The following is a 144,179-nucleotide window of genomic DNA, read 5'->3' as shown; positions in this document are numbered from 1 at the left end:
TCATGGGACATAGGACTGGTCAGCAGGGGAGCTGGTTGGTGATGTGGATACTGTGAAGCCCTCAGCTGACTCACTGGGGCTCTGCAGCTAGGATGACCCCTCAGGTTTGTTCTACTTGAGGAAAGTGGCCAGGCCTTTACACGCCTGTATAGAGGTTACTGGAGGTGGGCTGCCCAAGGGACAGGTGTGATCTCGGGCAGGAGTCTCCTTGGGGTCAGAATAGTGCCTGCAGGGGAACTCAGCTGTGCCCTGGCCACAGATTTTGCTCCTGGAAACTGAGGGTCGAGCTTCTTGACCCTGGAGGGGGGCCTGGGCTGCTGCCCTGTGTCCACCATATGCCATCGTTTGGATTCAACCTTCCAGGATTCTCTTTTTTTGAAGCAAGTACTTGAATCTTTTACTTCAAAAACTCTGCCAGGAGTTCTCTCTCTATATTTTAGGTGAAGAGTAGTTAACTTGTTAAATCTTCCTCAGAAATTTTATTCAAACTACATTCAGAGGAAGAGACAACTGAAAATGTGTCAGGAATTATAAGACCATAAGGCTTAGATAAGCTGTTGCTGTTAGGTGCTGTTGAGTTGATTTTGACTCATGGTGACCCCATGTGACGGAGGAGATCTGCCCCATAGGGTTTCCTAGGCTGTACAAGATCACCAGATCTTTCTCCCACGGAGCCTCTGGGTAGGTTTGAACTGCCAACCTTTCAGTTAGCAGCCAAGCGCTTAACCACTGTGCCACCAGGCCTCTTATAAGGCTTAGATACAAAAATTCTAAATAGAATTTTTTTTTGTTGTTTCCAAATAGACTTTATTTTTTAGAGCAGTTTTAGGTTTATAGAGAAATTGCGCAGAAAGTAGAGAGTTCTCGTATATCCACCTCCCCACACAAACCCAAAACCAAACCCGTTGCCGTCGAGTCGATTCCGACTCATAGTGACCCTATAGGATGGAGTAGAAGTGTCCCATAGTGTTGCCAAGGAGCGCCTGGTGGATTTGAACTGGCGACCCTTGCCTCAGCAGCTGTAGCACTTAACCATTAGGCCACCGAGGTTTCCCAACCTCACACAGTCTCCTGTTATTAGCATCTTGCATTCCTGCCATACATTTGTTACAACTGATGAACCAATATTGATGCAGAGTTATTAACTAAAGAACATAGCTTGCATTAGGGCTCACTCTTTGTGTGGTACAGTCCTGTCTGAAAGAGAATTTTAATAATCGGGATAAGAGTGATGGCAAAGGTGGTGAAGGAAACAAATTCTGGCCAAATATCATGAGGAAGCTTCCATGACCTTCTTAAAGAACGTGGCTCAGAGTATAAATGAGAAAGTTCACACGTTCGTCAAGCCTCAAAAACTTTCCCAAAATCCGTGGAAAATATTCTATTTCAGTTGTCCTTTGGCAGGAAGAAGAGGGAAGCTACTGCACATTCTCTGAATTTTGGGAAGGCAGTATAGAACGTTCTACATTTTTATATAAAAATCTATTTATTATATCCTGACTCACGTACTCTCTTTCTGAGACGGGGTATGGTAAAAAGTATCCTCACAGCTGGGTAGTTTCTTTTTATGGCAGTTGGCTCTGTGCCATTAGAGAAAAGAAGGATGTTTGGAGGGCCCGTGGGAGGAAGCCACTTTTCACCTCAGAGAACTGTTCGGAGAAGAGCTGAAGGAGACTGCTGGAGAAGGGTGTCCTAAGTTTCTCTCTAGACTCAGGAAGCCACTGCCTAACTTCAAACCAAGGCAGCCTTCAGGAAATAACCTCGCTACAACACTTTTTATATCTTGAAATATTTCCCTCCGGTACATGCCGAGGACAGATGTCTGCTGCTTTTCTTCCAGCTATGCCTTGAACGTGTAGACATGAGCAGAGACGATGAGGTGTGCTTTGGTTGATCAAGACACAATGATCCAGGACAAATACTGTATGCTTCCACGCTACAAAATAAGCAAATATATAGAAACCAAAGATTATTAGTGACTCCCAGGGATGGGAGGGAGGGGGAAAGGGAGAGTTTTTGGTGACAGAATGATTTGGAAAAGGATGATGACGATCGTTGCACAACGTGAAGAGTGTAGTCAATGTCATTGAATTGTACATGTAGAAATTGTTGAATTGGTACAATATATTTTTACCACGATAAAATTTTAGAAAGGCACACTGGGCACTTGGATGCCGGGGCAAGTTAGAAAGGGAGGGGAGAGAGCATTGGGCATGTGTGTGTGGACGTGAGCAAAGCTAGATCGTAGGTGGGTTTCCTTTGGCAATGCCCACTGGTCCGTACAAGAACTGCTCACTGTTGGTGGGTTCCAGTGAGGAGGGAGACATCTCGATTTTTTTCCCTTTCAGGAAAGGAATGTCGACTGTGAGCTTCAGGGGAAGACGTAGAGGTTCCGGGGTTGATACGGACAAAGGACTTGGCAGTTTCTTCCTCAGAACCCAGAGTCAGCACTGTCTGTGGATGGCAGCGTCACGAGGAAGGCCTTGGTGTGTATGGGCAGCCCCTCACAGCAGGGGCCACCACACAGCGCAGCTCAGGACAGCTCGATGGAGGCCCCACTAGCCGGGCTGTACAGACCTTGGCCCTGCTCTTCTGGGGCGGTCAGAGCCGAGAGCGGCTGCCCTGGTAACCATTCCTTACCCCATCTTAGCCTTCTCGTGCTGCTCTAACAGAAATAGCACAAGTGGGTGGTGTTTAAGAACAGCAATTATTTTCTCAAGATTCAAGAGGCTAGAAGCCTGAATTTGGGGCACTGGCTGGAGGGAGAAGACTTTTCGTGTCTCTTTCAGCTTCTGTTGTTAGCTGCCATCAAGTCAATTTCAACTCATAGCGACCCGATGTGACAGTAGAACTGCCCCGTAGGGTTTTCTTGGCTGTAATCTTTACGGAAGCAGATCACCAGGTCTATCTCCCATGGAGCCTCTGGGTGAGCTCAGACCACCATCTTTTCAGTTAGCAGCTGAGCACTTGACTGTTGTGCCATCAGGGCTCGCTTTTCACCTTCTAGTGCCTGGCAGTCCTTGGGTTCCTGGGCTCGTAGACTCGTCTGTGTCTGTCATGTTCCGATAGTGTCTGTCTTCGCCTGTGTCGGCTTGCTTGTTGCTGTGTTTATGCCGCTCTTTATTTCAACCAGTAGTGACTAAGTTTAGGACTCACCCTACACTGGGATGGCCTCATTAACATAACAAAGAAGATCCTACTTCCAAGTAGGATTACATCCACATGTCCTGGGGTCAGGACTCCAATACATATTTTGGGGGAACAGAATTCAATCCATAACAGCTGCTGTGCGATTTCTGCCTTAAAGCTCTCCCCATAACCTGCCTCCCAGGCTTGTGGTCAGGGGAAGTGTGTGTGTCCTAAGTGGATGGAGGCAGTAGGGCCAGGAGGATAGCAAAAACCTCATCACCACCCTGCCAGGCTCACCTGGCCATTCTGCTTCATCGTTAAGAAGACAACTTATGAGTCCGCTTATGTAAAACTCAAACACGAACAAGACCAGTCTGTGGTGAGAGACACCAGGGCCGTGGCCACGGTTGGGACGGTACGTAGGGGGCTTTCCAGGTGTTAGCCAGCTGATGGTGGTACCATGCTATGTTCTCTTGCTAACCCATTAAGCACTTCTATGCTGTATCTTTCTGTATGCTTTCTCTACTTGATTTGGAGGTACAAGAGAAAGACAAAGTGTCTTTTTATGTAGTATACCTCTTTTTAAGGAGTCCTGGCTGCTCAGTGGTTAAAGCACTCAGCTGCTAAACAAAAAGTCGGTAGTTCAAACCCACCAGTGGCTCCGCAGGAGAAAAGACCTGGTGATCTGCTTCCATAAAGATTGCAATCTAGGAGACCCTGTGGGGCAGTCCTACTGTGTCCTGTAAGGTCGCTGTGTGTTGGAATTGATTTGATACCACATAACAACAGCATACGTCTTTTTAATATGCATGTATGTAAAAATCTTCATGCATTTTCCTCCACATTTTACCATCAATAATAATGTTGCAGAATCTCTCTTTGCCCTGTGTTGAGAGGTTTCTCGTGTTTTTAAAATCTGATTTAAAAATAAGTGCATTGTGCCTTCGAATGTTCACCAGCAGACGTGGACTGGGATGTTCGTAGCAGCCCTACTTGTGATAGCTACAGACCGGAATGATCCGAATGATACCCACAGTAGAATGGGTAAATAAATGGAGTTCATCCATGCAATGGATTAGTGCAAGCCTCAAGAGCGAGTGAGCTCAAAGTACGTGTAGCCGTAGGGATGGTTCTTTCTGCAAAAGAGAAGATGCTAGAGGGTTCCATTACTGTAAAGTTCACAATCAGGTGAAGCTAACCCAGAGTGGGAGAGTCAGGAGAGCAGTTCCCGGAGGGGACACGGGCCTGCCAGGTGCTGTGATGTCCTGCTCTTCGAGCTGGGCAACCAGCTTAAAACACAGGAGTTCACTCTGGGAGCATCCACAAAGCTGTACCATTAGGATTTGTGCACTGTTACGGGCTGAACTGTGTTCTCCTGAAACGTGTTGGAACCCTAACCGCTACGTGCGTGGTCGTGATCAAGTTTGGGAATAGCGTTTTCTTGGTTATGTTCATGAGGCTGTGTCAATGTAGGCTGTGTCCTAAACCTAACCACTGCTGAGTTACAGAGAGAGCAGATTAGACACAGAACCAAAGCACAAATGGGGTAAGACAGATGCAAGACCACCAAGGAACAAAGGAGCCACCGAGGAACCGGGGCTACAGAAGCTGAAAGAGACAAAGATCTTCCCCCAGACCCAACAGAGAGAGACTCCTCTAGAGCCAGTGCCCTGAATTTGAACTTTAGCCACCTGAACTGTGAGAAAATAAATTTCTTTTCTTTAAGGCCACCCATTTGTGGTATTTGTGTTACAGCAGCTCTAGAGAACTAAAGCGTACACTCTTCTGTGTGTATGTGACTTCAATAAATAGGGTTTTTGTTTTTTTTTAGTTAGAAGCTCTCCCTCTTCCCTTTCCTTCCTAAACTATTCAATCTGAGGAATGGAATTTTTAATTCTCATAGAATCCAGACCTTCTGGGACCATGGAGGTTGAAATAAGCCACCCAAACTGTCGCCCTGAGATAATCTTTGAACCTTAAACCTCGAGAAAACTGGTTTCCTGAAAGTCATCTTTAGGTCGAACAATGCTGTCATTAGGTGCTGTTGAGTTGTTCTGATTCATAGTGACCCTATGTACAACAGAACAAAACACTGCCTGGTCCTGCGCCATCCTTACAGTTGTTGGGCTTCAGCCCGTTGTTGCAGCCACTGTGTCAGTCCATCTCATTGAGGGTCGTCCTCTGTTTTGCTGACCCTCTACTTTACCAAGCGTGATGTCCTTCTCCAGGAAATGATCCCTCCTGATAACATGTCCAAAGTACCTGAGACGTAGTCTCACCATCCTTGCTTCTAAGGAGCGTTCTGGTTGCACTTCTTCCAGGACAGATTTGTTTGTTCTTTTGGTAGTCCATGGTATATTCAATATTCTTTGCCAGGTCAAACAGTAGTCTAGCTTAATTAGGGAAGAACGTTGCCTTGGGCGTTACGCTCTTTTGTAGAATCGTCTATGTGCAGTCAGTTTCGACAAACAGCAGTTTCAGAGGTCAGACTGGAAGCTGCGTTTTAGGGTAAATCAGTAACCGTCTGAATTGTTCTTTAAGAAAATGTTGCATGTCCACAAATTACTATGTAAACACTGTTCAGGTCCTGTTCCCATGGCAACATATGGTTACTAACAATAAGCTGAAGTATAAGAATCTGTGAAAGATTTTTCTTTTTTGGAACATTTTTGACTCTAGTCAGAAATCTCACCCCAATTCAAAAAATCTCACCCCAATTCAAAAATTACATATTAAATAAAAGGAATCTTGGTGACACAAACCCACCAGTGGCTCCGTGGGAGAGAAGACCTGGTGATCTCCTCCCGCAAAGATTGCAGCCTAGGGGAACTTACAGTGCGGTGCTGCTCGGTTCCATATGGTCACTACGAGTTGGAATCGACTCAACGGCACATGACAACAACATATTAAATAAACTTAAATTAATTTCTATTGTTGGCTTAACATTATTTTTGTTTTAACAAATCCTAAAGCCATCAGGAGCCCTGGTGGTGCTGTGGTTAAGAGCTCGGTTGCCAACCAAAATGTCCACGGCAGTTCAAATCCAACAGCTACTCTTTGGAAACCCTATAGGGCAGTTCTACTGTGTCCTGTAGGGTCGCTATGAGTCGGAATCAACTTGATGGCAATTTTTTTTTTAAAGCCATCAGGTGGAGTCGTACAGTATGTAGCATTTAATATTGGCTTTTTTAACAGAAGTAATTAGGCTGAGTGACTAGCTGTTTGGTCAAATTAACAAAGTGGGCAGAGATAAACTTTCACCTCCCCCCATGTAGCCTAAGAATGCCGTGGGTTATTTCCATCCTTAATGCACGTGTACCCAGTACAGACTTTTATGTGGTCAGTTTAATTCAACATCAAATGAAGACGTTCAGAGAAACAAGTTTTTAGATGAAGACGGGCTCAGCAGCAGCTTGCCTGGGTGGGGGAGAAAGAGGCCACAGTTGGTTAGGCCCTGCTGGGTCCCAGGCCGCTGTTACTGCGAGTCGCCTGTGTCGCTGAAGATAAGAGCGCCATGCGAACACTGGATAAGAAGCCGTTCCTGCTTTTAACACGGGAACAGGGCATGCCAGCTCCGTCTGAGGGCTTCATAGCCGAAGAGTCATGAGAACTTGGTGACAGCCAGAGCATACAGCCCTGCTCTGGCACCACCCCCCGCACCCTGGTCCTTCAGGCTGGCCTGTTGGAAGAAGCGACTCCACCTAGAACCTCCAAGGAGGAACCAGGGCACTTAGAGGTGAGAGCGTGGAAGTTTCAGGACCAGCTTCTGCTCCATGCGTTTCCCTAGTACCTTAGGCTGAGCTCCTGGAAGAGAACAAAGCTCTGTGTTCAGAGTCTTACAACTAAGACCTAGAGAGCAGAAAAGGGCTGCCTTTGTCAGTCTGCTGGATCTTCCCAAGAAACCCAAAGCTGGCCCTCCTGTCGGGGCAGGACAGGAAGTAACTTCCAGTGTCCTCTCAAAACCACAGCCTCAGGCCTCGGGGGTGAAGAAGAAAAGCAAACAGAATATTTGTGACTGAAAAAGGAGGGAGCTGATTCCTGGAAACTCTCCTGAGGAATCCAAAGTCAACCAAGAAGCAGGACCTTGTTTTTTTTTTAATTTATAATTTTTGTTTATTTTGTTTATTATGGTAAAAATATATATAACAAAACACTTGTTAACTCAGCATTTTTTTACACGGACAATTCACTGACCTTAGTTACGTCCGTCATGCTGTGCCACCGTCACCGCTACACGTTTCTAAGCTGTGATTAGAAGCTCGGTGCCCTTTAAGCAGTGATTCCTCTCTTCCCTGTCCACCCACCTCTGGTAACCTCCGATAATCTGCAGTCTCTATGCACTTGGCCACTTCACAGAAGTGGGATCATATAATATTTGTCCTTTTGTGACTGACTGCTTTCACTCAGTGTAAGTTTTCAAGATCCGCCTGTGTCGTAGTGTGTAATCGTTTCTCTGTGGCTGGTGTGCGCCAGCTCAGTAGGGCATCTCCTGCAGGATGGTCCACCCAGACCGTGCTCCCTCCCTCCCACCAAAACAAAAAAACCCCAAACCAAGCCCACTGTCATAGAGTAGATTCTGATTCCAACTCAAGTGACCCTATAGTAGAGAGTAGAACTGCCCCATAGGGTTTCCAAGGAGCGGCTGGTGGATTTAAACTGCCGACCTTTTGGTTGGCAGCCAAGCTCTTAACCACTTCCCACCAGGGCTCCCCCTCTCTCCTGGCTCCCTGGAAATCGCCCCAGGGCCTCTCCCATTGCTCCCCCATCTGCGCAGGGGCCTCGTCCCCTCCAGCCCAGGCACATCGCCTCCCTGAGGGCGCGGTGGCTGGGGCTCAAGGGGCCACCCTGCCCTCACCACCCCTAGGAGGCTTTCCCAAAGGAACGAGGAGACTGGAGGTGCTGCAGGCTCACTCTCCCTGGCCTTGCCAGTGTGTTCCAGGGGAGCCCCCTTCACTGTGGCCCTGTCCTCTGCCTGCACCTGTTCCAGCCGTCCTGGTGAGTGATGGCTGGCTATCCGGCCCTGCAGGGGAGCCTACCAAAAGGAGTAATCCCCCGATTTGCCCCTTCTCCATGGCCAAGATTACTCGGAGCTGAATACCTCAGAGTGGAAGAACATTGGCCCCCGGCCCCTCCTCCCACCAGGCCTTCCAGGGGGCAGCATGTGCCCCCGTGTGCTCGGGCACACCTCCAGGCTCAGGGCTCTAGGAAGCACAGATGGGGACACCCGTCTGCCGCTTGGCAGCCCTTGGAGGAAGCCCCCACTGATGTAGCCCCTCCATCCACAGTGTGTCTGCCCCTTCCTGGCTCCTGAGATCTAAGGTCCTGGAGAGAGACCACTCGGCTGGCTGCGTCGCCCCTCTGGGAGCGTTCCGGCCCCAGCGGTCACAAAGCATCTCACAGCCCGGGGAACAGGGCTTTATTAAAGTGTAGATATTCAGGACCCCTCCTTGCAGGGGGCTGTGCTTCACACCTTTCAGTTTCCTCAACCTTCAGGCCACTATTAACCAAAAACCCCATTGCCGTTGAGTCGATTCCGACTCTTAGCAACCCTGTAGGACAGAGTAGAACTGCCCCATGGGGTTTCCAGGACTGTAAAATAATTTTTTATTTTAATCTTTACCGGAGCAGATTGCCACATCTTCCTCCTGAGGAGCTGTGAGGCGAACCGCCAACCTTTCAGTTAGCAGCCGAGTGCTTAACCACTTCACCACCAGGGCTCCTAAGCCATCATTACCACCCCCATTTTACAGATGGGAAACAGGCTTGGAGAAATGAGGTAACCACCCAAGGACATGTCACTTGAAAGGGGACATGGGCCGCAGCCCATGCTGTAACCATGGCCACCTCCTTCCGAGGTGCTGGCCCTGCCGAGTGAGTAGACCCCTGAGCCGACTGCTGGCCTCCTTGTCCACTTGGGCTCCCCCGGGCTTCCTCCTCCCTTTCTGACTGCACCTTCAGCTCTACCTCTGCCTCCCACGGCCTTCCGTTGTGGCTGGCACCCTCCGTCCTGCCCCAAGTTCACCCCCTCCTCTTGTCACCCAGCCCTGTCAGAAGACCCTTCCCCATGGTCTTTTTGTTCTCCGCCGGTTGACCACCTCTCCCTGCTGCCCGGGCCTCCTTAGTCAGGTCCTTCAGGACCTTCCCCCATGAAGCCTTCCAGACCACCAAACCCAGAGTGGCCTTCTTTCTTGTCCTTGGTTGTCTCCAGCAGTGTAAGCTCTGGGCATTCCAGGGCAGCCTAGACTTCACGGATGTGGCCCTTCTCAGCCTGGTCAGGCACGTGTCCCGAGTTCTGTCCGGGAACACTGGCCGTGTACCTGTTGCTCTTAGGTGTGTTCAGGGGCAGATTATCCAACAGGCAAGGTGAGCACAGTACTTACCTTGCTTACCAGATCACCCATAGTGAGCAACTTCACATACTTTACCACATCAAAGACTCTGCTTTTAGGTCTGGCTGGCATCTGTCTCTCCCCCAATCCCACAGCACCTTCCTACAGAATGAAAGCCTCTTTTCAAATTTACCGCCCATGACTGGGGCAGATAACCCAGTAAGCAAGGTAAGCAGGGGCTAACTTGTGCTTACTTACTAATCTATAGTGAACAATTTCACATCGGTTTCCCCACATGTGAAATTGTCCACTACAGATGATCTAGTAAGCAAGGTAAGCACTGTGCTTACCTTGCCTATGGAATAACCCAACCCTGAGTGTATTGTTCAGAGAGCACCATACCTAGAACGTGGTGGGGGAGGGGCTAGCGGTCATCGGCCACCCACTTTGCAGATGGGAAAATAGAGGCTCAGAAAGAGGAGTTCGGCTGAAGGTGGCCCAGCCCCTCCTCACTGCGTTGCAGGGCTCCATTCTAAGTCCCTGCTGTGGGAGGGCAGCCCTGTGCCATGCTGGGTGGGCGAGACCTGGCCCTACCCTCGAGTCCAGTGCAGGGACCGACGAGTAGCAGAAGGAGCAGAGCCTTGCGGGAAGGATGAGCCTGGGAAAGAGGACGCCCTGGGTGGTGGTGGTGGTGGTGGGGCTCTTGGCCAAAACCAGGGGGCACGACCTTCTGCCCGCCTAGGCCCTAGCCTGGTTAATCGGTTCTTTGTTTGAGTTATTCAGTGACCAGAACTGCAAGAGACAGACATCGCCAACGAGGGGGCTTTGGCCCAGTCTCTTTTTAAGTCCTATTTCAGATAATGTCAGGTGATAATTGTGTATTGTGGTTTTCCTTTAAATCGTTTCCAAAGTCTCGCTGCCGCTGCCATCCCTGAAGACGTAGACAAGAGGGTTTCACCTGTGAGCAGGCCTTAGCTGCTGGCCGCTTTCTTCTCCAACAGAAACACTGTCAGGTGGCAAGCAGGCGACGTTTCTCACGTCCTGGGCAAAGGTGCAGACATTCTGAGCACTGGCACACCCTCCATTCATAGCCCCGTTGGAATTTGATCATGTCTTGGGGAAGGGTGGCTCAAGCCTTGTGGGACCATGTTCTCTGGGTGACAGTGGCTCAGCCACTCCCTGCTTCCCTGTGGGCCATCTGTACCCTAAGACCCCTGAACCCCCCTGCTTCTTGGTCCCCAATTCTCCCAGCATGGGGCTGTCAGGAGGCTCCCAGGGCTCACAGACAGAGGAGTTAGCCTCTTATCTGTGGTAGATGGGAGGGGGCGGAGGATGGAGAAGGGGAGAGAGGAGAACCCTGAAAACTTATTTTCTTCCACATCACGTTTTTATTCCTTACGAACGGATCTACATTTTAATACAAAATAACAGCTACTTTTAATTTACATTATCAAACATATACGTATATATGCATGACTTAGAAGCACTTGATAACATATGTTAAGTACTTGTAAGTCAGTTTGATGGGGGGGTCAGTTTAGCAAGTGGTGGGTGGGGTTAGGAGAACCCACAGTGGGTGGTGGAGTGCCCAGGAGCCAGCAACCCTGGGGAGCTGTCCTCCTGTAGCCTGAGGGGCAAAGGAAGGGAGTAGCCAATCCACCAGCCTTTGCCGCACCCCAGGTGCTTGGCTGCAGGATCCCCCAAGGCCAACGACCCTGCCTCTAGTGTTGAAGCTTCATTCCTAGGGGAGGAATTTGGCTGGCTCAGCTCATCATTCTGAACCGGCATCAAAGTCAGGAGCCACAGACCAGTTTATGGATTGGTTGTCCTTGGGGTGGATAACCGCTCCCGTCAGCTGTGCTGGGGAGGGAGGCCAATTCCCCTAAGGAGTGTGGGAAAGCTGGGCAATACAAGGGTTAGCCACATGGAAACTAAGACTAAGTTGCCTATTACATGGCCAAGAGGTCCCTGAGACCAAAAGTGGCCCCAAGCAAACCAGCTCCTTCTCTTCCTCTTCTCCTTTGTACGTCCATTCACACTGTCACCTAGGCCAGGAGCCTGAGGCAATAGAATGCCAATGTACACCTGCTCCGAGAAGCCCTGGTGGTGCAATGGTTAAGCGCTGGGCTGCTAACCAAAAGATCAGCGATTTGAACCCACTAGCTGGTCCAAGGGAGAAAGGTGTGGCAGTCTGCTTCCTTAAAGATTACAGCCAGGGAAACCCTATGGGGCAGTCCTATAGGGTAGTTAGGAGTCGAAATTCACTTGACAGTGGACACCAACAACAACACACCTGCTCCTTTGCAATGTGACTGTGCTGCTCTGTCCACCGAGAGGTGGCCTCTATTTCTCCACCCCTTGAATCTGGGCTTGGCCACGTGACTGGTTTGGCCAGTGGGATATTAGTTAGCATGATGCAGGGGAGGCTGGTAAGTGCCTGCCCGTGGGGGCTTGCCCTCTCTTGCTATTCCTTGGAGCCTTGAGACCAAAGGTGAAGAAGCACAGACTAGCATGCTGGAGAATGAAGAAGCCATCCCAGGTGAGGACCCCCACCCCGATCATCCAGCCACCAGCCCACCTACCCACTAACGGCAAATCACCAGCTTTTGGATTTCTTTCTTAGTTAATAATTTTCATTTTTCTAATTTATTAATTTCAGCTTTTATCTTTACTAATTTCTTCCTTCTGGTTTCTTTTGGTTTGTTGTTCTTTTTCTAACTCTTGAGTCAGACATTTAAATAAGATGTTTTTATTTTTTCTTTTGTATTGAGATAAGTAATTAAGGCTATGCATTTTCCTCTGAGTACTGCTTGAGCTGGACCTTAGTGGTTCTGATAGATTTCTCACTAATGCAGTTTCCTCCATATTTTGCACGTTTTGTACTTCTTCTCTGGGCCCCAGAGTTGTTGAAAAATAAGTTAGAAGGAAGAAGCCTTTTGTTGACCTGATTTTATATTTGATTTCTAGCTTTACTACATTGTGCTCTTTCTAACAATGTTTATCTTATTTTGATCTCCTTCAGTCGTGGGCTGAGACGGGTGAGATCAGTCTCTCTGTGTTTTGGTTGATTCTTTCCCTGGTAATTTCTGCTTTCAGAACTTGCTCCTGTTATTTGGTGAATGGATAACAGTTAAATTTTCGTTGTAAACTGCACAATTAACATTTACAATGCTCTGTTTTATTTGAAGCTTTTTGGGTTGGATCTCATCATGCCTGAGATTCTGATCCCTACTCTGTTTGGTTTCCTTTTGCTGATATACTAGTGTCTATCCTTTATTTTCAACCTTTTCAAATAATTTTTAGGTGTATTTGTTGTGTATAGGCTAGGTTTGGTTTTGCTTTTTGGTACGATCAGTAAATCCCTCTTTTTCTAAATAGATGACATCATCCCATTTACATTTAATGATATAACAGTTATATTTGTCTGAGTTCTTTCGTATTTTGTTTTCTCTTTGTTTTAAAAAAAGTCTTTCAGAACGTTGTGTCTTTGTTTTGCTTTGTTCATTTGATTTTTAATGTGCAATTCTGATACTTAGGAAGGCTTATGTTTTTGCACTAATGGTTATCTTTATTAATATAATCTTATACAATACCTTTAGTCTTTTTGTTTAGATAGTATTAGTAGCCTATTATGAGCAGGAATAAAATTAGCATATTTGCTCTTCTTTTCTCTGCCATCCATTTTCAATCACGTTACCTTTCTTAGCATTTGAACTGTTAACTATTCTTGTACTATTACTGATCATTTTCAAAGAACATCTTTTGATTCCTAGCTATTATGATGAGACAATTAACAACTCACTCTCCCTCCCTCATCTCTCTCTCCTCCAAATCTCTATGCTCTCGTGCTATACGACATTGAAATTCTCTGCCATCTACATTCCTAATCCCTCTTTTGCTTTTGTTTTGGCTTTTTTATATTGTGATAAAATAATTTGTTTTTAACCAGCCCAGCGGCAAGGACAAGAAGGCAGGAGGGGACAGGAAAGCTGGTAATAGGGAACCCCAGGTTGAGGAGGCAGAGTGTTGGCATGTCAAGGGGTTGTTAACCAATGTCATAAAACAATATGTGAACTAACTGTTTAATGAGAAGCCAGTTTGTTCCATAAACCTTCATCTAAAGTACAATAAAAAAAAAATTCTTTTTAACGTAGTTCTTGAGTTAACATATTCAGTGTTAACCATCAGTTTTTTTGCTGGGTTTCCCAGGCATGTTTTGATATGTTGCCGTTTATTCTGTAGCTGTTTCCTCAAGAAGGGCTCATGGGAATCACATCCCCTGAGTTCTGCACCCTCAAAACTGTTTTTTTCTCCAGCCATTAGAGTTGAAGGAAGTTGGCCAGATATATATCACAGGGCCTGATCCTCTCCTTGAGGATCATGGAATACTTCTCTTTGTCTTCTAGCATTGCATGTAGCTGTGCAGGAACCTGAAGCTAGCCTCACTTGTCTTCTTCTGTTAAGGGACTTGATAAACTTGCCTGACTGCCCCAAAGATTCTTTCCTTATTTTTCTTTAATTGCATCTTTAAAATGTGTTCTGACAACAGAGAACCCCTGAGGGAGCAGGAGAACAGTGGGATGTAGGCCCCAAATTCTCATAAAAAGACCAGACTTAATGGTCTGACTGAGACTAGAAGGACCCCGGTGGTCATGGCCCAGGACAGGAACCATTCCCCAAGCCAACTCCTCAGATATGGATTGGACTGGACAATGGGTTGGAGAGGGATGCTGGTGAGGGGTGAGCTACTTGGATCAGGTGGACACTTGAGACTATGTTGGTGTCTCCTGTCTGGAGGGGAGATGAGAGGGTGGAGGGGGTTAGAAGCTGGTGAAAAGGACACGAAAAGAGAGAGTGGAAGGAGGGAGCGGACTGTCTCATTAGGGGGAGAGTAAATGGGAGTATGCAGTACGGTATATATAAGTTTTTGTGTGAGAGACTGACTTGATTTGTAAACTTTCACTTAACATACAATAAAAATTATTTAAAAAAACAAAAACAAACCAAAAAACCAGTTGCCATTGAGTGTACTCTGACTTACGGCAACTCCGTGTGTGTCAGGAGCAGAACTGTGCTCCGCAGGGTTTCCGATTGCAGATTTCTTGGAAGCAGATCACCAGGCCTTTCTTTTGGGGTGCCTCTGGGTAGACTCAAACCTCCATTTCAGTTAGCAGCAGAGTGTGTCAACCGTTTGCACCACCCAGGGACTCCTAGTCATCAGAATGCACCATCAAAAACTATAAAAAGAAAAGTTATATTGTGGAGAATAAATTTGTAAAATTAGTAGAAAAAATTGGGTGAAAGATAAAAATAATCAATTCATAGAAAAAGAAATATGGTTGTTATGGATTGAATTGTGTCCTCCAAGAATGTATGTCAACTTGGCTGGGCTATAACTCCTAGTATTGTGTGACTGTCCACCATTTTGTTATTTGATACGATTTTCCTATGGGTTATAAATCCTAGCCTTATGATGTTAATGAGGTGAGATTAGTGGCTGTTATATTAATGAGGCAGGACTCAGTTTACAAGATTAGGTTGTGTCTTGAGTCAATCTTTTTTTGAGATATAAAAGAGAGAAACAATGAGAGAGATGGGGGGACCTCATACCAGCAAGAAACAAGAGCCAGGAGAACAGCGCATCCTTTGGACCCAGGGTTCATGCACTGAGAAGCTCCTCGACTGGGAAAGATTGATGACAAGGATATTCTCCTTGAGCCAACAGAGAAAGCCTTCCCCTGGAGCTGGCACCCTGAATTCAGACTTCTAGCCTCCTTGACTGTGAAAGAATAAATTTCTCTTTGTTAAAGCTAAAAAAAAAATGTGTTCTGTTCCATTGTCTTGTTTTTCTTCTTCACGGGCTCCTATAATACACGCATTGGATCTTCTTTGTGCTTATCTTTAATCTTCTTAAATGCTGTTAGTGATCTTATTTAATTTCATCCCCTAATTTGTGTCCTCCATATGGCTTTCTGCCTCCTGAAATACCATGTCTTAGGTTATACCTTTCTGTACTTCCTGCAGAATTGTTCCCCCGCCCTTTTTTTTTAACCTTTGTGTCTTTGATGTTTGTTTTTTTTTTTCTATTTCTCCTCCTGAATTTTGCCAGCTCACATTTTCTCTTCTCCTGCCATTTTTTCCCTTAAAATTTTGCATGTCTGCTTTATAGTCTTTTCTTCAATAGAAATAATTGCTTTAAAAAAAAAAAAACTTTAGAAATTCATGATAAAATATCTGGTCACAATTTTAACAGCTCCATTGCAACATTTTTCTGATGAGTATCCTTTGTTAAGAAGTTTTGATGCTCTCTTTCATATTTCCAATAGCATCTTTCTGCCACTGCTGTGTCAACTTATTTTCTCTACTTATCATTAAGTGAGTGGATTCTTCTGACCCAGCTACTTGCAGGAAGTGGCTCTGGGAGGAAAGGGTCAGTGTAGTGTCCTTTGCTGCCACTGAGATGGACAGCTTCCTGCAGATACAGCCGGTCTGTGTAAAGATGTGTGTAGCCCTGCCTTCTTTGTCTCTTTGGACAGAGCCCGGTCCATGTGGACTTTTGCCAACAGTGTGGCTCCCTCCGCTTTCCCCTTCCATTGTTACAGACAAGTGATAAGTGGTTTCCTTTCAAACCCAGCCCCCTTCATCTACAAGACAGCTTCTGCTGGTGTGTTCTGAGCTCTGCCTCCTCTGGACCAGCTCACTGCCCTCCAAGCTTCTCCTCTTTGCTTTCTCCTCAGAGCTTCTGCCTGATTTTGGCTTTTTTCTTTTTTGCTTTCATATGTATTTTCAGAATCTGCAGGTTATACTTATCTCCTAGTTTTTTTCTGAAAATAGAGTTTAAAAGTTTCTCCTTGTTGTGTTTATGTGATTATTGGGTGGATGAAGGTACAATTTCTCATTTACACAGCCATGCTCCTCCAGAAGACCCCAAACTCACCTTTTTCAAGTAACTATATCAAGATTAAAAAAAAAAAAGATGACCCCTTTTGGGAGACTCTGTTCAGGCTTATATTTTCAGCTAAAGGCAACTATTATTTTTCCTGAAACAAATTTTAGGGGTCATCTTGATTTTAGGAAGGCCTATTGCAGTGTTTTAATGCTTAACATAGCATAACTCATAGCATATTATGAGTGTGTATTAAGTCTAAAATATGTAAATAAACTGCTTTAGTAGAATAAACAAGGACAAATTTAACTATTTCTCTTAAAAGAAAAAGAACTAGGAACTCTTCTTTTTCATTTCCTGCTGCTTGGTTTTGTACTTATTTATATAAAAGGGAAAAGTGGTTATTTTTCCTTCCTGATGCTTTACAGGAGGAAAAGGGTGCAAAGGTCATTCATCCCTGTCAGAAAAATCTGGGCCACTGGTTCTGGCCTCCCTGCTAGAGCCTCATGAAATGTGAGTGTGAGAAGATTCCACAAAGACTCGAAGAGAGGTTGGGAGGTGACGGGTGTGGCTTCTCAGTGACAAGAAAAACTTGCAAAGGGCAGCGGAAGCATCAGATAGTTTGGGGGGAATACAAACTATCAAACCAGGGTGGCATTTTCAGACGCGAACCCCCTGCTTGAACCCAGTCTCCAGAGCCTTCTCCTTTTAAAGCAATTATGAGAACTATCTTTCTCAGCAACACACTCTCATAGGAACCCCCCTGTCCTGTTATGTTCTGGGTGAAAGGCTACAAGGAAAAATTCCCCCCACAGAAAATTCATTCAAGCCCCGTTGAGTGGAAGAGGCTGTAGAAAATGTGTCGGGAATGACAAAGCTTAGACAAAAATAGAAACCTGAAATAGTACTTACAATAATTACGGAGGAAATGAGGGCATAAATGTGATGAGGAAGAAGTCTGTCAAAACCTGCCATTAGAATATTTCCATGTAAAAATGTCCTTTTCCATGGAACTTTTCCCTGAAGAAAATGTTCTTGGTCAAATGACTTACAAAGACCGTCCTCACAGCATATAAATGAGGGAGGTCATTTTTCTTAACAGGCTCAGGAAAGATTCAAAATCTAAGAAATGATTCCCTTTCAGTCAGACGTTCTCATCTGGGCTTGATCTATGCCCCTCCCCATCCCTTGCCCCCCAGGAAACATGCACCAATGTCTGGGGACACTTTTGGTTGTCACAGCTGGGGGAGGGGAGGTGCTATTGGCATCCAGGCTGCTGCTAAAATCCTACAACGTACAGGAAAACCTGCACGAGAAATTGCCGTTATTGGGTGCTGTCAAGTCAATTCCAACTCATAGTCACCCCATGTGACAGAGCAGAACCGCCCCATAGGGTTTTCTAGGCTGTCGTCTTTATAGAAGTAGATCACCAAGTCTTTCTCCGGTGGAACCGGTGGTGGGTTTCAATCACTGACCTTTTGGTTAGCAGCCGAGAGCTTAACCATTGTGCCACCAGGGCTCCTTAAAAAAAAAAAAAAAATTCAGCCCCAAATGTCAGTAGCACTGGGAAACCCTGCTTTAAGTGAATCTTTCAGGAAAGGGGAAGTGAGAATCTGAATTTTGACAGAAAATAATGCTGGAGCCTTTTATATTTGTGTGTGACAATATGTTTGCCATAAAGGGCAGTGGGGCCCCTCCCCTGAAACGCCATCTTGCTGAGTGTCCTAACTCAGATAAACACTCCCAGCTGCTTTTCTGTAGTTAGTGATGGATGCCAGGCAACTGGGGAATTAATTGGTTTTAATGTGCCAACCTGAAGGCAGGTTTCATTTGATGGATGTCTGCATCTGGAACGTAGACAACTCTCAGTAAACATTTGTAGGATAAATAAAGCAGTGAAATGCCGTCTGGGGTAGAGAGAGAGAGAGGGCAGTGAACACCAGCCTCCCAGCCAAGCCTTCCCACCTAATGTTCTCAGACTGGAGGACCCTGAGGTGGGAGGTTCTGGGCTGCGTCCAGCCTCCAGAACTGAGGCCACAGGAGGAAGCTGCGCACGGGAGGCCAGCCCTCACGGCCCCTCCCAGAGGGAGCGCAGAGGAGAAGCAACCCAGCGAGAAACAAAGAAATGAGCTTCGCAAGCTCCGTGTTCTCTCAAGACACTTCCTAACTTCAAAGTGATAATTAAAATGCTCTTTGGAGTAGCAATTTTTGTATTTCACCTCAGATATTTTCCTCCGTCAGATGTCTTTTTAAAGTCTGTCTGCCTTCCGCACAGAACGCGTCGTTAGAGGGGGATCGTTAGGCCGTCTGCCTCGGGTCGTGAAAGTTCACGAAGGCTGGGATCCAAGAGGAGCGCGGACAGCCGAGACCTTAGTGTTTGTAGGGAGCACAACACCCTGTGTGCGTGCGCGTGGCCACGAGAGCGTCATGTCCCAGGCAGGGACCTCTCCTCCAGTCTGGCTGAGCGGCGGGAAGACAGGAGGCAGAGCCTAGCCGCTGGCCCGCAGCCTACCTACAACCCCAGCGAGAAACAAACATTTGTTGTACGACGCTGAGACTTGGGGCTGCTTGTTACTGCAGCAAAGCTGAGCAGTGCAGGACCCTCATCCCGCCACTGGCTGCTGTTTAACTTGGTTGTGTCGGGAGAGAAGCTGGGCGACTCCATCACGTTGTCACAAAGGTTTTCCGTGCTGGGGAGGGGAGGAGCGTTGCAGAATCCACCGGGTTTAAATAGAGAACTGCCACCACTGTACTAAAAACAGCCGCAGCCCGGCCCTTCCTGAGCACCTAGTGCTAATTGCTGTGTTGGTGATAACAACATCCTCCTACAACAGCACTGAACTCTTCAACAAGCTGTCACAACAAAACCTCTAAATATAGTTGAAGATCCAGTGAGAGCCACCAGGGTTGGTGTAGTTAAGGTACACTGTCAGCTGTGAAGGAGGGACAGAGTAAAGAAATTAGCCCCATAATGGTTGCTTTTAAAGAAATAGAAACTATGACCCAAAAGCACACTATATAGATGGACTGCTTCGTGTGTACACGTGTGTGTGTGTGCACATGCATGCATGCATGTGGCAGACACTGAACAGGGAGAGAGAGCTTCTATCTGGAGTTGTTGACATGGGACAATATCAACCTGGAACTCTGTCTTCCCTTCCTCTGGCTACATGGGGAGGGTTCATTTACAGAAGGAGAGAAAGAGACCAACACAGCCAAGAAACTGAGAAAGTCTCCAGGACATTGACAAGTTCATCTCAGCCCCTGGATCCAGCTACTCCTGAGGCCGCCTCCACCCTGGCTGGTCCCCCCTTTCTGGTGATCAGCTGGTTTGGGTTGCATTTCTGCCACTTGCAACTGAAAGAGATTGGACTAATACAAGCACTTTTCAACTGGGCACATATTTCCCGAGAACACGGCTCTTCACCAAGTCTTTGTGGTGTCAAGTTCGCAGGTCATTCAAACTAGCTTAGACCCAGAAGTTTAAAAATCACAAAATTTAGACAGAAATCAGCATCAATAGCAGATTGTTCAAATCAGAAGGGATGGGCCGTCGCCTGCCAAACAAAGAACAGGCTGGTGACCCTGTTGTTTCTTTCTGTGCAACACACCACACGGCCTCAACTGGATAAGATTACAACAGCCACATTTCATGGAGCGCGTGGAGCCTGGGGGTTAGAAATCCAAGCAGGACACAATGGAGGAGGGAGGGGGATTTGGTTTTGCTCCGTGAGGGGTCATGGTTGAGAAGGTTCAGATGTCTAGGTTGACTCGAGGCTAGAACCATCTCATGTGTGGAAGGCCGGCGTGATGGTGAATTTTACGTGCCAACGTGGCTGGGCTCTGGTGCCCAGTTGTTGGGTCAGACACTCGTCCAGATGCTGTTATTGAGTGGTTACACGTGATGAAGGCAGTTGGCCTCAAGTAAAGCGGACGATGCTCCGCAGTCTGGTGGGCCTCATCCAATCAGCTGAAGGTCACAGGAGTAAAAAGGGAGTTTCCCCAGAGTGTGTTCTGCCTCCAGATTGTTCCCCCTGACCTGCAGATCTGGGGACAAGGACAGCAGTGAGTGGTCACTGCTGCGATTTGGAAGAGGGTTCCCAGTGCCCTTTAGGGAGGTGGGACAGGGCTTTGTGGGTAATCCCTGGAATCAGGGGACTCATACTCCTGTGAACCAGAGCAAAGACTGAAAGGGCAGCTGGAGTAAAACCATCTATACGACTAAGTTCCTCTGCCCCAAATCCTGTCCCCCTGCCCTCCATAAGCTAGGTCCTGCCTTGCCCAACCCCGGCCTGGCCTTTCTAGCTGGGCTACTGGGGGCACAAGAACTTCCACGCTGAGCCTCCTCCCAAGAAGGGCAACCTTGGGGGTCTGCGGCCAGGCCCAGCAGCGGAGGGACGGGGTGTCTGTGTGTCTGGGGTGGGACTCCTGCAGGAATAACCACTTTGAGATGCTCCCTGCAGGCTAGTTGCCACAGAGGCAGGAACTCGTACAGGGTCGGCCTCACGTTCCCCAGACTTGAGGCCAAAGGGTGCCGCTTCAGTGCTGGGGGGCAGAGAGAGTAGGATTGGGTTACTTCTTTCTGCACAGTCGCCATCACTAGGTCATGTAGGGTGATGCCCTCAAATGCTCCGACCGTGACGTGGCACACAGGGAGACCCACCCCACATTCTGCGCTGCACACGCGCCCCCAACAAAACTCGCCACACCAAAACCCTTACCCCACCCAGACCCTCTCTTCTCTCATTTTAAAAATTCTGCTTCAGATTCAGACATATTTTCACGATACTGAAATTTGCCACCTGCGGTTTGAAAACCCGTCACCTGGATTTGTCCATGGCCTTGGCTTTTAAGCTCATGTGGCATGCATGATCAATAGAAGGAATTGTTGATGAGACAGTCTGTCTGGTTTTCTTGTGCTAAGTCTGCACAATCAGGCATGTAGCTCACACTTGGAACACATTCCAGTTCAGACCAGCTATGTTTCTAGTGCCTAAGGGCCACGTGTGGGTGGTGGCTGCTGTGTTGGGCAGCACAGAGCAGAAGTGGGTAAACCTCCTTCCTCGCAGTCCGGGCCTGGGTGGATGGGAATGAGAAAAACATGACAGGACTTTTTACAAAAGAGAAGTCGATGACTCGTGCAGGAAAGGCCACGAGAGGGGCTGTTGCCCTTGTAGGAAAAAGAGACTAAAACTTCGTGCAATATCTCCCCAGAATCGTTCTGCTTGGCTGGGGATGTTGGGAGAAACAGAAATGGAACTCTGATCTCCATGGTGGCCTGGCCAGTGGGCAGGGCTTCAGGTGCGTGGTTGGAGGCCGTCAGTCTGTACCATGCTGCTGTCCCTGGCTTTACGGCCTTGTGTGGGCATAGTGGAAGCTACTCGTCCATTAGCTCAGGGCCGGCCTCTAGGATTCCTCGTGGAGAAGGGCCTGCTTCCCCTCCTGCTCTCACCCCGAATCTAGGAAGAGCTTGGGGTGAGGTGTTCACTTGGCTGCCACCACGACCCAGCTTCTGCTGAGCGGCTGGTGGAGTATGTGGTGGCCTCCCTTGACCCTCGTCTGGAAGAGGGTTGAGGGTTCTGAGGACGTGGTTGCCTCTTGGTGACAAGGTCTCTGGCCAACTAAGGAGAGATGACCAGGAAGGCCGCAGGGGTCTGTGCTTGCTCCCACCTTCTTCCAGAAAGAACCTTAGTCCCTGGGAGAGCCCTGGCGCTCTCAGGCCCGTCTCCCTGCTGCACAGAAGGATCCCACCCTCACCTCCAGGGCTGGGACCAGGGGGAGGCAAGGCAGATGTTGGGCCATTGTAGAGCCAGATCCCCCCTTACCTAAAATTGTCATGTTTTGTCCATCTTGGATATTTTTGCATTAATTTTGATTAAAAAAGATATTACATTAGATGTTATCTATCTCAATGACTGAGTTTTTGGGGTTCCCTTAAATTCCGCATCCCAGAGGAGTGCCTGGCCCTGTTGCCGACATTTTTAGGCCTCGCCCAGGCTCTGGATCTGTGTGTCCTCATCTTCCCAGCCCCAGTCCCCTGGAAACTGGGCTCGTGCAGAAATGCCCACTCTGGCCACTGGGTGGCAGGATGTCCCCAGTGAAGACGTCCGGGGTGCAGGCGCAAGCACAGCCAGCAGGGGGCAGGCTCAGGCCTCCTTGGATCGGAGCACAGCGCAGCGGGTTGTTGTCCATTAAATGATTCAAAAACCAGTCACGTTCCTCACGTGTGTTACGTTTTGTTTTATAGGTCTGTGTGATCTTTGTCTGAAAAGTGGGCTTTGGGAATGGCTTCCGTTCTGGGTCAGCAGAGCTTCTTAGTTCAATCAAATATACAAGACCAAATGGGCAGCTCTTGTCCAAGAGCCAGACGAGACGGCAGGAAGAGACAGGAACTGGGTGAGCGGACACGGGAAGGCGACGTGGAAAGGGGGAGCGTGCTGTCACACTGTGGGGACTGCAACCAATGCCGCAAAACAATACGCGTGTCGATTTTTGAATGAGAAATTACCTTGAGCTGCAAACTTTCACCTAAAGCGCACGCACGCACGCACGCACACGTCATGACAGTCTCTGCACACCTTTGGGGGGCCGGCCAGCCCCATTTGTGGCCCTTCCCTGCATGGGCCGCCACCTTCTCTTTTGGAAAAAAAGTCCTTCACAATTTTTCTCATTTTTATCCACCTGTGCGTGGAGTGTGAGGGGAGGTGTCCTGCCCGTTTTCACTCTACACTGCCGACATCGTGGCCACCAGCCACACGTGGCCGTCAGGCACTTGAAACGTGGCTCTAAGTGTGAAGTAAACATTGAATTTTAAACCAAAACCCAAACCAAACGCAGTGCCGTCGAGTCGATTCTGACTCATAGCGACCCTACAGGACAGAGTAGAACTGCCCCACAGAGTTTCCAAAGAGCACCTGGTGGATTCGAACTGCTGACCTTTTGGTTAGCAGCTGAAGCACTTAACCACGACACCACCAGGGTTTATTGAATTTTAAGAACTGTAGAAAAACAGAATGCAAAGTAGGTCATCAATGTTTTTTATGTGGACCACATGCTGAAATGACAATAATTTGGGTATGTTGGGTAGAACAAAATACATTATTAGGATTAATTTCACCCATTTCTTTCTACCTTTTTGATATGGCTGGATTACACATTTTGGGGCAGAGCTGTAGGGATGCAGGGTTTGCAAAGGTGGTGTTGTATCCGCCTCATGGAGTGGGGCGTTTTGTGTGGAAGAGCCCAACTCTCAATCAGTGTTCCCTGCAGCTGTGGTTGGGACAAAGGTAGTTTGGGGCAGAGTTGGGGTGGCACCCTGTTTTCCTGACTCCCCGCTCTTTGCCAACCACCTGGCGTGCTGCTACGGTCCCCTATGGGTGCATGAGAAGGGACGACAGGACACTGCTGGTCGGTGGCAGACTCCCAGAGGGACACACTCTTTGAACCTCTCCCCGCTCCCCCCGCCAGGCAATCCTTTCTCTGGGCTTGGTTCTGGTCTACAGCTAGGTGCCAGGAGAGAAGCCTGCCCATGGTGGCTGAAGGTAAGCTGGGTGGCACAGATGGTTAAGCACTCAACTACTAGCTTAAAGGTTGGTGGTTCAAACCCACCCAGAGGCACCTAAGAAGACAGGCCTGGCGATCTTCTTCCAAAAGGTCACTGCCGTGAAAACCCTAAGGAGCAGTTCTGTGCTGCACACACGGGGTCACAGTGAGTGGGAATCAGCTTAACAGCAGCTAACGCAACGACAGCGGATCTGTAGCCCAGGATGTGGGTTACTGGCTCTGCTCTGGCAGGCCGGTGCTGGCTCCGGCTTACGGAGGTGCCTGAGGCTGGGGCCCTGCCCTTGGTGAGCTCCCGGCCCAGCAGGGAATATGCAGATGGAGACCCCAGCAGATTCCGTCCTATATCCAGTCCGCTGGCAGACACAACGCAAGGCAGTCCACACTGAGCGGTGGAGAGGGGTTAGCCCTACAGGGCCTTTTATTGCCAGTGGGAGGGGCAGTTGAACGAGCACTCTGGAAAACTCTGGGCTCATGTTGTAAAGCTGAACGTTCTACCAACATGAAGATGGGTCCATCCTGGCATGGTCACGTAATGAAATACTCCACGGCAGTGGGAACGGAGGTACCAGAGCCATGTGCAATAACCGTGAATGAATCTTATTGACAAAGTTCAGAGACAAAGGTAAGTGCACAACGTCGAGCCGGGGTCTGATGTTGCCAACAAGAGACATGACTCACACACAGGCGGTGAAGGACTCTCTTCACTCACACAGAGAAGAGGCAGAGCAAGGTCAGCTTTGCCTGTGGGTGCCGGTCGCTCATGGCCAGGGAGCTACTTCCCAGGGCTGCTGCAGGGCAGGTGGTCTGCAAGCGCCCCTCTTGTGCTGCAGGTGAAAGACAACGTTCCCTCCCCACCGGGAGCAGATACAGACGTGGGGTTGCCCAGGTGCCATATGGTTTCCATGCAAAAGCAGGACAGAGAACGTTCCTGTGTGCCCAGGACAGGGAGGGACGCTCCCTGATAAAGACAGAGATTGAAACGCAGTTCCCAGTCTCTGCTATCAGAGAATGTTCTTGGCCAAGGCTCCTGATTAGGCCACCTGGACGGGAGGTGCAGGGGCCATGGCAGATTGTCCCCCAGCACTCAGGGACTGCACACAGCATGTTATGTTTAAAAACAACTAAAAGTAAACAATACATGATTTAGGTGCACATTTATATGTGATAAAACTGTTCATAAGCATTGGAGGAATCAAATAAACATACCATCCGGGCGGGTGTTTGTCCCTGGGTTAGTGGGGAGGCCGGAGGGGAACACATATCTAACGTTTTTGTTCTTGGGTGTGAGGGGTTACACACGTATGAACAAATACTTAAGTATGTTACAATAAAAATGGCCAAGTACGATGTGTTGGGAGCACGTCATGGCCCCAAGCTCATGTTTCATCTCCTTCTGGGCCCAAGTCCTGAAAAAATGGATGCGAATCCCCACCCCCAACAGACGTAGTAGCTGCTTATGGTTAAAATTCACAACAACGCAAGTAAGAAGAAAATAAAGATGGCCTTACCACTTTATGGAGTCCTGGGTGGTGCAGCGGTTTACACACTTGGAAGCTAACCCGAAGGCTGGAGGTTCAAGTCCACCCAGAGGCACCTCAAAAGAAAGCCTGGCTATCTACTTCCAAAAAACTGGCCATTGAAAACCCTGTGGAGCACAGTTCTACTTTGACACACGTGGGGTTGCTTTGAGTGGGAACCCACTCACTGTTTTTTTTGTTTTTATCACTTTATCGCCCTAACATGTGTTTCTTCTCCGGGTTTTCTCGTATCCACAGCTGAGGACGCTGGACATGGGGGCAGAGGTGGCCCAAATCAGGCTTTCTGCCCCCTGGCCCGGGGCGTTTTCCCAGGGCCAGTTTACAAAATGGAAATGACCTTGGGAGTGGAGAAGCTCTGGACAGAGTGTCAGCGTTTAAGCTTGCTTTCACTGAACCTCTCAGGTTCCCATGAGGACTCTCTTTCCCGTCATTATTTAAACCCTTGTCACGGTTTTCTCCGCCCAATACTGGCTTGAGGGAAAACTGCCGATTTCTGTTTTTCTGGGAAATCCATTTTGTAGAGGCCTGGTTCTGACCCGTTCTGTAAACACGGGTGTGGGATCAACTTTGTTAGTTTAATGATTTCCTGTCCCCAAACCTGCGGCAGGAGAAGAGAATCAGAGATAAGGGTATGGAAACTCGATTCTTTCTTGTACTAAATGTGGGGTGGGGGGTGAGGATGGGTGCAGGGGAGGGGGCAAGGGCGTCATAGAACAGCGCAAATGCCCTGCTCTTTGACGAGCTGGGTGGCACATCTCAGCAGAACCTGTCACATGTGCCCCTCAGGACGGTAACGGCACAGGAAGTTCACGGGTGCACGGGAAAGAAGGGATTCCAGTCGAATACCTTCCCGGGCCTCCCTGTATTCCCGGATCCGTGAGCCCTGAGAGGGGATGAGTACGGGGTGTTCTCCACTTATTTTGTGGGAAAATGCCTCCACCCTGGGTGGTTCCTCCCCACCCGGAGAACCAGAGGGGCCTCTTCCCCCTCCCCCACAGTAACAGCTTGCTTCCCTGGGGGAGGGGCGGAGGGCCTGCTGCCTTGGTCAGCGGACCATGCAGACAAACAAAACAATGCAGACAGCACACCCTAAATAAGGGCCCTGTCTCAGAGGCAGGTCTTAGCCCATGGCCCTGCCACCACCGTCTCTTTCACACAGCTCTGAGCACTCACCTAGCGTGCATTCATGCCTCTAACTTGTGTGGTCAAGCGTATCACTGTCCTACTCTTCAGATGGGGACTTGCAGGCTCAGCTTGGGTGCCCAGGGTCAGGGCTCAGGGTGGGTGGCCATGGTCAGGACTCAGGCTGGGTGGCCGTGGTTAGGGCTCAGGTTGGGTGCCCGGGGTCAGGGCTCAGGCTGTGGCTGGGCCTGAAGAGGTCTCTTGCCCAAGGTCACACGGAGGGTGCTGAGCAGAAGGGGATCTGGGTCAATCAAGTGCCACCATGCACGCTATCTCCACCTCTTTTCCAAGGAAGCTGTTGAGAGTGCAAATCCAGCCCCCAGAGATTTGGCATGAGGGGATCGGGGGTGCCAGGCCCTTTCCTGGCCCTATTTCGACCATCTGCCCAAGGCCACAGCTGGCTGTGGTGCTTTCCACGCGGGCAGGGTGGGGGCAGTGTTGCTGGCTGTTGGGGACGTGGCTGTGGCCTGGTGGGAGTAGTGGCGAGTGTCATTGGTGGGGCTGCACCGTTTCCACAGCACTGTGGTCTGGGCTCCTGGACCAGCCTTGCCTGGTGTGGCATTTAGCCGAGCACATTGGCATGGACAATGGGCATGGATTGAGGAAGCTTTCTGGAAGGCCGTCTGTGGAGCGGCCCCAGTGGATGGCTGGATCCAGGCTGCTGGAGGCTGGGCCTCTAGTCCTGGGCTGAGGGCAGCTCTTGTCACCCGCATGAGGCCCAACAAAAGCTGGTGGCCTCTAGCTTTTGGCTCGGCTTCAGAGCCCCTCCAGCGGCCCCTGCAGCCTTGGGCAGTGGCCTTTGGAGGCGGCTGGACTCAGGCTGAGTGGCGCCAGCCAGTGACTTTCCACAAGGGGGCACCATGAGCCTGTTGATTGGTGGTAGGCAGCTGGAGAGGGGCAGGGGAGGGGCTGCTGGAGGATGGACAGAGCGGCTATGTCCACCACATGTGCACGGCATGCCCACTGGGGTGTGGATGTGCGTGAGCACTGCTGCACACGTGAAGGGGCAGGTATGTACAGGTATGTGCTGTCTACACAGAGTCTGGGGCCTGGGTGCATCCAGCTTGGCCCTGTCCCAATGCGTGGTGCCAGCTGGGCCATGGCCTCCTGGGCCACAGCCCTGGCTGCTCCTGGACTGGCCTCACTGTGGGGCTTGGTGAAAATACCAATTCCTGGGCCCCAGGGCTCCCACGTTCATCCTGGGGGATGCCAGGGAAACTTGCTGGTCACCCAGTGGCCCTGCCGCCCTTGGTCAGGCACCTTGTCTGTCTGCTTCCCAAGCAGGGTGCCCAGAGGCGAGGGTGAGGTGGACGGGGGCAGGGCCAAGGGTTTAGACCAAGAGCAGACCCTCGGAGTCGTCCAGGCTGGGGAGGGCGGCTGGGGCAGGAGGCGGACCTGCACATCTTTCTGGAAAGAAAACAAACCAAACAAAACCCACTGCCGCTGGATTCTGGCTCATGGGGACCCTCTTTCCAAAGCAGAGTCTAAAGTCCTCAAGGAAGCAAAGAAAATCTGGGGCTCTTGAGTCTAGGGTCCAGAGGAGGCCGTCCCTCAGGCACAATCCGAAAATGAGTGGGGAGAGGGCTGACAAGGGGGGCGGAGCTGAAGAAAGCCTGGTGGGGTGGACAGCAGGGTGCTCCAGCAGGCGGCAAGGGTGGGGGTGTGCCAGAACACACTGGGAGCTAGCACACAGGCGGGTGATGCTGGGGTGGGACTGGGGTCTTCGCCGGTCATCGGCCCCTCACCTCTGGGGCAGCTGTGTGTCCCAGGCCTCTCAGGCCCTCTGGGCCCGCCTTTGCAGCCCCCCCGGGAAGATTCAACAGCTCTGAGGTGTGCCTCTCCTGCCGTGAGCACCACATGGCCCTGGGGTGCTCTCAGACCTGACCTGGCCTCCCAGGCCCAGCACTCCCCAGCCCGTCCACCCTGGAGTGGCCCCCAGGCCTCATGTGCTCTTCCCTCCCAGATCTGTCCCCTCACAGGCCTGGCACCCTGGAATGGTTGTCAGATCCCAAGCACTGTCCCTTCCCCAGGCTTGGGGTGCCCTGGCCCGGTCTACCCTGGGGTGGTCCCCAAACCTCGTGCACTGTCCCCTTCCCCAGGCCTGGAGTGCCCCGGCCCAGCCCTGTCTACCCTGGAGTAGTCCCTTGACCCCAAGCGCTGTCTTTTCCCCAGGCCTGGAGCGTCCTGGCCCCATCTATCCTTGGGTGGTCTCCAGGGCTCACGCACTGTCCCCTCCCCCAGGATTCTCTAGGCTTTTTGACCTCAGTGTAATTGTCCTGTCCCCTGGGGCACCCGACCCCACGACAGGGTAGGATCCTGGGCCATTTGCTTTCCCCACATCCGGTATTTGTGGCCTCATCATCATGATGGAGCTTTTTGGGTCCTTCCTGTGTGTCATCCCACACACCCCCAGTGCAGTCCACCAGGACCAGCCTGTGTACCTGACTCCCTGCCCCATTCAACCCAGACCCCTGCCCATGTAGCTGGCACACAAGAAATAGTTGTGGAATGAATGAAGGTAAAAGCTACTACTGCTACTGGTGTGGTCTGCCGCTCCAGAACTCAGTTTCCCCATCTGTAAAATGGGGATGGGGGTAGTATTCGTTGTGAAGCTTAGGCAAGTCGACCCACGTACAGGGCATGACCCAGCGCCTGGCATTTGGAATTGAACCCGTGTGAGCTGTGTTATCACTCTTGCTGTTAGTATTAGCAGGACCACTAGCCCCATCCTGGGCCAGGACTCACCCCTGGACAGGCATGCACTGGGCTGTCACCTCTACCAGGATGGGAGGGGCCGGCCCAGGTAAGGGGGAGAAAGCAGGGGGCTTCCGTCAAAGGGCAGGTTGTTGTCACTGTGGATGGAGTGAGGATGGGTCTCTGGTGAGGAGCTGAGCTGGGAGCACGGGGGTCCAGGCCTGGGGAGCAGTCACCGCCCACTGCGTGTCTGCTGCTCTGCCCCCACCAGAAGCTGCTCTGTGCACATTCATTTGGCACCATGCTTTCTGGAATGAGACTGTCCTCTGCCTCCCTGCTGGGCTGCGCTCCCTTCCCAAGGGAAGTCAGATGAATTTTAATTCATTCCAACTTGACACAACCCCCCACCCCCTTGAGAAATTGGGTCACTGAGCAAAGAAACCCTGAGCTGGAGAAGACTCACAATAGTTCCCCATAAAATGGCCCTCATTCTTTTTTTATCATGCTGAAGGGTTGTGGGATGCTGTCTCCTTAGATGCCCAATGCCACACTCAGAAAGTTCAGAGGTGGATGGGGCTAGGGGACAGAGCAGGGACGGTGGCCTCCCGCCAGCAGAATTCTTGACCCTCAGAGCTGAGAGAGGCCTCAGAGGGGAGCGTGTCTCTGCTCCTTAGCTTTGGAGAAGATGAGGATGGGATCAAGACAGGGGAAGGGGCTGGCCCAGGGTCACTAGCTCTCCAGGGCTGAGACAGGCCCCAAAGCCCTGAGACCCAGGCTCCGTCCTGCAGGCACTTGCCATGCCTAACTCTTGGCCTGGCTCCCTCACCTGGGACAAGGGGCGGCTGCACCTGCCTCTCAGGTGTGTGAGCATTGGGGAAGCTCGTGTGTCCCATGTGCCCTTGAGGCTTCCAGGAGTGAGCTCTTGGGGTGGTCGCTCCTCTGCACTTCCCTCCTGCCTCCTGGAGCCAGGAACACCTGTGTCTGGAGAGTTCAGCATCCAGGTTCATCAGGTGAGCATCTAAGTCCCTCCAAGGTCAGCACGTTGAACTTCCACAGGTTATTGAGCAAACTCCTGATCGCTGTGGAGGGGACATCACCCGGCTGCCTTTTGTGGGCCTGGGGTTGGCTCGGCCTCTGGCTGCTTTTGCACTCTTGGTCAAGGTGTTGCTCCCCTCACCTGGACATAGAGGAGGAGGGGCCTGACTGCAGCATTGTGTGGTTCAGGTAAGGTGGGACATGGGGATGTCAGGTAAGAAGGACCAGGAGGCCAGGGGCCAACAATGACTGGCTGAGCCCCTGAGGGCAGTTCCAGGTGGCCTGGAGCCGGCAGTTTTGAAGGTTCTTGGCATTTGGATTCTGGAATTTTCCGTGGTGCAGGGACGGACATGGAGGGTAATTTGAAACATCTCAGTAGGAAGCTGGCTGCCCTGAGCTCAGGGGCTCTTTCTCTCTTGGAAACTCTTCTCCACAGACAAGGTTGCCCCAGGGCTGTGACAAGGCTTCAAGACACTTACTGGGAGGGTGGCAGTGCCAAGACCAGAAGCAGCTCAAAATTTCAATTTGTATTTCTGATGAGATTTCCCTAGTCATCACCTTAATGAAGACAGGGCTGCTGGGGCTCCAGTGCACTCTGGTTTAATTACTCCTGGCATCTGGGTATGGTCCTGCTGTCTTGGGCTTGCTGTCCTTGTGCCTCTCACCTTGGCTTCAGGTCCAAGCTCTACCTCTGTCCACCTCCCACTTTTCTGGCCCGTACGTATTGCTCCACTTACGTGCTGATTTGTCCATTTGTGCATCCATGCATCCACCCCTCCCACCCATCCATCCATCAACACGTCCATCCATCCATCCATCTGTCCGTCTGTCCATCCACCCACCCGTCCATCCACCCACCCATCCATTTATCCATCCATCCACCCCCACCCATCTATCCATCAATGCGTCCATCGATCCATCCGTCCGTCCGTCCATCCACCCACCCATCCATTTATGCATCCATCCATCCACCTACCCATGCATTTGTCCATCCATCATCCATCCATCTACACACCCACCCACTTAAACATGCATTAACTTACACATCCATCCATGCATGCATCTTTTCACACTAAAATGTTCTTCTTGAACAACTCACACATGCCAGGCCAGGGCTGGAGGGTGGGGTGGGGAGAGATTCAAGAAGTAATGGCCAGACACTGTCTATGCTCACAGAGCCACAGAGAAAACCATCTGCTACCATCCATGTGCAGTGGGTGAGGTGAGGGTGGCACGGGGGAGAGGGTGGGCTGTTGACCAGTGAATGCTTCCTGGAGGACAAGCCGCTCAGCTCAGAGTCTGGAGGCCCTGCTTCCTGGGATGAACCACTTCTCTGTGTAGCGCCCCCTGATTTGGTGCAGAGGAGACAGTAAAGACAAGCCTGTGTAGACCGCCCACGCGGGGGTTGTGCCACCAGCCTGCCCACGAGCCATCTGCCTCGTTCCTTCCCTTCCCTGAGCATCGGCCGTGGGCTGCCGGCTCCCACACAGTCACCAGCTGCACACGCAGGGCCTGGACTCCTGCCATAACGGAGTGCTGGGTGTCCCGTGTGCTGGTGGAGAAGGGGCTGGGCCCAGCAAGCCCAAAGGGACCAGCAGGAGACTCCTCTGGACCACTGCACTTTATGGTTTGCACGGTGCTTCCGTATCTAGTGTTTTTCTGGTTCTAGTGACACTCCTGGGAGGTGGCAAGGGATTGTCACAGAAAAGAAAACTGGGGATCAAGAGTTGGTGACTTGTCCACAGGACAGACCCCTGAGGAGGGTCTGAGCTGGACAGGTGCCTGGTGCTTAGCCATCTCTGCGGTCTGGGTGAGGGTTCCATGTAGCCGGCCTCACGGGGAGAGAGGGTGGAAGGGGAGGAGGCAATAGCTCATTGAACTGAAAGCAATGGCCATGGGGGGGTGGGTGTGGCTTCAGCTTGTAGGGGGACTTGGGTCCCTTAATGTGGTGCAGGGTCAAAGATCACCAAGGTAGAGCAATGACCCCATGCGTCCTGTTGTCTTCCTTACTTAGGCAAAGGATATTCTTGTGTGTGTGTGTGTGTGTGTGTGCGCGCTCTTTACATACCAATCCCTCCCCAAGCCTGGGCAAGGCATTCACTCACCCATTTGTGCCTTCATTCACCCATCACCACTGAGTCCGTTTTTCAGCCATTCATGCAAACACATTTATGGAGCACCTACTGTGTGCCTGGCCCTGTGCCAGGCGGGGGTCTGCAGCAAGGTTTCTGGACCTCGACACTGTTGACATTTTGGGTAGGAAGTTTCTTTGTCCCTGAGAGGCGCAAACGGTTAAGCACTGGACTGCTGGCTGTAAAGCCGGTTGTTCAAACTCACCGAGAGGTGCCTCGAAAACCCTGTAGAGCAGCTTTACCCTGACGTACACGGGATCGCTGTGAGCTGGAGTCGACCAGACGGCGACCATTTTGGTTTTTTTTTTCACAAGGGCCGTCCCGCGCACTGTAGGATATCAGGGGCCGTCCTATGGACTGTAGGATATCAGGGGCCGTCCTATGGACTGTAGGATATCAGGGGCCGTCCTATGGACTGTAGGTTATCAGGGGCCGTCCTATGGACTGTAGGATATCAGGGGCCGTCCTATGGACTGTAGGATATCAGGGGCCGTCCTATGGACTGTAGGATATCAGGGGCCGTCCTATGGACTGTAGGATATCACGGGCCGTCCTGTGCACTGTAGGATATCAGGGGCCGTCCTATGGACTGTAGGATATCAGGGGCCGTCCTATGGACTGTAGGATATCACGGGCCGTCCTACGGACTGTAGGATATCAGGGGCCGTCCTATGGACTGTAGGATATCACGGGCCGTCCTGTGCACTGTAGGATATCAAGCAGCATCTCTGGCCCCTACCCTTTAGATGCCAGTAGCACTTCCAGTCCGGCGTGACCATCAAACACGCCTCCGGACGTTGCCACCCGTGCCTTGGGTGCAGTGCTGGCTGGTGGAGAGCTGATGGTCACAGCAGGGGGCAAGGCAGACACCCTGCTGCCTTCACAGAGCCCCGGTTCTCGTGGGGGGGAGATGGACAGTCCACCGGATGACGGTGCTGCGGGACGGTGTGTATGAAGGTGGAGGGGCTGGGAGCTGCAGGTGTACCCTTGGGGTGCAGGTGAGCCAGGCGGAGGGCCCCTGGGGCAGAGGCTTCTCAGCTGACCTGGGTGGAGGTATGCAGATGAAGGGGTGGGGGAGGAGGCAGTCCTGGGGGGGGCTTGCCTGAGGCCTAGAGCAGAGGGAGGGGGCACGGGATAGGGGTGGGGTGGAAGTCAGACTGGGCAGGAGCTTGTTCAGAGGTGAGCCTATCAATCACAGAGGGACAGGGAGAGGAGGCCTATTTGTAGTCTGCCCGTGGGCTGGCTGAGGGGGCCTGGACCTGGAAGGAGCGCTTGGAGAGGGGCCTCGGGCAGCGGGGGATGGGGGGGGAGAGTGGAGCCTTGGTTGAGCTGGGAACTCAAGGGTACCCGGGTGTCAGGCAGTTATCCCATGTAGGAAAGGGACCACCAGCCCAGAGAGGGAAGGGAACTTGCTCAAGGTCCCCAGTGCCTCCAACTCTCTACCGATTTCCCATCCCCTTGACCACTCCGGCTCTGGGAGGCCCCTGCCCAGTCTCAGGCCTCTTCCGGGTAAGATCTGAGAAAGGCGGGGCCCAGGGGGTAGGCAGCCTGAACCCAGACAGATCACCAAAGGTGATCATTAGAAGCCCAGACTCAGAGCTTCATTAAGGAAACCTGAAGCCCCAAGGTTGGGGCTCAGCTGGGCTAACCTGGTGGAGGGCGGCTTCTGTCTGGTCGGGGTAAGGGGGGAGGGCGAGTTTGCCTCACTGGGGCTGGGCCTGGGGTGGGCTAACCTGTGCCCATGTGGTCCTTGAGCGTGGAGCTGCCCTGGCAGGTGGCGACTGGTTGGACTTGCCCCACAGGGGCTAGGAGCAGTGGGTGGGGGCCTCCACAGCGCTTGGCCATTCCTTTCTTCTCTACTGAAGTAGGGGCTAAGGGAGGAAGGGGGCCGTCTTCCCCGCTGGGAGATGTAGGGTGGAGGCTCCCAGCCATCAGCAAAGGCCCTGGTTCCTCTAGTTTTAGTTCCTGCTGCCCCATCCTCCCCTGGCCCCCCTACCAATGAACAGCATCTACAATTCACTGTGTTGTTTCCACCAGACACGCCCCTCCCTACCCTGGGTCTCAGGGCCCCTTCAGTTCCCTCAAGTTTGGTGAAGCGGGGAGGCTTGTCAAGGAGCAATGTAATTTGAGGATCGTCCTTGGCCCCAATCAGCATGGGCTTCACGGCTGGTTGACCAAGCTGGGTGGCCAGCACTTCAGTATCACCATCTTGAGAGGAGTCAATCATTTTTGCAAAGGGGCCCCACATTTTCACTTCACAAAGTTCCCCACAAATTCTGCAGCTGGTCCTGTCCCTGTCAAGTGGGCAGAAGCTGACTGGGTTGGGGTGCAGTGGAATGGTCTTTGGCCCAGCCTCGTGGAACCCCCCTCTCCCCTCCATATCCCCCAACCCCCGTGTCCCACCATGTCTTCCTGTGTTCCACCATGTCCCCCCGCCCCCATGTCTTGCCATGCCCCAAGAGGACAGAGCCATGGGGGAGGCCATGATTGTGGTGCCCGGTTGGTCGCGTTGCAGCAGGGAGGACCTGAGCTTCCTCCCCAAGGCATCTGCTTGTCCCGGGCACTGGAGGAGCAGGTATGAGAAGCTGGCCTCTAGGCCTCCATCCCAGGAAGTCCTTCAGTCTGTAGATGCTGCCACCCACAGGTGAAGGGTGTCTTCCTAGCCTGATGGGCAAGAAGGGGACACAGCCTCCCAGGAGGCACCTGCTCATCGCTGTGTGTGGTGCCTGGGCCTGGGAGATGCAGGGGCACCTTGCTGGGGATCAGACCTGGCTACAGAATTTTCAGGGCCCCATGCAAAATGGAAACAGGGCCCTTGTTCAAATTAAGAATTTGGTGAGAATGTGGAGAAATTAGAACCCTTGTACGTCATGATGGGATTGTGAAATGGTACAGCCACTGTAGAAAACAGTTTGGCTGTTCCTCAGAAAGTTAAACCTAGAATCACCACATGACCCAGCAATTCCACTCATAAGTGTACACCCAAGAGAACTGAAAGCAAGGACTCAAACGGAAATCTGCACACCGACGTTCCTTACAGCATGTTCCACAAAAGCCAAAAGGTGGAAACAACCCAAGGGTCCATCAACAGGTGAACAGATAAACAAAATGTGACCCCTCCATACAGTGGAACATCACTCAGCTATAAAGAAAAATGAAACTCTGACGCATGTTACAACATGGATGCACCTTGAAAACGTTGTTGTTGTTAGGTGCCGATGAGCCGGTTCCGACTCATAGCAGCCCTATGCACAACAGAACGAAACACTGCCCGGTCCTGAGCCATCCTTACAATTGTTGTTATGCTTGACCTCATTGTTGCAGCCACTGTGTCAATCCACCTCGTTGAGGGTCTTCCTCTTTTCTGCTCACCCTGTACTCTGCCAAGCATGATGTCCTTCTCCAGGGACTCATCCCTCCTGAAAACATGTCCAAAGTATGTGAGAAAAGTCTCACCATCCTTGCTTCTAAGGAGCATTCTGGTTGTACTTCCTCCAAGACAGATTTGGTCATTCTTTTGGCAGTCCATGGGATATTCAATATTCTTCGCCAACACCACAATTCAAAGGCATCAATTCTTCTTCAGTCTTCCTTATTCATTGTCCAGCTTTCACATGCATATGATGCAATTGAAAATACCATGGCTTGGGTCAGGCGCACCTTAGTCTTCAGGGTGACATCTTTGCTCTTTAACACTTTAAAGAGGTCCTTTATAGCAGATTTACCCAGGGCAATGTGTCTTTTGATTTCTTGACTGCTGCTTCCATGGCTGTTGATTGTGGATCCAAGTAAAATGAAATCCTTGACAACTTCAATCTTTTCTCTGTTTATCATGATGTTGGTCATTGGTCCGGTTGTGAGGATTTTTGTTTTCTTTATGTTGAGGTGCAATCCATGCTGAAGGCTGTGGTCTTTGATCTTCATTAGTAAGTGCTTCAAGTCCTCTTCACTTTCAGCAAGCAAGGTTGTGTCATCTACATAACGCAGGTTGTTAATGAGTCTTCCTCCAATCCTGATGCCCTGTTCTTCTTCATATAGTCCGGCTTCTCGTATTATTTGCTCAGCACACAGATTGAACAGGTATGGTGAAAGAATACAACCCTGACGCACACCTCTCCTGACTTTAAACCACTCAGTATCCCCTTGTTCTGTCCAAACAACTGCCTCTTGATCTATGTAAGGATTCCGCAGAACACAATTAAGTGTTCTGGAATTCCCATTCTTTGCAATATTATCCATAATTTGTTATGGTTCACACAGTTGAATCTTTGCATAGTCAATAAAACACAGGTAAACATTACACTGAGTGAAATCAGTCAGTCACAAAAGGGAGACGCTGTATGTTCCCACTTAGGAGAAACAGGCAAATATGCAGAGGCCAAAGCTTATTAGTAGTTACCAGGGGTAGGACGGAAAATGGGGAATTGAAAAAAAAAAAGGAGTACTCTGTTTAGGAAAGAAAATTAATTATCTCCTCTCAAGCAGGGCCTTGAAAAAGGAAAATGTTAAGAATTTTAAGTTGGCGCCAGCAGAGCTCCCCCCTCCACAGGGCTCTGCGTGGCTACAAGGTCACTCGCCCATGAAGCGGCCCTTCTGGGACCCACATTTGTCCAGGGATGGCTGTTTATTAGCTCACCTCCTGGGGTCTCTTTCAATAGAAGGAGGGGGACAGCAATCAACTGGGCAAACAGCCGTGACAGGAAGCTTGCTCTGCTGGACCCCCCACCCCGCCATGGGTGAGCAGAGTGGGGCCGGCGGCTGTGCCTTTGACTTCACCGCTGAGGGTGGAACTGCGCGGCCTGGTTCAGCTGTCTTCACTCCTGAGAATCTGTGGGGCTTGGGGAAAAGTGCTTGAGTTCTTGGACCCTTAGTTTCTTCATCTGTGAAATGGGACCTGGAACCAGCCCTTGTCTGTGGGCTGCCGAGGGTTGCCTGTGAGGGGCTGCTGCAACTTCTCAGCATGGAGATGTGAGGACACTGTGCTGCGTTTCCTAAGGCTGGCTCCGCTGTGACAGATACCACAGCTCAGTGGTTTTTAAGAACGAAAATTTATTCTCTCACAGTTGGGGAGGCCAGAAGTCCAAATCAGAGTATCGATGGCATCAGTTCCTCTTGAAGACTCAGAGAGAGACTGTTCCACACGGATCTTCAGCCTTTGGCCACAGCTGGTGATCCTTGGCGTTCCTTGGCTTGTGGCTGCATCATTCAGCCTGCTCCTTGGTCCCATGGCCTTTGCCCTCGGTCTGTCTCTGTGTCTCTGCTCTTCTTTTATAGGACACCACTCAGATGGGCTTTAGGCCCACTCTGTTCCTGTGTGACCTCACGTTACTAGTTACATCTGCAAAGTCCCTATTTCCATATGGGGTCATATTCACAGGTACTGGGGTTAGGACTTCAGCATATCTTTTTGGACGACAGGACTCAACTCATAGCACCCTCCAAGAATGCACCATGGTGGCCAGGTCATGTGGAGACGAGGCTGGCCTCACTCACTTCCTCCTCTTTCTCCACAGAAGCTCTTCCCAGGATGGAACTCTCTACTCCCTTTAGCCCTTCCTGGTCATATTTATTTTATTCTAGTGCTTTGATCTATGAAATTCCTGTCTGTACCTGGAAAATCCATTCTCAGAAGGTGCTGACTTCTTCCTCACTTTTAGTAGTGAAATATGGTGTTTAAACATTTCATGGGCTCGTGGTAAATGTTTTATTAGAGGAACCAACTGGCTGGAGATCAATGGCTTGGCTTGGCAACGGTTTGTTTCCCCAGTGGCTCAGGGCAGGGCAGCTGGGGAACATGGGAGCATTGGACACAGGGAGAAGCTCCTGGGTCCTCTGTCCAGAAATGACCACCATGTGGTCCCAACACTGCAGACCTGGCCAAGTGGCGGGGGCCAAGTGGGGAATTGAATGTTGGGCTGGGGCCTCTCCTTCTGTAATCTGTTTACAATAATAATGACAATGAAAATAATAATTCTAAGCGCCCAGTGCTGTGTTAAGCACTGTATTTTCATTACTGCATAGGTAGGCTTTACCCCTCTTTTCTCTCTGGTGATTTCAGACCCAGCTCCTGGCCCTGGAGCTGCCAGGCTGCTAGGCTGTAGGCTGGACTTCTGGCTCCACTGGGGGGCTCCATCCTTCCTGTGGGTCTATACACCTGAGCTCTGACCTGCCTGATGCTCACTCCTCCCCCTCCCCAAGCAGGCTCAGAGAAGCATGAGTTGATTTCCAGTTTATAAATAACCTTTGAAGACCCTGAATCCTTCATCTTCTGAAGAATTCCAGGAGGTTAGGACCATCCTTTCCTATTGAGGGGTAAAGGAGCGGAGGCTAGAAGACAAACCCCTGTGCGTGTGAGACACCTCCTCTTTTCCCATAGCCCTGCCCCCACTATTGTGACAATGACAGTGATGCTGGCTCTGCCTGGCTTGGTGCCCCCAGTGCCTGGACTCAGCACCAACTTGCAGTCCCAGCAGACACCTAGTCCAAAGCTCCAGTGATCCGTGTGTATCCCTGTCCCCCAAATCTAGACATAATATATGAAGCAACAGATTTCAAGACCCTGCACATCAAGCAGCAAAGGACAGTGACTGATTACGGAGAGATGGTGATGAGTATGCTGAGACCTGAGACTGCTCTAGCTAACCATTGAAGAGAGTTGCCCAGTTGTAGCACAGGCAGGGGGAGCCCAGGAGGAATCTGGCTGACTCCAAGAGTTGAGGAGATGGAGCGGAGGGTCTGGGGACACCAGAGCATCTGGGGTCTGCAGGGCAGAGCATTGGAGAGGACCAAGGGGTACAGAGAAGGAGATCTGCAGAGGGCCCCCTATGAATGTCCCCCAAAGCACCCATCCATGCATGCGTGTGGACAAAGTACTCAAGGATGCCAAGGAAGGAACCACTGAGAGGATTAGAGGAACAGTACTCAGAGCTCCATTAGTCTTTGTTCCCACCAGCCAGACTGGAATATCCCAGAATTCATGGGCACTGGGTGGAGTACTCTGAAGGCTGTTCCCTCAGTGGTAGGAATGATGAGACCTCCGCTGAGTAGTGCCCTAGTTCTGCCCAATAATTCTTAAAAGCAAGACCTGAAATGATCAAACTGCTTCCAAGTAACTTGACTGTGCCCAAAACAAAGATCAAGAGCATTTGCATAACTACAAAGGTATTCAACACCCAACAAAGTAAACTTCACCATGTCAGGCACTCAGTAAAAAATCACCAGGTACACAAAGAAACAGAGAAATATGACCCAGTAAGAGGATAAAAATCGATCAGTTGAAATCGACCCAGAACTGCCATAGATGTTAGAATTAGCAGACAAGCACACAAAAGCAGTTGTTATAACTGTATTTCATGTGCTCAGTAAGCTACAGGGAAGATTGAACCATGGCTGCGAACTAGCTCATTCTGGCTCAAATTTCTGCTGAGAATTTGCATTTTCACCCAAGATATACTGAATCAGAATCTACATTTAAAAAAGATCCCCAAGTGATTCTTATGTATAATAAAATTTGAGAACCACTGCTCGACTAGTGGTGTTCAGAATTGGTCTCTAACCAGCAGCATTAGCATTACCTGGGAACTTGTCAGAAATGCAAACAGCAGGGGTTTGAACCAGAGTGAACTGGTTCAAATCCCTGGATTGAACATACTAGGTAGAGACATGGAAGTTACAAAAGGGATCCAAATGGAGCTTTCCAGATGAAGACTACGATGTCTGAGAGGAAAACACATGAATGCAACAATGGCAGACTAGATGATGCAGAAAAAAAGATTAACAAGTCTGAAGGCACAGCAATAGAAACTATCCAAAATAAAACACAGCATCAAAGAGCTGTGATCCAGCTTCCAGCAGCTGGAGTCCCAGGAAAAGAAAAGAAAGGGGATGACAGAAAAAATATTTTGGAGAAATAATGACAAATAAATTTCCAAATCTGATGAAAACCATAAACCCCCAGATCCAGGAATTTCAATAAGCCCCAAGCACAAGAAGCCTAAAGAAAGTAAATGATTATGATCAATTGGTCACAGCCAGTGATAAGAGAAAATCTTAAAAGGAGCCAGAGATAAAAGACACCTTACATGCTGAGGAAAAAAGATGAGGTTGACCAGAAGAGTTCTCATCGGAAACAAACAAGAGAACAGTGAAGCAGGATCTTTAAAGCACTGAAAGAAACAACAACGCTGTCAACCTAGACTTCTATACCCAGTGAAAATATCTTTTAAAAAATGAAGATGTTCCCGGATAGAATGGGAGAAAAAATGTAGAACAAAACTCAAATTCCTACAAAAGGCCCAACTTACTGGACAGAAAGAGATGAGGGGAACCCCTGAGACTATCACCCTGAGATACCCTTTGAACTTGGAACTGAAACTACTCCCAGAGGTCATCTTTTAGCCAAATAATAGATTGGCTTACAAAATAAGCAATATTAACAATGAGTACTGTGCTTTTTTAAGTAATCAACTATATGAGATCAAAACCAAGAACCAAACCCATTGCCATCGAGTTGGTTCCAACTTGTAGCGACCCTATAGGACAGAGTAGAACAGCCCCATTGACTTTCCAAGGAGCGCCTGGTGGATTTGAATTGCCAGCCTTTTGGTTAGCAGCCATAGCACTTAACCACTATGCCACCAGGGTTTCCATATGAGGTCAAGCAGTCAACATTTACCCTAAAGCAAAGAAGGTAAGGAGGAGCAGGGATGCTAGGTTAATGGAAACAGAACAAACAGAATGGAAATAATGGGAATGCTGACACTTCGTGAAGAATGTAACTAATGTCACAGAACAACTTGCGTGAAGTTGTTGAATGGGAACCAAATTTGCTGTGTAAACTTTTGCCTAAAACGTAACAAAATATTATTTAAAAAAATACAAAGGTGAGATAAATGTTTTCAGGTACACAAAAGCTAAAATAGTTTATCACCAGCAACCTACACTACAGGGAATGTTAAAGAGAGTCTCTCAGGAAGAAGGAAAATCATACCAGATGGAAATATGGGTCTACACAAAGGAATGAAGGGCACTGGAAACGGTGACTACGTGGGTAAAAACGTAAGATTATTTTTTCTTATGATTTAAACCTCTTCACAAATAATAACAACATTAGATAATGCTTCTTGAATGTTTACATGTACCTGACACTTTACACATTCTATCTCACAGCATTCTTACAACAACCCTGTGGGGGAGGTTCTATTTCTATCTCCATTTGACAGATGAAGAGATGGGGGCTTGGAGGGGTATCATGACCTGGATGACAGAACACACCATGCAAGGGTCAGAGTCTAGACTTGAATCTGGTCACCTCTGACTTCCTACACCATGCAGCCCACCATTATCCTTGTCCTAAGCCTATCCCTTCTGCTCCCTCCTAAGCCCGTTCTCCCCGAAGCAACACCAGCCCCACACCCAGAGCCCCTGGAGTCCTGCCACCACAAAGGCAGGGGAGGCAGAAGCCCCTTCCCTTCCTGCCTGGCTTTTTGCAGTACTGCCAAAGCCTACCTGAATCTTCAGGAGATGAAATATGGGCCGGGGCTGTTGCCGTGGCAACCACTCATAATTTATTGATGGCCTGAGAACCCACTTGCTCAAACAACCAAGAGTGATTTGCTGGTAAGATTCCCTCTTCATTCCCTCTGGTCCGGCTTGGCTGGCTGGATGGAGGCGGGCTCTGCTCACAGGCTGTTCTTGTTTTGGTGTAGGGTGGGGGGCGGCGAGGGGGGAGGGCAGGACAGAGGGTCTGTGGTCTTGCATCCTGCCTCTTACCTCTTCTTGAGTACCAGGAATCATCTCTTCTGCTTCTTCTCCAAGTGCTGGGCCATGCACTGTGTCTTGGCTGGCTCGTGGGCCTGAGCGAGGTCAGTCCCCCAACATCCACCTCTGAGGCCCTCCAGATGTCCGCCCTCAGCACCTGGCTACCTTTGGATTGAACCGATTGGCTGATGTGCCTGTTTTTGTTCACAGCTCAGGTTGTCTATGTTCAAGAAGAAGAGTTAAGAAGAAGCAAGTGAGAGGAAGAAGCAGTAGTGGTCCCTGGTCACCCACCAGCTGGGAGTAGGTGTCACTCACCTTCTGACACCCACCCTTCACTGAGCTTCTGGATGAAAACAACTGAAAGGGGAAAGGGCTTATTAAAAGAGCTGGCCTGGGGAGGGTGCTGCGTCTTGTCCTACAGGACTTACAGTGACGAGGGAGGGCTGCCTCCCTGCCCTGGGGGCAGAACTGGACAAGTGCATTGAACAATTTTCTTCAGGGAAATCCTTGTCCTGCTTTCCCACCCTTCCAGTGAGTTCTTTGTCCTGTACGGGGTCTAGTGCCTGCTTCAGGGCATGGGTCACTTGGCAACTGTAGTGCAGTGGGTCTTGGTCTTTGGGGTCTTGGATGCAATGCTGAGGCAGTGACCTCCATCCCCGGTGGGCACTGGAGCCCCCAGCCACAGGGGCCATGCCCAGCAAGGAAGGAGGACATGACCTCTCCTGTCAGCTCACATCTCACGTTGGCGCCAGTGTGGAGGCTGTGCTTAAGAGACAGATGGTTCAACCAAGAGGCTGAGTCTTCCCAGGTCAGCAAATCCACAGAGGGACAACAGCCACCAGGGACCCCATGCCTGTGGCTCTACTTCAGGTGTCAGTGCCTGATTTTCAGAGTTGTCGGGATCAGGGGACATGGCAAGTGGGGGTGATTCACTCTGACCCCCATCAGGGCCAGGGGCAAGGCCGGCAGTGGGCTTCTGTGCAGCCCTCACCAGGGCAGGAGAGATGGTGTGCCAGCCCTTGTTAAGCAGGTGATGAATGTCTCTGCAGTCACGAAGCCACGAGCTCTTCAGGGACCCCAGCAGATTTTTTGCAAGGAAAGAGCCTTCGATCAGGGTCCTAGTTTACAGCCATTAGCGCCCAACTTGATGTACTATCCAACGTGTGCAAGCCGAGCCACAGGCCAGGGTGGGTGGTGAGCAGCGGTTCTGCCAATGCTCAGAAGAACACGCTTGTTGCTGAGTGTGAGCATTAAAGGAAACACCAAAATTATGCGTAGTCTCCACGGGGTGCTGAAGGTCAAGCCAAGGTCTCTGCCTCTGGGTGGCTGGGGTTGGCTCAGGCTCAGAAATGTGCACAGAGCCACCCACTGACACCTGGAGGTCAACATAGAGACTGATGGCTCCGCAGACCCACAGAGGCACATATGGCCACACACAGTCATGCTGGGTCTCCAGGAAGAACAGCCATTTGTCCTCAGCAAGGGCTTCAGGCTCCAGGGCTCCCAGGGCTGATGAGGCTCAGCCTGGGGACTCAGGGACCAGGTGGGCTCCCTGTGCCTTGGGGCTAGGGCTCCTCCTGAATCATCAGTGACCCCGATAGGTAGGTTGACGCCGACTCTGCTATTGGTGGTGGATTAGAGAGGGCTACAAATTTGTTTCTGTCTTTCCATTGAGAGGTGCCATCCAAGCCCCTCCCCCCATGAGCCTGCGCTGGTCCTCGAGACTTCCTGGACAGTAGGGTGCAGTAGACATGATGCTCCTGGACTTCTGAGGTTAGGTCTGCAGCAGTTTACAGCTTCTACTGGGGCCTTTCCAAGTTTGGCTCCTGCAGCCCTGAGCTGTCCTGCGAGAAGCCGGACTACACTGCTGTGGGACCACAGGAAGGCCCCAAGCCGTGTGGTTGGCCTCCAGCTACCAGCGCCTCCAGCTGGGTCTCAGCTGCAGAGGTCACGTTCTTCTGGGGCAGCTCACACCATGTCGGTGCAAAGAGGCGTGTAAAGGCCCCTGCTCTCTGGCCTGATGCAGGAACTCTGATACGCCACATTCCTCCCAGAGTTCACCACTGGGCAGCTCCATTTTCATGTAATGCCTATTTTCACATAATGACCTGGTCTTTGGAGCCTAACCAAGCTGATAAGTGAGGAGTGGGTGTATTCACATTTTTCCTGGGGCTGTCATAATATATTATGAAGATTTCAGTATTGTCTGGGGGTCCCAAAGAACATCACATTGGTCATTAAATCAATGACATTATGTTGACCAGGCCAAGTGAACAAGAGGTGGCACGCAAGGTGGGGGCCTTGGTGAGACACATGCACTCCAAAGTGTGGGAGAAACCACTTGGAAGATTCAGGGACCTGCCTCATTTGTAAAATTTTTAGGAGTCCTGTGGCAAGGTGTGTGCTGGGATGTTCCCTCCAAATAAAAAATAAATTATTGCATCTCGTACTTGGCGCGATGAAGAAGGAAGCACAATGACTGCTGGGCATTTTCAGGTTCTGGAGGCAGCGTATTCTATACATACGGCGTTGCTCCAGTCCATATAGGAGATGATACAACAAGCTGCCAGTGATGAGCAGGAAATGGCTCCGCAGTGCAAGCCGCCCTGCTGCTTAGGCCGTATGGTCTGTCAGACGCTGGTGTTGGGGGTTCCACTGGTGAGAAAAGATGCTGTGTGAAGTTTATGGCAAGCCCCAGTGGGAGAATCACGATGAGGACCCTTGGGGTTCTGGCGCAAGGCCATACTATCTGTAGCAGAGAATTAAGTGCCTTTTGAAAAACAATTTCTGGCATGCTACTGAAATCTGGGAGAATCAGCACTCCTGACCATAAGACTCCAAGTGACCATTTGGCCAGAACATCCTATCAAAAGCTAGGTCAGATCAGATCCACCAAGTCATTAAGTTTGGATATGCCTAGCAACAATCCTTCACTAGGTGGAGGGGGTCGAACCAGGATCACGCATGAAGAGAACCAGAGGCACAGCAAGCTGCATGAGCAGGCGTCCCAGGCCCCACGGCACTCACCACCCTTGCACCAGTGCCCCTCCTTCAGCTCATGCTTAGTCTGTACCGGTTGAACCCGTATCTGGGTGGATGAGGAGAGAAAAGCCCAAGCGTTTTTTTGTGGTTGGCTCAGCTTTGTACGAGGGTTCAAGCTGCAAGAGGACAGCAGTTATCTACAGCCTCTCTTGGGGGACCTGAAAGGCAGTAGTGAGGGAAAGTCCTCTCAATGGACAGAGCTTTGGGAGTTGGCACACAGGCCATCCCCTTTGTGCAGAAAAAGAAGTGGGCAAGATTAGAATGTAAATGGACTCGTGGGTAGTGGAAAATGGCTCGGCCAATTGGCCTGAAAGAAAAATGATTGAAAGATCAGTGTAGAGGGTTGAAGGATGGTGTCTCTCTCCCCAGTGATATGTTCAAGTCCTAACTCTGGGAACCTGTGGCTGTGACCTTACTTGGAGAAAGTGTCTTTGAAGATGTAATTACGTTAAAGATCTCCAGATGAGATCATTCTGGATTTAAGGTGGGCCTAAATCCAATGAGAGGTGTCTTTATAAGAGAAAGGGTGAGGGGGATTTGCGATACAGAGACACGTCAAGAAGAAGGTGATGTGAAGATGGAGGCAAAGCTGGGAGTGATGCGTCTACAAGCCAAGGAACGCCAAGGACTGTTGGCAGCCACCAGAAGCTAGGAAAGAGTCTCCAGAAGAAACCAACCCTGGTGATACCTTGATTTCAGTCTTCCAGCCTTCCTAACTGTAAGGGAATAAGTTTTCATTGTTTTAATCCACACAGATTGTGGTAATTTGTCACAGTAGCCCTGAGAAACTAATAATCGAGGACAAAGGAGTCTGTGTGGATGGAGGTATGACCGTGGCAACAAGCGTGAAGATCTTGGTAACACATGTTAATGCCACCAAGTGACAAAATGACTCAACCGGTTGATGTCTCCAGCTTTACATATCAGGCACCCCCTTGCTGGCACGATGGACACAAGAATGAAAGTGGCTACAGTGGCAGAGACGGACGCTATGTGTGGATCCAACAGCAAGGACTCCTATTTATCAAGGCTGATCCAGACACTGCGGCCACCAAATGCACAACCCGCTGGCAACAGAGTCCAACGTTGAGCCGTGAAATGACACCCCTCCTTGGGAAGACCAGCTGACCACCTGGTGGCAAGTTGATCACACTGGAAACCTTCCACCCTGGAAGGGGCAACGGTACGTCCTCGCACGAATGGACTCGTGTTCCAGGTGTGGGTTTGCCCTTCCTGTCTGCGGAGCCTCGGCCAGCACTGCTGCCTGGTCCAGTGGCATTAGTTTCAGTGTTCTAATTCCACATAACCTTGTGTCAGACCTGGATCCCACTTTACAGTGAAGGCAGTGGGTAGCAGGCCCATGTCCTTGGGATTCACTGGTTATCACACACCGCCCAATTCTGCCAGCCTGATAGAGCAAAGGGACAGCTGAAGCCCCATCAGGAGGCAATACTCTGCGGGGACAGGTGTAGCCCTCCAGGACAAGTACGCTCACTGCTCAAAGACCTCTGTGTGGGGCTGTGTCTCCAGCAGGAAGAACAATGGGCTGGGGGCTGATGGGTGAAATCAGGACAGGCCCACTTACAACCATTCAGTGACCACTGGGGGCCTCTGTGCTTTCCGTCCCTGCAGCTCAGGCCCAAAGGGAATGCACTGTCACCAGGAGACACACACGAGTTCCACTGACAGGCATGTATGGCTGGCACCGGGGTGCTTCGCGCTTGTGTCCGGGGACCAGTAGGCAGGAAGAGGAGCCACACCCTGGTAGGGATAATTGATCCTGAAAACTGGGGTGGGGGCAGGGCTGCTGACACACCATAGGGACTGGGAGAAAGACATTTGGAACCCAGATGGCCCACCTAGGAACCTCTTGGTCCTCCCTTCCTCAAATGTGACTGTAATGGACAGGTGCAGGAACCCTGGCCTGAGAAGAACCCGAGGCCAGGGCTCAGGTCCTACAGCAATGAGGGGCTGGCTCTCACCACTAGTGGAGGGAGGTGGCTGAGGGAGGGGGACATGGAGGACAGAGAGTAGAGAAGGAAGGCCCTGAGGACCAGCCGTGGGGGTGGGAGCTGAGGCTTGTCCTACCAACCTCCTTCTAAGTTTCTCTCAGCGGGGGAGGCCCACCAGAAGCCTGGAGGAACTTCTGTCAGATGTGGGTCTGAGGGAGCAAGGTGGGCTGTGCAGGCATGGAGCAGCTGTGGGGAATGCAACCAGCAGACAGCCCTGGCTCTCAGCCCTGTGGGGTCCACCTTAGCTGCAGAGACCCTTCTCATCCGCGGACTCTCCCTTTCCTGGGGAGCCCACATCCAGGGGCTGAGTGAGGTGGAGGAGGTCTGCTATGGGTGCTCAGAGAGGCCACTCCCACTCCAGAATGGCCATTCCCTGCCGGATCAGCAGAGGCCTCGCCGCACCTGCACTGCCGTTCTCCCTCTGCTCAGTCCTGCTTCTCTCTGTCCCACCCAACAGGCGTCCGTCCTTAATGGAACACCCACACTCCGGCTCAGCATCTCTTCAGGGGACCAGCCTGTGGTAAGGCCCTGTGCTGCGCCGGGAGGGCCTGGTCACACGGCTTCGCCACTGTTTGTTACATTACACCTTTCCAGCGCCAGCCACCTGACCCACCTCAGCTCCAGGCTCAGAGCTCTGACGAAAGCCCTAGGGATGTGCTTGCACGGAGGTGGGTGGGTGGAGGGTGAGGGGCTGGGGATAGGGGGTTGGGGGATGGGACCACAGGATTTCCTGGGCGCTTCCAATAATCCCAATGATTCTATTCCACGCTTTTCCCCAGAAAGGAACTCTTGACCTAAGGGACTGTCTGGGGGCAGGTCACATGACATTGAGGGGCAAGGATTATAAAGAGCTCCCTGTGGTCATTCCCTGTTGGTGGTCTCGCATACACCACACACACACACCCCACACACCACACACATACACCACTCCACACACCACACACACACACGCACACACCACACACACACGTGCACACCACACACACCATACACACCCACATACACCATACACACACACCACACACACCACATGCCACACACACCCACACACACCCCACATACACACACGCCACACACACATATGCACACACCCCACACACCACACACACGTGCACACCACACACACCATACACACCCACACACACCACACACAACATACACACACCCCATGTACACACACACCACACACACATGCACACACCCCACACACCACACACACGTGCACACCACACACACCATACACATCCACACACACCACACACATCCACACACACCACACACAACATACACACACCACACGCCACACATCCACACACGTACCCCACATACACACACACCACACACACACCCCCCACATACATACCACACATACCACACACACACCCCACATACACACCCCACACACACACATGCACACCACACACACCATACACACCCACACACGCACCCCACATACACACACCCCACATACTCACACCCCACATACACACATACCACACACACCACACACGTACTCAGCCCCCCCATGACACACACGCAAACAAACCTGGTGTGATTCTGACTAGTAGCAACCCCACGTGACAGAGGAGAACAGCCCCATAGGGTTTTCTTGGTGTGATCTTTACGGAAGCAGATCTCCAGGTCTTTCTCCTGCAGAGCCTCTAGGTGGGTTCGAATGGCCAAGCTTTTGGTTAGCAGGTGAGTGCTTAATCACTGCGCCCCCGAGGGATGTGCGGGTGGTCACAGGGGCCTAGAAATCCCTCCTTGGTCTGCTCAGCTCCTGTGATCATTGACCATGTCGTCTCCAGCCCTCTGATTTTTTCCCCCAAACTCCCCTCTCCAGAGAGAAATGGCCAATGTTGGAGGCACCACTAAATACATATTTCCGTAATCACCCAGGTTACATGCCGCGAGAGCCTTGCGATTGCATTATTGAAAAGAAACCACTGTAGACATCTAAAATGCTTCAAACTACTCGATAGTCCACATTTGATAATAATTTAAGGCAGGAAATATGGGCGGGGGGGCTGGTGTGACAGCTTTGCTGCACGGGGCTAATGGAGGCGTTATTAGCACTAGGAAGTTGTTGGAGACAGGCTTGGCAGGACGCCCGGTTTAGATACGTGTGTGGCAGGTGGCAGGGGCCACGGCGGTTAATGACACCGATCGCTGAGTCCAGATAGAGTAAGAGCTGTGATGCCCGACCTGGGAATCCGAGATCCTCCCTGCTGACCAGGAGACAGATCTCCATGTTGGTGGGTGAGGGGCAGCTGCATGAAGAAGGGGCTGGGCAGGGCCCTGCACTTGACACCTCACTTACCCTGCACAACTGTCCTGTTCTACGGGATGGGTGGTCACGTACCTCCCTGCGGTCACAAGGGCTAGGGTGTGTCAGAACTCTGATGGCTTAGGCAGGGAAACAGGGCTCCTAACTTCAGCTACCTCTCCAGACCTCGAAGGCCAGCTAGTGACGGTGCAAAACCAGTCCCCGTGCCCTTGGCCGCACCTGTGCCAGCTAGCATCCTGGGCAGCCAGGGTCACCAGTGTCAGGCAAAGTGATCCCCCAGCCGCAGTTTAATAAGGTGGGCGAGGAGGTGTGTAGTTTCCAAGGTTGTAATGGCAGCGATGACAAAGGGATTGAACCTGAATGGCAGGTCTACAGAGGGTGGTGACCGAGCTAGTGGCCTCCAGCCTGGGCTCCCCAGAGGCTCTCCCACTTTGCCTGGCCCTGCGGCTTGTGAACCCCTTCCCCCTGCAGGGGCGAAGGCTTAGCCGGAGTCACCAGGAAAGATGGGCTGTAGGGAAGGGTGGGGGACCTGGCAGCGGGAAGGAAATGCAATTACTCCGAGTGGAGCTGCACCCACCGAAGATTACCCGGGAATGATGGATGGCGGCGACGTGGCGGTGTGTCTGCTCAGGGGATCGGGTGAGTGGATAAACAGGAAGGAGATTTAATTAGGTGTCTGGCGCGGAGGAGTGGTGATTAGCAAACGGATCCTCTCCTGCCCTCTGTGCTCTGTGCCGTTAATTACACAGATTGCAGGGGAATTAATGTCGGGCCCCGCTAATGATTTTTTGGGGAAGAATAATTTTATTTACAAAACATGAGCTCCAAGGATTAGCGACATGAGGAAAATGGAAGCTGCCGAGGACTGACTGTCCCCTCCTCTCGGAAGGCAGCACCCAGGGGAGGGGGCTTATCCTCGGATGTGGAGTGGCCCAGGGGCGAAGGCATCCTCTCAGATCTGTCACACCAGGTGGAAGCACGGCCCGGGACCTGTGTGTCCCGGTGACGCACTTCCATCCATGGGACTCTGGGAGCTGAAGCCCGGTGCTCAGCCTTGTCCAGGAGCGGGCTGGGCCTGCTTTCCACCGACAGCCCCTCGCCACCCTCTTTCCTCCCTCTTTTCCTTCCCTTCCTCCACTCCCTCCCTCTCCCTCCTCCATTCCTTTGCCCTCCCCTGCCTCCCTCTTTCTCCTCTTTCCTCTCCCTGCTCCCTGTTCCTCCTCCCCTGCCTTCCTCTGTCCCCTCCCTCTCCCTCTGCTCTTGTCTACTACTGGGCTGAAGTGCCCAGCACCCTGCAGGACAGTGGGGTGGGGGTGAGGGTGGAGGCAGGGAGGTGGTGGGTGGAAGTAGGGGAAGTGGGGGGTGGGGATCGGAAATGGGAGTTTTCCAGTTTCGTGAAGGACAGGTAGAGAGGGAGAGGTCACCCCAGTAATGGGGATCCCCACTTGTGTGAGGCTGAGACGATGCAGAACCTCCCAAGGGAGCGGGCATGCCTGTGTTCGTGCATATGTGTGGGTGCGTGTGTGTGGACCCATGTGTGAGCATATGCACATGTGTGCATAGGCATGCGTGCCCGCAGACGCATGCACGTGTGTGCACACACACACATATGAGGCGTGTGCGCATGTGCATACCCGCGTGAGCATGTGTGCATGTGTGCACCCATGTGAGCATGTGCATGCACGTGCATAGCCATGTGTGTACCCATGTGAGCATGTGTGCATGTGTGTACCCATGCGAGCATGTGCACGCATGTGCATAGGCATGTGTGTACCCATGCGAGCATGTGCACACATGTGCATAGGTGTGTGTACCCATGCGAGCATGTGCACACATGTGCATAGACGTGTGTGTTCATGCACGTGTGTGCATGTGTGCACATGTGAGTGCATGCAAGTGCCTGTGTGTGTAGGTGTGTGTTTGGGTCAGTGTGGCATATGGATGTGTCCTGTGCACACACGCAGACTTAAACACTCCCAGGATCCCAGGCACGTGATCTGGGGCTTTCCGTGAGACCTGCCCAAGGTGAGTCTTTGAAAATGAAAGTTTGCTTGAGGTCCGAAAGCCTGGCTAAGCCTGCGTAACTCAAATCTCTGTGTTCAGGAGGGCCTGAGGGAACATGGGGGCACAGATGGGACCTGAGGCCTGGTGTGGGGGCTCAGGTAAGACTGAAATATAGACAGTGCTCCCTGGAGCCCAAATGCTGAGATGTGCCCAGGGGCGTCTCCTCAGACCCCTGTGGATCTGTCTCGGGAGCAGCCTGCCTGTCCACCTCTCGGGCATCCTAGGGGCTTTGTGACCTGACAACACTGTGGATCTGGGCACAGAGACTCAGGGGGAGGTGACAGTGCAACCAGGAGCGCACAGCTGGAGGAGGTCCCCACCCCTCTGGCCTGCCCCTTCCCTTGGGTCCTGGAGCTGCGTGGCTTGTCCGCTGAAGGATATTCACCGCCTCCCCACCTGCCCCTCAGCCCGCGCCTGGCTCAGGAGGCATCAGAGTAGAACTGTGCTCCACAGGGTTTTTGATGGCTGAATTTTCAGAATTAGTTCACTAGGCCTTTGTTCTGAGGTACATTTGACCCTCCAACCTTTCAGTTAGCAGCCGAGTGTGTTATCCATTTGCACCACACAGGGACTCCCATTGACCTCTATGGATTTTAATTTACAAAGGAGAAGGGGTTCCGGGTCTGCCAGACAGCAGCCCTAGTGATTCAAACCCACCAGCCTGTCCTCGGGAGAAAGATGTGGCGGTCTGCTTCCGTAAAGATTACAGCCTTGGAAACCCTATGGGGCACTTCTACTCTGTCCTTTAGGGTCGCTAGGAGTTGGAATCGACTCAGTGGCAACAGGTTTAGAGAACGGAGCTTTGATTCTTTGAGCTGTGCCTGAAGGGGGAGAGAATCGCTCCCCAGGGCTGGAATGCCCTGGCCATAGGCACCCCCTCCTCCACCCACGGCCTCAGGGAGAGACAGCCTTGCAGCATCCTGGTGCTGTGATCATTTTCCTCTGCTGGAAACGGAGGCGGCGGGGAGGGGGAGGGGGCAATCCCCATGGTGCCCCCTTGAGTCTGCTGCAGGACTCACAAGTGAAGCCCATGAGCCCTGTACACGCTGACGCCCTTTGGGGACACTCTCCACGGACAAGGAAAGAAAGGCTAGTAATTGGCACACCCCTGGTCGATGGAGCTGAGGGCTGACAGCCGCTGCCCAGGAACTGCTTCCTGTGTTTTAAAGGTCCCTGCGATTGCACCTGGTTGTTAATTTGCACTGTCTGTGGAGAAGGCAAATGTCAACTTCTGCTGGCCCCAGACAGGCCGATCGCAAGCCCCTAATTAACCGTGTCTGCAATAATGAGGTTTCCCTGTGTCCTCATTACATGGACATTACTTCTGAAAAGCAGCTCAGAGGGCTCATATGTGTGAGGCAACCTTTTCCAGGGAGGGACTGCTGACTGAAAGGGCAGCCCAGAGCCGGACAACCAGGCTCGACGGGGAAGCTTGGCAACACTCTGGCACCAGCAGGAGCACCCAAATCGGCACCCGTGGACTGGGGCACCGGTGCCCTGGGAGGGCACTGAGCTGGACAGGGCTGGGCTGGGCTGGGCTGGGCTGCCACGTGTGCGAGGGTCCCAGGCCACCGGAACAAAATGCCACAAAGTGGGTGGCTTATCAGAAGAGATATTTATTGTCTCATGGTCCTTGGGAGCTGGAAGGCTGAGACCAGGGTGTCGGCTGTGTTGGTCTCTTCTGAGTCTTTGAGCAAGACATCTGTTCCGTGCCTCTCTGGTGGCCGTGGCGTTCCCTGGCTGCAGCTGCAGCATCACCAGACGTCCTTCCTCTGTCTCCGTCTGTCTGCCTCTTCTCCTCCCTCATAAGGACACCACTCAGATGGGATTAGGGCCCACCCTATTCCAGCATCACCTCCTGTTAACTGATGACATCTTCAGAGACTCAGTTTCCAGACAAGGTCACTTTCCCAAAGGGAGCCCTGGTGGTGCAGAGGTTAAGTGCCAGCTGCAAACAGAAAAGCTGGCAGTTCAAACCCACCAGGGGCTCCTTGGGACAAGACGTGGCAGTCTGCTTCCATGATGGTCGCAGCCTACAGGGCAGCTCTACTCTCAATGGCAATGAGTTTGGGTTTTTTTGTTTTTTACACTGACAGGTAGGAGTGTGAACATTTGAACACATCTTTTGGGGGTACACAATCCAATCCATAACACCCAGAAAGTCCAAGGTGGGAGGCCCCTGTGAGGCACCTGGGAGGGCAGCACCCCGGGGTTCTCACGCAGCTGTGGGGGAGATGGCGGCAGGAGGTGCCGTGTGTGTCCCTCCTGGGGAAGCAGGTTGGGGCCTGCTATGCAGCCAGATGGGGCGTTTCCTGACATCTACCTAAAAGCACAGTTTTTTGCAAAACTCAGCGCACCATGAAAAGGTCACTTCAGCCTCCTGCAGTTACACACCCGTTCATCCCTGTGGATGAAAGTGGAGGACCTTGACCCCAGCTGGGCTGTGCCTAGCCCCAGGTGTGTCTCCTGAAGTGTGGAGATGAGGGACACACCCGGGGCTGCAGGACAGGTTAGGCAGGTGGTCAGGGCCGGCTGCTGCCGTCAGATTGAGCTCAGCTCCAGGTCAGCATAGTTAATACGCTATTACTGCCTAATGACTCATTTTCTTGCCCAAACTGTTTTCCAGGGCAAGGCTCAGCCTGCAGCCACGAACATTTCATTGGAGTGAGCTTGTGCCACCCTGGGATCCGTGCACACCCTGGGCCTAGTGTAGCCAGCCCAGGTGGTCTCGAGGGCTCACGGTTTGGGCCGTAACCGCCAAGTGGCCTGCAGCCTGCTGATCTGGCTGTCAGCAAGATGGTGGCCAACTGCAAGGCTTGGAGTTTTGGCACACCAGCTCGCTCACCACTGTGGCTGCTATTTATTCACTCAGCACAGAGCAGCTCCCTCCCTGGCCAGCTCCAACACCACCTCCCCTTGGAGCACTTCCTGTCATCCTCCTGGCTCCTGACCCTCCTGGCAGTTCTGTACCCACAAGCCCCAAACACCTAAGGGGTTGTCGTGTGTGTGGGCCCTTTGATTCATGAATAAATGCAGGAGCTCATTATGAAGGTGCGTGGCACAGAGTAGATACTCATTAAATATTTGCAAAATGTGTGACTGCCTGAATGAGTGAAAGCAGGAATGCGAATTCATTTGTTAAAATTCCAGATGAGCAGCTAGGTGTTCTTTGTATGTAGCAGCCACCCAGTGAGCATGGCCAAGGCCTGGTGGGTGCTGGCTGGCCAAGCCAGTAACCCTGGCCGCCTCTGACCCTGCTGGCGGGATCGGTCTCTGGCCGCTCAGCTGGGTGTCGATGCCCTGGTGCCCCCAGGGAGGCCAAGAGCTCACCCTTCAGGAGGCTCCTTGCTTAATTGATGTCCTCACAGGTGCACATCTCTATAAGAAGCTCCTTCCTGGTGGGAGGCCGCCTGCCCCATGCACCTCTGGGCAGCGTTTTTGAAATGACTTCCCCAGTAATGAGAATCTGGGCAAACCTTACGCACCCCGGCAGCACTAATTAGGGCTTGCAGTCATTCTGTCTGGGGCTGGCAGAGGCTGAGGTTTGCTTTCTTCCTGAGAGACAATGGCTAGATGAATGAATGGTGGAGCCTATGAACAGGCGGAGAAGCAGACCTACTGAGAACCGGGCGGGTGTGCAGGAAACACTTCTGAATAAACGGATGGACGCCTCCAGGCCTCCCCGCCCTCCTGCAGGCCTGGCTGATTTAAAACCCCTGCCGACCACTGCAGACCTGGGCTTGGTGGCACTGGCTTGGGGCAGAGGGCTGATCACCCCCTGACGCGAGGACCACGAGGAAGGTCCTCTTGCTGGCTGACATGTCACTGCTCTGGTTTCTTTCTTCCGTGTTATACGAAGTTTCTTTCAGGCTCCTCTTAACTTAAAAAGGAAAAGAAAAAAAAAATTCCCCATTCCTCCCTTCTTTGTCTTGATGGATTTGCCTATTTTATAAGTAGGATCGTACAGTATTTGTCCTTTGTTACTGAATTGTTTCACTCAGCGTCATGTTTTCAAGGTTCATCCCTGTTGTCGTGCGTATCAGGACTCCGTTTCTCTTTATGGCTGAGTGACACATTTGTGTACAAGATTTTTGCGGATATATGTTTTCAGTTTTCTCGGAATTGCTGAGTCATAGATTAATTCTATGTTTAACTTTGGTAGGAACCACCAAACTCTTTTGCACAGTGTCTACACCATTTTACACTTCCACCAGCAATGGACAAACGTTCCAGTTCTCCACAGCCTCGCCAACACTTGTTGTTTTCTGTTTTCTTGATAATAGCCATCCTAGTGGGTAGTGGGTGTGAACTAGGCTCTTTCAAAACACAGAAGTCCTTGGAGACAGCAGATGGTGGGCTCACTCACACTACCACTGCCTGGGCTGTTCTGCCCTGGACAAGCCCCGGGGGATATGGATGGGACCGTGTGAAAGCAAGGCTGTGTCTGGCACTGGGCATCGTTCCTGAGGGGGCAGTGGGGTGCGGGCAGGTTGAGAAGCGAGCTTAGGAGGAGAAAGTCTCCCATTAAGGGTGCAGGTGGCTCTGATAAGGCTGCAACTGGAATTATTGGTGGACCTCTCACCAGTATAGGTGTTGAGTCAAGTTGATCATCCTTCCTTTTAGGAAGCAATCCCCCATTTAAAGAAAAAAAAAAAAATTTTTTTTCAAAAGACTCTCATTATCAAAATAAACCCAGGCCCAGGGAATTCTCTTTGGGGTCTGGGAAACCAATCCTGGACCACCCCCCCTTTCCACACGAGATACTTGCACTGATGGGACAAGCCTGACTGCGAGTCCTCCACCTTGCTTCTCACCCCTTAGGAAGCATTACGGGCAGAACATGTGCACAAATCAGAAGCCTTCACGCAGCCTTTCCTTTGTTCCTATTACCTTGGGGTAGGTGGGCACACGTTGGGTCAGGAGGTGGCCAGTGCTGAGATCAGCAGGCCGGCCAGTAGGGCTGTGGTAGAGGAGGAAGGGGGCAGGAGCCTCAGAACATGGGGCGGCAGGATGTCAGTGGTTGATGGGGAGCAGAGCACTGGGATGGTGCCCCCAGGGCTCCCCTACTCAGTGATGAGGCCCCAAACTCCCTGCAGGAGGGATGCGTGAGTAAGTCGGGGGTGCATGGACAGACCTAGAGGTTGGTAATGCTGACTCCCAGGCTAGCATGGGCAAGGGATCAGGCCATCCCCTAACTCACCCTGAGCATCTTCTCTTGTGGGCAGAACTGGGGAGCCAAGGGATCAGGGTCCAGCCCTGCCTTCAGGACACCAACAATCTGATGAGGAAAAAGGCAGACACGCACAACTGCAAAGAACCGTGCAGGGACCCATGGGGCACAGGGAGAGCTCAGACGTGGATGCCAAGGGGTGGGGGCATAGATAGAATGAGCCAAAGGCCTCGATGAAGGGAAGGGCCTGCCTGGCATGGTAGATGATGTCCTTGTCCTCCACCAAAGGGTACCAGGGACACTGTGGTCACCTCTTGGGGCTGCTGTAACAAAACATGGCAGTCGCCACTTATCCATGGGGGATACGTTCCTAAACCCCCCGTGGATGCCTGAAACCGCAGACAGTACAGAACCCTATATATTCTATGTTTTGTCTTATACATACACGGAGCCCTGGTGGTACAGTGGTTAAGAGCTCAGCTGCTAACCAAAAGGTCAGCAGTTCAAGTCCACCAGCCACTCCTTGGAAACCTGTCTTAGGGTGGGCACTCTAGAGGAGCAAAACCAGTAAAGTGTGTAAATATCTATCTATATATAAATATATATATTTATATATATATCTATATATATATAGAGAGAGAGATCTATATCAAGGAAATGGCTCACAAGATTGTAGAGGCTGGAACGTCCCAAGTCCGTGGATCTGAATAGAGGCTTCTCTTGATTCATATAGCTGCAGGGGCTGGTGAATCCAAGATCAGCAGGTCAGAGAACAGGGTGCCCGCTCTCAGGCTGTGAAGATGGATGAATCCCAAGATCCGCAGATAAGCTGATAGCTGAAGTCCCAAGAGCTGGAGGTCAGGTGAACAGGAGACAGACCCAGGACCAGAGCCAGCAAAAAAAACCAGAACTTCTGCTTATATTTGGATGCAGGCCACACCCCCAAGGAGATCCCCTTTCAACTGATTGGCTACTCACAGCAGATTCTACCATGGGTGGGATCACATATGAACACTGAAAATCATGGCCCAGCCAAGCTGACAGACAATCTAAACCATCACAAAACCCTGTGGGGCAGTTCAACTCTGTCCTATAGGGCCGCTATGAGTCCGAATCAAATCAAGGCAAAGGGTTTTTTTTTTTTTTTTTTACCCGTGATAAAGTTTAATTTATAAATTAACAACAATAATAAAATAGAACAATTGTAACAATATACTGTAATAAAAGTTATGTGAATGATGGAGCAGGATAGTGTGAGGTTTCGTCATGCTACGTTCTCATTTAACATTTTCTGACCAAGGTTGACCACAGGTAATGGAACAAGAGAAAAGCAAAACCATGGATAAGGGGGGAAGGATTACTGTACCACAAACAGTGTGGCTGGTAGCAGAAACGTACTGTCTCACAGTTCTGGAAGCTGGGAGATGGAATTCAGGAGCTGTCTCCAAAGGCTTCCGGAAAGATCCTTTCTTGTCTCTCTGGGCCCTGGCAGCCCCAGGCCTTCCTTGGTTTGCAGATGTCTAGTACATGGCCGTCCTCCCTCTGTGTGTCTCTTTGATAAGGAACCACTCAGATAGGATTAGGGCCCACCCTACTCTGGTATGACCTCATGTTAACCTGACTAATAATACCTGCAAAGACCTTCTTTCCAGCAAGGTCACCATCACAGGTACAGGTGGAAGTGAGACAGATAGGGTTAACTGAACAAAAGAGCTTTTAAAAGATTATCATCTAGGAGTGGGGTAGACAGGAACCACACCCTATCCTGAGACAGACATGGTTAACTGCTGCTGGTGGAACTAAAGAGCTTTTAAAAAGATTATCATCTAGAAGTTGGGTAAACAGGAACCCACCCTGTCAACATGAGATAGGATTGGGGCAGCCCTGAATTACTATCTCCTTCTTAGTGTCTTTCTAGTCCCCTCCTCCTTTGCAGGCTCCATATGTCCAGAGGAGCAGAGTGTGACTGCTGTTTGACCTTCCTTAGCCCTCCGAAGATGGCAATGTAGTGGGTTTGCGCTATATCCCATAATAAGTGATGCCAAGGGCTGCCGAGAGGACCCCATCTTGAATATCAGCGAGTTCCATCTTAGATTCCAGGAGCCCTCGCGACCTAATTCTGAGAAGTACCAGCCCCTTGAAAGAATCCCACTAAATATTCATTACTCTTTTGTCTCCACCGAGCCCATATAAGCCCTACCCTTGCTTCCCTTTTCAAGTCAGTCTTTTGGAGAGGCTTAGATGCCCCTGACTCCTTTTGCTTGACTCAAGCAAAATAAAGCTTGCTGAAGATAGTTTGTCTTTAGTGTGTATTCTTATTCGGGAAAAGACAAGGATGCTTTGTGTCAGATTGGCAATTGGTAACAGAAGGACTTCAACGTGTCTCCTGGGGGGACGCAATCAATCCACAACAGACGTCCTGCTCTTGGACCAGCTGGGTGCAGGGAGGGAGAACACACACGGGTCGGGGGGCTGGGGGTATCTCTGTAAGATGGTGTTAGACAGGACTGACCAGAGGACCTGGGCTCATGTTACTGACTTAGGGGAAGGTTCAAGGAAGTGGGGTTTGCTCCGGATTGGGTGCTGTTTGAGGTGGCTAATTCTGTGGTTGGTTCATAACAGATCTTACCTCTGTTTACGCCCAGCATTTAGCTCCAGGCATCTGGTCCCGACCGGAGCTGACCCAGCCCCTGGTACGTTTAGCTATTTTAGGAACTGCCTGGCACTGGCCAGGGGCTGGAGACACCGTGGTGAGTGGGCCGTGAGTGAGTGGGTGCCCAAGCTCCTGAGCCACTGGCCTGAGGCTCTCTTTGGATCTTTCTGACTTTAATTCCTATACCCTTTTTTTTTTTTTTTTATCTTTACTTTTAAGGTTAAAAACACAGTGTAAAGTAGGCCACAGTTAACTGGTCCAACCAGCGTGGTGATCTGCTGGCTGGGAACTTCTGCCCTAGAAACTCAAGGGGAGAGGAGAGCCGGGCCAGCTGCCCAAGGTGGCCTGCCTCACGGATTCATTGGCATCGTTTCTACTGGGTGTTTCCAAACTCCAACCCCGGCCCCAGCCCCTGCCATGGGCCTTGGACTCAGGACCAAATGATCAACCCCAGACTCCATGTTCCTTTTCTTCCTCTTTCCTCCTTCTCTCCCTCTCCCTTCCTGCTCCATTCCTCCCTTCCTCCCTCCTTCCCTTCCTCTGTCTCTCTCTCTCTCATAAAAACCAGAAGAGATTGGAGCAGAAGAAAATCACCTTTCTTTGGCTTTGTGCAGGCATTCCGAATGTTACCTGATCTCAAGCCCATCATTCCTGAGAACTGAGGTGAGGGTTACTCTGCTTTACAGATGGGAAAACTGAGGCTCAGAGGGGTCAAAGGCTTGGTGCCAGGGCTGTTTCTCCACTCTAGAATAGGACATCTGGGGCACCTGATTTACCCCAAAACTCCTGGCATACTGTTTCTCCCACTTGGGGTCCCTGGAGGAAATCATCTCATCCCCTAGGTCCCGCTGGGGTGTGGAGGCAGGATGGTCAGGCCGCCGGGAGCCAGGGTGGCACCACTATGTGTGCTGGCAGCAGTTGCCTCCGATTAGCAGAAACAAGCAGACGCTGCCCATGGGTCCCCTGGGCTATCAGAAGGTCATTATCTCACTCCTTCTCTTAATTACATTTGGGTGGTGGCAGCTGCAGCCACAATAGCCAGGAAGCCTGGCTCTGCCCCTAGGGAAGTACACCCCTCGGAAGAAAGAGGCCTGCAGCAGAAACGCACGTGGCCTTGCACAGTCCTGGCCACTGTGATGCAGCTGGGCCCGTGTGCACCACACTGTATGGGGCATGCACCCCCCACCCCAGAAAGCTGTACCAGAGAGGGGTGCATTTGGGTCCCTCAGGCTACTGAAGGATGGGCCTGTGGTCCTGGCCATGGGTCCCCTCTCTGGAAGCCACAGCCTGACTGTTACCAATTGCCAATCTGACACAAAGGGTCCTTGTCTTTTCCCGAGTAAGAATACATGTGAAATACAAACTTTATCTTCGGCAAGCTTTATTTTGCTTGAGTCAAGCAAAAGGAGTCAGCGGGCATCTAAGCCTCTCTGAAAGACTGACTTGAAAAGGGAAGCAAGGCTAGGGCTTATATGGGCTCGGTGGAGACAAGAGAGTAATGAATACTTAGTGGGCTTCTTTCAAGGGGCGGGTACTTCTCAGAATGGCTGTGTATGTTAATTATGTTGTGCATACACCTGGAATCTAAGATGGAACCCACTGATATTCAAGATGGAGTCCTCTCAGCAGCCATTGGCATCGCTTATTATGGGATATAGCACAAGCCCACTTGATCTTCGGCACTACATTGCCATCTTCGGAGGGCTAAGGAAGGTCGAACAGCAGTCACACTCTGCTCCTCTGGGCATATGGAGCCTACAAAGGAGGAGGGGACTAGAAAGACACTAAGAAGGAGATAGTAATTCAGGGCTGCCCCAATCCTATCTCATGTTGACAGGGTGGGTTCCTGTTTACCCAACTTGTGGACAGTAATCTTTTAATAGCTCTTTTGTTCTACCAGAACAGTTAGCCCTATCTGTCTCAATCCCCCCTGAGAGATTTCATACTCATGATTCTTTTATAAGGGTGCAGGGGCAGAGGTCTTTTCTGTAACTTATTCAAGCTGACACCGTGTTGTTGGCCTGCCTGGTGGTTTAGAAATCTCTCCCTATCTGGTCTAAAGTTTTGTAAGGACCGGCAGTCTCACTTTCAGGAATGGGCTGGAAAGCCTGCATCATCTTGGAATTGTTGTACCTAGAGGACACAATCTTTATCAGAAGCTTGAGGAGACAAGGTCCAAAAATACAAAGTAGAAGTATAGCAACTAGGGGACCCCAAAAGGGTAGAAAACCAGTAATAGAGGGGAGTGACTCCTGCACTGTCCACCAAATATCTTGGCCTTGTCCCCCTTTGTTCCTCAATCTCACACTGTTCTTTTCTTTACATTCTCTGTGCCTCTGCCTCTGTTTTCTTATGAGCTCTCTCCTTCTCACACCCTCACTCTCTGGAACTCTCCCCAGTCTCACTTTCTCTCTCTCTCTTTAAAATTTGTCTCTCTCACTCATTCTCTTCTCCTCTATCCTCCTGTATCACTTTCTCACCCAATCTTTTTGTTTATTTTAGTCTCATTTTTCTTCACTAACCTATATAGGGGCTGTAGGGTGTGGGCTACATGGGGCATGAAGGGGCACCAATATCCTAGGAGACTGACAAGCACCTGCAGTTCACTTCACAGTTTCTGGGCAAGGGTAGGCTTGGACCTAATCACCACTTCGGGCATCACTCCCATCCTACCTGACCGGATAACACTCACATACTTGAGCAACAAGCCAGGTCCCTCTATTTTTCTTCGTTCATCACCCATGCCCACTACTTGAGGTGCGTGGCTATCTCACCAGCTGCAGTCTGGTCCTCCATCCAATTTCTGGAGTTTTTTGTGGATATCTATAGAGCTTTGTCCTATGAAGATGATATTAACCATTTGTTGATTTTCATTAGCTTCAGCTTCTATGTCAGTGTGTCTCCAGAAGGCCTGAAAAATTCTTTCGAGAAACTCAGAGGAGTTTTCTTTAGATTCTTGAATTACTTTATAAATTTTTGAGAGGTTTTATTGTTTTTGTACACCTGTTCTAAGGCCTTTTAGTAAGCACTTTCTATAATGCCTCGCCTACTTATGTCCTCCTTTGAATACTAGTTGCACTCCGGATCAGTTCCAGGGGCTGCGTTATTGGCTGGCAATTTCTCAGGATATTGGGGGTTTTATTGGTCCAACAGACTTTCTATTTACTAAATGCTAATAGAAAAAAAATAAGAGTGGAAAGTCTTTTGTGTTCTGTTTGATTGGCTTTATGTGAAAAGTTCTCTAAAAGGTAATTTTCAGGATTGTCTCATCTATTGTCTTTATCTCAGGGCTCAGTTGACGTGTCTTTGTGAGTCCTTGTGAGCCCAGCTCTAGGTGGGTTACATTCTCTGTGCTCAAGGACAGGGAACACATCAATGATCAATACCTGGACTTAGTTGAGCTCCTAGATGGCGGCCACTGAAGGCTCTTTAAACTCACTTTGCGGGCTTTCCACCTGATACCATCTGGTTCTTCACCAGGATCTTAAAGAAGAGCAAAGTTCTCATCAATGTTTTAGCCCGAGGCTTTTCTTTTGCCTTTTAAGTGTGTAAGACAATAGAGGATAAATCTTACTATGTCTAATACTATCAGGACTATCCCTTGCAGTAGTCACCTAGCTCATGTATTTATTCTTGATAGTAACCAACCCAACAAATCTGGCATTGGGAAGGGTGTTTGTTACAGTATGTAACCAAGTAGCTCGTTGTCCAATTCTATGTGTTCTACTTTTCTTGTGTTATTTAGCAAGAAGTATTTGTTACAGCATGGACTATACTTTTCTTGGACTAATAAATAAAACTCTAAGGCTCTTCTGGTATATCATGTCACCTTGGCTTAATGAGGCCACATAGCACTGCTGTGTTTCCATCCCACTAGCAACTTTGTCTATTATTTGTCCCATAGTGATTGATAAATTTCTTAAAAATTCAAATATGCTGTAAATAGGAATTAAAATTACCCACCATACCCTGAGTATTGGACCAATGTGCCTTTTTTTTTTTTTCTGACTCTTATTTTACAATGGGTAACAAATTTAACATTAAAAAAAAAAATTTTTTTTTTAACAAATTTAACATTACTTTTTTTTTTTTCTAATATTTACTATGGATATCTAAAGATAATCTTAAAGTTCCCATAGTGTACTGTCCATGCATTCATCAGGAATTTAAACAAGAAATTGTCCACATAAATTTACTATCAGTTGGAAAGGGATCATGTAAACTAGTATAGGTGAATATATCACATAAAAAACATGTCTAGAAGGAACACACAAAGTTTGCCCAGAGAAAACAGAAAATATAGAAAAACTTACATATGACAACTAAGTTTTCATTAGAGAATTCATGATTAGCAAGATAATACAGGATGGACTTCTCTTGTTGGAGGTCTCCAGTTAATCCGTCTGAAACATACTAAGTGTTCTCCCTGAGGGCAAGCTGCCCTTCCTTGGTTTACCTATTAACGGTCATGGGTCACTTTCTCAGGAGCAGAAGTGGAATCTACAACAAAATGGAGTCTGACTCATGAAATCCATCTCCTCTAAGAACCTGGTTTTCTTAAGATACGTAATTTTCTGTATAGCAAGAGGGTGAGAGTTTGATTATAAACATTAGACAGGTATTTTATACAACATTGTCTTGAAGACTGATTAAACCAATTACTGATTTACCCTAAACATAACTCTATTTACTTATCTTGGGAGTCAGTTTCTCAGAGCAGACTGAATTCTTTAAAAAAAAAAGCACAACGCCCAGAGCAAAAATAGTCTTGTTAGTTTGTCCGGACAATTGTTTACCTCAAAGTGGCTTCAGGAATCAGTTTTTTTTTTTTTTCCCAAAGCTCGAGATTCAAAAGGACACCCAAAGGCAATGGCTTCTGTGGGTTGTCCCAGCCTTTATGAAAGCCAGAAATCTGGATTCTGGGAGAATTACATACAACTCTCTCATGGTTTTCTCTTTTGGATCATGATCTTGTTATAGAACCTTTGCTCAAAAATGCTCAATCGCTATCTGTTTTTAAGATCTCAGGCACCATACAGCAAACCAGGAGGCAGGATGGAAACACTAACATTAGGCCAATCATCTGAAATAACCAATGAAACCATGACCCTAAGGTCTCTGAACCCAGGAAACCAATCTCATGAGGTGTTTGCCTGTGTTTAAGCAGCGTCGGTAACTGCTTTCCACGTGCCTCAGCAACAGCACATTCTACCAAACCTAAGACTGTTAATTCAAGAGTTACAATATCTAAGCCCCCTAGTTAGATAATTTAGGAGAAAAGAGGAGTATGGTTTCTTATCTCCAGAAAGTAGGACCTTAAAGCATTTCTTATTTCCAGAAGGAAAAATCTTAAAACATCAGTAATATTCCCACATAAACCCACAGTATCCTATCTCTTACTCAGCCTTATGTAGTTAACTTCTGTTCCACGTGATACTGGATCAGCCGCAGTCTGTGAACCCATCAGCATTTGCATAAGAATTTTGGAAATTCTGATTGAGCCTAGTCACAGTCCCTTTCAGAAGTCCAATAGAGTCCATCTTTTTTCTGGTCAAATGTTTTCAGAAAGTAAAAACTTATCTGCAGATAACAAAACTTAATATGGTCATGCCTAATTTATAAACATAATTCTTAATGGTGAAAGACCTGATAGAAATTAATTACAAGCACAACGCAAAGGCCAAATAAAATCAGTTAAAAACAGTTTTAGAACCATATTTTTAAGGAACTTCGGATGTAAGACATAATAATCTTGAGACATAATACCATACAGTCAGGATATATCAAGAATATACCAGGACCATCAAGTCTCCAAATACCTGAACAGCAACAAAAATATCTTCACGGGTAAATGATGTGAATTCTGAAATCAAACAATTGACTTTAATGTTGCTAGATTCAAAAATTAAGTAAATACGTTTGCAACAAAGTTAGTAATTAAGATGACATAATATTATCCATTTGTTGTCCATTATTAGGCAAAAACACTAGAGCAAATACTAACAGAAATTTTAAGCCAAAGAGAAAGAATCAGGCACTTCTCATGATTTTAACAACACGTCTTATGTAATTTATAACATGTTAAATAAATCTTTTTAGCACTTTTTCTTTATAAAAATTTTCATGGCTTTCAAACTTACCAGGAGTTTATCGTAAGTTACCAAGAAACCATACTTTAGTTATTCAACCCAAAGATCTAAAATAAAAACCTCAGCTTTTTTCTTAAAGCCAGGTGGCTTGGTTTCCGATTTAGGAATCTGATTCTAATGACAGGCTGAACCTTTGTCTTTGAAGCGGATTCAATTTAATGTCAATAAATTACCTAAAAGATCTTAGCAATTATTTTAAGCCTGTGTACCAGGAAACATAACCAATTGAAATAAAAACAAAACAAAACAAAACCCACTGCCGTTGAGTCGATTCCAACTCATAGTGATCCTATAGGACAGAGTAGAACTGCCCCATAGAGTTTCCAAGGAGCACCTGGTGGATCCAAACTGCTCACCTTTTGTCTAGTAGCCATAGCACTTAACCACTATGCCACCAGGGTTTCCAATTGAAATAAAGTTTCCTCAAATATTCCAACTTCTGGATGGTAATCTTTTAACAGATCTTTTGTTCTGCCAGCACAGTTAACTCTACCTGTCTCATGACGAGGCCCTGGGGGGCACTTCTGTGCCTCTTGGTGACACCCGCCCACCCCAGGTCCTGTTTACACAGCTGGGTCTCAGCCCTGAGCTGAAGGAAGCCACCAAGGGACAAGCTTGTTGGAACAGGCCACAGTTTCTGCGGCGCACCAGATCCTATCGGATGGCTTGGTGGTACTGATCCCAGCTAAGAGCTGAGCGAGGGGTGGGTACGTCCCTGTACTGACACTTGTTCTTCCTCGATTCAGATGGTTGGTGTATTTGTTTACAGTTTACAAGAGAGCAAAGTGAGCCCCGCCCCAGGTCACACAGCTAGTGGCTGTGAAGAGAGTCACACCCGCGATTCTGGGGCTTTAAGCCTGTGCTCTTCCCTCAGTGCCACCTTGGAGGGTAGAGAGTCCCGTTCAGCCCCCAGGCCACCACTTGCTGGAGTCCCTGGGTGGTGCAAAGGGCTAACGGGTTCACTGCTAACAGAAAGGTTGGAGGTTCAAATCCAACCAGAGGTGCCTAGGAAGAGAGGCCTGGCAATCTACGTCTGAAAATCACCCATTGAAAGCCCTATGGAGCACAGACCTACTCTGACACACATGCGGGCGCCACAAATCAAAGTCGACTTGATGACAACTGGCGTCACTTATTGGCTGGGGGACACTGGAAGCCCCTCTGTGACAGCCGAGTCTGGGGACCCCTCACAGGATGCTGCCAATCTCAGGGACTTAAGTGAACATAAAAACACGCTGAAAACTGTAAAGTGCTCTGCAAATGCCAGGGTGTATGCAGAGAGAACCAAGAACTGAAGCCTGCGGTCACAGGCCTGATCTTGGAGCCCAGAGGGACCTGAAGAGACCCTGTGGAAACCAGCAATTGTCGCACAGAGCCCTGTGCCCCTGCGGTCTCTGCCCCCATCTCCGCATGGCCCCTTCCCTGTGTCTGTCTTCTGCTCCTTGTGGGAACACCGGCCATGGCATTGACGGCCCTCCTGTATAACCTCACCTCAGGGTCCTTCACTCACATCTGCAGAGACCCTTTTACCAAATAAGGCCGCATTCATAGGTTCTGGGGGCCAGGGTGTAGACTTGTCTGTTGGGGGCCTCCAGTCAACCCACTCCGTTGGGAACAGGTGGAAAATCCGGTGTCTGCACCTAGAGGACCAGTGTCCCTGTCACCTGCAGCTGGTGGCCCCCTCTTGGGCCCGTGAGCACATTGGGCTGACTTTGGCCCTCAGGAGTTGCCCCCATGTGGCCTCCTGTCCCCCATCCATCTGGAGGGCAGGCTGACCCTCCCTGTCGTCTCTGCAGCCCGCTACCCAGCACACAGCCGGGCTCCATGAAGGGAGGGGTAGGGTCAGTGCCATGGCAGCCCCCCGGCGCCCCCCCACTGTGCCCACCCATGCCGTGGCTGGAGCTGAGCTGCTCACAGTCCATTAGCTTGCTTCTCTGTCTGCTCCATGGGCGCTGCCGGAGAACCCTCCTGAGTCTGGAAATGCCATCAGCATTTCCTCAAAGTGTCACAGCTGGTTGGCACCAGGTGCGGCTGATGGTTTCAGGGGGAGCAGAAAGTAATTTCGAGGAGAAATAGCTATTGATTGAGGCGAGAAGTCATTGCGCTGGCTGGCTCCAACTCCTGGCTCTGATCGCTGTGCGCCCAGCCCTCCCGCCTTTCCGGCTTTTCCCGAGAGCTTTCCCACTTAGCAGACAGTCACAGCTGCAAAGTCAACAGATCCTCAGGCCGGCGTTTAGTCTTAGTCACCTAGGGCCTCAGGACATAATACCACAAGTGAGTGGCCCTAAAAGACAGACATTGTCTCACAGTTCTGGAGGCCAGGAGTCCGAGTCAGGGACCGGCTGTGCTGATTCCTACTGGGGCTCCAGAGAGAGCAACGTCCTTAGACTTTCTCCGCTGCTGGTAGACGTGACTTCCCTGGGGTCTCCCCCTGGATGGGACTCCCTTTGCTGTCTGTTCTCCCTTTTGTAAGGTGCCACTCAGAAGGGGTTAGGGTTAGGACACGCCCTAGCCTGGTAAGATTTTGTTAACGTAACTGCAACATCTGCAAACCCATAACTCAAAGAAAAGCCCCGAAGTCACATTCACAGGCGCCGTTCAATCCTTAAGGCCACTTTCCAGTGAGGAAACCAAGGCTTGGTGGGCTGATTCGCTTACTCAGAGGGGCTCCTGTCTGCTCTGCCCTGGGCTGCCTACCCCTCCAGGTCCTCCTGGGCTGGGGAGGGGCCATCCTGGGGCCTCGCATCCGGGCTTTGCTAACGTTGTGAGAGTAGGAATCAGAAAGGCTGAGCGCGTATCCATAGAGCACCCACCACCGCGAGGGGAGCAAGCTCTGCAAACCAGCACCAGGAGTCGGACCCGGACGCCCACGATCCTGCAGGCCCGGAGCGGGGGCGGCAGAGGCATCGGTGGAGAGAGCTGGGGGGACTTGTACTTTCTGCTCTCTTGGTGGGCCGGCCTTCCCACAGTGAGCTTTAATATCTTTGTAAAGGGAAAAAGCACCTCTTGAGAAATGCAGCGCTCTTGCCGGGTGAGGGGCTGTCGCAGGGTGTTGCTCACCTTTGGTCCGTGGGCTCAAAGGCCGGTGCCCTGAGAGCTGTGATGGGGAGACAGGAGGCTCGGTGACTCATTACGTTGGACTCCTGCTGGGGAGCGGGGACTGGTGCCCAAGGCCCAAGGGCTGCTCCCTGTACCAGCATTCCTCCAAAAAGCAGCCCAGCCCTTGAGAGCCAGTTCAAAGCCCCACAAGAGCTTGTGACTGTGGGTGGGCCCTGGGGAGGCTCCAGCTGTGTGGACAGAGGGGCCCTCATGCCTGTCTGGGTGGGAAGGCGCCACCTCTGCCCTGCCCTGGCTCTGCACCCTCACAGGCCCTGTGTAGACGCTGCGCTGCCCAGGTTACCTCTTTTGGCCACGATGCCGGCAATACTGCCTCACAGTACTGGCCCTGAGCCGTTGGCCACAGGACCTGCTGATCCAGGGTTACCCTCCCTCCCAGGCGGACGTAGCTGTGGCCAGTGAGAGGCTAATTTAGGGGTGCAAAGTCCTGTCCCCTTGCCTCAGTGTGGGACATGCTGAAGCCATCCCAGCTCCAGAGCCCCCCTGTTCTGCAGCTGCACTTCGGGGCAGCAGTGCTCCCTGCCCTTTCCTCCTCACTCCTTCTGGGGGTCTCCCCAGGATCTCCCCGATAGCCTGTGCTCAGCCCTCCCTCCTAGGAGCCAGGCTCTAGGACAGGCCCCACCGCCCACGGGCAGCCTCCCCCTTCCTCCAGACCCCTTGGGTCTGGGAGGGGAGCTCCTGGCCCACCTGGGCCCTCCTGCCTGCTCTGCCGGGACTTTCCAATGGAGCTGTTTCCCTCGGCCTCCACTGGACCCCAGCGCTCAAGATGTCCCAGCCTGGAGGCCTGTGGGTGGGGGTCATGGCCTCAGGCTTGGGGTAGTCACAGTCCTCTCACCTGCATTTAAGAACCCCTGTAGCCTGCCTAGAAGCACAGGTTCCAGACTCAGGCCCACCTGGGCCTGGGTCCCAGCTCTGCTGATTACTAGCTGGGCGGGCGACAACATTCCCGAGCCTCAGTTTCTTCCTCCGTGAAATGGAGGCACAGCAGCACCTACCTCCCATGGCTGTTGTGAGGCTGGAGGGAAGCGCACGGGCACGCGCTGAGTGAGAGCTCAGTTAACATCCGCAGCTCTGGCTGTCGCTGTTCCTCTGCCTGCTCCTCCCCGGGCTGGGGTCTGGGCAGTCCTTTCGGATTCCGTCTCCTACATCCTGGCAGGCACGGAGTGGAGGGGCTGGGCTCCAGCTGGGGGATCCCATCTCAAGTGGACTGAGTGTGCAGCGGGTTCTGTGCTGCCCCCCGTGTGGCCGGCTGCTTGGGAGGAAGCAGATGGGACTGTCAGCTCTGCTTATGCCCATCTTCCCAAACGCAGCCAAGCGTGCCAGGAACACGGGAGCCGCTCCTCAGAGCAGCTGGTGGGGCTCCGGGCGGGCATCTCCAGGGACCGAGTGACACTGATTAGTAGGAAATGATTCCAAGGCCATGGAAACGGGCCCAGTGCGGACCTCCTGGCCTCGGGCTTTGCTCCTTATTGGCCCTGGTGTCCCGAATGGGGTCCCCACCCATGGCTGGCCTCTCTGTCAGCGGCCGCCTGGGGCCCTCTGAGGCTCACCCCTGGGAGATGGGATTATACGGCACATCTGTCATTTGTATTTTACACGCAGAGGACACGTGTGACCAGCTGGGTCCTCTGGTTCAGAGTCCGGGGCCCCTCCCAAGGCCACTCTGCAGTGCACGGCTGAGCAGGGCCCTCAGGTTGCCCCTTCTGCTTTTGGAGCTCGACACGCTCTCCCTCTCTCCATCTTCAAAAAACCTGCTGTATCAGTTTATTACATAAACAGTGCAGGTCCCAACAGAAAAACTAGGCTAACCAGATGTCTTAGTTATACAGAAATACCACAAGTGGGTGGCTTTGACAAACAGAAATTTATTTTCTCACAGTTTAGGAGGCTGTCGTTGTTAGGTGCCATTGAGTTGGTTCAGATTCAGCAACCCCATGTATAACAGAATGACACTGCCCGGTCCTGCACCATCCTCGCAATCATTGTTAGGCTGGAGCCCGTCATTGCAGCCACTGTGTCAATCCATCTCGTTCAGGGTCTTCCTCTTTTTGACTGACCTTCTACTCCACCAAGCATGATGTCCTTCTCCAGGGACTGGTCCCTCTTGATAACATGTCCCAAGTACATGTCATGGATTGAATTATGTCCCCCCCAAAATGTGTGTATCAACTTGGTTAGGCCATGGTTTCCCAGTATTGTATGGTTGTCCTCCATTTTGTGATTGTAATTTCATGTTGAGAGGATTAGGGTGGGACTGTAACACTACCCTCACTTAGGTCACCTCCCTGATCCAAGGTAAAGGGAGTTTCCCTGGGGTGTGGCCTGCACCACCTTTTATATCTCAAGAGATAAAAGGAAATGGAAGCAAGCAGAGAGTGGGGGCCTCATACCACCAAGAAAACAGCACCAGGAGCAGAGTCGTCCCTGCGCCTGAGAAGCTCCTCGACTAGGGGAATACTGAGGACAAGGACCTTCCTCCAGAGTCGACAGAGGGAGAAAGACTTCCCTTGGAGATGACACCCTGAATTTGGACCTGTAACCTAGTAGACTGTGAGAAAATAAATTTCTCTTTGTTAAAGCCATCCACTTGCGGTATTTCTGTTATAGCAGCACTAGATGACTAAGGCAGTATGTGAGAAGTCTTGCCATCCTTGCTTCTAGGAAGCATTCTGGCTGTACTTCTTCCAACTTCTCCTAAGCAGATTTGTTCGTTCTCCTGGCAGTCCATGGTATATTTAACGTTCTTCACCAACACAACAATTCAAAGTCATCAGTTCTTTTTTGGTCTTCTTTATTCATCGTCCAGCTTTCCCATGCATATGAGGCAATAGAAAATACCATGGCTTGGGTCAGGGCATCTTGGTCCTCAAAGTGACATCTTTGCTTTTCAATACTTCAAAGAAGTCTTTTGCAGCAGATCTGCCCATAAGAGGCTGGAAGTCCAAATTCAGGGCACAGGCTCTAGGGGACAACCTCCTCTCTCTGAAGGCTCTGGAGGAAGGTTCTTATTCCTTCCGAGCTTCTGCTCCTGGGCAATCTTCATGTGGTTTGACATCTCTCTTCCCCCAGCTCTCCTTGCTCACTTGCTTGTTTAAACTCTTTTATATCTCAAAAGAGACTGACTTAAAACACACCCTACACTAATCCTATCTCATTCACATAACAAAGACAATCCATCCCCAGATGGGATTACAGCCACTGGCTTAGAGGTTAGGATTTTTTTTTTTTTTAATAATTTTTATTGTGCTTTAAGTGAAAGTTTACAAATCAAGTCAGTCTCTCACACAAAAACTTATATACACCTTGCTGCATACTTCCAATTACTCTCCCCCTAATGAGACAGACTGCTCCCTCCCTCCACTCTCTTTTTTCTTGTCCATTTCGTCAGCTTCTAACCCCCTCTACCCTCTCATCTCCCCTCCAGGCAGGAGATGCCAACATAGTCTCAAGTGTCCACCTGATCCAAGAAGCTCACTCCTCACTAGCATCCCTCTCCAACCCACTGTCCAGTCCAATCTCTGTCTGAAGAGTTGGCTTCAGGAATGGTTCCTGTCCTGGGCCAACAGAAGGTCTGATGGCCATGACCACTGGGGTCCTTCTAGTCTCAGTCAGACCATTAAGTCTGGTATTTTTATGAGAATTTGGGGTCTGTATCCCACTGCTCTCCTGCTCCCTCTGGGGTTCTCTGTTGTGTTCCCTGTCAGGGCAGTCATCGGTTGTAGCTGGGCACCATCTAGTTCTTCTGGTCTCAGGATGATATAGTCTCTGGTTCATGTGGCCCTTTGTGTCTCTTGGGCTCCTAATCGCCTTGTGTCCTTGGTGTTCTTCATTCTCCTTTGATCCAGGTGGGTTGAGAGTCATTGATGCATCTTAGATGGCCGTTTGCTAATGTTTAAGACCCCAGACGCCACTCTTCAAAGTGGGATGCAGAATGTTTCCTTAATGGATTTTTTTTATGCCAATTGAGTTAGATGTCCCCTGAAACCATGGTCCCCAAACCCCTGCCCCTGCTACGCTGGCCTTTCGAAGCATTCAGTTTACTCAGGAAACTTCTTTGCCTTTGGTTTAGTCCAGTTGTGCTGACCTCTGCAGTATTGTGTGTTGTCTTTCTCTTCGCCTAAAGTAGCTCTTATCTATTATCTAATTAGAGAATACCCCCCTCCCACCCTCTCTTGCTCCCCTCTCTCATAACCACAAAAGAATGTTTTCTTAGTTTAAACTATTTCTCAAGTTCTTATAATAGTGGTCTTTTTTTTCATATACAATATTTGACCTTTTGCAACTGACTAATTTTGCTCAGCATAATGCCTTCTAGGTTCCTCCCTGTTATGAAATATTTCACAGATTCATCACTGTTCTTTATTGATGCGTAGTATTCCATTGTGTGAATATACCATAATTTATCCATTCATCCGTTGATGGGCACCTTGGTTGCTTCCATCTTTTTGCTATTGTAAACAGTGCTGCAATAAACATGGGTGTGCATATATGTGTTAGTGTAAAGGCTCTTATTTCTCTAGAATGTATTCCAAGGAGTGGGGTTGCTAGATCTTATGGTAGTTCTATTTCTCGCTTTTTAAGGAAGTGGCAAATCGATTTCCAAAGTGGTTATACCATTTGTCATTCCCACCAGCAGTGTATAAGTGTTTCAATCTCTCCACAGCCCCTCTAACATTTATTATTTTGTGTTTTTTGGATTAATGCCAGCCTTGTTGGAGTGAGATGAAATCTCATTGTAGTTTTGATTTGCATTTCTCTAATAGCTAATGATCATGAGCGTTTCCTCACGGATCTGTTAGCTTCCTGAATGTCTTCTTTAGTGAAGTGTCTGTTCATATCTTTTGCCCATTTTTTAATTGGGTTGTCTTTTTGTAGTGGAGTTTTTGCAGTATCATATAGGTTTTAGAGATCAGGTGCTGATCAGACATGTCATAGCTAAAAACTTTTTTCCAGTCTGTAGGTAATCTTTTTACTCTTTTGGTGAAGTCTTTGGATGAGCACAGGTGTTTGATTTTTAGGAGCTCCCGGTTATCTAGTTTTTCTTCTGCATTCTTAATAATGTTTTGTGTACTGTTTATGCCATGTATTAAGGCTCCTAGCATTGTCCCTATTTTTTCTTCTGTGATCTTTATCATTTTAGATTTGATATTTAGGTCTTTGATCCATTTTGAGCTCGTTTTCATGCAGAGTGAGGTATGGGTCTTGTTTCATTTTTTTGCAGATGGATATCCAGTTATGCCAGCACCATTTGTTAAAAAGACTGTCTTTTCCCCATTTAACTGTTTTGGGGCAGTTGTCAAATACCAACTGCTCATATGTGGATGGATTTATGCCTGGATTCTCAATTCTGTTCCATTGGTCTATGTATCTGTTGTGCCAGTACCAGGCTGTTTTGACTACTGCGGCAGTATAATAGGCTCTAAAATCAGGTAGAGTGAGACCTTCCACTTTGTTCTTTTTCAGTAATGCTCTACCTATCCGGAGTCTCTTTCCCTTCCATATGAAGTTGGTGATTTGTTTCTCCATCTCATTAAAGAATGTCATTGGAATTTGGATCAGAATTGCATTAAATATATAGATTGCTTTTGGTAGAATAGATATTTTTATAATGTTAAGTCTTCCTATCCATGAGCGAGGTATGTTTTTCCACTCATGTAGGTCTCTTTTGGTTTCTTGCAGAAGTGTATTGTAGTTTTCTTTGTATAAGTCTTTTACATCTCTGGTAAGATTTATTCCTAAGTATTTTATCTTCTTGGGGGCTACTGTAAATGGTATTGATTTGGTGATTTCCTCTTCGATGTTCTTTTTTTTTTTTTTTAATAACTTTTATTAAGCTTCAAGTGAACGTTTACAAATCCAATCAGTCTGTCACATATAAGTTTACATACATCTCACTCCCTACTCCCACTTGCTCTCCCCCTCTTGAGTCAGCCCTTTCAGTCTCTCCTTTCTTGACAATTTTGCCGGCTTCCCTCTCTCTCTATCCTCCCATCCCCCCTCCAGACAAGAGTTGCCAACACAATCTCAAGTGTCCACCTGATATAATTAGCTCACTCTTCATCAGCGTCTCTCTCCCACCCGCTGACCAGTCCCTTTCATTTCTGATGAGTTGTCTTCGGGGATGGTTCCTGTCCTGTGTCAACTGAAGGTCTGGGGAGCATGGCCGCCGGGATTCCTCCAGTCTCAGTCAGACCATTAAGTTTGGTCTTTTTATGAGAATTTGGGGTCTGTATCCCACTGATCTCCTGCTCCCTCAGGGGTCCTCTGCTGTGCTCCCTGTCAGGGCAGTCATCGATTGTGGCCGGGCACCAACTAGTTCTTCTGGTCTCAGAATGATGTCGGTCTCTGGTTCATGTGGCCCTTTCTGTCTCTTGGGCTCTTAGTTGTCGTGTGGCCTTGGTGTTCTTCATTTTCCTTTGCTCCAGGTGGGTTGAGACCAAATGCTGCATCTTAGATGGCCGCTTGTTAGCATTTAAGACCCCAGACGCCACATTTCAAAGTGGGATGCAGAATGATTTCATAATAGAATTATTTTGCCAATTGACTTAGAAGTCCCCGCAAACCATGTTCCCCAGACCCCCACACTTGCTCTGCTGACCTATGAAGCATTCATTTTATCCCGGAAACTTCTTTGCTTTTGGTCCAGTCCAATTGAGCTGACCTTCCATGTATTGAGTGTTGTCTTTCCCTTCACCTAAAGCAGTTCTTATCTACTGATTAATCAATAAAAAACCCTCTCCCACCCTTCCTCCTTCCCCCTCTCGTAACCACAAAAGTATGTGTTCTTCTCAGGTTTACTATTTCTCAAGATTTTATAATAGTGGTCTTATACATATTTGTCCTTTTGCCTCTGACTCATTTCGCTCAGCATAATGCCTTCCAGGTTCCTCCATGTTATGAAATGTTTCAGAGATTCGTCACTGTTCTTTATCGATGCGTAGTATTCCATTGTGTGAATATACCACAATTTATTTACCCATTCATCCGTTGATGGACACCTTGGTTGCTTCCAACTTTTTGCTATTGTAAACAGAGCTGCAATAAACATGGGTGTGCATGTATCTGTTTGTATGAAGGCTCTTGTATCTCTAGGGTATATTCCTAGGAGTGGGATTTCTGGGTTGTATGGTAGTTCTATTTCTAACTGTTTAAGATAACGCCAGATAGATTTCCAAAGTGGCTGTACCATTTTACATTCCCACCAGCAGTGTATGAGAGTTCCAATCTCTCCGCAGCCTCTCCAACATTTATTATTTTGTGTTTTTTGGATTAATGCCAGCCTTGCTGGTGTGAGATGGAATCTCATCGTAGTTTTAATTTGCATTTCTCTAATGGCTAATGATCGAGAGCATTTTCTCATGTATCTGTTGGCTGCCTGAATATCTTCTTTAGTGAAATGTGTGTTCATATCCTTTGCCCACTTCTTGATTGGGTTGTTTGTCTTGTTGTGGTTGAGTTTTGACAGAATCATGTAGATTTTAGAGATTAGGCGCTGGTCGGAGATGTCATAGCTGAAAATTCTTTCCCAGTCTGTAGGTGGTCTTTTTACTCTTTTGGAGAAGTCTTTAGATGAGCATAGGTGTTTGATTTTTAGGAGCTCCCAGTTATCGGGTTTCTCTTCATCATTTTTGGTAATGTTTTGTATTCTGTTTATACCTTGTATTAGGGCTCCTAGGGTTGTCCCTATTTTTTCTTCCATGATCTTTATCGTTTTAGTCTTTATGTTTAGGTCTTTGATCCACTTGGAGTTAGTTTTTGTGCATGGTGTGAGGTATGGGTCCTGTTTCATTTTTTTGCAAAGGGATATCCAGTTATGCCAGCACCATTTGTTAAAAAGGCTATCTTTTCCCCAGTTAATTGACACTGGTCCTTTGTCAAATATCAGCTGCTCATACGTGGATGGATCTATGTCTGGGTTCTCAATTCTGTTCCATTGGTCTATGTGCCTGTTGTTGTACCAGTACCAGGCTGTTTTGACTACTGTGGCTGTATAATAGGTTCTGAAGTCAGGTAAGGTGAGGCCTCCCACTTTCTTCTTCTTTTTCAGTAGTCGATGTTCTTTTTGTTGGTGTAGAGGAATCCAAGGGATTTTTGTATGTTTATCTTGAATCCTGATACTCTGCTGAACTCTTCCATGAGTATCTTGAGGATTCCTTAGGGTTTTCTGTGTATAAGATCATTTCATCTGCAAATAGAGATAATTTTACTTCTTCCTTGCCAATCTGGTTGATTTTATTTCTTTGTCTAGCCTGATTGCTCTGGCTAGGACCTCCAGAACAATGCTGAATAAGAGTGGTGATACAGGGCATCCTTGTCTGGTTCCCAATCTCAAGGGAAATGTTTTCAGACTCTCTCCATTTAGGATGATGTTGGCTGTTGGCTTTGTATAAATGCCCTTTATTATGTTGAGGAATTTTCCTTCTATTCCTATTTTGCTGAGAGTTTTTATCATGAATCGGTGTTGAACTTTGTCAAATGCTTTTACTGTCAATTGATAAAATCATGTGATTCTTGTCTTTTATTTACGTGGTGGATTACATTAATTGTTTTTCTAATGTTGAACCATCCCTGCATACCCGGTATGGATCCCACTTGGTCATGGTGAATTATTTTTTTGATATGTTGTTGAATTCTATTGGCTAGAATTTTGTTGAGGATTTTTGCATCTAAGTTCATAAGGGATATAGGTCTGTAATTTTCTTTTTTTGTGGCGTCTTTACCTGGTTTTGGTATCAGGGATATGGTAGCTTCATAGAATGAGTTTGGCAGGATTCCGTCCTTTTCTATGCTCTGAAATACCTTTAGTAGTAGTGGTGTTAACTCTTCTCTGAAAGTTTGGTAGAACTCTGCAGTGAAGCCGTCCGGGCCAGGTTTTTTTTTTTGTTGTTGTTGTTGGGGGCTTTTGGATTACCTTTTCAACCTCTTCTTTTGTTATGGGTCTATTTAGTTGTTCTACCTCTGTTTTTGTTAGTTTAGGTAGGTAGTGTGTTTCTAGGAAATCATCCATTTCTTCTATGTTTTCAAATTTGTTAAAGTACAATTTTTCATAGTAATCTGATATGATTCTTTTAATTTCATTTGGGTCTGTTGTAATATCACCCCTCTCATTTCTTATTTGGCTTATTTGCTTCCTCTTCTGTTTTTCTTTTGTCAGTTTGGCCAGTGGTTTGTCAATTTTGTTGATTTTTTCAAAGAACCAGCTTTTGACCTTGTTAATTCTTTCAATTGTTTTTCTGTTTTCTATTTCATTTAGTTCTGCTCTAATTTTTATTATTTGTTTTCTTCTGGTGCCTGAGGGTTTCCTTTGTTGTTCTTTTTCTGCTTGTTCAAGTTGTAGGGATAATTCTTTGATTTTGGCCCTTTCTTGTTTTTGGATGTGTGCATTTATTGATATAAACTGACCTCTGAGCACTGCTTTCGCTGTATCCCGAAGGTTCTGATAGGAAGTGTTTTCATTCTCATTGGATTCTATGAATGTCCTTAGTGTCTTCTATAATCCAGTCTTTTTTGAGCAGGGTATTGTTCAGTTTCCAAGTGTTTGATTTCTTTTCCCCAATTTTTCTGTTGTTGATTTCCACCGTTATGGCCTTATGGTCAGAAAAGATGCTTTGTAGTATTTCAGTGTTTTGGATTCTGCTAAGGCTTCCTTTATGACTTAATATGTGGTCTATTCTAGAGAATGTTCCATGTGTACTAGAAAAAAAAGTATACTTGGTTGCTGTTGGGTGGAGTGTTCTGTATATGTCTACGAGGTCAAGTTTGGTTGATTGTGGCATTTAGATCTTCAGCGTCTTTATGGAGCTTCTTTCTGGGTGTTCTGTCCTTCACCGAAAGTGGTGTGTTGAAATCTCTTACTATAATGGTGGAGCTGTCTATCTCACTTTTCAATGCTGATAGAGTTTGTTTTATGTATCTTGTAGCCCTGTCATTGGGTGCATAAATATTTAATATGATTATATCTTCTTGGTATATTGTTCATTTAATCATTATATAGTGTCCTTCCTTATCCTTTCTGATGGATTTAACTTTAAAGTCTATTTTGTCAGAAATTAGTATTCCTACTCCTGCTCTTTTTTGATTGTTGTTTGCTTGATATACTTTTTTCCATCCTTTGAGTTTTAGTTTGTTTGTGTCTCTAAGTCTAAGGTGTGTCTGTTGTAGGCAGCATATAGACAGATCTTGTTTTTTAATCCATTCTGTCACTCTCTGTCTATTGGTGCATTTAGTCCATTTACATTCAGCATAATTATTGCTAGGTATGAATTTAATGCTATCATTTTGATGTCTTTTTTTGTGTGTTGTTGACAGTTTCTTTTTCCCACTTAATTTTATGGGCTGAGTAGATTATCTTTCTATATTGTCCTTTCCTCATATTTGTTGTTGTTGATTTTGTTTCTGCTGAGTGTCTATTTTTTTCTTGTATTTTATTTTGATGAGTAGGATAGTTTGTCTCCTTAGTGGTTACCTTATTATTTACCTGTTTTTCTAAATTGAAACCTAACTTTTATTTTTTTGTGTCGCCATATCTTCCCCTCCATATGGAAGATCTGTAATTACATTTCTTAGTCCCTCTTTATTGTTTTAATGTTGTCTTCTTTTATATAATAACATCGTTGTAACTCTGTTTTGAGCTTTTTTTTTTTATTATCTTGCCTTGTTTTTGTGATTTCCCTGTCTGTGTTGCCTTCTGGTTGCTCTGCCCAGTGTTTTAGTCTTGGGTTGATACCTGATATTATTGATTTTCTAACCAAAGAACTGCCTTTAGTATATCTTGTAGTTTTGGTTTGTTTTTTTATGAATTTCCTAAACTTCTGTTTCTCTGGAAATGTCCTAATTTCACCTTCATATTTAAGAGAGAGTTTTGCTGGATATATGATTCTTGGCTGACAATTTTTTTCCTTCATAAATATGCCATCCCATTGGCTTCTTGCCTGCATGGTTTCTGCCAAGTAGTCCGAGCTTATTCTTATTGGCTCTCCTTTGTAGGTGACTTTTCATTTATCCCTAGCTGCTCTTAAAATTCTGTCTTTATCTTTGGTTTTGGCAAGTTTGATTATAATATGTCTTGGTGATTTTCTTTTAACATCTATCTTATGTGGAGTTCAATGAGACTCTTGGATAGATATCTTTTCATCTTTCATGATATCAGGGAAGTTTTCTGCCAACAAATCTTCAACAATTTTCTCTGTATTTTCTGTTATTTCTCCCTGTTCTGGTACTTCCATCACTCGTAGGTTATTTCTCTTGATAGAGTCCCACATGATTCCTAAGGTTTCTTCATTTTTTAAAATTCTTTTGTCTGATTTTTCTTCAAATATATTAGTGCCAAGTGATTTATCTGCGAGTTCAGAAATTCTAGCTTCTACTTGCTAAATTCTGCTCCTCTGAACAAGGCAGGGGGCTGAGAACCAACCCCCGAGTGTCTCTGAGGAAACCACGTCCCTGTTCCCTAGAGCATGCAGGTGGGTGGGTTCTGCAGATGGACCCTGAGTACCCAAAGTTTTTGGTTGTAAGGACTGGGAGGTACCAGTTATCCTTGGACCCCTGTTGTGGGTGGCTGGGTGACCTGAGTGAAGCTACCAGTTCTTAGGTACCTGATGTGTGTAGGTGAGGTCCTTGTTTAATAGGCAAAGCAATGTCAAACATCAAACACCCACATCTCCACCGCACAGCTGAAATAGTTGGAGTCTGCCAGCAAGGGCCTATTCTCCTGAAATAGGCCCACACAGGGCCATGCAGAAGGGAAAGGTGCTCAAAGTCCATGGACTGTTTATGCCTGGGCAGGAGCCGCTTCTGTCCTGAGCTCCCCTGGTTAGTGGAGCTGGCAGATTATGTTTTCCCCAAATTGCAAATTTTTTCCTTCTCCAAGGCCAGGAGGATGGCCCTAGGTGCTCAACAGGGCCTACCTCAGGCTCAGGTAATTCAGCCACTGAAGCCAGCTTGGGGGTGGGGGGGGCACAGTAAAATATAAGCAAATAGTTAGCTTTTGCTGATAGCGCTGTTCTCAGGTTCTGGAGGTGTGAGCAGGCTGTGTGGCTGGCTGCTTCTCCCTGAGGAAACTGCGGCTGAACACTTGTACCAGCCTGCTGCAGCCGCTGCTCCAGAAGTGGTGCCTGAGGGCTCCCTGCGATTTAGGTCCAGTAATTCCTCTCTGCTTCTGAACGGTCTCTTCCTTCCCCTGCCCCTCAGTTCGTTTTCTAAGCTTGCCTTTGATGCTCAGGGCTCTGAGCTTGTCACAAATATACTTGTTTCACTTGTTTTTTTCGGGTCTTTGTTGTAAAGAGGGCTTGCCAGAAGCGTCTGTCTATTCCACCATCTTGGCTCTGCGTTCTAGAGGTTAGGATTTAAGACACATATTTCGGGGGGACCCAATTCAACTTGTAACACCAGATTTTCGAGAAAAAGAAATCAGAGGGAAAAATTCCCAAGCCCCAGCATCTGGAAGTAGCCCCCATTTCTAGTTTAATGGACATTCTCCCATGTATGTAAGACAGAGTTTTTTTTCATAATATCTGCATTTGCTGCTTGTAACTATTTTCACTCAAACATTTGTCATGAACACGTTTGGGTTAATAAATGCATTTCTGCCACGTCACTGTGTTTGCGTCGTGTTCTGTTGAGTACATGCACCAGAATTTATTTCTTCAAGGCGCAGTCACTGGGCATTGAAGGCACTGTCTTGTTTCACAGTGTTTGAATGTCTGTGTGCGCATCCTTAATTATTTCCTTAGGGTAAATTTCTACAAGTGCAGTTGCTGGGTCAGAGGGTATGTGTGTGTGTGTATATATATATATATATATTTTTCCCCCAGAATAAAGATATTATTACTGTGTAATGTTTTTTTAAAAGCAGTTTTATTGGAACATAACTCATATGCCATACAACTGACCCACTGCATGATTGCGGCAATCTTTTTAGGACATTTCCATCACCCCATAGGTACCCCCATGTCCATTAGCAGTCGCCCCCCCCACACCAACCCCTGGCAACCACCAACTTGCTGTCTGTCTGTATGGATTTGCCTCTTCAGGACATTTCACATAAATTAAATCATAGTATGCGGTCTTTTTTGTCTGACTTCTTTCACTCAGCATTATGTTTTCAAGGTCCATCCATGCTGGAACCTGTGTCAGGACTTCATTCCTGGTTGCTGCTGAGTACTGTTTCACTGTATGGATAAGGTGTGTTCATTTTTAAGGCTTTTAACACTTGTTGCCAAACAGCGCCCCTAAAAGCTTGTGTCCACTTGGACTCCCAGGGCAGCAGGTGATTGCGCCCCTGTCTGCCTCTTCCTTTCAGGTGGAGGTGCTGGGACCAGCCCTAGTCCTCAGGCTCACGTGGGGGCTTCTGCATTAATGGCCCTGCATGAGGGCACCGCACCTGGAGCCCTGGGAAGACGGTAATGACGTTCAGGTCGGCACAGCAGTCTTTCAACCATCTCCGAACTAGAGGAATTCTCATTCACCTTAATTAACAATGCAATGCTATAGAGCAGCTCTTTTTTTTTTTTTTTTTGGTTGATGTTAGAAAAGCTGACCTCCATCTCATAAACTCTAAGACACGTGGATGGAGGGTGGATACATTTTAACAAGAGTGGTTGCCATGACAATACAAGAACAGGCCATTGATATTTAACATATGATGGAGGACTCAGAACCTGCACTCTTGTCTTTGGGGTCATCCTTGTGCCCAGTGGGTTTCAGGGTACTGGGTCTGCCTCCCCTAGGCTCATAGTACCCCCTCCTCCTAGTCAATGATCCTTGGGGTCCCCGCAGGGTCTGTACTCTGGGGTGAAGCATTGCCCTTAGCTACCTTCTGGCAATGGGGGCCTGGGTCTCTTCACTGGCCAACCATCCAGCCACCTCTGCTCGGACCGAGGGATGGCAGTTCCTGGATTCAGACCTCTGTGCGGGGCTCTGCTGAGGGTGAAGAAATCCATAAGACTAAGAGAAATCAGCTCTCCGGCCACTGCTTTGCATCCAGGTTTTCCCCACCCCCTCTGCCACCTTCCCCCATTTCACAGCCAGGAAGCAAAACCTGGGGTGGGGGGGCCTGGGGGAATGGAGTGCCTCCCTGGAAATTCTGACCTTACCTGGCTTCATCCTTAGCCCTAGAAATCCAGGCTCCTGGCCTGTAAGGAGTTTGTGGCTTCCTGGGCATGAGACACCAGCACAGGGGCCATCAGGCCACGGGGTGTGACTCCATGAAACCTGAACTTCACTGCAAGTGAGGAGAAGGGGGCTTGTGCCACCTGCTGAGGGACCCGGAGAAGGGTCAGGTGGCTGAGGGCTGCTGCTGGGATCTGGACAGGAACAGCACCGCCCACCAGCCCTGGCTGCTCCAGGCTGCAGGGTGTGTTGTTGGCCCCCAGGCCAGGTTCAGCCCTGGAGTGAGCACCTGAGAGGAATGCCACTGAAATTGGGCACAAGAGGTGCCCCAGATCTATGGGGGCACAGATCCCTGCCCTCACTGAGGCCCCTAGACTTGCAAGAATTTCCCTTCTCTCTTGCAGTGGACCCAGGAAGGGGTCACACTTAACCAAACCCCACCCCCTCTGGAGAAGGCCAGATTCTCACCAAGTGGGGTTCTCCGGGAAGTGCCCCCAACCTTATCCGAGGCGAAGGAGTCTAACAGACGTTTGGCTGTGCAAGGAAAGGTACACACAGACCCCTGCCTTCCTGGCCAGGCCTGAGTGCAATCAATGAATATTTCATGCCCAAAGAAGGCATTGACATTTTGCTGGATGGCTTCAATTAGCTCCGAAGCCTCGTTCTCGTGCTAATAATCAGCTTGCTTATCATAATGGTTTATTAATCTACTTCACAGTGTGAGATCATATAGTGGTGTTTCACAGATACCTCCCACTGCTGCCTTGATTGGATGGGAATAACTCAGTCCCAAGATGGCTTGTGAAGGGGGTTCAGCTCTCAGGGGACTGGGGTACAGAGCAAGCCGGGCAGGAGGCATGCAGACCTAGGGGTTCTGTTTGTGTTCCTTTCTGGTCTGAGCTCAGGGGCATGAAGGCAGTGGTTTGATTTGCTCCTTTCCACTCTAGCTGCTGATGTTGTCCCTTGACTGAATTCCCCATAGGTGGGGTGGGAAGCTACTTGGAAATTCTTAGGGCACCCCAGAAATTTTGAGATGGGGCACCAAGAAGGAGATGGAGGTGGTAGAAGCTTCTGGTAGACAAAGTGGTATTTTATGCCTAGGCTGCCACGCCCTGTATCACATGACCTGCCCCCCTGCCAGGATGGGCACCTGACCCCAAGGTGGCCACTGACAGACTTGCCAGTGGCTATGAGTTGGCCTAGTGTTGCACTGATGCCTGATACGGCCAACTGGCCTCATCACAGATGTTGTCTTTAAAAGGGTGTGTGACTGTATGATCATGGAGCCAGGAATTGGGGTGGGGCAGAAGACACAGATACACAGAGGGATGGCATCAGTAGGGGCCATGGGGCAGTGGCGGGGGGGCGGTGTCTGCAACCTGCTGCTGAAGGAGCCAAGTGATAACCCACTGATTGGCCAACCTGGATCCTGACCAGTGGCTCCCCACAGAGTAGGCCTGGGCAGCAGCCATACTGGCTTCAGAGCCCTGTCCCTTGCCTAGCTTCATGCTTACTCGCATTGCCCAAGGGATTGTCTCCGTTACTTGTAAATGGAAAGATGCCAAGAATCCACAACTTGCCGGTACTGTTGTAACTGTATGTTCTCATTTTAAACAGGTACGTTTCCCTGAGGCAGGACCTGGGATCTATTTACAGAGGTGTGTGGGACCCTTGGTAGCGCAGTGGTTAAGAGCTCAGCTGCTAACCGAAAGGTAGGCAGTTTGAATCCACCAGCCCCTCCTTGGGAGCCATATGGGGCAGTTCTACTCTGTCCTATAGGGTCGCTATGAGTTGAAATTGACTTGACGGCAAAGGTTTTGGTTGGTATCCAGAGTATGGCAGGCATGGCGAGTGTTCTTTTAGATAACTTTACCATAATATCAGCTCAAAGAACAAGTCAAGCTCATTAATCTTTTAATCAACACATTGCCGTGCTTGAGGAAGGATGTTGGGCCACACAGGGTTAAGAGAAACTGCTCAGTGGCGCCCTGTGCACAGGACTGGTGCAGTACCCTAGATACGCCAGTGCCTGGGGAGTAAGTTTGTTCTCTATCAAATGTAGAGGAAAGGAAGCAGAATCCTACCGTGCCCAGGGAAGTGCACTCTTGCCTGTTTTCCAGAAGAGCGCCTGGTGGCTTCCCTGGTTCCTCCTGACAAGGCCTCTCACTTTCCCTGCAGGATGGAGCAGGTTGGGTTGGGAATCCAAGGTGGTCTCTTTATCCCACTGACTCCCTGGGTGGTCTTGGGGGGGGTCACTAAAATGGAAACAGGGCTCCTGTTTTGCAAACCCCCCCCCGCATGTACTCCAGACAAAGGCTGTCGCAGCTCCTGCCTATATCCTGGCTCCCACCACCCGATCTCGCCGACAGCTGGTCCATGCAAGTGAGGGCTCAGCCGCACCTGTGGTCCGTTTACGGCCAGTCAGTGTGGGGCGCCCTACAGACAGCGTTTGGCAAACAGCAGGGCGAGAAAAGGCTTCTTTTTGCCTGTGGATGTGAGTTCCTCTTGGGGAAGGAACTGTCTCCACTTGGGAAAATATCTAAACGAGCTGCTTGCACCTGGAAGAACACAGAGCTCTGCTTAGGGGCGTCCAGGGGTGTGGGGGTGGGGGAAGCAGAGGAAGAGGATGTGGAAGGGCTGAGTTCACGGTGCACGTGACAGGGCTCGGGGACTTGCCGTTGTTGTTAGCTGCTACTGAGTTGATTTTGACTCAGGGTGACCCCACACGTGCAGGGTAGAACTGCTCCATAGGGTTTTCAAGGCTGTGACCTTTGAGAAGCAGATCGCCAGGCCTGTCTTCGGAGGCACCGTGTATGTAGAAGTGGCCAAAGAGATTTAAAAAAAAAATTTCTTTATTTTGAAATAATTTAAAAACAAACAGAAAAGTTGTGGAACAGTACAGCAATTTTCCGTATATCCTTCACCCAGGTTCCCCTAATGCTACCGTTCTATATAACCATAGTACGGTGCTCAAAAGTAAGATACTGACGTTGGCACACCACTGCTGCTGTTAGGTGCCATCACGTCGGTTTCAACTCCTAGTGACCCCACGTACAACAGAACGAAACACTGCCCGGTCCTGCGCCGTCCTCACAATTGTTGCTATGCTTGAGCCCATTGTTGCAGGCATTGTGTCAGTCCATCTTGTTGAGGGTCTTCCTCTTTTTCTCTGACCCTCCATTTTACCAAGCATGATGTCCTTCTCCAGGGACTGATCGTTCCTGATAAAATGTCCAAAGTGTGTGAGATGAAGTCTTGCCATCCTCACTTCTAAGGAGCATTCTGGCTGTACTTCTTCCAGGACAGATTTGTTCGTTCTTTTGGGAGTCCATGGTGTATACGACGGGTCGGCATAATACAGTTTGCTAAGTCAGAGATCTCATTTGATTTCATTAGGATCCCATCTAGGCTCCCACATTGCATTTTGTTGCCGTGTTTCCTCAGTCGTGTGACAGCTCCTCATCCTTTCCCTGCCTTTTCCTTTAGAAGAGTCATTGTTATTAGCTGCCGTCGAGTCGGGCCCTGACTCATGGCGACATTGTGTACAATGGGATTGGACGATTGTGATCCGCAGAGTTTTCAGTGGCTGATTTTAGGAAGCAGATAGCCAGGCCGTTCTTCCTAACCTGTCTTAGCCTGGAAGCTCTGCTGAAACCCGTTCAGCATCCTAGCAACACACAAGCTCCACTGACCGGTGGATGGTAGCAGCGCTTGAGGTGCATTGGGTAGGAATCGAACCTGGGTCTCCAGCATGGGAGGCGAGAATTCTACCACTGAACAACCAGCACTCAGTTATTTTGCAGATTATTCCTCCGTTTGGGTTTCTCTGACATCTCCTCATAATTGGGTGCGGGTCATGGGATTCTGGCAAGAAAACCAAGGAAGTGTGCCTCTTTCTAGACCATCGTATCAGGGTCTACCTGATGTCGATACGTCTTATTGTCGGTGATGTTGACCTTGATCGTTTGATGAAAGTGGAGTCTGCTGGGTTTCTCTACTGGATATTACTATTTTTTCTTTTTTTGTAATTAATAAATATCTTGGAGGAGATACTCTCCTAAACATTAGTTCATTAGCTTTAGCACCCTTCGTTGGACTTTGCTGGCAGCAATGATTACTGTGATGTTTTAATGGCAACACTCTATTCCCCTCATTCCTTCTCCATTTATGAGTTGGGATTCTTTTCTAAAGAAGAGCTTTCCCTTCTAAAGAAGAGCTTTCCCTTCATATTCAACCATTTGTTTGTATCAGTATGGAGTCGTGGACATTTACTTTTGCTATGGGTTAAAATTCAGTGCTATTGCTATTTATTTTCTTGCTCAAATAGTTCCAACTTGGCCATCAGGAGCTCCTTCAGTGGCCTCTGTGCCCCGCTTTGGCACTTCCTTGTTTTCTAGTTCCACAGGATCTCCATGCTCGTCTTGCATTTTTCCTGCTCCAACCGTGGAATCAATCTCTTCTCCAAGGAGGACAAGGGGATTTTAAAAGAGGAAAGCCAAGTTTTTAGCTTTGAATCTTTTGTGGTGCAGTTTTCAACGTCCTCTCTTCTGTTCAGTGTTACCCTGAGTCACCAGGAAAACTTTCCCCATGCTCCGTCTCCGTTGGGTAAGCGATGTTTTGCAGGGTTGGAGTCTGGGTACTTACTGTATTTGGGTTGGCAGAAGGGTAGAGAGAAGGAAGCAGCATCAGGGTAGGACTAGAAGGAGAATGAATCTAGGTGGAGACACATTTTTACATTAAATATGGGAGAGTGATGGAGGCTGATGGAGACTGATGGAGGTTGATAGGGCTGATAGAGGCTGATGAGGCTGATGAGGCTGATGGAGGCTGGTGTAGGCTGATGGAGGTTGATGAGGTTGAAAGAGGCTGTGGAGGCAGATGAGGCTGATAGAGGCTGATGGAGGTTGATGGAGGCTAATATGGCTGATGGAGGCTAATATGGCTGATGGAGGCTGATGGAGACTGATGGGGTAATGGAAGCTGATAGAGGCAGATGAGGCTGATGGAGGCTGATGGAGGTTGATGGAGGCTAATATGGCTGATGGAGGCTTATTAGGCTAATGAGGCTGATAAGGATGATGGGAGCTGAAGCAAGAAATTGAGCTGAGGCACCCCTCAGAGGGGATCCTGGACCGCCCCCAGGCTGGGAGTTGTCGGGTGAATATATCCAGACTGTATCCACCAGAGAAAGAAGAGAGTTGGGAACTCTCCCCATGAACACCATCTATTCTATGCCGATCCATATGAGGCCAATGTCTGTGGCTTGCATGAACACTCACTGCTGAATTCTTCGTGGCTCTGTCCATCTGCCACAGAGTCTACAGACTGGATTTTAACTCAGCCTTGGCCTTGATTCTGCCTAGGCTTAAGCTCAACCTTGGACCCCAGCTAGTGGGAACTCCTCACCTTGGCTGGAGAATGATTTTGACCCTGACCCTAGCTTACCCCTGCTCCCCGAACTTGACCACTGATAGACCCTTGACCCTAGCTCATATCTAGTTTCTGACCTGTGATTCTCATTGCAGACTGAGACCTGACCCTAGGACCTTTTATCAATGAGCAATAAGTCTCTTCCGTTTGCATAACCCTCTATAAGTCCCGTTACAAAAAGTGGTGAACCTGTTAAATGCTTGACTACTAGCCAAAAGGTTGGTGGTTCAAACCTACCCTGAGGCGCATCAGAAGACGGGCCTGGTGATGGGCTTCCAAAAGGTCGCAGCCTTGAAAACTCTATGGAGCAGTTGTACTCTGCCCACATGGGGTCGCCATGTGTCGGAATCAACTTGACGGCAACTGACAACAACTACAAGTCCCGAGGCCCTTTCTCATGCACAGCGAGCCTGTGAACTCACAGCTGCTCACCCATAGATCCTTTGGAAGCTCTGAGCCATTCACTCTTCTCTGATGCTGCCCAGCTCACACCTGTCCTGATACCAGTCTGCTGCCCCCGCCCCCTGCCATGGGCTCCTGCCCTCACCCTCTCAAGGGTGCCATCAGGCTATCCTCTCCGCCTCCCGCCCCCACAGGCAGGCAGTACTCACACCCCTGGGGGCTCATTTTTGTAACAAATATCCTTCCTCACTGTTATTGAGCTGCATCTGCCTTTTAGTGCCTGGCTGCAAATCTTGGGAAAGGCCGCCCATTAAAGCGGCCGAAGTGCAACCTGGCGCCTGGCAGCTTCCCCTCCTTGGGGACTGCTGCTTTGGAGACAGGAAGGCAGAGGCTGTGGGGATGGACAGGACAGGCTCATCTGGTACAAGCTCCCTGACACCGGATGGATCCAAACATGAAGGGGCATGAAGATGGCGCCAGGCTGAGCAACCTTTCATTCTGTTATATCCAAGGTCACCAGGAGTTGGAGCTGACTTGACAACTGACAACAACCAACGCCAGGACCTGGGGCCTGGTGGGAACCGCAGCCTCAGCATTTACAGAAAGAAGGCTTAGGCAGGGAGATTTCCGGGGACAGCCCTGGGTTTTGATTCCATGGGCTGCCTGCCACTTGCTGGCCAAGAGTGCCTGCAACAACCTTTCCGAGAACTGGCTTGTTCACCTGTACACGGAGCTATGAGTGTCCGGGGGCTGGTGGGAGGGGTGGGTGGGGTGCTACAGATGAATGGGGCAGGAGCCCCAGAGCCCAGGGTGTTGCCATTGTGGGTGCGCTGCTGAGGATGGGCACGCTACCAAGGGCTTTGGGTTCACGAAGCCATGGTTGATGCCAAGTGGGGGCTTTGGGCTAGGTCCCCTGGACATATCACTGGGGTTGTCCCCAGGGCTGGGGAAGGAGAGAGGCATGGTGAGTCCTCCCATCTCCCCTGTTCCCCCTGCCTCCAGACCTCTCTGGTCATCTCTTGCCTGGACCACAGAGAGACCCTCCCACTCATCTCTCTGCCCCACTCATCCCTTACTGCCGCATTACCTGTGGCCTGAGTGAGCTTCCTCTAGACAGTGCTTCTCAAAGGGTGGTCCCTGGACCACCAGGAACCTTGTTAGAGATGCAAATTCTCAGGCCCAGTCCAGAGCTCCCAGGCCAGGACCTCTGGGGCCGGAGCCCAACAATCTGCATTCAATAAGCCCTCCAGGGGACTGAGTCCAGTCCATAAGGGTTAAAAAACCCTGCTCTGGCAGAAGTCGAAGCTCCCCAGGGCCCCACATAGCCACAAACACTGCAGCGGTATTTATGGAGCACTCAGGGGCAGCATCCGCTCTGTACCTTGTAAGTGGCACAAATAGTGTACCAAACAGAGAGTGTATATTTCCCTGTTTTCCTGGAGGTGCAGCCCGAGATTGCAGGAGCTGCGGCACTGCTCCGAAGGTGAGCGTGTTCTTCCTGTCCCCAGGAACCCAGCCCAGCTGGGTGCTCAGGTTCTGGGAGGGTGCTGGCCATCTGCAGGGCTCTGCCCTTCCTGCTGCCCCAGTGCCAACCCTCACCCTAATGGCCCAGATGATGGGTTTAGGGCTGCATTCCGTCTCCCCACGCAGCCCAGAGAGACAGCCCCGTGCCGCCTCCTCGGTGTCGCAGGCATTTAAACTGCCGTTTTATTTAAATTTATGTCCAAAGATACAGGCAGAAAAAGGGCCATTTCCAAGTCAGTTTCTGCTTTATGGCTTTACGGGGGGTCACAGCAGGCAGCTGGTGAAAATATCTCGCTGCTCCCAGCCCAGCAGAGAGAGTCACATGGGCGGCAAGTGCTCCGGCTGTTCTGGGGTAGAGAGGCTGTCTCCTAGCTGGAGAGCTCTCCTTTTGCACCCCAGTGCCAGGCTGAACCCTGTTTCCTCCCCGTGTTGAGCCCTGATCCCGGCCACAGACTCAGCCCTGACCCAGCCCCAGGCTGAGCCCTGATCCAGGCCACTGTCCCGGCCCCAGGCTGAGGTCTGGCCCAGGTTAGCAGTTGTATAAACTCATGCTATTGTTATGATGATGGTAGGTCTCATTGGGATTCACACCGTTCAGAAACACCCTTGGGAAGACCTACTATGCAGAACGCACTGCTCTGAATCAGTACCTGGGCAGCTGGGCTCACCGCTGGAGAAGCACCTGCCTACATACCCTGAGCTGATGAGGTGGGGAGGGTTGGCTGCCCGTGACATCCCAGGGCACGCTCAGGTCCTGGGAAGCATGGCTCGGGCAGTGGCAGCCCCCTACCCTGCTCCTTCCGTGGCCTTGGCAGGGCCTCCTAGCTTTGCTGAGTTTTCTCTTCCTTAAAATGTGGATCCAGTTTCCATCAGCCACAGTGTGGCTTTGCGTGTGGGATGGGATCCCATCTGGAAAAGCACTTTGCACTCCCCAGAATAGGGCTCCTGCAGCTCTAGCCCCTAGTGGAGGGAAACTGGGGTGCAGTGCTGGCCTTGGCCCCTCCAGAGGCTGTGAGCTTTGCAGTCAAGCGCTGTCCCAGCATCTGAGAAGGCATGCTGGCCAGGGGCTTCAAGGTCTCACATGACCCAGACTCCACACACCCACGTCAGCTGCCGGTACCTCAGTCTCTCCATCTGTAAAATAGGCTCAGCATGCCTAGATGTGGGGCAGACACTAGAGCTTTTGCCCCCCACCCTAGCCCTGCTCCGGTGTTGGGGAGACGGCCTCTTTGTACGTCCCTGACCCTGGGCCTGTGCTCCTGTACTCACGACTCAGGGTGGGGGCTGTTACGAATCTGTTCAACTCTAGACAGCCTGTGTCTTCTCTCAGCTCGGCCAGATGCAGTGTGGAGCCCGAGCCAAGGGAAGCGCGTCATAAACATGGGTGCAAGGATGCGCGCAGACTGAGGGAGGCTGCTGCTTGGGCCTCGTCCACCACAGAGGCTGCGTGCCTTGGGCACAGGGCTCCCCTCCCTGGGCCCTCGCCCTCACTGTTGACCAGGCCCTGAACTATAAGCTCAAGCGCTTGTGGCCAAAGTGCAGGATGACCACAGCTGCACCCTCTGCGAGCTTGCCAGAAATGCGTTTCTTAGAATACGGACTTAGTTTTTAGAGCAGTTTCTGGTTTGTAGAAAAGTTGTGTGTGAAGTACAGAGTTCCTAGATGCCCCCCCGCCTCCCGTTCACCTTATCATTAACGTCTTTCGCTCGCCTTGTACATTAGCTGTGATCGATGGACCGATATCGAAACGTTGTTAACTAAAGCCCACGGTTTGCGTGAGGGTGCATGCTCTGTGTTGTACAGTCCTGTGGATTTGGACAGATGTATACTTTGTCTAAATTACAGTATCCTGCAGAATAGCTTCACCACCCTGAAAAGGCACTGGGTGCCCCTCGTCATTCCTCCCTCTCCCCCTGAGACCCCGGTCTATTCACTCTCTGCAGTTCTGCCTTTTCCAGAACGTCCTTTGAGTTGGAATCACATGGCATGTAACCTCCACACTGGCCATATTCACTTGGCGATGTGCCTTAAAGGTTCCTCCCCGTCTTTGCGTGATTGACAGCTGTTTCTTCGTATCCCAGGGACACTCCAGAGAAGTGCATTTGGACCAGGTGGGCCCTGTGCATGTTGGAAGAAGCACAGATCTGAAGGCCTCCTGGTTACCTCTGGTCCTGGATGAGAACTTTAGCTGCAGCAAGAGGGAGGGAGGCTAGACTCCCAGAGACCCACTCCTCCAGCTCTGGGACACTGGATTGAAGGCTGTTGGGGATCTGTGAGCTAGCAACTCTGGGGACGGGCTCAGGCCTGTCTTCCTGGGCTCAGAGAGGCCCAGCCCCTCTCCAGGTCCCACTGGGGCTCCTGGGTTCCTCAAGCCCGACAAGCCCTCAGCCTTCAGGTCCCTCCAGTGCTAAGGTTCCATGGACAACAGCAACACCCATCCTAGGCCCCAAGGAGGATATTCCAGCAGCCGCCTGGCATGGGGGTCTGGCTTGGGGGCCTCTATGCTCAGGTCCGGCCTGGCGTCAAGGGTCATTCACACCCGGCTGGTCAGCTCTGACATGTCCGGTCAAAGGGCCTGTCAGGAATATTGCTGGTGGCCTGCACAGAGGACACCGGGGAGGAGGGCGGAGGGCAGGTCTCCCCACTGGCATCTGTAGGTTTGCAACTTGGCAGCACTGGCCAGGGCAGTGGGAGTCAGAGACTCCATCGGGACCTGTGATGTTGGCAGCAGTGGACGAGCCTGGGGACATGTAGGAACTTGCTCCCAGGAGCCCTGCTGGGAGTGTGGGTGGGAGGAGCAGGAGCTGGACATCAGCAATCATGCCTGCAGGTGCCGGGCCCTGGGCCGGGGCCTGGCAGTAGGCAGTGCTGGGTGCCAAGACGGAGCAGAGGTGGGCCTGCACCCTTCTAACTGGCACCCTGGGCCTCAGTTTCCCTGTTGTGGCCTTCAGCACAGGGCCTGGGGTTGAGGGGACTGAGTGAGCCCTCAACCCTGCGTGCCCACTAGCAGCAACCTGGCCAGGACCCCGGGCGAGTTCCCTCTGGACAAGACATCCCACTGTGGGCAGTCTGAGGCCTCTGGGCTGGGGGCCCTGCAAGGCCAGCGGAGGCTGATACAGTGGGATCAGCAAGGATCAGGGCAACCACCACGTGCTGGGTTCCTGGCTCTGTCCTTGCTGGAGACACATGTGCCCGGCTCTGAAGGCGTGGAAATTTAAGAGGCTCGCCCCTCCACTGCCCTCCTCAACTAACCAGGTCCGGGAGAGGTTTGTCCTTAACCTGCATAGTCCCTGTGGCCGTCAGTCCTTCCGTTACTTGTTCAGCAGATAGTTACCGACTGTCAGCTGGGTACGGGTGCCCTAGAGCGGGGGCAGGGAGATAAAGGGGAAATAAACACCAAACCCTGATGGTGTAGTGGTTAAGAGCTACGGCTGCTCCTCGGAAACCCTACTGGGCAGTTCTACTCTGACTGTAGGTTCTCTGAGTCACAACTGATTCAATGGCAACGGGTTTAGGTTTATAGGGTTTCTAAGGCTGTAATCTTTGCCTAAGCCAACTGCTACATCTTTCCCAAGGAGCTGCTGGTGGGTTGGAACAACCAACGCTTTGGTTAGCCGTTGAGCACTTTAATCACATCACCACCAGGGCTCCATAAAATAAACAAAGAGAAGCTAATTCAAGGCTGGGACAGGTGCAGCCCGGAGAATGAAGCAGGCTGAGTGAAGGAGCAGAGCGTGCAGGCAGGGCAGCTGACTCCACACGTGGCCCAGATCCCCCACTGAGAGCGATGTGTGAGGTGAGTCCTGCAGGACTGGGCAGGACTGTGGTGTGACCATTTCTTTCCTACTTTTGTGTAAGAAGAACAGGGAAGCTCCGCAGCCCGGGAGCGCTGAGGCTCTGTCAGAGGGTATGGCCTTGCCGTGAAGTTCTCAGGTGGGAGTCTGAGTCCGCCTCCTTCAGACCAGGGAGGGGAAACAGAGGAGGCAGCAGCATCAGCGTGTCCTGGTGTGTATGGTGCTCGCCTATCCTGTGTGTCCCAGGTCACCTCTCCCCAAGTGTCTTCTCAGCCACGTCCTGTCCTGTTGAGTAGCAGAATGAGAACGTGTGCGTCTCTGCCAGCCTGGCCTCCACTCAGTGAAGCCCATTTACAAGCACGGGGAGGGTTCAGGGTGGGGTGTCAGGTGAGGTTGATGTCACTAAGAGCACCTACCCACTCAGGGACATCGGGAATGCCTTCCAGGGGAAGTGCCTCCAGCGGGACGTGAAGGGTGAGCACGGAAACCGGTGAATTCCAGGCAGAGGGATGCCGTGAGTAGAGACTGCGAGGTGGGAGTGATCCTGGCGAACCCATGGGAACAAAGACAGTCAGAGTGTGGAGGGCCCGGCAGGGGGATGCAGCTGGGCTGGGGTGGACAGGGGCAGGAGCGAAGCCCTTTTGGCATTTTCCTAAGAAAAGTGGCCAGCCACCGAAGGTTTCCTGCTGGAGAATGCTATCACAAGATTTCTGCTGTGACATGGTAGCTCATGGGGGAGGAGATGATGGAGGGGCAAAGGTGGGCCAGGGAGACTGGGGTGGGGTGGGAGGCGACTGTAGATGTCTAGGTAAGAAAGGGGGAGGCAGGTGGGACTGGGGAGGAGCTAGAGAGAGGAGTGGGTGGGTGGGTGGCCATGGTGGTGGATGGCATAAGGGAGAGGCAGCGTCTGGATCTCTTCGGCCTTTGGAGGAGAAACCCCGACCAAGTTCTCTGCTCTTGGCACTGGTGGTCACTGGGGCCTGGTGTGATGGGCTGAGGGCAGAGAGTGTGGAGCAAGCAGGTGGGGGTGGAAGGGCCCTGAGGATATCCACATTGGAGATCACAGAGCAACAGGGGCCAGAGAGGACCATGAGGTTGATGCCACCCAAGCCAAGCCAAGGGAACAGTAAACTTCCAGAAGGGAGTGGCAGCAGCAACCTGTGGGGCCCAGAGCTTGGGAGTGGCTGTGACTTGAAGCTCTCGGGCTGGAGCCAGATTGGAGTGGGCCGAGGTACGAGTGGGAGGTGAGAAATGGAGACAGTGGGTGCTGCCAATTCTTCCAAACTTTTTGTTTTGTCATCCTGCAGTTTTATTTACACCACCAGTGAAGGGCATGTTCTAGAATACAGACTTAACCCTTCTCAAACACAGCTGTAATACAAGAAGCTGAGTTGTAATGCAACAGCAAATGAGGCCGCCGGTATTAACACAGGTAACATACCGCAGCGGGTGGTGTTGGCGTTGGGGAAATTTCCAGAACTGGATGTGGCAGCAGAATCATTGCCAGTGACGATAGCTGGAAGTCACTGGTGTTCATGTGTCATAACTGGGGCTCTTGAGACAACTTAGCAAGGAACAAGTCTTCCCAGGAGGGCAGAGAGCATGGATCATCAACCAGGACCACTGCTGCCTCCATATTGCTGGGCTGGTCTCCATGTGCCAAACTCGTCTCCATGTCTCCATGCTGGTATTCATGTTGTCACGCTGGTCTCCATGTTGTCAGGCTGGTCTCCATGTCCCCACACTGGTCTCCATGTCTCCACACTGGTCTCCATGTCCCCATGCTGGTCTCCATGTGGCCAGGCTGGTCTCCATGTTGTCACACTGGTCTCCATGTTGTCATGCCAGTCTCTATGCTGTCGTGCTGGTCTCCATGTTGCCGTGCTGGTCTCCATGTCGCCATACTGGTCTCCATGTGCCAAGCTAGTTTCTGTATTGCCATGCTGGTCTCCACGTCACCATACTGGTCTCCATATCACTATGCTGATCTCTATATCACCACGCTGGTCTCCATGTGCCAAGCTAGTCTCTATATCTCCATGCTGGTCTTTGTGTCGCCATGCTGGTCTCCATGTCACCATGCTGGTCTCCATGTCATCACACTGGTCTCCATTTTACCACACTTGTCTCCATGTCACCACATTGGTCTCCATATTGCCATGCGGATCTCTATATTGCCATGCTGGTCTCCATGTTGCCATGCTGGTCTCCACGTGGCCATACTGGTCTCTATATTACCATGCTGGTCTCCATGTGACAAGCTATTCTCTACATTGCCATGCTGGTCTCAATGTCACCATGCTGCTTGATCCCAGCAGGCAGAGGAGAAGGGGCGAACACTGAAGGGGGCCATGGTAGAAGGTTTTTTTTTTCCCTTAGTAGCAGAAACCTGGAAGTGTTTGTAAACCAGTGGGCAGGAGCCTGTTGGAGGGAGGTATTGACTGGCAGTGAGAGGGAACGGTAGAAAGTGCGCTTTCCCGAGTAGGTGAGCAAGACTACTCCCACCACACATGCCTGCCTGGCACACTGCTCAGTTTGCACACACCGCACCCACCCGCTCTGGATGCCCACACCCTGAAGTCCCTGTGCGGGCACCTCTGAGCCAGGCTGTGTCTCTCTAGGTGGGGCCACTGGCCTTGCAGCGAGAGTCCAGCTCAGGTCCAACTGCTTCGCCTGTGGGTCAAAGATATTCTGGGGCCCAGGTTCTGCCCCAGGGCCTGGGCTGGGCTGCACTGCACTTGAGGGGGGTGGTGGGGGCCATCCCAGTCCCGACAGGCTCACCCATCCGTCCCCCCACGGAAAGAGCAGAACAGGCAGGCCCAGGCCCTTGGGCCCCAGGGTTCCATGTGTTCCAAAGGAACAAAAGGACGCGTGCCAAGTCCCACCTTTTTCCCAGGACCTGCTGGGAGACATTGGTTCAGAGCAGAAATCCCCGACCCTCGTCCGTTTGCTCCTAACTGTGGGGGATACACCACAACTGCGGGCCTGGCCCCACCATAGACAGGAGGGGGAAGCAGATGAAAGACTCAGCTTTCTACTTTCTCCACCTGGAAGGTCACTCTCGGCCACTCCCCCATGCCCATATTGGGGTTCCAGGTGACAAGGGAGTCCAGGGGCCCAAGCAGGTCTCTTGTGTTTGATGACATGGCCACCAGCACAACACTCCAGCCAGCGTGCCTCCTCCACATCTCTCCTAAGAAGCCCACCCATACTGTCAATGAAGCCCACCTTGGTGTGTCCCCTCGGCTCTCAGGTCTCCACTAATTGCTGGGCTGTGTAAATTCGAGTGTTGGCATCTCAGCTCCACCCAAAAAACACACTTACATATACACAAAGGGGTGAGGACTGGGGGCAGCCGGTGTCCCAGCCCCTGGGGGGGTTCCTGGGAAGGAGACCCTCCACACCGGTGTGCCATATAACCCCACTCTGTGGCAGGTCCCTGTGGTGATAAAGAGGTCCTGGAAGCGCAGCTGGAGTCTCGGGGTGAATCAGGGTCCTCTCCCCAAGCCCCGCCGCCACCCTGGGCTGAGAGCTAATGAATCCCCAGCCTTAGGAGAGCGGCTTCTCTGGGACATAACCGAGGTAGCCGTGGCCGTTATAGCTTGGTGCGGGGTCTAATGTGCCATTCATTTCATTCCTGCCCAGCTGCTCTGCCAAGCCCAGTGCTTCACCTCCTCCCCAAATGACAAGTCACTGTGGCCTGGCCAGGGATGAGGCTGAGGACAGGTCTCAATGCATCCAGGAGAAGCCCAAACCCCTCCTCCAAGCACTGGGCCACCTTCCTGTGGGTCCATAGAAGGTGAGCCTGACGTCGTTTCACTCTGTGTGGACTTGTGTAGAAAGACAGGGGAGTGGGCTGTGAGCCAGGGAGCAGGCTTTGCTCAGCACTTCTGCCTTGGTGGCTGGTCTCCTCCTCCGGGAGCTCATGCTGGCCGTCAGACTGAGAGACACTGATGTCCTGGAGGTGGACACTCTGTGGAGGCTTTGTCCTTTACCGGCTGCTCCTCTCCACCCACTAGATGGCGGTGCCTCATGTGTCCTGAACGTCCCAAGGCCCAGGGAAAAGGCTTCTGGGAGGGCGAGGGCCCTGCCAAGGGTGGATAGCATCAGCACAGTGATGGAGACAGAGCCCTCCACTCTCCCGAAGCAGGCGTGAAATCCCCTCATCACCGTGATCCTCAAACCCAAAGCACAGATTCTGTTCACTCACTACACAGGAGGCTTGTCGTCCACTATGGGGGCCAAGATGTGTGCATGTGTCTATGTGTGTGTATGCCTATGCATGGATGTGTGTGAGTGTGTCTGTGAAGGCACAGGGGAGGTTGTAGGGAGTGGTAGACAGCTGGGTCCAGCACTCCAGGCCAGGCCCTGTGTGTGGGCTGGACCCTGACGACCGAGGCCCAGGCCTGAGACTCAGGGCGTCCAAATTCAAGCAGAGAGTCTGGGACAGAGGCCAGAGGGGCCAGGAGCACAGGGAGGGGAGACAAGCCCAAAGTAACAGGAACACAGTGACACTTATCATAGAGAGGCCCAGCTGCCATGTCCGCTGAAGCCATGGCAGCCCTGCATGAAAGGAGCTTTGCTTGTCCCATTGTACAGAGGAGAGGGCAAAGGCTGCTACAGGGCCCTTCTGCTGGGATCATGTGCTGCCCAGTCTCCCTGGGACCCTGGCTGAGAAGGGCCTGGGCCTGTCCTCTCTGCACACTTTCCCTGAGGTGCCCCAGGGAAAGCGTAGGGAAGAGTCTGGAGAGTGAGGGCATCGCAAGGGGCCACGGGGGACCCCTTGCTACCTCCCCAGCCAACCCCCCCCATTCCCGCACACTTCCTGTCCCACCCTTGTCCCATAGTTCTTTGTGCCAACTCCTTTGGGCCCAATGGGTGGCTGTGGGTTGAGGCAGCTGTCCCTGCACTTGGACACCTGAAATGACTGTTGTTGCCTGGGCCCCTGGGCCTCTTGCTGCCTCGCTCACCCCACTTATTTGCCCTTGTACCAGCAGTCACTTTCCAGAGCCTTCTGGAACCTTCCAGAGCATTCCACAGCAGCCAAGTCTTTCTATCCCAAATCAGGTTTTTGAGAAGCCTCTCTCTGTCAGTGGTTTCCTGCACAGACCCCCATTAGTGACTGTGACGAGACAACACTTCCCTGCTGAGAGAAGCCGACTGTTTTCCTGAGAGCTGGCGTCTCCCGGGAACAAACTCCTACCTGACAAGAGGGGCCTTGGGAGCCGGCTTGTCACAGTGTACAGAGAACACTGGCCTGTTGCCACCACCTGAGGGGGGGACCTATACAGCAGCTGCAATCAGGGGCTGTGGGGTGGGTGCCTGGGTCCTGCGTTTACCCCTTTAGCTCCTCTTTTGGCAAAACAGGAAGGACTGTCCAGAATTGCAGCAAAACCGCACCCCAGTTGGCATTTGTGGGTCAGTAACGTTGTAACAAGGCCCTGTCCACCACCAGGCACTCACCCACACTGGTGCTTCCAACCCCTCCATGGCCCTGTGCTTATCTCCTGCTGGTTACCCATGTCTCAGGTGAAGAAATCAAGGCCCAGAGCGTTCCTAGCTCACCCAGGCCACGCAGCTTGTTGCTGGCAGAGCCTGTGGTTAGACCCAGGTTGTTGGACCACAGAGCCCCGCCTGGAACCCACAGACCTCTAGCTCGATGCTCTGTGCTGGCGATAAACCACTGTGGCTTCTTATTATGTTCCAAAGGGACTTTGGGGACCGCACTTGGGGAGCCTGCTGGGACACACCACTCTCTGGGAAGCAATTAAACTGGATTTCATACACGAAAAAACATGCTAAGATCTAATCTCTTCAGTAAGTTAGATGAGCCTGTTCACTAGTTAACCAGAAATGAATTGCATCAGAGGGTAGCGTTTATGAATTTTTAAAATAGCATGTCCGCATTTATCTGGCTTTTATTTTATTCTAATTTTTTCCGTCTGCATCCTTCCTGTTTGGGAGCAGTGCAGCTGCGGGTTAAGCTTTGCTGGGAACATTAGGCTTATGCTGTCTAAATATTTTATTCGCCAGTTGCAAAGCAGGAAACATAATTAGAGGGCCGATTGCTAGCCACGCCAGGCAGAGGGGAGTCTGGCTGGGGGGGCCAGGCTTGCTTTAATCTTCAGAATTTACGGTGTTTAGATCACACAGCCACAGGGAACAGACTTTTTATTTACTTTTTTTTTTTTTTACTTAGAACTGAGGCAAAGGTTTCTGCAGATATAAAATTCTCCAACTCACAGGACACCCATTGAAATTTTAATAGAATGCTAAAACCCAGCCCCTCAAAGCATCCCACAGCTACGGAGTACTTGGAGTCACCCACCTGAAAAACACAGAGGGAAGCAGGAGGAGAAAACGGGAGGCAACGAGGGGAGGAGGTGAGGGAGACAGAAGAGAAACGGTTCTGAAAATAATGAAGGAAAACGGAGTTCAGAGGCTTTGCAGAGCTGCATAATTAAAATGCCCAAATGGAAGCGATTATTTCTCTCTGAGCAACGCCAGAATTCATTTACCCTTCTAAGGCCTCCTTTTTCTGGGGCAAAGGAGCAGTTTGTCTCTTCCATGGTGTCTCCCCAGTAGCCTGCCCACACTCGGAAGACCCTGGACACCTGTGCATGTGAGATGGTCAACTTCTCGTGTGGATGGGGCAGTTGAAGGCCAGGCCGGTGTCCACCGTGGGGCTATGGGGCACGGGTTGGTGTGTTCTGCACCCTGCTGACCTGGGAATGTGCAAGCACCTCTCAGGTCCCTGCTGACCTTGCTGTAGCCACGCTCCATCCATCCACCATGGGGCACTCACAGTGAGCCAGGCAAGGTGTCTCATGGGACACTTGTTGGGCGAATTCAACCCCTCCACACCCTACGATTGTTTCCTGCAGGTTATTCCCATGTTGCAGATGGAGAAACTGAGGCCCAGAGAGTTTACAGGACTTGTCCAGCTGGTCACTGGCAGAGCTGATGGTCAGACCTAAATTGGTGGACCCCAGAGCCCAGGCCTATCCCCAGAACTCTAGGGCCATGTCCCTAGATCACACAGAGCAAGTGGCATTAGGACACCTGTCATAGTCTGGGTTCTCTAGAGGAGCAAAACTAGTGAGACATATATACTGTATACGTAAGTAAAGAGAGATTGACTTCAAGGAGTTGGCTCGCACAACTGTGGGGCCTGTGAAGTCCCAGATCTTTGGGTCAGACACAGGCCGGAGGCCTCTGCTGGTTCATGGAACTGCGCGGGCTGGTGAATCCAAAATCTGCAGGTCCAGTGGCAGGCTAGAGACGTCTACAGGCTTACGTCCCACGAACAGGAAGTCGGGCAAAGAAAAAAGTGCAGGGTTGAAAGAGAGAGGAAGAAAGTCCATTTACATTCTGGAGGCAGGCCACACCCCCAAGGAAACTCGCCTTTCAACTGATTGGCTGATCATATCAGATCACATCATGGAAGATGATTACATTATATTATGTTATGGAAGAGTAAACAGTCCAGTGTCTGCCAAACCACTGAGAATCAGCCTAGCCAGGTTGACACATAACATTAACCTTCACACCTCTGCCTACCACCAAGACCAAGGTTTGGCCAACTTGAGGTCTGGTTTGCCTGGTTGGTGGACGAGCACAGTAACTCAGACAGGCCTCTGCTATGGGCCAGTGAAACAGGACAACTGGCCCCTCTGCATCAATCTTTACTCTTGTTCCCTGGTGGCCACTTCCAGCTTCTAGAGTGTCTTTAGAGCCCACCGTGGAAGCCAGGCCCAAGAGCCCATGCCAGGACACACCTTTTGGCAGCCTCTGGTCTGGGCAGCACCAAACTCCCGGGGCCTCTGCTTCCTTATTGGTGAGATGGATGTGACCAACTCGCCTTGGTGAGACTCAACGCAGAGTGTGAAAAGGCACTCCAGCCACCTGGCCTCCCTGCAAAGGCTCAATCAATGCCTCAGCCCTGGCTTCTCCCAGACCCTTGCCCATCTGTGCCCCTCGGGCATTTCTCAGGCAGGCTCTTTTACAACCAACGTTTCCTTTTTTAAATCAGTAGCTCACTGGACATCCGCATGCAGAAAAAAAATGAGCCCAGATGCAGAGTTCACTTCTTTCACAGAAATTAACTCAAAAGGGATCATAGACCTAAATGCAAGAAGCCGAAGTCCGTAACTTCTGGAAGATCACAGGAGGGTTTGGGTTTGGCAGTGAGTTGTAAATACAGCACCAAAAGCAAGATCCACAGAAGAGAAAATTGATAAGCTGACTTCATTAAAATTACAACCTTCTGCTCTGCAAAAGACACTGTTGAGAAAATGAAAAGACAAGCCACGGGCTGGGAGAAGATGTTCGCAAAACACAGACGACATAATTCTGTGCAAAATGCATCTCTGATAAAGACCTGGCATCCAAAATACACAAAGAACTCTCAAAACCCAACAATAAGAAATCAAGCAATCCAATTACAAAACGGGCAAAAGAGCTGAACAGACACCTCAAAAAAGAAGAGATATGGGTTACAGTAAGCATATGAAAAGATGTTCAACATGGTACGTCGTTAGGGAATTGCAAGTTAAAAGCACCGTGAGAGACCACTACACACCTATTAGAATGGCCAAACCCAGCACACCGACAACTGCAGCTGTTGGTGAGGACGGGGAGCAACAGGAACTCTCATTCTTGGCTGCCGGAATGCAATATGGCGCCGCCACTTTGGAGAGAGTCTGTCAGTTTCTTACAAAACTAAACATAGGCTTGTAGGACCCAGCAATCACGCTCCTACGTATTTACCCAAATGAGCTAAAAAATGTATGTCCACTCAAAAACCAGCACAGGAATGCTTATAGCAGTTTTATTAATAATTGCCAAAAATTGGAAGCAATGAAGATGTCCTTCAACAAGTGAATGGGTAAACCAGCTGTGGTCCACCCATGTAACGGAGGATTACTCAGTGGTAAGAAGCAGGCTCTGAAGTCCAGAAAAGCCGTGGAGGAGCCTGAGATGCACATTGCCGAGTGAAGGGCGCCAGCCTAAAAGGCGCCATACTGCAGGGCCCCACGTTCTGGAAAAGGCAAAGCTGGAGAGACAGTGAACAGGTGAGTGGTTGCCAGGGGCTCGGGGCAGGGGGCGGAGGGGGGAAGGGAGGGATGAATAAGAGGAGCACAAGGTACTTTCAGGGCCACGGAACTATTCTGCGGGACACTCACGGTGGCCACGGGACATTCCCTCGTGTCTTCCACACTCACCCCCTGCCTCTTGTCAAACTCCAGCTCCTCCTGTATCCTCAGGTCACGGCTTTTCAGGAGGCCTCGGTGACCTCCTGGGCAGGCCCAGACCCCGGGGAGCTCTGATGCGAGCCTGTGGGGCCTCGGGACACCCATGTGCACGCGTGCAGCTCGCCTCCACACACATGCACATGCATGTACACAAGCACACTCTCGTCCACGCACCCCAGACATGTACACACACGCGCACTGTACGCAGTTGGAAGGCTGCCTTTGGCAGTGTCTCCACCTTCCCCAGACTCCGCTTATTTCCCAAATCAGAAAATTAGCCCAACGCTCCCCTCACGCCTGGGGGTTCTTCGGACCCCTTTCCCATTTCTGGGCCCGCGGTGGGCTCCACAGAGCCTTTAACGATGCCTTCTTCTCAGCTTCTCAGAGCCAGGAGGCCGGGAAGGCTCTGGTTAATAGATGCCAATGCTTCACCGTTTTTAATTAAACATGAGAACATGGAAGGGATGGTGAGGGTGGTTTTTTAAAATATAAATTCTGAAAGCCCTCCCTCCCAGATGTTCCTACCTCAGCCGCTTGTTCCCACGAGCTGGCTCTGTGGGTCTTTTCCCCCCCGTTACGAACTGTATTTCCTCCCTTCTTTTAAGAGGCTGGCCAGTTAAATTGGAATTAAATTCAGATTCTAAACTTTCATTGAGTGTCAAGTACCATATGAAACGTTGGTGATTTCTAAATGGAAAATACCCATTTTTTTTTTTCCCTTGAGGATCTCTCAAGCCTAGTGATGGATTTTACAAAGATCCATTCATTCTTTCTTCTGTTATCCATTTATCCAGCAGCTCCAGTGCGCCGGGTTCTGTGCTAGCTGCTGGGTGCTGGGGTGGGAGGGAGGCGAAGCAAAGGCCCTCTTGGCGGGACGGAGATTAAATGAACACTCTCCCAGATAGCTGCGTAACTAAAATCGGTACACGTGCCGTGAAGGAAAAGTACAGGATGTCACGGCTACGCTTGTATTCACGCACTGATTATCGGATCTCTGTCTCTAACTTCGTCATCTGTAACAGGGAAATGATAGGGGCAACGGGCACAGGGAATGGACCGGCAGCTTCCCGAGGCCTCTGCAGGACCTGCCCTCCGTGCCTCTGCCCCTGCACCATGCTTACCCAGTGTCAAATCCTCCATTAGCACTGAAGAGGCCAGGGGCCAGGGATGTGGGCAGGGAAGATGGGAAGGATACACTCAGGCCACCCTGCTGCCTTCCATCTGGTCCCAGTGGGCTCGCTCCTGGGATTTCTGCTGGGGAATTCCTGGCCCTGTTAGCTCTGAAAGGCTGGGCAGAAAAGTCTTGACAAAGCAAAGAACTCTAGTAACTTGGATGAAGGAGACCGTGGGTGATACAAATTGCTAAGCGCTTAACTAGGAGCTGAAAGGTTGCTTTGAATTCGCCCAGAGGTGCCTCAGAAAACTGGTCTGGCAATCTGCTTCCAAAGGTCACAGTCTTGAAAACCCTATGGAGCTGTTCTCCTCTGCACATGCGGGGTCTCCATGAGTCAAAATGACTGGACAGCAACTAACAACAACAAACTTGCATGAACAAAGGACACGTTTGAAGCCAAGCATGGGTGTTTGCTCATATAGTCACTCATTCATTCAGCCCAACCTCACTCATTCATTCATTCCAACCATTTTTGGACCCTGAATATGACCCAATTACTGTGGCAAGGATAACAGACAAGTGGCAGTCACCCCATTTAGTGGCCAGGGCAGACATTGCTAATGGACCACACATTTTCTCCCTGAGCCTGGGTTCTCCCAGATTCATCTCCAAATGGGGCTTTAGGCAGCTAGGACCATCTCTCCATCTGTTCTTCCCACTTGTCTTAGGCTGGGCTCTCTAGAGGAGCAAAGCCAGTGAAGGGTGTATGTGTGTGTGAGAGAGAGAGAGAGGGAGAGACAGAGATTTATGTCAACAAAATGGCTCATACAGTGTTGTGGAGGCTGGCAGATCCCAATTCCGTGGGTCAGGCATCAGTTTGGAGGCTTCTCCTATTCACGTGGTTGCAGGGGCTGATGAACCTAAAACTGGCAAGTCAGGGAGAAGGCTACTGGCTCCTGGGGTTAAGGGAGCTGGCAAATCCCAAGATCTGCAGGTCAGGTGGCAGGCTGCTGGCTCACATCCCAAGAGCTGAAGTTCGGAGGATGATGAGCTGGACGCAAGATGCAGACAGCTTTGCCAGAACATCCATACCTAGTGGATGCAGGCCACACCCCCAAGAAAACTGATCGGCTTTCAACCCATTGGCCTTTCAACTGATCACAACAGATCACGTCGTGGACAATGATGACATCATATTTGCCAAACCACTGAAAATCATGGCCCAGCCAACTTGACAAATACCTTAGCCATCACACTGCTCTAGAGAGTAGCATTGAAGAAGGGGCTCTTCCTGCTCTTGAGTGGCTTACTCTTCAAGGGGAGACAGTCCTATAAGTAGATGACCGAACACTGTCTAAGACAGGCGGCACCTGACTCAAGTGGAAAAATATCAAAGGAGGGAGCCTGCTGGCCGTGAACTCATTTGTTCAGCAAATCTTCATTGCGCCCCAGGCCTTGGCAGGCATGGCAGGAGACAAGGTGAACCTGGTTTCTGCTGTCATCACACCAACAACTTTGTATTCTTGTAGAAATTGAACTTGATTACTTTTAGCTATTTAAAACATCCAGAAGGTCAACTTTAACGAACAGCCAAGGGTGATTTGAAGTTGGCAAGTCAAGCCACCGGTCTTGAGGAAGTCTGTTTCTACTGAAACGGCCTTGCAGCCCGGCGACCAGGGAGTAGCTGTGCCTGGCCCGTGGTTGGGCAAACATGACCCATGGCAGTTTTATTGCTGCCATTTGTTTGCCTGGCAAGCTGGGCTCTCTTACGCAGGTGTAAGAGCAGTTTCCCTCCAGGAAACTTAAATCTTAGTCTGCGCATGCCCAGAGATTTACATATTTCACTGAAATGATTGATATTTGGCTGCTTTACAACTGGATTGTTGTTAATGATGCCACGGCAGAGCTGCTGAGCTGGGGCCGCAGTCCAGGAACGCTTGCATGCCGATCGGCCTCACCTCACTTGGCTTGCCCCACCGTTCTCTGGGGCCTGGGATATGGGTCCCATCCACTCACCCACCCATCTACCCACCCACTCATCCATTCACCCACCCACACACCCTCCCACCCAGCCATCCACCCATCCACCCACCCAGCCACCCATCCATTCACCTACCCATTCATCCACCTACTCTCTCCTACTCTCCCCATCTTTTGGGGCTAGGACCTTTAAGAGTATCCTCTGTCTGCCATATTAGAGAGATTCTGGAGTAAGTGAAAGTAGACCTGTCACTGTAGGCAGAAGCCCTGGGCTGGGGTTTCAAGTTGTGGTTCTGTTCTTGTTACCCCCATGGGCCTCTCATGCTCCCGCATTTCCCAGGGACCCCACATTCCACAAAACTCTACTTCACGAGTGTCAGTGAGTACATTTCTTTGTATTTAGGAGTCCAGGGAACATTTAACTGCCTACCAGAGCTTCTGACGGGCATGAGCCAACCAGTGTGACTACAACCACAATGATGGTAATGATACCACATACACACACCAACACACACATATCCCAACATACACCAGCACATACACACCAACACACACAGACCAACATACACACACCAGTACATACACAGAGTCCAACACACACACAGAACATATGAACACACACATGCACACACACACGTGCACACACACACAACCACTCCTTCCTCCTTCCCCAATGTACATCCAAAGCCAAGAACCAGGGCTGATGACCATGTTGAGGACCTGCCCACCAGCCTTGGCTGCCGGGCTCCAGGCACACCCATTTTTGGGGCCGCTCACAGGCTTGGCCACTACCAGCAGCCGCTTCACTCTGGGAGCCACATGGCCACTGCCCAATTGTGATAGAACTTCCATTCCTGAATGGGGCAGGGGGCCCAGGGGTTCCATGGCCCTGTGACCCCAGGGACGGGCAGAGGAGGCTCACTCAGAATTCCCCAAGCTCCCGCCAGCCTGGGTCTGTGCAGCCCAGCACAGGAGCACCCACAGCTCAGGCCCTTCCCCAGGGAGGGGAAGCTTTGAGAGTGTGTGTGTGTGTGCGCGTGCATATGAGTGTGTATGTGTGTGTGCGTGTGTGAGCTTCTTTTTCTAGTGGCAATTGAATGAACCTGAATAATAGTAGTAATAATAATAGTGACAGCAAACTCTTACAAGACTCCGGCCACACCTGCTGCCTTAAGCGTTTTACTATGTATTAATTTTAAGCCCCAGTACAACCCCGTGCAGTAGGTACCATCACTATTCCCATTTTACAGATAAGAAAACCAAGGCACATGAAGTTCACGGGCCCAAGGCCACACTGCCCACAATGGCGGAACCACCGAGCACAGAAGGCGGTGTGCTCTTGGGAAGTGGACGACGGTATGGCCTGGCCTAGACTCTGCCTCAGTGTGGATCTTAGGGTGTTCACGTGGAGGCCGCGGGGCTCGGTGGGCTTGGACTTGGTGGAAGCCATTCACTCCTCTGAGCTCTGTCTCTGCCTTGGCTGCTCAGTTTCCTGGGTTCTCTGAGCTGGGAGACACTGTTTGCTTTGAGCGGCTGGGGCCTGACACCCGTGGTTGACACTAGGCTTCCCTCCCAGAATAAAAGGAAGGCCAGAGCCTTCCTGGTGGTTGGGTGCCACCAGTGGGGCCAGAGGTACGATCCTGAGCAAAAGCGGGTCTTGCTTACCCACTGGGGTGTGTGCCACGGCCGACTCCCAGAGCTGGGGTTGGGTGCGTCACATAAAAGGGGCCAGAGAGGCAGTGTGGTCTGTCCTCAGAATCTCCTGGCTGGTCCCAGCCTCCTGGGCGCTCCATGACTCCATTGCTCTGGTGGGACGAGGCAGTCTGTCTCTCGATGCTGCTATAAAGCCTGCTCAAAACAGAAACACCGCCCTGCGGCCATACAGCGCAGCATCCCTTCCAAAGCACATTCCCACCTGTGGGCTTATTTCATCTCTTCTGGCCCTGAGAGAAACCGGCTGACTGTGGGGGTTGGGGGGTGTCTTCTCACCTCACAGATGGGGAAACCGAGGCCCCAAGAGGGGAAGTGACCTATTCAGGGTCAAGAGTGGGTCACTGGTAGAGCCAGGACCCGAGCCCACATCCCCTCCTCCTGGGAGTCCAGGGCAGGGAGCAGGGCTCCTGCGCAAGGGACAGGACGGTGGTGAGAGGTGGGGCTCCTGGTGTGACCCCAGGCTTCAGCGGGAGGGTTCAGGGCAGAAGAAGGAGCAGCTGCTGGGGATCTGGACCCAGCAATGGCCCAGGAGGGGTCCTCCCTGCATTCTTCCAGCCACCTGCCCCCAGTAGGGCCGTGTGGAAAAATTCCAGGAAAAGAGCCCGGGAGGCAAGCCCCACCCCCCAGGAGGCCCAATCCTAGCTGGCACACTGTGTTTTTTAGGAATGGATCTTTTTTTTTTTCCCCATGAAAACATGGACGTCCTGCCCACTGAGAGCCCGGCTATTAGTAGAGCTGGGGGGATTTAGGTGCTGTCTGCGTGCATGCCTACTGCCTTCATGATGCGTAATTTATTCCGGACCAGCTCAGGGGAGCAGTTTATGAGGTTCAGAGACGTATACACATAGACACCCAGGGGTGTGCGCCACAGTGCCCATGTGCACGGGTATTTGGATTTCCTCCCCCTGGTTCGTGAACAAATGATAAACTGCTCCCCAGGAGTATGGCAGAAAGTCTCAGGCGTGGTGAGTGGGTGGTGGGAGGTGGGCAGTGAGGCTGCTGGACCTGGGTGGGCATGTGCGGAACCAGCCTCTGGGTGCTGTGGACGGTGGAGACGGGCCTGAGGGGAGTCTCGGCTAGGCCCATGGTCCTAGGTCATGGGTGCTCAGGGCAGCATTCATTAGCTCAAACAAATGGCTGAGGCTTTGGGCTTCCTCAAGGCAGACACTGGAAGGGGAGGCTTTGAGGGATCTCAGACTGGGGGAGCTTCAGGGCCTGGGAGAAGCGGGCGAAGGAAGACAGAGGCTTTGAGATGGGAGCCCTTTCCTCTTCCTGGCAGTGTTGCGTTTGCAAAGCCCCCTGTTGTTGTTTACAGAGCGCTGTCACGACCTACGTCTCCTTTTAGAGGAAGTGTAGACAAGGCTGGAGGCTGATGTTGGACCGCTGCCTGTGTTTGAGCCTGGGCCCAACACAACAGCTGTGTGACCTTGGGGAAGTTCCTTAGCCTCTCTGTGCCCCAGGTTCCTCACCTGTAAAATAAGCATAATAGTAACACCTACCTACCTCTTGAGGTCCCTGGGTGGAGCAAACAGTTTGCTCTTGGTTGCTAGCTTGGTTGGCAGTTGGAACCTGCCCGGTGGCACCTTGAAGAGAGACCTGTCCACCTGCTTCTGTAAAAATTACAGACAAGAAAGTCATATGGGGAAGTTCTACTCTGTAATGTGTGCTCACCACCGTCTGAATTGGCTCGATAGCAATGGGTACCCACCTCTTAGGGTTGTTGTGAAGATTAAAAACTGTACTGTGCGTGAGCTGCTGAGTCCTGGGCTGAGCACAGTTGGCACTGGACAGGTGATCTTACCACCGTTTCCTGATAAGGACGTGGAGCCCATTATTAGAGGGGCACTGACTGTTATTAGCCTTGCCCTTGAGCCTTACTTCTGCACCCAGTGGGTGTGGTGAGCTGACTACTAGCTGACAAGCAGTGTGGGCCGGGCATCTGTGTGTGCATTTGTGTGGCTGTGTTCATACACTCACATGTGTGTACATATATGTACGTGGCGTGTGTACCTGTGTATGCACGCACTCACATGCATGTTCATACATGTGAGTGTTGACTGTGTATGTGTGTATGTACACTCATGTGTGTGTACACAAATGTGAGTGTGGAGTGTGCACCTGTGTGTGTACACATCATCTATCTCTTGGCCATTTATGTTCCAGCCAGTGTGGTGAGAGATAGGATTCTCCAAGGGGCTGAGGGAGGGCTGGACTCTGGGGTTCCTAGGGACTCTGCCCCCAGCCCTTAGGGCGGGGCTGTCCACGCATCCCTGTGGCACCCCAGATGGAGCCTCCCTGACAGGTGGTGACAGCCCTAAACTCCAGTGTGCAGAAGCTGTGGGCATGTTGACAGTCCCCGTCTCTTGCTCCGCCTTCTCCTGCAGTTCCGCCACCTCCAGCCCAATCCCGACTCACTGCAAGGCCGGAGGATGGCCAGCGTGGGGCCTGTGGAGGGCGAAGGCCCGCTCCTGCGCTCTGCCACACTCCAGGAGGAAGGGCGTGGCCCCCAGAAATGTCCTAGTGCCGCTCGCTCTGGGCCTTGCCGGGCTGTGGATATTTACTCAGCAATTATCACACCAGAATTGCGAACGCTGCAGCGAAGCATTAAACTAGTCAAAATACAATCTTTTACGGGAAACAGATTGAAAAATCCGTCAGCAAGTCCCGATCCATCACCGGGGCTGACAGACACCACTGGAAAAAGAAAAACAAACATAAATAAGGCTTGTCCAACAGGGGTGTGTTGGAAACCTCTGCGTGGTCCCGGGAGGCTCCGACTGCTGGCTTGGACGCTGAGTTTGCTGATGGCCTCTGGTGCCCAGGGCAGGAAGGGCTAGAGAAGGTGCCCAGGCCAGCCCACTCCCACTCTGCCAGTACCAGTACCTGTGCGTGGACAGCAGCATCCTCCAGTGAGAGGTGGGGATGACCAGGGGACCTTAAGTCCTCCCAAGGCTGGGGATGGAAACCAGTAATGGACAGGGAAGACCAAAGCCCCTCCCCACATCTTCTGCATGTGAATCTGCATTTTAACTAGAGTCCAGTAGAGTTGAGAGGACTGCTCCAGAATGTTCCAGAGTGTTCTGGTCTCTTTGCAGGGACAGATACTTCCAGTCCTCCTCAGTGGGGAACATAAACATCCAGTGTGGCCAGGACAGAATCCAAACTGTTGGGCACATTTAGGTCCCCGGTGGTCTGGGTCAGCCTCTTCCTCAGCCCCTCCTCCACCAGCCCCTCCACTCTCCACCCACCAGTCCCATTTCAGCTAGGTGGGATTGCCTGCTGTCTATGAGCTTAGCATGCATGCCATCCCCTGCCTAGAACACAGAACTGTCTGGGGAAGAGAGGTGGAGGTGGGGGCTCTTGGGAGAGGCTTCTTGGGAAAGGTAGCCCAGTGAAGGTCTCGGAGCTGCAGAGACTACCTCTACAAAAAAATCAGTTAGGAATTGATTTAAACAATATCTTTAAAACTTAATGCACTTTTACATTTAGTTGTTTCTGAAATTCTATGTCAAAGTAACAGTAACAAACACTGTGAGGATGAAGTGTCAAACTGTGGGGGAGAGTGTGTACGTGCGTGCATGTGTGTAAATGAGTGACAGCTTTATTGAGGTATAATTCACACACCATTCCATTCATCTATGTAAATTGTACAATGCCATGGTTTTTAGTATATTCCCAGAGTTGTGCAGCTATCACCAAAATTAAATCTAGAACTTTGTCATCCCCCGAAAGAAACCCTGTAACCGTTAGGTTTCACCACCCCCAGTCTCCTCCCTTCGCCCCACAAGCCCTAGGCAACCACTAATCTATGTCTTTATAGATTTGTCTATTCTAGAAATTTCATAGAAATGAAATCATACAGTATACGGTCTTTTGTCACTAGCTTCTTTCGGTCAGCATCATGTAGTCAAGATTCATCCATGTCATACCAAATATCAGAATTTCATTCCTCTTTATGGCTGAGTAGTATTTCATTGCATGAATGGACAGCATTTGCTTATCAGTTGATGACATTTGGGTTGTTTCCACCTTTGGGCTGTTGTGAATAGTGCTGTTGTGGATATTTGTGTATAGGTTTTTGTGTGGACACTTCCATTTCTCTTGGGTCTATACGTAGGAGTGGAACTGCTGGGTCAAATGGCAACTCTGTTTAACTTTTTAAGGAACTTTCTGACTTTTTCCACAGCCACTGGGTCATTTTGCATTCCCACTAGCAGTGAATGAAAGTTCCCACATCCTCGGCAACACTTGCTTTTGTCTGTCTTTTGCTTCTCGCCATCCACGTGGGTGTGAAGTGGCATCTCAGTGTGGTTTTGGTTTGCATTTGTCTGATGACTAAAGACATTGAAGGTTTTTTCATGTGCTGTTGGCCATTTGTATATTTTCTTTGGAGAAACATCCGTTCAGATCCTCTGCCCATTTTTAAATTGGGTTGTGTTTTTACTATTGAGTAGTAAGAGTCCTTTATACTGTGATACGAGTCCCTGCTCCGATGTATGTCTAATGCCCTTTTAGAACCCCATGTAGGCACCAGGGGGTGTTGAGCAACGAAGTTGTTTCTCCGCTGAGCTCCTAGTCTTCTGGAGAAGGTCCTGATTGGCTCCGGATGACCTCATGGCTCCTCACTGTCACCACCTGGGTCCAGGCCTTCGCCATGTGTTCCCCACTTCAGGTGGTGCCCGGACCCTCTCCTGTGACTGTCAAGGCTTCCACAAGATGGTGCCCGGACCCCCTTCTCTGCTGGTCAAGGCTTCCATAGAGTGGTGCCTGGATCCCCTCCCCTGGCCGTCAAGGCTCCCACAAGGTGACACCAAGATCCACTCCCCTGGCTGTCAAGCCTTCCACAGGGTGGTGCTCAGACACCCTCCCCTGCTTGTCAAGGCTTCCATAGTCTGCAGCCCACAGGCTCTGGGTATATATGACCCTCCGAAAAGCCCCTCCTCATTTCGTCCCTAGGCACCTCATGAGGTGGGCAAGGATCTCTCTCCTGCCCTGAGATGATGACACTGCAGCCAGTGGGAACCCTGAGCTCCCACGGGGAGGGGGGAAATGATGGAGTTGCATTGGAACTCAGGCCTGACTCCAAAACCCACTCATCATTCAGGGGAGGAGGAGGCCCCCTGGCTGCATGACCCCAGGCAGGCCCTGGAGGCCGTTTAGCTCTGTCTCCAAGAACTTGACAACAGCTGAGTGATTTACATCGGCAGCTCTACTGACAGACTACAGGACTATGGCTTCCACAAAGCCCACCTCGTCTGCTCTACACTGATTAATAAATTAGATGAAGTCAATGGAGCCACCCGACCCATGCTGGTCTCCTGCCTCTGCCATCTCGTAAAGGTGCAAGATCCTTGCTGCATTGCTGGTGGAGGGAGCAGGCCGGGTGGGGCTCCGGAGCTGGGAGGCAGCTGCGGGTCACAGAATCAGAAAGTGGACTTTACATTCAGCGGAGGCTGGGGTGCGAGCACTGGGCCGGGCGGCCTGCCACCTGCTTTGGGGGGCCCAGGCCACCTCTCGGCTGCCCTCCCCACACCTTAGTCTCTTCCTCCCCAAAACAGGGACCACGGGTGACCCCACTGCGGGGTGTTGATGCAGCCTGGTGTGGTCAGAGCGAGGCACCAGGAGTGAGACAGGTTCAAGCGCATATACACGACCCCGGGTGACGGTGGCAGCCCACCAATCCCTCCTGTGAGGCCTCTGGCCGCTGGGCTCCATCACTGTTCCTGAGCTCGCCTTTTGCCTCAGGCTCCAACACGGAGTGGCCAATCCTGAGGGTTACCGATGACGTCTTTGTTTTATATTTTGATATTTTATTCGTTATAGAAGGAGCCCTGGCTGGCACATCGGTTAAGCGCTCAGCCGCTAACCAAAAGGTGTGCGATTCGAAAGCACCAGCTGCTCCGCGGGAGAAAGATGTGGCAGTCTGCTTCTGAAAAGATTACAGCTTTGGAAGCCCTGTGGGGCAGTTCTACGCTGTCGGAAGCCCCGTGGGGCAGTTCTACACTGTCGGGAGCCCCGTGGGGCAGTTCTACCCTGTCGGGAGCCCCGTGGGGCAGTTCTACCCTGTCGGGAGCCCCGTGGGGCAGTTCTACCCTGTCGGGAGCCCCGTGGGGCAGTTCTACCCTGTCGGGAGCCCCGTGGGGCAGTTCTACCCTGTCGGAAGCCCTGTGGGTCAGTTCTACGCTGTGCTATAGGGTCCCCGTGAGTCGGAGGTGACTCTACAGCGACGGTATGGGATTCATCACGGGTTTCTGCATTAATTTTGATTTTAAAATATTGCGCTAAAATTTTGTTTATCTTGGAAAACAGTTTGGCAGTTCCTCCGAAAGTGAAGCATGGAGTTACCACACGATCCCGCAATTCCACTCCTCGGTATAGCCTCCAAAGACTCGAAAGCAGGGACCCAAATAGATGTGTGTGCACTAATGTCACGGCAGCACGGTGGGAACAACCCAAGTGTCCAGCGACACACTGGGGTGCGAACAGGTAACGGAACGTTACTCGGCCGTAGAGAAACGAGGTTCTGATACGCACTGCGGCTCGGACGAACCCTGCAAACGTCACGCCGAGTGAAATAACACAAGAAAGCGCCTACCGTGTGATCCCACGGACTTGAACTACCTGGAGCAGCAATCGCAGAGACCAGGTTTATTAGTGGCCGCCGGGGTGGGGGCTGGAGGGGACGGGGAGGGCCCTGGAGGGCGCCCAGCTTCTGTCTGGGGCGATGAAGGACACCCGGAGGTGGATAGTGGGCCTGGTTGCAGAACACCGTGAGGGTGATTCGTGTCACTGAGTTGTGCACTTAAAAACGGCAAATGTTTCATTGTATGTATTTTGCTACGATGACATTTAAAAAAGTTGTTTATCTTGATTACTGAGTTTTTGGTGCCTCCATAAATTTTGTGTCTGAGGCAAGTGCCTTACTTGCCTCACCTTAATCCAGGCCTGTGCTGGAGCCTGAAGGCCACGGATCTGCCCCCCAGTCACAGAGCTGCCTCCCAGCATGGGATTTTGGTGCTGGGTTGCCCTGTGGGAGGAGGAAGCTGGCATCATCCTCACAGAGCTAAACACATACCTAACCCAGGAGTCGGAGAAAGGAAGGGTCTGGGGGAGCCAGAGGCGCTGTGGCCGGCTGCCTTGCGCCAACCGGGGAAGATGAGGGACAAGGGGCGTGGGTGCACCTCTGGGTCCCTGCTCCGACCTTCTGAGCTATTAGAAAGGACATCAGTGTGATTGCTCTGATCATACCAGGCAGCTCACGTCCCCTCCCCAATCTCACACACTAACCCCAGCCCTGCAGGGGGGGAATCCTGGGGAACAGAGTTCCCGCTTAGCAGAGCTGTGTGGGTACAATTCCATCGCAGAGTGAGCAGTTGGTCAATGTTAACATGGTAAAGATTATCAGGCTTCGGTGGGTCAGTAAACGTTCCTGACTGTGAGCGAATCATTTCTCCTGGAGCCTGAGAGTCCGCCTCTCCCATGGGGCTGTCGTGGGTGGGCTCAGCCTTGCTCTAGGCAGGGTGCCTGCAGCTGCTCCCACGTGGGCCTGAAGCTCGCAGGTGGCAGAACCTAGCTTTGGACCCAGGCCAAAAAACCTGTTGCCGCTGAATGGATTCCGACTCATGGCAACCCCACGTGTTCCAGAACACGACTGCTCCGTAGGGATTTCTTGGCTGGAATCTTAATCAGGTTGCCAGGCCTTTCTTCCTTGGAGCTGCTGAGTGAGTTCAAACTGCCAACCTGTAGGCTTGCAGCCCATTGACAGCCAGGCAGTCAGGCACTAAGCGTGCATCCTTAACCCCAGGGTGGTCCTGGCCCCAACTCCAGCCCGGGCCCCCCGTGCCCACCTGCCGCTTGCCTTTAGCTTTTTCTCACTCTGCCGCTAGCAACACACAGCCCTCCTGATTTCCTTAAATCCAGAAATCATGCCTCGTGGGTGCGTGTTCTAGAACCCACCTGCTCCTCCCTACCGCATTCCACAGCGGCTGGAAGGTGGCTGCTCTGTTTGAAAACCGGGGAGATGCAAACACACGCATGTAAGATGCACATCAGCTGAAGACGCGGTAGTACAGTAAGCGCTCACACACGCAGCTCCCAGTTCAAGGAGAAGAACCATTATCTCTGAGGGTCCCCATGTGCTCCTCCCCAATTCCAGTTCTTCCCTCCCCACTAAGTGCAGTACGTATCCTAAATCCTGTCTCTCGCCCTCTGGTTTTTCTTTATACACTTGCCATGTACTTCTTTTCCCAAAACTACATTGTTTAGGTTTGCCTGCTGTCGACCTTTGTATTAATGGAGCTATGTTGGACGCGTTCTCTTGTGGTTTGGTTTTCCCAACCAACGACATGCTCTTGAGGCTCCCCGAGCCCCTCAGCATCTCGTAGTCTATTAATTCTCACTTTTGTATGCGATTCTCTGTGTGAATACACTCGGAGTCATTCATCCGCTCCGCTGTTGACGGGCATTTGGGTTGTTTCCACATTTTTCCTATTACAGACCGGGCCTTCACAGACGTTCTGGTATGTCCCACCCAGGAGTGGAATTCCTGGGTCAGACAGTACCTTCGTTTTTGACTTTACTAGACAACGCCGTGACGTTTTCCAAACTGGTGGCACCAGCGTACGTACCCACCAGCATGGCCTGAGAGCGTGAATGCTGCACGTCCTTGGCTACACTTGGTATTGTAAAGCGTTTTAATTTTTGCTTGATTGGTGAGTGTGAAATGATACACCATAGATTAGTTTTTTATTTTTTTAATTGAAGTTTTTCCTTTTTGATTGAATGTAACTTACACAGAATGAAGAGCACACGTCTTAAGGTACAGCTCAACGAATTTTTCTGTGTGTGTGTGCCAGTTCAGGAGTCACCTGGACACAGGTGTGAACATGTCCACACCCCAGTAGACTAGGTGCCCCTCCCAGTTGGCACCCTCCCCAAGGGTGACGCTCTGTGGCTTGTCTCCCTCAGATAAGCTTAGCCTGCCTTTAGGCTTTGTGTAAATGGAAGCAAACGTTGTATGCAGCTTCGTGTCTGCCATCTTTTGCTTAACATTTGTGATCATTCTGATTGTGTGTCAGTATGGCTGGGCCATGACTCTCAGTGGTTTGGCAGTTATGATGTAGTTTGGCAGTCGTATAATGATGTGATCACCTCCGTGACGGGATGTGCTATGAGTAGCCAATCAGTTGAAAGGGAGTTTCCTTGGGGGTGTGGTCTGCATCCAATATAGGTGGACTTTCTGGCAAGACTCTCAGGCTTTTGATTGCTCTGGAATGTGTGGCTGGCTCCTGTTCACTTGACCTTTTTTCTTGGGACTTGAGCTAGCAGCTTACCTGCCGTCTTGCCTGCCTATCTTGGGATTCGTCAGTCTTCACTGGGTATGAGCAAGAGCCCTGCTCTCTGACCTGCTGATCTTGGGGCCTCCAGCCCCTGCAGCTACGTGAATCAGGAGAAGCCTCCAGCCTGACCTGCAGACTTGGGAAGTTCCAGCCTCTGCAACCACACGAGCCATTTCCTTGATATAAACTTCTCTCTCTAGATATTTATACACTTTACTGGTTGTGCTTCCCTAGCGAACGCAGCCTAAGACAACGTTCTATGTGTGAAGCCTTCCATGTGGTCTGTAGCGGTTCTTCGTGTTTTGTGTCATCATAGCATAGCATTCCAGTTTATGGGTGTATGCCACCACTGACTTACCTGTTCACCTGTCGATGGACATGGGGTTGTCGACAGGTTTTTGCTGTTACGAATATAGATGCTATGAACGTTCTCGTACGTGCTTTTAGGTGAACTTGAGCGTGTGGTTCAGTTGGATACATACCTAACTGTGGAATTGTTGCATTATAGGGAATATCGCCAAGAAGTTTTCCAAAGTGGTTGCACCATTTCTAACTCTACCAGGAGAATAAGAGAGTTTCAGTTGCCCCACATCCTTGTCTCTTGGCAGCTCTCTGATGCCTTCAAGCTGTTTGCTTGTTTGTGTTCTGTTTTAACAAGATTTTCTTGGATTTTGTGTTTGTCTGTTTTGTTTTCTGTGAGATGGTTGGTTTGCCACAAGCCAATGATCTGGCTATAAGCAGAAGTCTGGATGTTCAATTTTATCAAACACTTTGACATGTTTAATAAAGATCATGAAGCTGATCATTTGCTTTTCTCTTCTAATTTATTAATGTGGTCAATAACATTAATTTATTTTCTAATCTTAAAAATTAAAAAAAAAAAAAAGCCTGTTGCCATCGATAGATTCTGACTCATAGAACCACTATAAGACAGAATAGAACTACCCCCATAGGGTTTTCCAGGCTGTAATCTTTAAGGAACCCCACAGGTCTGTCAGTTTGTCATACCGTGGGGGCTTGTGTTTTGCTGTGATTCTGGAAGCTATGCCACCAGTATTCAAATACCAGCAAGGTCACACATGGTGGACAGGTTTCAGCAGAGTTTCCAGACTAAGACAGACTAGGTAGAAGGAACTGGTTGTCTACTTCTGAAAAAATTACCCAGCGAAAACCTTATGAATAACGGTGGAACATTGTCTGATACAGTGCTGGAAGATGAGCACCTCGTGTGGGGAAGAGCTGCCTCCTCGAAGTAGAGTTGACCTCAAAGACATAAATGGAGTCAAGCTTTCGAGACCCTCATTTACTGATGTGGCACAACTCAAAATGAGAAGAAACAGCTGCAAATAACTATTAATAATTGGAACCTGGAATGTACAAAGTATGAATCTAGAAAAATGGAAAGTTGTCAAAAATGAAATGGAATGCATAAAGATCAATATCCTAGGCGTTAGTGGGCTGAAATGGACTGGTATTGGTCATTTTGAATCAGACAATCATATAGTCTACTATGTCAGGAATGACAACTTGAAGAGGAATGACAACTTGAAGAGGAATGACATTCCATTCATTGTCAAAAAGAACACTTCAAGATCTATCCTGAAGTACAACGCTGTAAGTGATAGGATAATATCCATACGCCTACAACGAAGACCATTTAATAGGACTATTATTCAAATTTACGCACCAACCACTAAGGCCAAAGATGAAGAAATGGAAGATTTTTGCCAACTTCTGCAGTCTGAAATTGATCAAACATGCAATCAGGATGCACTGACGATTAGGTGATTGGAATGTGGAAGTTGGAAACAAAGAAGAAAGAGTGGTAGTTGGAAAATATGGCCTTGGTGAGAGAAACAATGCCAGAGATCACATGATTGAATATTGCAAGACCAACGACATTTTCAATGCAAATACCTTTATTCACCAACATAACTGGCAACTATACACACGGACCTCGCCAGATGGAATACACAGGACCAAATCGACTGTATCTGTGGAAAGATACAATGGAAAAGCTCAATATCATCAGTCAGAACAAGGCCAGGGGCTGACTGTGGAACAAACCATCAATTGCTCATATGCAAGTTCAAGTTGAAACTGAAGAAAATTAGAACAAGTTGACGAGGGCCGAAGTACAACTTTGAGTATACCCCACTTGAATTTAGAGACCATCTCAAGAATAGATTAGATGCATTGAACACTAATGACCAAAGACAAGTTGTAGAATGACATCAAGGACTTCATACGTGTAGAAAGCAAGAGGTCATTAAAAAGACAGAAAAGAAAAAGATGGATGTCAGAAGACATTCTGAAACTTGCTCTTGAATGCCAAGTAGCTAAAGCAAAAAGACAAAATAATGAAGTAGGGGAGCTGAATGGAAGATTTCAAAGGGTAGCACGAGGAGATAAAGTGTTAGAATGACGTGTGCAAAGACCCAGAGTTAGAAAACTAAGACGGAATAACACTCTCAGCATTCCTCAAGCTGAAAGAACTGAAGAAAAAATTCAAGCCTCGAGTTGCAATGCTGAAGGATTCTAAGGGGAAAATATTAAACGATGCAGGAACCATCAAAAGAAGACGGAAGGGATGCACAGAGTCGCCATACCAAGAGAACTGTTCCATGTTCAACCATTTCAGGAGGCAACATAGGATCAGGGACTGGTACGACTGAAGGAGGGACAAGTTGCACTGAAGGCAATGGTGGACACAAGTCTCGGGGAACTGACGGAATATCAGCTGGCGTGATTCAACAAACGGACGCAGCCTGGAAGCGCTCACTGGTCTGTGCCAAGAAATTGGGAAGACAGCTACCTGGGCAACCAACTGGAAGAGATTTATGTCTATGCCTATTTCCAAGAAAAGTGATCCAACCAAATGAGGATATTATTATGCAGATGACACAACCTTGCTTGCTGAAAGTGAAGAGGACTTGAAGCACTTACTATTGAAAATCAAAGACCACAGCCTTCAGCATGGTTTACACCTCAACATAAAGAAAACAAAAATCCTCACAGCTGGACCAATGAGCAACATCATGATAAACGGAGAAAAGATTGAAGTTGTCAAGGATTTCATTTTACTTGGATCCACAATCAACAGCCATGGAAGCAGCAGTCAAGAAATCAAAAGATGCATTGCATTGGGCAAATCTGCTGCAAAGGACCTCTTCAAAGTGTTCAAAAGCAAAGATGTCGCCCTGAAGACTAAGGTGTGCTTGACCCAAGCCATGGTGTTTTCAGTCGCATCATATGCATGTGAAAGCTGGACAATGAATAAGGAAGACTGAAGAAGAGTTGACGCCTTCGAATTGCGGTGTTGGCGAAGAATATTGAATATACCACGGACTGCCAAAAGAACGAACAAATCTGTCTTGGAAGAAATGCGGCCAGAATGCTCCTTAGAGGCAAGGACATGTTGTCAGGAGGGATCAGTCCCTGGAGAAGGACATCATGCTTGGCAGAGTACAGGGTCAGCAGAAAAGAGGAAGACCCTCAGCGAGGTGGACTGACACAGTGGCTGCAACAATGAGCTCAAGCATAACAACGATTGTGAGGATGGAGCAGGACCGGGCAGTGTTTCGTTCTGTTGTGCGTAGGGTCGCTATGAGTCGGAACTGCCTCAACGGCACCTAACAACAACAACAACATCGTTAATAACACATGCGAGCAAAATTTTGCTGAAGATCATTCAAAAGCGGCTGCAGCAGTATATCGACAGGGAACTGCCAGAAATTCAGGCCAGTTTCAGAAGAGGACGTGGAACCAGGGATATCATTGCTGATGTCAGCTGGATCCTGGCTGAAAGCAGAGAATACCAGAAGGATGTCTACCTGTGTTTTATTGACTATGCAAAGGCATTCAACTGTGTGGATCATAAACTATGGACAACGTTGGGGACAATGGGATTTCCGGAACACTTAATTATGCTTGTGAGGAATCTGTACATGGATCAAGAGGCAGTCATTTGAACAGAACACGGGGATCTGCATGATTTAAAGTCAGGAAAGGTGTTGTAAGGGTTGCATCCTTTCACCATACCTGTATGCTGAGCAAATAATCTAAGAAATCGGACTATATGAAGAAGAATGTGGCATTAGGATTGGTGGAAGACTCATTAACAACCTGCAATATGGAGAGAACACAACTGTGATTACTGAAAGTGAAGAGGACTTGAAGCACTTACTGATGAAGATCAAAGACCACAGCCTTCAGGATGGATTGCACCTCAACATACAGAACACAAAAATTCTCACAACTGGACCAATGAGCAATGTCATGATAAAGAGAGAAAAGATTGAAGTTGTCAAGGATTTCATTTTACTTGGATCCACAATCAACACCCATGGAAGCAGCAGTCAAGAAATCAAAAGACACATTGTATTGGGCAAATCTGCTGCAAAGGACCTCTTTCAAGTGTTGAAAAGCAAAGATGTCACTTTGAGGACGAAGGTTTCCTTGACTAAAGCCGTGATATTTTCAGTCTCCTCATATGCATGCGAAAGCTGGACAATGAATAAGGAAGGCCGGAAAGGAATTGATGCCTCTGAATTGTGGTGTTGGTGAAGAATATTGAATATACCACGGACTGCCAGAAGGATGAATAAATCTGTCTTGGAAGAAGTACAGCCAGAATGCTCCTTAGAAGCAATGATGGTGAGACTTCGTCTCACATACTTTGGACATGTTGTCAGGAGGGACCAGTCCCTGGAGAAGGACATTGTGCTTGGTAAAGTAGAGGGTCAGCAAAAAAGAGGAAGGCCCTCAATGAGATGGATCGACCCAGTGGTTCCAACAATGGGCTCAAACATAACGATTGTGAGGATGGTGCAGGACCAGGCAGTGTTTTGTTTTGTTGTACATAGGGACACTATGTGTCATCTGCATATTGCAGGTTGTTAATGAGTCTTCCACCAATCCTGATGCCACGTTCTTCTTCATGTAATCCAGTTTCTTGCATTATTTGCTCAGGATACAAAATGAACAGGTGTGGTGAAAGGATATAATCCTGATGCACATCTTTCTTAATTTTGAAACATGCAGTATCCCCTTGCTCTGTTTGAATGACTGCCCCTTGGTCTATGTACGGTTTCTGCATGAGCACAATTAAGTGTTCTGGAATTCCCATTCTTTGCAATGCTATCCATAATTTGTTATGATCCGCACAGTCGAATGCCTTTGCATAGTCAATAAAACACAAGTAAACATCCTTCTGGTATTCTCTGTTTTCAGCCAGGACCCATCTGACATCAGCAGTGATATCCCTGGTTCCATGGCCTCTTCTGAATCTGGCTTGAATTTCTGGAAGTTCCCTGTCAGAGTTCTGCTGCAACTGCTTTTGAATGATCTTCAGCAAATTTTACTTGTATGTGATATTAATGACGTTTGATAATTTTTGCATTCTGTTGGATCACCTTTCTTTGGAGTGGGCACAAATATGGACCTCTTCCAGTTGGTTGGCCAGGTAGTTGTCTTTACTGTTTCTTAGCATAAACAAGTGAGCGCTTTCAGGGTTGCATCTGTTTGTTGAAACATCGCAGTTGGTATTCTGTCAATTCCTGGAGCCTCGTTTTTCGCCAATGCCTTTCGTGCAGCTTGAACTCTTCCTTCAGTACCATCAGTTCCTGGTCATACACCAGATCCTGAAATGGCTGAACATTGATCAGTTCTTTTTGGTACCATGACTCTGTGTATTCCTTCCATCTTCTTTTGATGCTTCCTGTGTCATTCAATATTTTCCCCACAGGATCATCCAATATTGCAATTTTAGGTTTGAATTTTTTCTTCAGTACTTTCAACTTGGTAAACGCTGAGTGTGTTCTTCACCTTTGGTTTTCTTAACTCTAGGTTTTTGCACATTTCATTGTAACATTTGACTTTGTCTTCTCGAGCTGCCCTTTGAAATCTTCTGTTCGTCTCTTTAACTTCATCATTTCTTCCATTCACCTTAGCTATTCTATGTTCAAGAGCAAGTTTCAGAGTTTCTTCTGACATCCATTTTGTCCTTTTCGTCATTTCTTTCTTTCCTGTCTTTTTAATGACCTTTCGCTTATTTCATGTATGATGGCCTTGATGTCTTCCTACAACTCACCTGGCCTTTGGTCATTACTGTTCAATGAGTAAAATCTATTCTCGAGTTGCTCTCCAAATTCAGGTAGGATATACTCAAGGTCATCTGCTGCACAAGACCTCTTTAAAGTGTTAAAAAGCAAAGGTGTCACCTTGAGGACTAAGGTACACCTGACCGAAGCCGTGGTATTTTCAATCTCCTCATACGCATGTGAAACCTGGACGATGAATAAGGAAGCCCAAGAAGAACTGATGCCTTTGAATTGTGGTGTTGGAGAAGAATACTGAATACACCATGGACTGCTAAAAGAATGAACAGATCTGTCTCGGAAGAAGTGCAACCAGAATGCTCCTTAGAAGCAAGGATGACAAGACAGCGTCTCACATATTTTGGACATGTTATCAGAAGGAACCAGTCCGTGGAGAAGGACATCATGCTTGGTAAAGCAGAGGGTCAGCAAAAAAGAGAGAGGGTCAGCAAAAAAGGGAGAGGGTCAGCAAAAAAGAGGAAGACCCTCAGCAAGATGCATTGACACAGTGGCTGCAACAATGGGCTCAAGTATAACAACGACTGTGAGGATGGTGCAGAACCGGGCAGTGTTTTGTTCTGTTGTGCATAGGGTCGCTATGAGTGGGAACTGACTTGACAGCACCTAGCAACAACAACAACCACATACTCCAGCACCTAGCAACAACAACAACCACATACTCCAGGCCATATTTTGGCTTTCATGGACTCGTTTTAATTTTCTTCAGCTTCAACTTGAGCTTGCATATGAGCGCTGGTTGGTCTGTTCCATAGCCGGCCCCTGGCCTCGTTATGGCTGATGATATTGAGCTTTTCCATCGTCTCTTTCCGCAGATGTAGTTGATTTGATTCCTGTGTTTTCTCTCCAGTAGGGTCCATGTGTATATTTGCCGTTTATGTTGTTGAAGAAAGGTATTTGCAATGAAAAAGTTGTTGGTCTTGCAAAATTCTGTCATGCGATCTTCGGTGTTGTTTCTATTACCAAGGCTGTGTTTTCTGACTACTGATCCTTCATCTGTTCGCAGCTTTTGCATTCCAGTCTGCAGTCATGATCAGTGCATCTTGACTGCATGTACGATCAATTTCAGGCTGCAGAAGTTGGCAAAAATCTTCAATTTCCTCGTCTTTGGCATTAGTGGTTGGTGTGTGAATTTGAATAATAGTTGTATTAACTGCTCTTCCTTGTAGGTGGATGGATATTATCCTGTCACTGACAGCGTTCTACTTCAGGATCTTGAAATGTTCTTTTTGATGATGCATGAGACGCCATTCCTCTTCAATTTGCCGTTTGCAGCATAGTAGATGGTATGATTGTCTGATTCTAAATGGCCAGTATCAGTCCATTTCAGCTCACTAATACCTAGGATAAGGATCTTTGTGCCTTTCATTTCATTTTTGATGGCTTCCAATTTTCCTAGATTCTTGTTTCGTACAGTCTATGTTCTGATTTTTAATGGATGTTTGCAGCCGTTTCTTCTCATTTTGAGTCACGCCGCGTCAGCAAATGAAGGTCCCGAAAGCTTTACTCCATCCACGTCATTACGGTCGACTCTGCTTTGAGGAGGCAGCTCTTCCCCAGTTGTATTCTGAGTGCCTTCCAACCTGGGGGGCTCATCTTCCAGCACTCTATCCGACAATGTTCTGCTGCTATTCATAAGGTTTTCACTGGCCAGTTTTTTCAGAAGCAGACTGCCGGGTCCTTCTTCCTAGTCTGCCTTAGTCTGGAAACTCAGCTGAAACCTGTCCTCCATGGGTGACCCCGCTGTTTGAAATACTTGTCTCAAAGCTTCCAGAATCACAGCAACACGCAAGGCACCGCTGACAGATGCGCGGTGGTTCTCTGGTTTAGCCTGTTGTTTAGTCTAATTTCTTAGATAGATGTTTAGGTCATACATTTTCAGCCTTTCTTACTTTCCAAAATAAGCATTCCAAACTATAAATTTCCTTCTAAATATTGTTTTAGCTGCATTTCTCAAGTTTTGACAGAGTATTTTTACTACAGTTTGGTACTAAAAAAATATATCTTCTAATTTATATTTTATATTTTGATACCTTCTTTAAACCATGAGTTATTTAGAATTGCTTTTTTCTTGATTTCCAAATATAGAGGTTTTTTTTTAGTTTTCCTTTTGTCACTGATTGCCGGCTTAATGGCTTTGTGCCGGAGAACAAGTTCCTGTGTGTTTCTAAGCTCGTATATTTGCTGAGAGTTGTTTCCAGCCCAGTATGTCATCAATTTTTTTTAAATCATTTTTTTTAAAAAACATTTCCTTTTGTACTGGAAAAGAATGGGACTCTGAAGTTTTGGGGTGCAATGTTTTAACAGTTTGTTAGATTGTACTTGTTAATTACTGTGTGATTCAAATCTACTGTAATGCTACTGACGTTTTCTTTTCCACTACTGATGTTTTGATGTCTTTGATCTATTATAAGAGAGGTGTGTTGACATCCTCCACTATGCTGACGGATTTGTCTCTTTGTCCTTCCAGTTCTGTCAGTTTTCACTTCCTAGACTGTGTGGCTATGATTCGATGCATATAAGCTGAGAATTGTCACAGCTTCTTAGAGAAATAAACTTTCCGTTGTATATGTGGTTCTTTTCATTTTCAGTAACGCTTTTTGCTGTGAAGACTATCTTGTTGTTGTTAGGTGCTGTTGAGTCGATTCCAACTCATAGCGACCCTGTGCACAACAGAACGAAACACTGCCCGGCCCTGCGCCGTGCTCACAATTGTTATTATGCTTGAGCCCGTTGTTGCAGCCACTGTGCCAGTCGATCTCACTGAGGGTCTTCCTCTTTTTTGCTGACCCTCTGCTGTACAAAGCATGATGTCCTTCTCCAGGGACTGGTTCCTCCTGACAACATGTCCAAAGTATGTGAGATGCAGTCTCCCCATCCTTGCTTCTAAGGAGCATTCTGGTCGTGCTTTTTCCAAGACAGATTTGTTTGTTCTTTTGGCAGTCCGTGGAAACCCTGGTAGCATAGTGGTTAAGTGCTACAGCTGCTAACCAAGAGGTCAGCAGTTCAAATCTGCCAGGCACTCCTTGGAAACCCTATGGGGCAGTTCTACTCTGTCCTATAGGTTCGCTATGAGTCGGAATTGACTGGACAGCAGTGGGTGGGTTTGGCAGTCCATGGTGTATTCAATATTTTCCTCCAAACCACAATTCAAAGGTGTCAATTCTTAGGTCTCCCTTATTCATTGTCCAGCTTTCACATGCATATGATGTGATTGAAAACACCATGGCTTGGGTCAGGCACACCTTAGTCTTCAAGGTGACATCTTTGTTTTTCAACACTTTGAAGAGGTTCTTTGCAGCAGATTTTCCCAATGCAATGTGTCTGTTGATTTCTTGACTGCTGCTTCCATGGCTGTTGATTGTGGATCCAAGTACAATGAAATCCTTGACAACTTCAGTCTTTTCTCCATTTATCATGATGTTGCTTATTGGTCCAGTTGTGAGGATTTTTGTTTTCTTTATGTTGAGGTGCAGTCCATACTAAAGGGTGTGGTCTTTGATCTTCATCAGGAAGTGCTTGAAGTCCTCTTCACTTTCAGAGAGCAAGGTCTATCTTGCCTGATACTAATGTAGCCACTGGGGACAGTGGTGGTTCAGTGGTGGAATTCTTGCCTTCCATGTAAGAGACCTGGGTTCAATTCCCAGGCGGTGCACCTCATGTAACCCTGTCGGTCAACAGAGGCTTGCGTGTTACTGTGATGCAGACTCAGTTTCAGCAGAGCTGCCAGGCTAAGACAAACTAGAAAGAAAGGCCTGGCAATCTACTTCCAAAAATCAGCCAGTGAAAACCCTACGGATCACAACAGTCTTACGCCGTTGTGCGGGGGCCCCCATGAGTCAAGGGCTGACTCAAGGCAGCGGCAACAACCATGTAGCTGTATCAGCTTAGCTCCCTTTTGGCTGAAGCCCTGGTTGTGCAGTGGTTAGGAGCTCAGCTGCTAACCAAAAGGTCAACACTTCGAATCCAGAAGCAGCTCCTTGGAAACCCTATGGGACACTTCTACTCTGCCCTATAGGCTTGCTAGGAGTCAGAATCCACTCAATGGCAATGGGTTTTTTTTTTTTTCTTCCTCTTTTGGCTGATGGTTGTCTATGCTCCTCTTTTTCCTTCACCAGCTGTCACTGACCTGGTTCTTTATGCTTTAGGTGTTGTCTCTCACCGATAGGTTACGGCCGTTTTTTCTCCATCCAGCCCGACACATACTGTGCTTTAGTGGTGGTACTTCTAGTGCATTTCCCTGCGTCGCGATCCCTGATAGACCCGGCTTTCCCTACGTCGCGATCCCTGATAGACCTGGATTTGTTTCCGGCCTCCTTTTTCAGGCTTTCTGCTCTTCCTGCTTTTTCTATAGTTCTTTTCCTCTCCTTCTTACCTCTTTTGGTTTGATTTCTCTTCCTGCATCCTGTCCTCCCCTGACTAGTTTGGATGCTATGATCCGTATTCTATTCTCTTGGTGCTTGGTTGGATTAAAAAAAGAAATTTTTGTTGTTGTTGTTGGATTAGCGGTTTTAAATGCCTAACTTTCAAAGACAAGGGTAGATCAGTATCCACTCTCAGCTCAGGAACTTTTCAAGGGCTTTAGAACATGCTGACGACCCTCCCAGCTGATAAGCTCTCCTTGCTCTGTATTTTAGTTGTTGCTTACCTGTTTGTTTTTGTAAAACCCAGGAGACAGTATTGCAATTGAGTTGTTCCTTCAGCATTTGCTTCGATCTGGTCCCATATTCGCCACCTGCTGTGCTCACCCTTCCTCTTTCCACCTGGCCTAGACCTAAACCTACACCAGTGGGGATGTGGCGTTGTCCATTGGAGGAGAAAGGATGGACTTTCTAGCAGTTGAGGCTGGGACAGCTGGCTCCGTAAGGATTAAAGACCACTGGATCAAATACCTGACAGTTAAAAGCAAGCACTTTGAAACTGTTAGTAGAAAATAAAGCAAATATCTTAAATAGCACAGCAAAAGAACAAAATGTAAAAGAAGAGATGGACACATTTTTTTTGCATTAAAATAAAAACTTTCTATGAGTGGAATCCGCTAGACAGCAATGGGTTCTGGGTATGTGAAAAATACACCAAAATGAAGTGAAAAGAACACTATGAAGACCGGGAAAGGAGATGTAACAAAAGTTTAGCCTGCAGAACAGATAAAGAACTGCTACAAATTGATGAGGAAAGACCCATGGAAAGGTGGACAAAGGAGTCGTAGCAGATGGCTTCGGTTTTCCCTCCACTTTCCCCCTCTGTTCTCCCTTCTCCCTGCCCTGTGTCCTGAAGTTCCAATCTGTAATAAACGCTTTGTTGGGGTCCCTGTGCCCTCTGGCTTGGGGATGATAGCCAACGGGGACCAGAGGGTAGGAGAGGGTGTGGCTTCCTCCTGCTGGATGACCATAATGTCCCGTCCCAAGGACATTCTCCTACTTGAGAGGCTTAACAGCCCTGGAATAGCGCACTCTTCCCTGCTGGCTCCCCGAGCCCACAATGATGTAAATTGTCCTCATTATCCAGCTTGATTTTGCCATCTGCTTCCCGCTGGGCCCTGGAGGCATGCACACGTGAACACAAGATGCAGGGAAGGGGGGACCACGGCAGCCCAGAGAGATGTAGAAAGATGCGCAGCCATACCAGAACTGTGCAAGTGTGAGTTTATGTAGCAGCAACATCTTACGACTGGGAAAATGGAAATGATCTGAATGGAACCAGGACTGGGAAGGTGTGTGCTGCTCGGGCGTCTGTATTGGCACAACCCCTTCAGAGAGCAATTTGGCAACACTAGTTCAGCCCAAGGTGTGTGTTCCCTGGCCCAGCACTTTCTCTGCCAGGCACGTCTCGGAAGCTCTTGCTCGATGCATGAGGAGCAATCTTCCAGGATGCGCCCTCGTCCTCCAGCCCCGTCTGTCCTGGTGGGGTCGCCTTGAGTACCCAAGCAGGAGACAGACTGAGGGACCGGCGGTTGGCTTTATGGTGGAATGCTACTCAGCAGTGAAAATGAGTGAAGCAGCCCCGTGGCATTCACATGGACAAGCCACCTGAGGGAACAGAGCAGGCCGCCAGAGCATGGATTCTGTAGGATGCCACTGTGCAAAAGAGCACACAGAGCGACTCTCTGTATGGTTTGTGGACACACTGTTGTCGTTAGTGACTCTCTGTATGGTTTGTGGACACACTGTTGTCGTTAGTCGCCATGCAGTCCACTCACGGCGAGCCCGTGCACAATGGGGTGGGACGCTGCCTGGCCCTGTGCTGTGTGGTTGACGGCAGGTCAGACAGTTGTGATCCGCAGGGTTTTCGTTGGCTGAGCTTTGGAAGTAGATGGCCAGGCCTTTCTTCCTAGGCCGCCTTGGTCTGAAAGTTCAGCTGAAACCCGTTCGGCATCACAGCGACACACAAGCCCCCACCGACAGATGGGTGACGGCTGCGCGTGAGGTGCCTCGGCCAGAACGGAAACTGTGTCTGTCCTGGAAGGTGAGAAGTCTGCCACTGGGCCACCACTGCTCGTGGGTACAGACACTTAGTGGAAATAGAAAAGCACCCCTGGAAACAAGGAGCACCAGCTTCAGGAGAGCACTCCTTGGGGGGGGCAGGGAGGAGGAAGGATGGGGAGGGAGGGAGGAGAAGGGTTGGGGAGGAGGGAGGAGGAGGGATGGGGAGGAGGGGGGATGGGGGTGGGGAGGAGGGGGTATGGGGAGGAGGAGGGATGGGAGATGGGGAGGAGGGGGGGTGGGGGAGGGGGTGGGAGGGGGTGGGGAGGAGAGGGATGGGAGGGGGTGGGGAGGAGGGGGGTGGGGAGGAGGAGGATGCGGCGGAGGAGGAGGCATGGGGAGGAGGAGGAGGCATTGGGGAGGAGGGGGGATGGGAGGGGGAGGAGGAGGAGGAGCAGGGATGGGAGGGAGGGAGGAGGAGGGATAGGCGGTGCCTAGGAAAGGCTCAGCTGTCTCTAATGCCTTACTTTTCCCCAAAGAGAGACAGTTCTGGAACATATGGCAAAATGGTAACATCTGCTTGATCTGGGTGATGGATACATGGGTGTCTTTTATGTTAATTCTTGTGCACTTGAAATATCTCATAACCAAAAGCATTTTGGGGGCTTTGTAAGGAGAGCAGCAGGCTGCATGGCCACCAGTCAGGCTGTTTATGAGTTGATCTGCCCGCGGTTTCCAGCATCTTTGACCAACCTGGGAGACACATGCGATTAGGCAAAGCGTGGCTTGGGATCAGGCCGCTCTGGCCGTCAGGGGCCCCTCAGCTCCAGGTCTCTGTTGGGGGGCCAGATCTGAATACACTGGCAGGGGGCAGTATTTAGGGGTACAGAGTCCAGAGGCAGAAGGTCCTGGGTTCTGATCCTGCCTCTTCCCCTGAATTGCTGGGTGCCCTGGGCTCTCAGCTCTCTGAGCTTCAGTGTCCTTGTCTGAAAAACAGGGATGAAGTGGCCTTTTGTGGTGATCAGAAGGAGCAAATAAGGTCTCGTGTGCAGAGTGCTGGGTAGAATCCCCTGCGCTCAACCGGAGCTCACCAAATGTCGTTGTTATGAAATAGTGTGAAGTCCCTTGTTCACAGGGTGTGCTGTTACATGTTGGGAGAGGGGGCCCAGGAAGGTAAGACTACCATATGAGAAAGGACAAAATACAAACGAAAAGGTGGCCAAGTTTACTTATAACGCCTGAAATGTAAATTAAAACTCACTGAGATACCATTTGTCACCTCTCAGAACGGCCAGCCTCACAAGGATGGCGCGTTGCTGATGGAATGGCAAATGGTACAATCCTCCTAGGGGAGGGTTGCCAAAGTCCGACAAAGCCACATATGCGGTTACTGTCTTTTCCAGCAATCCCCCTTCTAGGCATTTTCCCTGAGGTCACACCTCCAACGATGCAAAAAGACAAACGCGCAAGCGCTGATTGCGTCATTGTTGGTACTGGGGGTGTTTGCAAAGGATCTAAATGCTCCTACATAGGAGAGCAGATGCATACACCCTGTGCATCCACGGAACACACCAAGTGGCTGCGAAGAGAGTGAGGAAGAGCTCTGTGAATGCACGGGGAGTGAGAGAGGGCAAACTGCAAAGGAGCATGTGTGCACCAATCCATGCTGCGCACTAAAGGAGGACTAGGAAAACGTGCACGCACCTACTGTATGTTTTGAAGGAGGAGGAGGAGGAGGAAGAGGAAGGAGAGAAAACTCAGGAAGAAAGTTAGAAACTAGTGAGATTGGTTCCCTCTGGGGTAGACAGGATGGAGGGGCTGAGGAGATCGACACTCTTTTGAGCATTCATTTTGTATGGCTTTGACTTACAAACCATTGCAGTATTTTATATTTTATATACACACAGCAAAATAAGGACAGGAGGAAATACCTCAAAATCGAAAACAAACAGAAAGAAAGGAATCTGACTTATTTCAAATGAATAACATAACTGCACCAGAGGGGATAAAAGAGCTAACTCAAGTAATTTTGTGCACAGTATTTTGACCATACGCCCTCAGTCTAAATGCAAAAGGAACTATATTAAACTGTAGTTAGTGGGCTTGTTTTTCCCAGTGGTGCGGCTTGGAATTTTGAAGCCACTTTCTGGGTTTTCTGAAATAGAACAAATGATTAAATAATATATTGAGGATAATGTTGTAGAAGGAAGTTACAGAAATAGAAAGGGGGCAGTCTGGAATGGCCCTGTGGTGCTGGACTGAATTTTGAGGTGTAAACATGCATACATGGACATTCACAGACCTGGGTTTCTAACAGTTAACATGTTGGACCACAAACTGAAAGGTTGGAGGTTTGAGTCCACCAAGAGGAGCCTCAAAAGAAAGGATTGGTGACTTACTTCTGAAAACATTATGGAACACGAAGGCGGAGCCAAGATGGCGGACTAGGCAGACGCTACCTCGGATCCCTCTTACGACAAAGACACGGAAAAACAAGTGAATCGATCACATACATAACAATCTACGAACCCTGAACAACAAACACAGATTTAGAGACGGAGAACGAACTAATACAGGGAGGCAGCGATTGTTTCCAGAGCCTGGAGCCAGCGTACCAGTCAGGTACGGCACAAGCACAGAGAGCTGCTCCATCCCCCTGAACTAACCCCGGGAGGGGGACCAGCCGGTTCAGCGGGCGGCGTGGGACGCAGCAGGTAGGAGAAGTCCCCGGGAGGCAGTGACTGGTCTCGGAGCAGGAAGAGCAGCGTCCCAGCCAGGGAACCATCCGGCCGGGATTTGGACTGGACGCAGCGGATTTTCTGGAAAAACTAGTTTCCCAGTGATGGCTCGGAGACAACAATCCATATCAAACCACTTAAAGAAGCAGACCAGGACTGCTTCTACAACCCCCCAAACAAAAGAATCAAAATCTTTCCCAAATGAAGATACAATCCTGGAATTATCAGATACAGAATATAAAAAAACTAATTTACAGAATGCTTAAAGATATCACAAATGAAATTAGGATAACTGCAGAAAAAGCCAAGGAACACACCGATAAAACTGTTGAAGAACTCAAAAAAATTATTCAAGAACATAGTGGAAAAATTAATAAGTTGCAAGAATCCATAGAGAGACAACATGTAGAAATCCAAAAGATTAACAATAAAATTACAGAATTTGACAACGCAATAGGAAGTCAGAGGAGCAGACTCTAGCAATTAGAATGCAGACTGGGACATCTGGAGGACCAGGGAATCAACACCAACATAGCTGAAAAAAAAAATCAGATAAAAGAATTAAAAAAAATGAAGAAACCCTAAGAATTATGTGGGACTCTATCAAAAAAAAAAAAAAATTTTTTTTTTTTTTTCTATCAAGAAGGATAACCTGCGGGTGATTGGAGTCCCAGAACAGGGAGGGGGGACAGAAAACACAGAGAAAATAGTTCAAGAACTCCTGACAGAAAACTTCCCTGACATCATGAAAGACGAAAGGATATCTATCCAAGATGCTCATCGAACCCCATTTAAGATTGATACAAAAAGAAAAACACCAAGACATATTGTCATCAAACTCACCAAAACCAAAGATAAACAGAAAATTTTAAAAGCAGCCAGGGAGAAAAGAAAGGTTTCCTTCAAGGGAGAATCAATAAGAATAAGTTCAGACTACTCAGCAGAAACCATGCAGGCAAGAAGGGAATGGGACGACATATACAGAACACTGAAGGAGAAAAACTGCCAGCCAAGGATCATTTATCCAGCAAAACTCTCTCTGAAATATGAAGGCGAAATTAAGATATTTACAGACAAACACAAGTTTAGAGAATTTACAAAAACCAAACCAAAGCTACAAGAAATACTAAAGGATATTGTTTGGTCAGAGAACCAATAATATCAGATATCAGCACAACACAAGGTCACAAAACAGAACATCCAGATATCAACTCAAATAGGGAAATCACAAAAACAAATTAAGATTAATTAAAAAAAAAATACACATAACAGGGAATCATGGAAGTCAATAGGTAAAAGATCACAATAATCAAAAAGAGGGACTAAATACAGGAGGCATTGAACTGCCATATGGAGAGTGATACAAGGCGATATAGAACAATACAAGTTAGGTTTTTACTTAGAAAAATCGGGGTAAATAATAAGGTAACCACAAAAAGGTATAACAACTCTATAACTCAAGATAAAAGCCAAGAAAAACGTAACGACTCAACTAACATAAAGTCAAACACTATGAAAATGAGGATCTCACAATTTACTAAGAAAAACGCCTCAGCACAAAAAAGTATGTGGAAAAATGAAATTGTCAACAACACACATAAAAAGGCATCAAAATGACAGCACTAAAAACTTATTTATCTATAATTACCCTGAATGTAAATGGACTAAATGCACCAATAAAGAGACAGAGAGTCACAGACTGGATAAAGAAACACGATCCATCTATATGCTGCCTACAAGAGACACACCTTAGACTTAGAGACACAAACAAACTAAAACTCAAAGGATGGAAAAAAGTATATCAAGCAAACAATAAGCAAAAAAGAAGAGGAGTAGCAATATTAATTTCTGACAAAATAGACTTTAGACTTAAATCCACCACAAAGGATAAAGAAGGACACTATATAATGATAAAAGGGACAATTGATCAGGAAGACATAACCATATTAAATATATATGCACCCAATGACAGGGCTGCAAGATACATAAATCAAATTTTAACAGAATTGAAAAGTGAGATAGATACCTCCACAATTATAGTAGGAGACTTCAACACACCACTTTCGGAGAAGGACAGGACATCCAGTAAGAAGCTCAATAGAGACACGGAAGATCTAATTACAACAATCAACCAACTTGACCTCATTGACTTCTACAGAACTCTCCACCCAACTGCTGCAAAATATACTTTTTTTTCTAGCGCACATGGAACATTCTCTAGAATAGACCACATATTAGGTCATAAAACAAATCTTTGCAGAGTCCAAAACATCGAAATATTACAAAGCATCTTCTCAGACCACAAGGCAATAAAACTAGAGATCAATAACAGAAAAACTAGGGAAAAGAAATCAAATACTTGGAAACTGAACAATACCCTCCTGAAAAAAGACTGGGTTATAGAAGACATCAAGGAGGGAATAAGGAAATTCATAGAAAGCAACGAGAATGAAAATAAAAAAAAAAAACTTCCTATCAAAACCTCTGGGACACAGCAAAAGCAGTGCTCAGAGCCCAATTTATATCGATAAATGCACACATACAAAAAGAAGAAAGAGCCAAAATCAGAGAACTGTCCCTACAACTTGAACAAATAGAAACTGAGCAACAAAAGAACCCATCAGGCTCCAGAAGAAAACAAATACTAAAAATTAGAGCTGAACTAAATGAATTAGAGAACAGAAAAACAATTGAAAGAATTAACAAAGCCAAAAGCTGGTTCTTTGAAAAAATTAACAAAATTGATAAACCATTGGCTAGACTGACTAAAGAAATACAGGAAAGGAAACAAATAACCCGAATAAGAAACGAGAAGGACCACATCACAACAGAACCAAATGAAATTAAAAGAATCATTTCAGATTATTATGAAAAATTGTACTCTAACAAATTTGAAAACCTAGAAGAAATGGATGAATTCCTGGAAAAACACTACCTACCTAAACTAACACATTCAGAAGTAGAACAACTAAATAGACCCATAACAAAAAAAGAGATTGAAACGGTAATCAAAAAACTCCCAACAAAAAAAAGCCCTGGCCCGGACGGCTTCACTGCAGAGTTCTACCAAACTTTCAGAGAAGAGTTAACACCACTACTTCTGAAGGTATTCCAAAGCATAGAAAATGACGGAATACTACCCAACTCATTCTATGAAGCCACCATATCCCTGATACCAAAACCAGGTAAAGACATTACAAAAAAAGAAAATTATAGACCTATATCCCTCATGAACATTGATGCAAAAATCCTCAACAAAATTCTAGCCAATAGAATCCAACAACACATCAAAAAAATAATTCACCCTGATCAAGTGGGATTTATACCAGGTATGCAAGGCTGGTTTAATATCAGAAAAACCATTAATGTAATCCATCACATAAATAAAACAAAAGACAAAAACCACATGATCTTATCAATTGATGCAGAAAAGGCATTCGACAAAGTCCAACACCCATTTATGATACAAACTCTTACCAAAATAGAAATTGAAGGAAAATTCCTCAACATAATAAAGGGCATCTATGCAAAGCCAACAGCCAATATCACTCTAAATGGACAGAACCTGAAAGCATTTCCCTTGAGAACGGGAACCAGACAAGGATGCCCTTTATCACCGCTCTTATTCAACATCGTGTTGGAAGTCCTAGCCAGGGCAATTAGGCTAGACAAAGAAATAAAAGGCATCCAGATTGGCAAGGAAGAAGTAAAGTTATCACTATTTGCAGATGACATGATTATATACACAGAAAACCCTAAGGAATCCTGCAGAAAACTACTGAAACTAATAGAAGAGTTTGGCAGAGTCTCAGGTTATAAAATAAACATACAAAAATCACTTGGATTCCTCTACATCAACAAAAAGAACACCGAAGAGGAAATCACCAAATCAATAGCATTCACAGTAGCCCCCAAGAAGATAAGATACTTAGGAATAAATCTTACCAAGGATGTAAAAGACCTATACAAAGAAAACTACAAAGCTCTACTACAAGAAATTCAAAAGGACATACTTAAGTGGAAAAACATACCCTGCTCATGGATAGGAAGACTTAACATAGTAAAAATGTCCATTCTACCAAAAGCCATCTATACATTTAACGCACTTCCGATCCAAATTCCAGTGTCATTTTTTAAGGGGATAGAGAAACAAATCACCAATTCCATATGGAAGGGAAAGAAGCCCCGGATAAGCAAAGCACTACTGAAAAAGAAGAAGAAAGTGGGAGGCCTCACTTTACCTGACTTCAGAACCTATTATACAGCCACAGTAGTCAAAACAGCCTGGTACTGGTACAACAACAGGCACATAGACCAATGGAACAGAATTGAGAACCCAGACATAGATCCATCCACGTATGAGCAGCTGATATTTGACAAAGGACCAGTGTCAATTAATTGGGGAAAAGATAGCCTTTTTAACAAATAGTGCTGGCATAACTGGATACCCATTTGCAAAAAAATGAAACAGGACCCGTACCTCACACCATGCACAAAAACTAACTCCAAGTGGATCAAAGACCTAAACATAAAGACTAAAACGATAAAGATCATGGAAGAAAAAATTGGGACAACCCTAGGAGCCCTAATACAAGGTATAAACAGAATACAAAACATTACCAAAAATGATGAAGAGAAACCCGATAACTGGGAGCTCCTAAAAATCAAACACGTATGCTCATCTAAAGACTTCACCAAAAGAGTAAAAAGACCACCTACAGACTGGGAAAGAATTTTCAGCTATGACATCTCCGACCAGCGCCTGATCTCTAAAATCTACATGATTCTGTCAAAACTCAACCACAAAAAGACAAACAACCCAATCAAGAAGTGGGCAAAGGATATGAACACACGTTTCACTAAAGAAGATATTCAGGCAGCCAACAGATACATGAGAAAATGCTCTCGATCATTAGCCATTAGAGAAATGCAAATTAAAACTACGATGAGATTCCATCTCACACCAGCAAGGCTGGCATTAATCCAAAAAACACAAAATAATAAATGTTGGAGAGGCTGCGGAGAGATTAGAACTCTCATACACTGCTGGTGGGAATGTAAAATGGTACAACCACTTTGGAAATCTATCTGGCGTTATCTTAAACAGTTAGAAATAGAACTACCATACAACCCAGAAATCCCACTCCTAGGAATATACCCTAGAGATACAAGAGCCTTCATACAAACAGATATATGCACACCCATGTTTATTGCAGCTCTGTTTACAATAGCAAAAAGTTGGAAGCAACCAAGGTGTCCATCAACGGATGAATGGGTAAATAAATTGTGGTATATTCACACAATGGAATACTACGCATCGATAAAGAACAGTGACGAATCTCTGAAACATTTCATAACATGGAGGAACCTGGAAGGCATTATGCTGAGCGAAATGAGTCAGAGGCAAAAGGACAAATATTGTATAAGACCACTATTATAAAATCTTGAGAAATAGTAAACCTGAGAAGAACACATACTTTTGTGGTTACGAGGGGGGGAGGGAGGAAGGGTGGGAGAGGGTTTTTTATTGATTAACCAGTAGATAAGAACTGCTTTAGGTGAAGGGAAAGACAACACTCAATACATGGAAGGTCAGCTCAATTGGACTGGACCAAAAGCAAAGAAGTTTCCAGGATAAAATGAATGCTTCAAAGGTCAGGGGAGCAAGTGCGGGGGTCTGGGGAACATGGTTTGCGGGGACTTCTAAGTCAATTGGCAAAATAATTCTATTATGAAATCATTCTGCATCCCACTTTGAAATGTGGCGTCTGGGGTCTTAAATGCTAACAAGCAGCCATCTAAGATGCATCAATTGGTCTCAACCCACCTGGAGCAAAGGAAAATGAAGAACACCAAGGCCACACGACAACTAAGAGCCCAAGAGACAGAAAGGGCCACATGAACCAGAGACCTACATCATCCTGAGACCAGAAGAACTAGTTGGTGCCCGGCCACAATCGATGACTGCCCTGACAGGGAGCACAGCAGAGGACCCCTGAGGGAGCAGGAGATCAGTGGGATACAGACCCCAAATTCTCATGAAAAGACCAAACTTAATGGTCTGACTGAGACTAGAGGAATCCCGGCGGCCATGTTCCCCAGACCTTCTGTTGGCACAGGACAGGAACCATCCCCGAAGACAACTCATCAGACATGAAAGGGACTGGTCAGTGGGTGGGAGAGAGACGCTGATGAAGAGTGAGCTAATTATATCAGGTGGACACTTGAGATTGTGTTGGCAACTCTTGTCTGGAGGGGGGATGGGAGGATAGAGAGAGAGGGAAGCTGGCAAAATTGTCAAGAAAGGAGAGACTGAAAGGGCTGACTCAAGAGGGGGAGAGCAAGTGGGAGTAGGGAGTGAGATGTATGTAAACTTATATGTGACAGACTGATTGGATTTGTAAACGTTCACTTGAAGCTTAATAAAAGTTATAAAAAAAAAGTTATGGAACACAGTTTCCTCTAATACATGGGGTTGCCACGAATTGGAGTCAACTCAGTAGCAATTAGTTGGTTAAGAGGAGCTAGGATTTCTGGCAGAAGTGGCTGATTTTGGAGATTGGCACTGGAGAAAGTACAGAATAAGTTATCAACACAAAGTAAAGACATGCTCAAAGAATGATGGGGACGTGTCTGAAGGGTATAAGAGCCAACGTGAAGGGGCCTGAAGGAGTCACTGGCTGAGTCTGGAAATATTTGAGCATGAAAATGAATGACAGTGATGATGTTAAGTTTCACCTGAAACCTGTGACCCTGGAAAACAGCGATGGTTAAAGAAATCCCCACCCTTAGTGTTTAGGAAAACGGTTTACTGCAAAGACTTCTGACATGACTGAGATATGACTCACTGACACCCCTTTGTCTTCCCCTGACAAGGCCAAACACAGACTCCAAATTCTCAGTCCTTGTCTCATAAATGAGTAAGTAAATGGTTCATGCCTACTGATTAATCAGAAATGAAGTGCTTGTTCACCAAACTTTGGTGAAGTTTCTCTCCTTCCCCAAGTCCTTGAACTTTGACCCACCCCCAGCCTGAGCCATCATTCAACCCCTTCTTAAGGGTCCCTCTAAAGAACAGGCTGGCCTCAGTGTGAAACACTCCAACTTACCACCCAACAGTGCCCCCCACTTATCCCACCTCCCTGCACTTGCGTTCTTTCTAGCCTTGTTTACTCCCAGTCTCTATCAAAGAAAATGCTTTTTCCCTAACTCTTTGACATGCTTGCAGGTCTTATGGGCAGAGTGTTCTCCCTATGCAAGAGACCTCTCTCCTATTGGAATAGCTCCTTTTCCCTTTTTCTTTCTGAATAAATCTTTTCCTAAGGAGACAGATTGAAGCTATAAAAGTCCTGGCTGTTGGTAACTCAAAGACTAGAGATTTGGGCTTAAACTTATGTAAATAAATTTGTTATCTTAACTGTGAATCTCTGGGCCCTAACTCACTTCGCTTTGGGAGCCCTAGTGGCCTAGGGATTAAATAGCCTGGCTACTAACTGAAAGGTCAGCAGTTTGAATCCACCAGCCCCTTCCTGGAAACCCTATGGGGGGACTTCTACTCTATCCTATAGGGTCACTATGCATCAGAATCGACTCAAGGGCAATGGGTTTTATTTCTCACTTCCCCTTAGATGGATGGGCAATATTTACATTTCAAAAGACTTTAGATTTAGAGCTGATTTAATCTTCACTCTTTTCAAGGACTCCAATTAACCTCGACTGAGCTTGCAAACCAACACTAAACCTCCCCACCAAGAATCTTTATAGTTTCACTTTAGAACTATCACCTTAGGAAAATTGTATCAAGAATGAGAGATTTGCGTTAGACTAGAAATTGATGTTAAGAAACTTTGCAGTTTAACTGTACTTTGTAAATTTTCCTTTCTTCTCCTGAAATTGGTTTGATGTGAGTTTCTTTGCAATTGTTTACTCTGCCTGTCAAATGCCCCACTGTTCTGCCTGCAAAGCAGAATACAAGCTGCAGCCAGTTTGAATGCCATGTCTTCTCCCGTGGAATGAAATTATTCCTTCAATAAAATTTTTGTTTTAATATCTATCAGAGCATTGGTAAAGGTATTTCCACTAGGACAAGTCTCTTCCCCAAAACTACTTATTAACTACAGAAAGAACTCAAGCTTTTGCCTCTGTTGGTCCCTCTACAGGAGTGAGATGCCTTTCTGGCATTCTCCCCCTCCCCCACTCTGTTCTGTCACCCCCCTTCTTGCACTTACCACACTACTACTTGGCTGTGATTTGGTCATAGCCACATCTCCCCAAGCACCAGCTGCCTCCTCTCTCGGCCTTCTTTCCACTCTGGGCATTCACCACCTTTGGCCACAGGTCCAGGATGGGCCTGGTGCATGGTCAGTGCAAACCGGTATGTGCTGATGTAGAGCCCTTGTGCAACATGGACAGGCCTCGGAGCTATTATCAGTGGAAGATATGCCTGCATGGCCAAGGATGATAGTCTAAGTTGTTTACAAGGAACTTTAAGATGAGTTGCTTTTTGGAGCTTAATAAAAAGCTCTTGAGATGCTGGGGAGGGACATTAGAAGGAATGGCTGCTAATAGGAGCCTCTTCGTGTTGATCACCTGGGAATGCTGCATTTGAACCACACAAATGCTCACTTGCTCCTGGTCTAATCAGTTCCTCCAAGGACGGCCTGGGATTAGTGGATTGTGGATAAAGAGCTTTGAACTTCTCCACGAAAAGACTTCATGGTTCTGGGGCCTCTGCCTCCACCTCCCCAGCTGCCCCTGCCTTTGTCCAGATGCCCATGGCTCTTCCCATTTGAAAGACTCAAAACAAACAAAAAACTGCACGTAAAGGAAATATTTGCACATTGAATCCACGCTTTCCTGTTGATTGCTGCTGGCATTGTTTCCAGGGGAAATAATGGTCCCAAGAAACAACACAATTCACAGGTGAACCTGGTAAAGAAGAGGGGAGGTTTCATCTCAGGGCCAGGGTCTTTAGTGCAGGCACCCCCCTCCCCAAGTCAAGGACAAGGAGCACAGGTGGACATCAGAGGTGTAATTAAGGTATGGCAGGTAGGGCCATATCCTGGGTGCCACGTGAGGAGGGGCACTAACCAGCAGTTTCTACTGGCCAGCTGTGAGAGGTCATTCAGCAGTCTGACACTAATTGCCATAGGCACTATTTTCCACAGACAGGCCACTGCCAGTGTTCCCCCTCCACCCGGAGCAGGTGGTTAGGGCTGGCCCTCCTCTGGGAGCTCCTGGAGCCGGCCTCATCCACCGTCAGTGCCAGGCCAAGTCTCCTGGTGCCCGCGGCCAGCTGTTGGGATGCAGCCATGTACTCAATGGGGCGTTTCCGCCTGGGCAGCCCCTCATCTTGATGGTTATACAACAGTGAGGGGGCTTGAGCAGACCCCTGGGGCTGCTTGGTCCCTAAGGGAGACCTCATATATGCCAGAGGAGAGCTCTATCTCTGCTGTGTGCCTGGGGCAGAGTTAGCACACACCTGAGGGAGCAGCGCCAGGAGGGGCTCAGTGGCCCAGACTCCACCATTTCTCCTTGTGTGGACTGTTGAAAGTGTATTTGCCTCTATGTTTCCCACCTGGGCCACCTAAGCAGAGGCCTTGGGACCAGAACATTCTCTGATAAGGAGGTTGAGATGAACAGGCAGAGAGCCCAGGACATTTTTAGGGCAGTGACACTATTCTGCAGGACACTGTCATGGTGGACACAGGACGGGCAGCAGAAAGAGTGAGTTAACATGGAATCTGTGGACCTCAGTGAATGATAATGTATCAATAGGCGCTTATCAATTGTAGCAGATATACTACAAGAATACCAGATGTTCGTAAGAGGAGAAACTGTGTACAAGGGAGCCCTGGTGGTGCAGTGGTTAAAACACTTGGCTGCTAACCCAGAGGTCGGTGGTTCAAATCCACCAGCTGGTCCAGGGAAGAAAGATGTGGCAGTCTGCTCCTGTGCAGATGAGGGCCTAGGAACCCCTGTGGGCCAGTTCTACTCTGTCCTGTGAGGTCGCTGTGAGTCGGAATGAACTTGACGGCAATAGGGTTGGGTTTTGGTTTTGGCGTGCGGGGAGGAGGGGCTATGTGGGAACTCTCTGCACAGTCTTTCTGTAAACCTAAAACCCTCCAGGAAACCAAGTCCATTTACAAAATAATAAAGCTACTTTTTGACTTCTTCAGAAAAAAAACAGCAACAAACTATTATCCAAAATTAAAAACAATCATTAGAACCTCACCTCCTGGTTTCGGTGGTAATCTTGCTGGCTTTTGTGAGTCTGTATTTTCTATCCAGTGCGATCACATGGGGACCACAGGGTCCCCTGTACACAGCCTGCTGGGCATCTCCCACGGCACTCACCTCGGTGACACCCCCACCTACCCAGTGCCTGGGGACCTCGGTGTGGCCCAACCTGAATCCTCTGCACAGGCCTGTCTGGGGTTCTTACTGTCAAAGATACTGTTGAGATGAGCTTCCTGGGTGGCTCAGGAGAGACAGTCCTAGGAGCGGACTTGCTGGACAGAGGATGTTTTGGTTTTATGGCTTTTGATTCTGTTGCCAAGTTGCCTCCAGAAAGGCCCTCCAGAAAGGCCCCAACAAAGCGTCCCCAAGGGAGTGGCAGATCCAGCCCGTCTGGAGAAGGATGGCTCCGGGAAGCCCCAGGACAGGCTGGAGGGGGCCGCCACATCTGCCTTTGGGAAAGTCGATCAACCTGGAAGGTCCCTGGATGGAGCTTGCCTGCCAGGCACAGAGGCAAAGAGGAGGTAAATAAACCCCAGGCCTGAGGACAGCCTCGCAGGGCCTCTGCCGCCCTGGGCTTCTCTGCGCTTGGCCACGGCAGAACGGCTGGTGGGCTTGTCAGGACTTCAGAACAACCAGGTCTGACAGGGATGGGATGGGACTGACACTGATAATCACAGAAAATGAGGACATCTGAGTGTGTCATACCTCCGATAGGTGGGACCAGCTGTATTTTTGTTCAGGGCTGGTGAACGCTGTTGACCACCTAGGTCTCAGTGAGAGGCGTCTTCTCTGGAGATCCTCCATGGGGCCCCCAGGTAGGGTGGGGTGCCCTTGTTGGTGTTCTGGGTGGGAAGTGACCTCCTGGTGTTGGTACTTGTATCCATGGTTGCTCCCATGTGTGTCAGAGTAGAACTGTGCTCCATAGGGTTTTCAACGGATGACTTTTCAGAAGTAGATGGCCAGGCCTTTTTTTCTGAGGCTTCTCTTGGTGGACTCAAACTTCCAACCTTTCAGTTAATAGCTGAGACTATTGACTATGGTAAAGGAGGAACTGTAAGATATAAGGAAAATCTGTGTGGTTTCCCAGGGTTCAGGAGGAACCCCAGGAAGGACAAGCTTGGGAGGTCAGACCCCCTCGCAGAAGGTGTCCACCGATAGCAGAGACGCTCGTTGGTGTGGCCAGGCTGGAGCTGCTCTGAGGTTGCTGGGCAAGCAGTAGGCTGCCCTCCGAGTGCAGGGGGCGTGGGGTGCAGTGGTAGCCTGGG

The sequence above is a fragment of the Loxodonta africana genome, chromosome 9 (assembly GCF_030014295.1).
Source record: "Loxodonta africana isolate mLoxAfr1 chromosome 9, mLoxAfr1.hap2, whole genome shotgun sequence".
Taxonomy (NCBI): domain Eukaryota; kingdom Metazoa; phylum Chordata; class Mammalia; order Proboscidea; family Elephantidae; genus Loxodonta; species Loxodonta africana.
Note: the sequence above shows the minus strand (reverse complement) of the source record.